This window comes from Meles meles, chromosome 20 (assembly GCF_922984935.1).
Source record: "Meles meles chromosome 20, mMelMel3.1 paternal haplotype, whole genome shotgun sequence".
In the NCBI taxonomy this organism is placed as follows: Eukaryota; Metazoa; Chordata; class Mammalia; order Carnivora; family Mustelidae; genus Meles; species Meles meles.
This window is the reverse complement of record NC_060085.1, coordinates 55,345,748-55,450,862: the sequence shown is the minus strand read 5'-3', so window position 1 is coordinate 55,450,862 and position 105,115 is coordinate 55,345,748. Positions and strand designations below refer to the sequence as shown.

At 54.9% G+C, this 105,115-nt stretch overlaps 2 protein-coding genes and 1 long non-coding RNA gene across 4 annotated transcripts; 1 reads left to right on the top strand and 2 right to left on the bottom strand.

The window, feature by feature from the left end:
• The first annotated feature begins 34,333 nt into the window (after nt 1–34,333).
• PLXND1 (plexin D1) lies at nt 34,334–91,159 on the top strand. 2 transcript variants are annotated; one of them, XM_045990702.1, is made up of 36 exons: nt 34,334–35,798; nt 52,677–52,853; nt 55,566–55,697; nt 55,956–56,056; nt 56,156–56,285; nt 57,717–57,894; nt 58,026–58,134; nt 58,572–58,674; nt 64,654–64,755; nt 67,294–67,383; nt 67,607–67,700; nt 68,660–68,814; nt 69,627–69,778; nt 70,626–70,725; nt 70,819–70,958; nt 71,749–71,916; nt 72,003–72,093; nt 72,274–72,537; nt 72,634–72,783; nt 73,621–73,735; nt 79,916–80,023; nt 80,121–80,233; nt 81,124–81,186; nt 81,699–81,829; nt 82,197–82,395; nt 83,415–83,561; nt 83,755–83,911; nt 84,693–84,796; nt 84,880–84,943; nt 85,769–85,803; nt 86,092–86,196; nt 86,732–86,895; nt 88,120–88,267; nt 89,371–89,511; nt 89,676–89,750; nt 89,966–91,159. In XM_045990702.1, the coding sequence occupies exons 1-36, from the start codon at nt 34,479–34,481 to the stop codon at nt 90,080–90,082; spliced, it is 5,742 nt and encodes a 1,913-aa protein (XP_045846658.1). In that variant the 5' UTR covers nt 34,334–34,478; the 3' UTR covers nt 90,083–91,159. The 2 variants fall into 2 exon arrangements, with proteins under 2 accessions (XP_045846658.1, XP_045846657.1); XM_045990701.1 differs by having other exon boundaries at nt 34,335–35,798; nt 81,082–81,186.
• A 314-nt stretch (nt 91,160–91,473) lies between these two features.
• LOC123932489 lies at nt 91,474–93,445 on the bottom strand. The gene is made up of 3 exons (XR_006816443.1): nt 93,413–93,445; nt 92,434–92,519; nt 91,474–91,669 (listed from the first exon to the last, which is right to left on the bottom strand). It is a non-coding gene; the product is annotated as an uncharacterized LOC123932489 (long non-coding RNA).
• A 2,012-nt stretch (nt 93,446–95,457) lies between these two features.
• LOC123933235 (histone H1.8) lies at nt 95,458–104,900 on the bottom strand. Its single transcript, XM_045992308.1, has 5 exons — nt 104,768–104,900; nt 99,410–99,669; nt 97,334–97,697; nt 96,043–96,104; nt 95,458–95,706 (listed from the first exon to the last, which is right to left on the bottom strand). The coding sequence occupies exons 1-5, from the start codon at nt 104,865–104,867 to the stop codon at nt 95,458–95,460; spliced, it is 1,035 nt and encodes a 344-aa protein (XP_045848264.1). The 5' UTR covers nt 104,868–104,900.
• Between the last annotated feature and the right edge of the window lie 215 nt (nt 104,901–105,115).

Genomic DNA, 105,115 nt, shown 5'->3' with positions numbered 1-105,115 from the left:
CAAAGGCAGAGGCCCAACCCACTGAGCCACCCAGGTGCCCCCTGTGAAAGCTTTTTAAATCACAGTAAGAATGCCCTAAATTTCTTGAAATGTGGACCAGGCTGCCATGTACAGATGTGCAGGTTGTACATTGCCCAACACTATAGTAGGCTACACTGTGAACAATATATCCAAGTGTTACGCAGTGCCTAATGGTACAAAAAGCAGACCTGATTATAATAATTTTATAATATATAATAATCTCAAAGCCTGCTTTATTTTCATTCATTAAGAATTTGAGAGAGTGGAAGGCTCTCTAAGCAGATCTAAGAAGCTGTTGTGAAAACAGACTGGGGAGACACGTGAGGCTATGGCCAACCAGAAAATGTATGTCTCATCTAAAGGATTCAAGTGTATTGGTTTTAAATGCTGGGAAAGTCTAAACCTAGCCAGCTTGTGACTTTGAGTCTAGGTAGTGAAGAGTGGCTAACATTTATTGAGTCCTTCTTGAATGCCAGGCATAATTCTTAGTACTTGGCATGCAGTTCTCACTTCTCCCCACAGTCTCACATAGGCAGTGTCCTCATTGTCTAGGTAAGGAAATAACCCAGGGTTCAGTGGCTTGCCCAACTGTTAGGAAATGGTAAATGAACGTGTTGGAAAATAGGTCTGTGCAACATAGATAACAAAAGATGAGTGTCTACAATGTGTGAGTATAAGTTAATACGAACCAAGAAGAAAACAACTCAGAAAAGTAGGGAAAGGTTATGAAGAAGTAGTTCACAGAAAAAGAAATGAATGGCCAATAAGCATTCAGAAGAAAATGTTCAGCCCATGTGTAAATCAGTACAGTAAATTAAAAAATAAAAAGCCAGTTGTAGAATAGTATACTGTCTCCCATTCATGCAAAAATATTCTTGTTTGTGTAAATGTAGGTAAGTCTCTAGAAATGAAACTGCACATTGAGTTGGCCCCAGGTAGTCACTCCAGGGTGTGGGGGCCTTCATGCTTGCCGCCTGTAAAGTACGAATCTCTCTAATGCAAAATGCATTTGTCTGTTTTTTCATTAAAGATATCAAAACTTTTAAAAAAGAAAATGATAGGTCCATTGTAGAGAAATGAAAAGAGTTGGTAATATTTCTAATACCAGATTATAATAGACCATTTTCTTCTTTAGGATTGCCCTAGAAGGGGCTCTAGACCCAAATAAAGCCCAGCTACTGGACTTTCTGGAAGCCTGGGTTTCCAGGCTTGGTGGTCAAAAGGCTGTTTTGCTGCCAGAGGGGATGTGTGGAGAAGTGGGACCGTAGTAGCGTGTTCAGCCTGTTCAGCTCAGCCCCACACTCATCCAGCAGCATTTGAGAGCCAGTGTGGGCAGGACTGGGCTATGGAGATGGCTGAGAGAAAAGGAACTGGGTAGAATGAAATACATGTTGTGATAGAGTCAGAGGCCATGTGTGGGAGTGGAGAGGAGGAGGCACTTCTGACGGGGCAGTTGGGAAAGGCCCAGTGGAGGAGGCAGCAGTATCTGGGATGGCAGAGGACGAGTATGGGGTAAGTGGAGGTGAGTGAGGAGGGTGTTGCAAGTTGAAGAAACAGTATTAAAGTGTGGAGGTGAGAAAGCCGGAGGTGAGTGGCTCCAGCCACGGATGTGAGCTGTGAGTGACTGGCAGGCTGCCTAGAACAATGTGTGAATCAGCAACAAAGTTAAAAATGTTGGGGGGGGGGGGGGGCGGGGGGAGGGTAGGTTGTAAGAAATCTAGAATGCCATGCTGAAGTTTCATCAAAGTTCTTGAGAGGTGTAGTCACCCAGCCTTGTATTTAAAAATAATTGTCATAATTTCAAAAGAAACCAGTAGCCTCCTTTTCATGAGGTCCAAGTCAGTCGGGTGATGGAGAAATACTGCCCAAGGTATTTGGTCATTTGCCTTTTGATCCTATAATAGGATCTTCAAATTGTTATTTGATGCATGAGAACTGAGGATTCAAATTGTTATTTGATGCATGAGAACTGAGGGTATAGGAAGCTCAGACCTCAATTTTTTTTTTAAGATTTTATTTATTTATTTTGAGAGAGAGAGAGCATGAGAGAGAAGAAGGTCAGAGGGAGAAGCAGATACCCCATGGAGCTGGGAACCCGATACGGGACTCGATCCCGGGACTCTGGGATCATGACCTGAGCTGAAGGTAGTTGCTTAACCAACAGAGCCACCCAGGCACTCTCAGACCTCAATTCTTATCTAAAACAAACAAAAAAGCATGGGGTGCCTGGGTGGCTCAGTCGGTTAAGCGTCTGCCTTTGGCTGGGATCATGATCCCTGGGTCCTGGGATCGAGCCCCACATCAGGCTCTCTGCTAGGCAGGAAGCCCATTTCTCCCTCTTCCACTCCCCCTGCTGTATTCCCTCTCTTGCTGTGTCTGTCAATTAAATACATAAATAAAATCTTTTTTAATCTTAAAATCTTAAAAAAAGATTTTATTTATTTATTTGACAGAGAGAGAGAGAGAGAGATCACAAGTAGCCAGAGAAGCAGGCAGAGAGAGGAGGAAGCAGGCTCCCCGCAGAGCAGAGAGTCTGATGTGGGGCTCCATCCCAGGACCCTGGGATCATGACCTGAGCTGAAAGCAGAGACTTTAACCCACTGAGCCACCCAGGCGCCCCAAATAAATAAAACCTTAAACAAAAATCTAATCTTCTGCCTTGATGAACTTCAGTTTAAGCTATCCAATCAGATTTTCCTTTAGAAGACTTCATTTCAGGGACCCCTGCGCGGCTCAGTCAGTTAAGCCTCTGCCTTTGGCTCAGGACATGATAGGCTCCTGGGATCCAGTCCCACATTGGGCTCCTTGCTAAGCCCGGAGGCTGCTTCTCCTTCTGCCTGCCGCTTGGCCTGTTCATGCTCTCTCTCCCTCCCCTCCCCACCCTGACTCTCCTGCAAATAAATCTAAAAAAAAAAAAAAAAAAAAAAGACAACTTCATTTCAGCAGTTATTGAGACTATTAAAAGGTACAGCAGGGGCGCCTGGCTAGCTTGGTCGGTAGAGCATGCGACTCTTGATCTTGGGGTTATAAGTTCAAGTCCCACGTTAGGCTCAGAGATTACTTAAAAAAAAAAAAAAACAAAAAACAAAAAACAGGTGCTTGGGTAGCTCAGTTGGTTAAACATCTGCTTTTAGCTCAGGTAATTAACTCAGGGTTCCAGGATCAAACCCCACAATGGGGGCGCCTGGGTGGCTCAGTGGGTTAAAGCCTCTGCCTTTGGCTCAGGTCATGATCCCAGGGTCCTGGGATCGAGCCCCACATCAGGCTCTCTGCTCCGCGGGGAGCCTGCTTTCCTTCCTCTCTGCCTGCCTCTCTGCTTACCTGTGATCTCTGTCTGTCGAATAAATAAAATCTTCAAAAAAAATTTAAAAAAAACCCCACAATGTATCCACTCTCTGTTCTTTGGGGAGTCTATTTCTTCCTCTCCCCTCTACTCTTCCCCTCTGCTTGTGTCTGCTCATTCTTTCTCTCTCAAATAAAATCTTAAAAAAAGAAAAAAAAAAAGAAAAGAAAACCATACCTTAAAGAGATGGTTGTGAGGATTAAATGAAATAATTGTAAAGTGTCTTGTCCAGCACCTGACCTCAAGTAAGTGCTCCACAAATGGTCTTAATATAATAGACCAAGAATTCCTTGAGGACAGGGACCTGTCTCTGGATTTCTTCAGAATATATCCTATCTCCCATTCTCACCTGATGAGGGGCTCAGTAACCAGACTCAGTAATCCCTGGCCAGCCCTGGTTCTGGAGTTGGTTTGGGGAATGGAAAAATCAGTATGTGTCAAGAAAACCCAAACAAAAAGGAACACAGCCATAGGGATTAAAAAAAACTTGCAAACAGATGTTCATACAGTTAGCTATTGATTTTGCCAGTGTTTTCTCTTTTTTTTTAATATTTTATTTATTTGACAGAGATCACAAGTAGGCAGAGAGGCAGGCAGAGAGAGAGGAGGATGCAGGCTCCCTGCTGAGCAGAGAGCCCAATACGGGGCTGGATCCCAGGACCCTGAGATCATGACCTGAGCCAAAGGCAGAGGCTTAACCCCCTGAGCCACCCTGAGCCAACCAGGTGCCCCATTACCAGTGTTTTCTTAACCAGCATGGTGGCAGGGACATTGTCATGTTCATGGCTATGTCCTCAGTGTCAGGAATGATGCCTGACAATTAAGAGGTGCTCATTAAAAAGTGGAATTCAAAAATCACTATTGAGGGGCGCCTGGGTGGCGCAGTGGGTTAAGCCTCTGCCTTCAGCTCAGGTCATGATCTCAGGGTCCTGGGATTGAGCCCCGCATCCGGCTCTCTGCTCAGCAGGGAGCCTGCTTCCCCCGCTTCTCTCTGCCTGCCTCTCTGCCTCCTTGTGATCTCTCTCTGTCAAATTAATAAATAAAGTCTTTTTAAAAATCACTATTGAATTCCTATTCTGTGCCAGGCACAGTCCTACCTGTGTTATTTTCCGTTCTTTTTTTTTTTTAAGATTTTATTTATTTATTTGACAGAGAGAGAGAGAGAGATCACAAGTAGGCAGAGAGGCAGGTAGAGAGACAGGAGGAAGTAGGCTCCCTGCTGAGCAGAGAGCTCCATGCGGGAGCTCGATCCCAGGACCCTGAGATCATGACCTGAGCTGAAGGCAGAGGCTTAACCCACTGAGCCACCCAGGCGCCCCGTTCTTATACCTGCTCTGAAAAGGAGCTGGTATCATTTCCATGTTGCCAATGAAAACAAGCTCAGGTAAGTGTTTAGGTTTTTCCCTATGAACAGGTCATTTCATCAATGGCAAAGTCAGAAGTTGAACTCAGCTGAGTTTGCCTCTAGAGCCTATGCCGTTTCTACTCCTCCGTTTTGCTGGACAATGAATCAAGATATGTGGATTCCAGGCTCTGTGTAACCTTGAGAAGGCAAATCAATTTTTCTGGACCCCAGTGTCCTTACTGTAAAGTTACCTTAGTTCTCTTCCAGCAATAAAATGATATTCTTAGCACTTGTTGCCCAGCTCCTTATCTCCTTAGGAGCATTGGTCATAACCACTGAAAGGGTTAAATACTGAGACAGGATGAAGTGGAGATTTGCAGCTGAGATCTGGATATGACCATAATAGGCTCCTGCATACGGGAAGAGGGGCGGGAGCAGGAAGCCAGGGAAGCGGTTTGAAGCAAATGTAACAGGATGTCTGCATGACAGTGGGCACATGGGCATTCTGTTCTCTTTCTGTATGAATTATTTCCTGATCTAAAAGAAAAAATTAGGTAAAGTATCATGGTGTTCCCATATATAGCACATTCATGGGGGCATTAAGAGGATGGTCACGGGGCCGGTTCTCAGTGTGCTGTCCAAGAGATCTGCAAGTTGTTTCAGCTGGTGAGAATTCTTACATCAAGACATCCCTGGTACTTCAAAAACCAATGTTCAAAAGAAAAATGAAGTAGCACAATTCTATCCCATTTAGTTATTCATTTGCTGTAATGATTGAAGGCTTATACCTCGAAGGGTGTATCTGAGAAAAGTAGTTGCAGGCAGCTTAAAATTTTCTCATGTCCTTTTTAAAAATGTATTTTTAAAAAAGATTTATTCATTTATTTTAGAGAAAGAGGATGGTGAGAGGGAGAGTCTTAAGCAGGCTCTGCGCTGAGCAGGGGACTTGACACGGGGCTCGATCCCATGACCCTGAGATCACAACCCGAGCTGAAACCAAGAGTTAGATACTTAACCAACTGTACCACTCAAGTGCCCCTAAGAAAATGTATTTTAATAGTTGATGATATTTCAAGTATAAAATGTAAGAATTTCAAATATCAAGAAGTGATGTTTTTGTCCATTTTAAATGCCCTAAAAAACAAATAAGATAGTTCAATTTATCATTTGTTGATTTATTTGCTTCTCAGAATATTTATACGTAAAATTTGGATTTAGCAATGAACCTTTTTCTCAGACAATTAAACTAAAGAGTATGTGTAATTTATACATGTTAAAAGTTGACCTCACAAGTGTTTTAACTCCCTGAAGTGTTATTCTGCCTGCCCAGGGGGTCCTTGACAACCTCCTTTTAATTGAGCCCCTGACTCACACTGCTTTAAGCACTGGAAACTTTTTTTTCCTCTTACTCATTTTCAGTAGGTATCTTCCAAAACATGACACACTTCCTGCTGAAATTCATTTAATAGCCATGATCGGGTTGTCAGCCCAGAAGAACGCACTTGGGTTTGTCTTTTCAAAGATCCTATTTATTTATTTGTCAGAGAGAGAGCGTGCACAATCAGGGGGAGCGGCAAGCAGATGGAGAAGCAGGCTCCTCACCGAGCAGGGAGCCTGGTGCGGGACTCGATCCCAGGACCCTGGATCCCCCAACCCAAGCCAAAGGCAGACGCCAACTAACTGAGCCACCCAGGTGTCCCTGCACTTGGATTATTAATGTGACACTCTTGCCCCTGCACTAAAACAACCCAGACTACCTTTTTTTTCTTTTTTTTATTAGCAATAAAATTTTAAACATTTACTGAGATAGAACTCCCAAAATCATACAATTCACCCATTTACAGTGTTCTCTATTAAGTGGTTCTTAGTATATTCAGAGTTGCTCATCCAGCATCACTGATTCCAGAACATTTTCATCACCTCCAGAAGGAACTCTGCATCCCTCATCTATCACCCTTCTCTTCTCCCATTCTTGCCAGCATGAAGAAACCACTAATCTACTTGCTATCTGTAGATTTGCCTGCTTGGAACATTTCATACAAATGGAATTCTTTACTGTTTTGTCTTTGAGATGCTTCTTTCACTTAGACTATTTTCAAGTTTCGTCCATATGGGTAGCATGTTTCTGTACTTTATTCCTTTCACTGCTCAGTAATGCTGCATTATATGAATTTACCACATTCCTATTCATCATTGTACGTTAGGGTTTTTTCCTGCTTTTTACTTATTATGTATGAGTAGTGCTGCTGTGAACATTCCCACACAAGTTTTTGAATGAACATGTGTTTTCATTTCCCTAGGAGTGGAATTGCTGGGTCACAGAGTAACTATGTTTAACCTTTTAAGAAACTATCAGCTTGTTTCCAGAGTGGCTGAATCGTTTTACATTCCTACCAGCAAGCTCTGCGTTTGCCAGAACTTGTTATTTCTTTTTAAAGATTTTATTTATTTATTTGACAGAGAGAGAGGTCACAAGTAGGCAGAGAGAGAGAGAGAGAGGGAAGCAGGCTCCCCGCTGAGCAGAGAGCCCGATGCGGGACTCGATCCCAGGACCCTGAGATCATGACCTGACCGAAGGCAGCTGCTCAACCCACTGAGCCACCCAGGCGCCCTGCCAGCACTTGTTATTATCTGACTTCTTAATTATACCCATCCTATGGGTGTAAAGTGGTATGTCATTGTGGTTTTGATTTGCATGTCCTTGATGAGTATTTATTTTTATTCTAATGCGTCTTTTCATTAGCTTTCCTATCTAGAGCCTTCCAACCCAGGCTGTGGCCATCACATTTCATTATTGCCCAAGTGCTTGCCTTCCTTAAAAGGGTTCCATTTCCCCTCTAAAAACTGCATCTCATCTTCTGTGGGGTGGGATCCCATATATCCTGACTCGGTTATGTCCAAAATAAGATCACATGGCTTCTGAGTGCGACCCCACCAATAAGTAAGGTATGTGCTTGGATGTTGTGACTGCTGATGTAGCAGCTTTGAAGCGCTTTCTGCTTAAAAATCAAGATGTTTATTTTTAAAAAAGGGAAAAGGAGAAAGGAAAAAAGGGAGAGAAAGAAAAAGAAAGGGAGAAAAGAAAGTGGGGGGAGGAAAGAAGGCAAGAAGGCAGCTCTGCCTCCCATTAGTTGTGTGACCTGGAACTTGGGGTGTCCCACCTCCTTGGGTCCTGCCTGGTGCCCCTTCACTCCTCGGGCCCCTTTGCCTGTGCTTTTCCCATTCCTTGCAATGACACCCCCCCCCCATTTGTCTGCCTAGCAAGTTCTTTTTCTTTAATTTAAGGTAGGCGAGAAATGAATAGTGTAACGAAACCAAGTCCACAGTTACCGACTTGTAGCCAATCTTGCTTCATCTGCGCTTTGCCGTCCACCCCCCACCCTCCTCTCCCCTCAAACTGGATCTATAAACACCAGATAGTAGACAGTATTTGTCTGTCTTGTTTGTTTTGATTTTTTTAATTATTTCTGGTCAAATGCTCCTTTTTTTTTTTATTAAGATGACATTCAGATAATAAAACTGACCAAAATTTTAAAGTGAACAATTCAGTGTCATTTAGTACACTTACAATATTGTGAAACCACTGTCTATCTGGTTTGAAAAGTTTCACCACCCCAAAAAGAAACCCCATAGCCAGTCAGCAGTTGTTCCCCATTCCCCCTCCTACCCTCCTCTAATCACCATTCTGGACTCTGTCTCTGGATTTACCCATTCTGGATGTTTCATTTAAACGGAATCATCAAGGTGATGATTAAAGGACTGGCGTGCAGGCTAGAGGGATGAAATGGAACCGTCCCGTATGCGACTTTTTGTGTCTGGCTACTGTGGCTTAACATAATGTTTAAAAAGTTCATTCATGGGGGCGCCTGGGTGGCTCAGTGGATTAAGCCGCTGCCTTCGGCTCAGGTCATGGTCTCAGGGTCCTGGGATCGAGCCCCGCATCGGGCTCTCTGCTCCACAGGGAGCCTGCTTCCTCCTCTCTCTCTGCCTGCCTCTCTGCCTGCTTGTGATCTCTCTCTCCGTCAAATAAATAAATAAAATCTTAAAAAAAAAAAAAAAGTTCATTCATGTTGTAGCACGTGGCATCACTTCATTCCCTTTTATGTCTGCGCAATATTCTGGTGTATGAACAGACCACGTTTTGTGGAGCCATTCATCCGTCGGTGGCTTCTTGGGTTGTTTCCACCTGTTGGCTGTTCCGAGTCAGCGGCTCCGAACACGTGTACGTGTACTTGTTTGAGTGGCTGTTCTCAGTTCTGTGGGGGTGCGCACCTGGCAGTGGAATTGCTGGGTCATATGGTAATTCGGTGTGTAACACTGGGGGGCGTAAGCTGCCTCTCCCCTGTGAAGCCTGCCCTGACTTCCCTCATACACCCAGATGTCCCCGCCTTTAGCTGCCGTCTCGGTTACAGCACCCACCTCACCGATGACGTCTGTTGGTGTATGTGTGGTTTTACCATACTACATCCCTTCCTCTGGTGACGGAGTCTGCTCTCAGGAAACACTCTCCCCATTCTCACTCCCCCTGGTTAAAATAGAACAACCCCATATGACCCCTGGCTCAAGGGATGGACAAGTGATCTAGTCAGACCAGTGAGAGTCAGTTCTGAGGCCCTTGCAGGCTGCGCTGGGAAAGAAGGGCTCTACACGTAGGTTTGCTTTCTACAAGAGTCCTGTGTGCCCAGAGCTGTCCCAAGTTCAGCCTGCCTAAGTAAGCATGAAGTCAAGAGGAAGGGAGAAAAAGCCAAGACATGGAGACAAGAGATAGGTTCCTCATGAAACCAGTGTGACTCCTGGATGCAGCCATGCTTAAAGCCATTTCATCTTTTGAACCTCACAATGGCACAAGCCGCTAAATTTCCTTTACTGCTAAAACTCTTTGAGTTGGGTTTTTTACCTGCAGCCAGGAGATCATTGCAACGGTTGACCCCTAAGGGATTGTCTGCCAATACTTCCTTGTGGAACCACACCCCTGCCTAGCTTCAGCCCTGCTGGCTGCATGACGCCATTATTCTCAGTCTGGGACTGTCGGGCTTAACACCCAAGAGAGGGTCAGTCCTAGTTTTGGGGCCATAGGAGCAGCTAAGTGTGAAGTTCATACGGAGAGCTGTTAGCAGCGAGACCCCAAGCCAGCAAGAAGAGGGGAGACCACACATGCCACAGCGCCAAGGGCACTGGCCCCAGCTGCTCCTACCCTTAGCACGTTCCATCCTCGCCCTGGATTGACATGTAAGATAAACCAGTATAATTCAAACTAACCCCCCTTGGGGCCTGATCTAACCTTCTATTCATGTGTCTCCCATAAACTCCTTAAGGCACAAACCACTTCTTACTCACTTCTATGCCTTTAATACCAGCCCAGCACTCTGGCAGGACCCCTATATGGACACATAGCTCACTCTGTGCTTATCCATTCTAGGAGCTACGTTATTACGTGAGTCATCTTTTTTAATCCTCCCAGCATTCCTATTAGGTACAAGTAGATGGAACCATGTGACATTTCCAGTACTCAATAACTGTGTTTGGCTTAACAAAACTCAGCAAATTCATGTGGCCCAGTCAATATAGATGGTATCTTGCTAATCAAGCCAGGGAGACTTGGGGTCTTGCCCAAGGTAAGTCGGGTAAAAAGTGGTAGCACTGATGGGCAAGGTGAGGCCTTGAATTTTAGAAGGCATGAGTGAGTGAGAAGAAGAGAAAGCCACAAAACAGAGCCCCAGTCCTGCCTGTCTGCCCTCTGCTCAGTGGGCAGCTGAAAGCAGAGGAAGCCAAGGGCCCCGAAGTTCAACGAACACACCAGGGTCGAGCAGAGTTGCTTCAGGTTCACCGTGGGGCCGATCCTACTGCTTTCCAGTGGGCTCAGCCCAGACTGGCCACAGCTGGGCAACAGGATCTTTGCCACCCCTGGGAACCTGGCGTGTGTCCCCAGAACAGCAGAGCACATTCGGGGCCTGGTTCATCCTGCAAAGACTGATGGTCAGTGGAGAGAACAACAATGAGGCCTCGGGAAAAGTCTCTGTGAAGGCACCCAGTGTGCGCAGAGCAGGCAGCCTGCCTTCCGCCCAAGTTTGACCCCCTGTGACCTCAGGCAAATCACTTCACCTCTCACTGCTTCTCTACTCAGCTGGAAAATAGCGGTAATAACACACCAGTCTCATGAGGTTATGAGGGCTTCATGAATTAATCCGTCCGAGTCCCTAGAAGAGAATCTGACACAGCACAGGCTCGATGAATCTAACTAATGTTGCGATTACTTGGAAGCCCCACTCCCATGTGTATCCTTTGCTACAGCCGCCAGAATGCTGCCACTTGCTTGCTGTCCCCTCCACAACTTTGGAGTTGTTGTTCCCACTGCTTCTCCATCCTTTGGTCCACTTGGGAAATTTATATTCTTCCTTCGAAGAGCGCCTCTTCTCAGAAGACTTCCTTGACCAACCCCTTTCCCCTGCCACGTCCCACAGACAGACCAGCAAAGTGGTCTTCAGTTCCTTTTCTGGGTGTTCCTGCTAGGGCCAGCTGGACTGGGCCTTTGCAACAACTACACAGTGAGTGTGGTTGTGCATTTACACGTCTGTCAGGCCCCTCCACCCCCGGACTATGAGGGGAACACTGGGAGGGGCTGGGTTCCTCTCCTCAGGAACCTCCCAGCCCCGCAGTGGCTAGATGATGGCTGGGGCTCTCGGAACCTATGACACATATCCCATGAGGGCACTTTAGGATGCTCCCAGCTTTGGAAAGGGAGGTCTCTAGCGTGAAATGGACAGTGATTGAACTAGAAATCTCCCAGTTATGGCACAAGTACCAGAGAACTTGAGTCTAGAGGGAGGCCCATATGCAATGGGTCCCCACACCCTCCAGACCCAGCTGGGTGCCACCCATTGGAGAACCACAAACTAATTTACAGGTGGGCCCCCAAAGGAATTTGGAAACCCTGTGCACCTTCCCACACAATTTTAAATCGACATCTACAATATTTTAAAGTTTAATCTGATGTAAAGAATGTACTTGCCAGGATATTTTAAATATTGACATTGTGATTCATCGCTGTTGGTAATATTCCCAGTGAATTTAAAGAGTATAGTGATTGTATACTGACCATCATCCACATTAAAGTACACAAATAAGCTCTTCTTTATTAATGCAGTTTCTCTTCACTGTTTATTTTATTTATCATTATTTTTTTTAACAATTTCTACACTCCATGTGGGGCTCAAACTCACAATCCCAAGATCAAGAGGTCTTCTGGGGCGATCTGGCTGCGACATCTGTCACCCCATTGATCGCCAGGGTTGATTCGGCTGATCTGGCTGGCTAGGCGGGTGTCCCCTTCCTCCCTCACCGCTCCATGTGCGTCCCTCCCGAAGCTGCGCGCTCGGTCGAAGAGGACGACCTTCCCCGATAGAGGAGAGGACCGTTCTTCGGTCAAGGGTATACGAGTAGCTGCGCTCCCCTGCTAGAACCTCCAAACAAGAGGTCTTCTGACTGAGCCAACCAGGCACCCCTTACCTCACTGTTTTGAATATGTTGAATATTAGTTAATATTTTGAAATTGAACTCAATTTGACAATCCCCACAAAGTTTGAGCCTAGGGTAATATAGTCTTTTGCCCTATCACATGCTCCTACTTCTCTGTATATGGATGTAAAGCTTCAAAAGTTAAAATTTTCTGTGACTGTAAGTTACTTACGTATTTAAAAACTGTCATTCTGGAAAGTTATTACAAATGGTATTGGAATGCAACTGATCAAAACAATATGAATATGTTACATATTTTGATACTTGTTATTAAACAAAATATTATTTGGATGCCTTTTTAATGAGTTGATTAAATTTCCCTGGTTTGGAGTACCAGTGGATAAATATTCCTTACATCCATGAGACAGTGTCTGGCTTCCTCTCTTCCTAGTTCTCATTTTTACAGGTATAAGCACTTAGAGGTCTTGTCACATAAATAGGGAACAGGAAAGAAAGGAAGTAGTATTGGAGCCATGTAACTCTAAAATTATTTTAACTTCTTTTGAGTTTTACACCAAATCAATAGTAATCCATCATCAAGCATTATTTTTTGTTGCAACTAGGTGATAGGTAAATGAGCGTTCATTATACTGGTCCCTCTGCTTTTGTGTATGTTTACATTTCCCACAGTAAAAATTAAATGTTTAGTCTCTATTGGTTGACAAGAGAATGGGCCGTCCTGCATCCCGCTGTTGGCAAAACATGGGAACTACTTGATTGGCAAAGGATTTCTCTCCCAATCTCTGGAACCCTTACAGCCCTTTTTCCTATCCATATCCAGGCAGGACTTCCAACCGGCTTTTTGTTGGCCTCAGGTTGGAGGCATTTGCCTTTCTTTCCCAAAACAAGAAGCTACTTTTTCAGAGTCAGTGCCCCATTTGAAGACTGTGGTGGGTGAGGATGGTGGACCCCTTGACCAAGGGCCTGGGGAAATAGGTCAGGCCAAGGATGAAAGAAAGATTCCATTACAGAATGTAGGTGCATTCCTTGCCCCGTCCAGCCTCTTGCCCAGAACCTGGCACTTTCAGTGGAGAGGGCCTCAGACCTGCACAGGGTCATTCAGTTAAGAATGGTGATTACTTCGGCCCAGGAAAGCTTAGTGAATAAATTTCAATTAATTAGAATAAAAGTGAACAACTAAATGTCCTGGAGTGGATCCTGGGGGGTCATTCAGTTAAGAATGGTGATTACTGGGGCGCCTGGGTGGCTCAGTGGATTAAGCCGCTGCCTTCGGCTCAGGTCATGATCTCAGGGTCCTGGGATCGAGCCCCGCATCAGGCTCTCTGCTCAGCAGGGAGCCTGCTTCCTCCTCTCTCTCTGCCTGCCTCTCTGTCTACTTGTGATCTCTGTCTGTCAAATAAGTAAATAAAATCTTTAAAAAAAAAAAAAAAACGGTGATTACTTCGGCCCAGGAAAGCTTAGTGAATAAATTTCAATTAATTAGAATAAAAGTGAACAACTAAATGTCCTGGAGTGGATCCTGGGGGGCAGAGGGGCCCTGGCCCTGGTTGGGGAAGGGGAGCATGCTATAAAAGACCTCCTTGGGACAAGTGGCAATATTTGAATAAGGTTTTGCAGGTTAAATAATAGTATTGCATCATGATTAAATCACCTGATCTTGAAAACTTTGCTGTGGTTGTGTAACGAATACCCTTGTTCTTGGTTAAGTACTCACTTGAAGGGTTTAGGGTTCAACGGAGACACATCTGCAACTTACTCTCCGGTGCTTGAAGGGGGTCTTGAATATGCAGAGAGTGGGTAAGAATGCTAAAACTTGGTGAATCAGGTTTAAGAAGGGGGTCCAAGGGTTCTCTACACCATTCTCTCAACTTTTCCGTAACTCAACCGATTTCCAAGCAGAATGATGCGGCAAGCCTGGTCTCTGTCGCCCCCTTGTGGTTGGCGTGGGGGGGCGCACCCTTCGTGCCCGAAACCTTCCAAATCCCCGCCTCGGGCTGCGGTTCCCAACCTCTCAGCGTCCCGCCGCCCCTCCGGCAACCCCCTCCCGCCTAGGACGTCCCTGGCGATGCCGGTTTGATTTCCCTGCACGCTTAAATCCATCTGTCTCTGTGAACAGCTGCGGCATAATTCTTGTGCGAAATAATACGAAGTCACACTAATCTTGGTTTGAAAGAAGTCGGAATTTCAGAGCTTCCAACACAGATCACGTGCTTTCTGCAACGAGGGAAACAGGCCCGGAGAGGGCAAGAGATAGAGCAGGACTAGAACCAAAGTCTTCCTGCCTCCTTTTCTCAGCCAGCAGGGGGTCCCACGCCCCACCGTCCACGCACTAGATTTGACCCTCAAGGCTGGCCACGCCGCTAAAGTCTGAGCTCGCACAAAGCGCTGGCTGACCTCACCTCCCACTCCCGACGCGCCTCCGCCCGCGGGTCTCAAACCCACCCGGCACCTTCTCTCGCCTCAGGGCCTTTGCGCGCGAAGCGCTTCACCCCGACTGCCCGAACTACACGAGCCCTCCCGCACGAGTCTCCCCAGGTGTGCATCGATTTGACGTTGGCCTGGAGCTGGGCGCCCCTCCTCCCTCCCCCTGGAATGGGGATTCCTGTGGACAGGACGCTGTCTCTGCGCTTTCCCCGCGTGTCCACGGTGCCTAGCGCAGAACGGGAACTTTGGAGAGAGCAGGAACGTTTGTCCCTGGTTCTTTATCCCCCATCCCGGCCTTGCTCCCAGGTGACCCTCCGCGAGGGAGTGTCCCTTCCCGGAGCGTCTGTGCTTTGAGGAGCGCCAGTCCGGGAAGGGGAAAACGGGTGTAGGCAGGGGGCGGGGCGCTAACGGCGGCCTCGCCCTGTGCCGGGGGCCGGGGGGAGCGTGCGGCAGGAACCGGCGCTGCGGGAGCGGCAGAGCCGGGGGCGCGGCGGGGCTCGCGACCACTAGTCTGGGTCCCCTCCCGGGCGAGGACGCGGCGCGGGCTGGAGAAGTCTTAGCCGCGCAACTCAGACACCCCTCCCCCAGCCCGCGTCCTCGCCGCGCCCACCCGCCCGACCCCGGCTCCGGCCGAGGATCTCACCCCGGGGACAATGGCAGGGGCGGAGCTGGAGCGGACGTGTGGACAATGGCCCCCTCGCCCACCCTGGCCGGCCCGCGTCCGGCCTTTCTCCGCCTGGGCGGATGAGCGGGACGCGGAGGTGACGCTGCTTCAGGCCGCCACACACCCGGGCTCAGACCGGCCGCGATCCAGGGCCCCGTGCAGAGCCGGTGCCCCTGCCCCCGCTCCCCAACCCACACCCGGCGGCCCTCCCACGGCGGCCGTCCAGGAGGCCAGGGGTCCGCCCCTCCCACCCAACTCCGCCCCCAGCGCTGCCCACCTGGAGGCCTGGGGAGGGCAGACGTGGGTTTCAACACCCCCCCCCCCCCCTTTAAAATTAAGGTAAACTTTACATAGAGGGAAAGGGACTGATCTCAAATGTGAAGTTTGATTAATTTCACACGTGTATACATCCTGTTACCAACTCTCAGAACAGGATAGAACATCCCCAGCTTCCCAGAAAATTCCCTGGTGCCCCTTCCCAGTCCCTGAACCCAACCCCAGCCCCTGACAGCCGCTGGTACTTTCTTTTTTCTTTCTTTCTTTATTTTGTCTCTACACCTTTGCTTTCTCTAGAATGTCCTGTAATTGGAACCATACAGTGTGGAGACTTGAAACCCGGCTTTGAGATTCGCCCCATGTTTTTGTGTCCATCAATAATAGGGTTCTTTTTATTCCACTGTATGGCTGTATTTGCATTGGTTTATCTGTTCACCGGTTGTGGGGCATCTGGCTTGCTTCCCGTTGAGGGCAGCTATTAATAGAGCTGCTATAAACATCTGTGTACAGGTTTTTGTGTGCATGTGTGTTTTCATATTTCTGTATCTAGGACTGCGGGGTTGCCTAAGTCTACACTGATTTTTTAAAAAAACTGCTACCTGGGTTTTTAGAGGGCATGCCCCATTTCACACCCAAACACACTTCAGCTGTAGGTGAGAGTCCCCATGGCTGCACATCCTTGTCATCTCTTGGTATCGCCAGTTGTAAATTCCAGCCATTCTGGCGATTGTGGAATTATCTCAAGAGAGAGTTTATCAACTAAACAAAAAAGCAAACACCCAGAGCACCCCTCACCTTTAGCAAGTGAAAGGAAGTCCCAGTGGTTTCCCAGCCTTTCAAATAGTGTATAGGGGCAGGCATGGGTCCTGGGGCCAGAGTCAGCCCAGCAGATCCTAATGGATTGATTCCTGGTCCCATCAGTCCTTGAACTTCCTGTGCTTGACTCCTTCCCAGACTCCCAGTCCTTGGGGAAGGAGCTGACCCTGAGTCCCCAGGCCAAAAGCGAGGGGGCTGGGTTCAACCTGAGTCCTATCTGCTGGGCCATCCAGCCTCCCTTCCAGACAAAGACGACAAGTGCAAGATCAGGGTCGGTGTCTGGTGAGAGGCTGCTTCCTGGCTCTTACGGGACTGCCTTCTCAATGTGCCTTCACATGGCAGGAGGGACAGGGCAGTTTTCGGGTGTCTCTTTTATAAGGGTACAAATCCTATTCATGAGTGTTCCACCTCCATGACCTAACCACCTCTCAAAGACCCCATCTCCTACATCACATTGGGAGTTACGACATGACATATGAATTTGCAGAGAGCACATTCAGTCTACAGCCCAGCCTCTGGAAGAATCACTGATAGACAGAAGGGGAGAGGCGAGTGAATGCTGGGTTTGGAAGCTGGGGGGCGGGGTGGGGGGTGAGGCAGCAACCCAGGCACCTGGCAGGCAGGCAGGCCTCACGTCTGGACCACTGAGGGACACCCCCTAAATCCACCGGCATCTGGAGGCCCTGGCTCTCCCTCGGAAGCTCCTCATGACCTGAGTTTTGGAAGATGGGGCGGTATTGCTATGAGAGGCCTGCTTGCCCCTCATGCACTTAACTGTGTGCAGGGCACTGGCTGGGCCAGGGCACACAAGCCCGGCTCTGGTGAGAGTCACAGTCCAGCGGGAGGGATGGATGACAACCCCAGTGAGCACCATGGCTGGGGAGGGCCTCTTTGAAGGGGGGAGTCTGAGCCGTGATAGAAAGGTGACAGCCCCAGGGGAGGTCTGGAGGAAGGGTGTCCAGGCAGAGGCCTGGAGGTGGGAACATGCTTAGGGCGCGTAAGCACCAGTGAACAGGCCAGGGGCGCTAGAGCAGAGAGCAAAGGGGAGAGCAAAAGAGGCTAGCACTGGTCAGTTCGAGGGGGTCAGTTGGTGTTTCGGTCGGTTCCGGCTGCCTTAACAAAGTATTGTGGCTTCCCCACAGACATTTCTTTTCTCACAGTTCTGGAGGCCGGAAATCCAAAAGCCAGGTGTCAGCACGTTTGGGTTCTCCCGAGGCCTCTCTCCTTGGCCTGCAGATGGCCACCTTCTCTCGGCCTCCTCACGAGGCCTTGCCTCTGTGTGAGCTCCCACCGGCATCCTAATCTCTTTTTATAAGGACAAGAGTCCCGTTAGATTAGGCCCCACCCATATGATCTCATTCTAACTTAGTCACCTCTGAAAAAGACCCTCTCTCACCAACTATAGTCATACGGGGGGGGGGGGGTTAGGACTTCAACCTAAGAATTTGGGGCGGGGGACATAATTTGGCGCCTAACAGATGGCTTTTGCTCCCAGGGAAGTGGGGGCCTGGGTGAACCACGTTGAGCCAGAACACACAAGATCTGATTTGCATGTTAATAGGATCCCTCTGGCATCAAGGCTGAGGGAAGACTAGAAGCCAGGGGAGAAGGGGAACCCCAGTGAGGAAGCTACTGCCGTGATCCAGGCTGCGCGCTGGTGGCTGGACCTGGGTGGTCGGGCAGGTGGGAGGCAGGGGCAGACTTTTGTCGTGTTTGGGAGGGGGAGCCCGCAGGTGTCTTGAAGGATGGATGGGGAGTGGGGGCAGAAGAGGAGTGGGGGGGGACTGGCATTGGGGCCTGGGGGGGCAGGGAGACCCCAGCGCCTTCAGGCATGATTGCTTATCCACGGTGTGCCTGCAGGGTGCAGCTCAGCCCCTGCGGGTAAGGAGGACAAAGCCTGGAGGCAAGAACCAGGCCATGGGGCATGCTGACTTGGCCCTTCTGCTCCTCTGGCCCTTCCTCCTTCCTCCTGGCAACACAGCCTGAGCCCCCACTTGGACAAACATCTTGCGGCCATTTCCGCCTCGCCTGCCCGGAGCCCCAGCCTGGCCTGAACAAACACTCAGGACCTGTGCTTCCGGCTTCGGCTCTGGGAAAAGCCCAACCAGGGGCTGTTGAGGTCAACCCTGGAGAGAAGTGGGAAGGAGGAGGCACCCAGCCCCTGCATGGGGGTCTGCCCGGCCTGCCCTGGGGGGTCCCCCTGCCTCTTCTGGAACCACCAGAACAGTGCGTGGGTTTCAGTGTCCCCATCCATCAAATGGGCCTAAGTGTACCCACCTCAGAGGGCTGTAGGGGACACGGGAAGCGCCAGGACTGAGCTCGGCCCCAGGGAGGGTGGCGCTGCCCATAGGGTGTGAGAGTGTAAGGTTCCACACCATCCCCCAGGACCGTGGTGTGGGGTGGGGGACAGATTACACTTTCCCTCCTATGCCCCCCCCATTCTTATTCCCATTTTCTGAAGTGTCCCATGGTGTGCACCTCTAGGCCTGTTCCTGTCACTTCAGAGCCTCTTGGAGTCCCTGTCAGAGACCGGGAACCAGGCCGGGGTTGGGGCCAGCGTGGACATTCTCGACCACGTAAAATCAATGACAACGACCGGCGGTGAGAAGTGAGCTCCCCTTCCCAGGAGCGTGAGCAGGGGCAGCGGGAATCGTGGGAGGGGCCTTGCCAACAGTCCACCTCAACAGCTGCGAGAGCCCCGTGGCCCGGGGCACGAAGTGGACAAACTAGCACGTTCTGGGATCAGAAAGACCATGTGCAAATACCAGCTCTGTGGCCTGACCAGCCCCCCAGTTGTCTGAATGTGGAGGGGAGGCTGCTTGGGAGCCGCTATGGCATGCGCTTCGAGGGGCGCATGGGTGTCCCCACTCTGCGGCCAAGAGGGACAGGGTCTCCTTTCTCCACCTCACGGGGTTGGGGTGGGGGTGGGGGGCGCCTGGGAGGATCCACCATTCAACACCCCCCTAGTTGAAAACTTTGCCAGATAAGGTCTCCCCAGCTGGGGTTTGATTTTGGTTTTTGTTTTTCAGGCAGGATCTGGAAGCGGAAACAATGGAACTAATGTGTGTGTGTGTTGTTTTTTTTTCCCCTTTGGAGCAGTTTCTCCTCATTTGAGAGCTGTGGGATTAGATTCTTACCTCGCCTTCCTTCCGGTCTTTGGAGGAGCCACCAGGAAAGGATGGGTGTGGGTGGAGGAGGTCAGAGAGGGGAGGCGAGGGAGGAGGTTTGGCAAGGCAAGGAGTAGGGAAAGATGGGATGTGCTTCTTCCTGCCTCTGGGTCTTTGCTCAGCTGTTCCCTACCTCAGTGCCTGTCTAGGTTGCTAGCCCCTATGCCTCCTTGAGATCAGACATCATTTCCTCCAGGAAGCCCTCCCTGATCTCCCCCACCAGGGCTAAAGTGGGGTCAGCACCTTCTTGCTGTTATTAACTTAGTTCCCTCTTCCACTGTAGCCCTCCCCTCCAGGGGAGATTCTTAACTCAGCACAAGACCTAAAGATGGCCCTCTGGGGGATACCACCTGAGCTGAGCAGGGAAAGGGGGCCCAGCCCCTGCCCTGTGGTTCTCACTGTCTGCTCAGGGATTTTGATCTGGGAGGGGAAAAGCGGTAGGGGAGAAAGCAGGAGAGTCAGACTCAGATGGGAGGGCCAGGGTCAGGGTAGGCGGCACAGGCACAATGGGGATGTGGATGGGACAGTTCACAAGGGCTGGACTTTGTGTGCGGGAACTTCGTGCTGTGACTCTGGGCCCTGAGCTCTCCCTGTGCCTCAGTTTCCTTCTCTGTAAAATGGGGATAACAGCACCATCTGGTGGGACTAACTTCACAGGTACCAGCCTATGGCCGCGTGGTCGGCTGCAGGTGTTTTAACCAGCTGAGTGAGGGCAGGAGCTGGGGTTGGTGCCCAGGTGGTGGGGTCTTTGGCAGGAGGATTCAGGGCGTGAGGGTGGAAGCAGAGCCCCAGACAGATAAATCACATCAGACCATTCAGCTACTGGTGCTAAGAATAACGTGACCAGCCCCTCCTGCCTTCTCCCAGCATCCTCCAAGAGAGGGGCAAGGGTCCTGCAAATAGAATTGAATTATGGGCAGGGAGGGGGACTCAAACCTGCTGTAAATCATACCGGGACGGCAGCATTTATGAGGCTCTTCTCAGACTCCTCACTTAACCTCTTGGCCTCTCCCCGGTCATGCCGGCGTAGCACTGGGTGGGCACGAGGGGGTCCAGAGGGCTGGGGCTCCGGCTTGGGCTTCCTGTGCCTAAGAGCCATTGGTGGCCTTGAGGTCTGGTGAGGAGAGAAGGACTGGAATATGGGGGGAGGAGGCAGAGGGAGGTAGCTCCTGGAAAAACACCTGCACCTTTCCGGCAGAATCATCGATGGGGGCTGGTCTGTGGACAGTAACTCACAGACACTGGGCCCCAATGCGAAGTGTCCTGCCCCCCGACCCCCTGCCCAGCCTGGCCCTTCCGCATGCACATGACCCTGTGACCAGTGTTGATCAGACGGCAGGCAGCCCACTCTTACACCTCGCTCACCGTGGGCCTGGCTCTTCCCCCAGCTAATGCTCCACGGCAACCAGGAGAAACTGAGGCACAGATAAAGGCAGTTACTTGCCAGGAAGTCACAGAGCTGGGGTTCCACCAGTGCTGCCTTTCAAACCGAGTCCAACCTGGAAGTTGTGTGGGAGGGGAGGGCCTGGGGTGCATGACCCCAGACGGGTGACTCTGGGTCCCCACCGCAGGATGGAGCTGAGTCTGTCCCTCTGGGCTGTGGGGAGATGACAGCTCCTGGGCTGGGCTGGGCCAGTCTGAGTGCCTCCCTTCCAATTCCCACGCGCCCCCACCACACCGTCACCCTTCCCTTTGCAGGCGCTGCACTTTTGGTCTGTGATTCCCATAACAATCCACCGGTATCCACATCGCCTGCCCGTGGCTTTGGCCCCAGGTTTATATTTAACGCAAGTAATACACTTTCTTTGAGGAGACTTAGAAAATTCAGACATGAAAATCTTCAGCCCTCCGCACACCCCACCTAGCCAGGCATTGAAGCTATTATGCCCGACTCAGCCCCTCCTAGACCCCACTACCTGGGGTGCACAGCCTCGGGGAGCTGTACCACTAGTCCAAACCCACGTCTTGGGGCTCGACCCCAGGCTACGGAAGCCCTCGGTTCCTTTTCTGGCAGGGGGTGCCCATTTCTGCCCGCGGGCACTGACGGGGAAGTGAGAACACAGAGGCAGGGATGGGGGTGACACAGGTCCCCTGAGGAAGTGAAAGTGTCCCTAAATCCTCCCATCTCTAACAGGACTGGCCACAGAGGGTGGCCAGTGTCTATTCCAGACAAGGACAAGTGCCCTTGTCTGGAGGGTCCCAAAGTAGTGCCCCCTGCACCCAGGCAAAACTGTAATTCAGGGAGGAAGGGGTCCCCTGGCCCCCTGCCCAGGGAGCCCCAGGTCTGGAGGACCTTCCCAGCCTCACTCCCCTGACTGTGGTGCCGGCCTGGACAGCCAAGCCTCTTGAGTGAGGACCAGGAAATCGAGGCCGGGGAAGGAGCACCTGACTGGCTCCGTTTTTAGGCAGAAGGTAGAGCCGGAACTAGAACCCTGGCCTGGCCCAGCTGTGGCCTCAGACAGCTGCCCTGGGATTTCTTTTTTTTTTTTTTTTAAAGATTTTTATTTATTTATTTGACAGCGAGAGAGAGAGATCACAGGTAGGCAGAGAGGCAGGCAGAGAGAGAGGGAAGCAGGCTCCCTGCCGAGCAGAGAGCCCGATGTGGGACTCGATCCCAGGACCCTGAGATCATGACCTGAGCCAAAGGCAGCAGCTTAACCCACTGAGCCACCCAGGCGCCCCTGCCCTGGGATTTCTTGATGGGTGCCTCTGGACCGGTTCTGTCCCAAGGTCCCTCTCCCCCGCATATCTCCATGCAAATCCGCATGGCCACACAGAGCTGGGTTCAAATCTCATGCTGCCCTCTTTGCTGATGTGGCCCTGGCAAGCCCCTGCCTCTCTCTGGCCTCCTATAAAACGGGGCCAGTGAGACCTTGTGCTCAGACGGGGAGTAAGTGCAAGAAGTTCACACCCGCCCTGGAGGGACCCAGGATGGGTGTCAGTTGTGTTGTGGGGTGGGGTCTCATGGCCACTCCTGCCACACCAGGTGTGGGGGGACAATGGGCTGGGGAGCTGCATCTGTGATGACCTCATCCGCTTCCGCTGGGCCCCCACAGCACTGCCTATTCTGCTGGGGAGAGGGTCTCCCCTCCTATCCTCTTCCTCTAAGCTCCTTCCTGCTTCCCTAGGCGCGGCCGGTCCTTCCGTCCAGGCGCTCGTCAATCGCACCCAAGGTGCCGAGTGTCCGGCAGGCCTTTTCAGGCCCTGACTCACTTCCTGTTTCCCGGAGCTGGAAATAGGACTCCCTCCCCGGGCAGCTGCTCCAAGTCCCTGCCAGCGTGTGCCCCCCTCCCCCCACCCAGGCCTGGGCATCTGCTGCTCATCACCCCAGTCTGGGGTCTGCTAGACATGAAACCAACCCAGAGATCCTCCTGTCACTCATTTTCGGATGTAGCAGCACCCAGGTGGAGGGTCTGGCCACAGGGGACAGGACAACTGAGGACGTGACCTTGAGTTGTCCGCTGACGTCCGTCAAATAATCCAGTCACTAGTGAGCGGCGAGCTTTGTGAGGGCTCGGTGCAAGGGAGTCCGACCTCCTCAAGTCGAGTGGGGAGGCAAGAGGGAGAACCAACCGGGGGGCGGGGGGAGACCAGCAGAAGCATGTGTAGGTTTGGAGTGTGGCAGGACGGCTGCACGGAGACTGTGGACAAGGAACGGGACTTTACTCCAAGAGCTTTTGCAGAATGTCAGTTCAGAAGAAAACAACACGAACAGATTTACAATTTGAAAACATCCCTCAGGCTGCTGCGTGGAGAAGTGATTTGGGGAGAGGAAGAGGAAGCAGTGGGAGGAAGCATCCAGGCAGGAGGAGGTGGGGCTTGGACGGATACAGTAGTCTTGGGGGAGGAGGAGACCTGAACTGATGGAGGGTGATTAGCTGGTGACCTCTGGAGGCGTGGGAGGAAGGAACAGAGCACGCAGCATCTCCTAGGCTCCCCCTTGTGAGCATGGCAGTGGGGGCCTGGGGTTGGGTCTGGCCTCTGCCACTCCTGTGCTCCAACACTTTGGATGGGTCACTTAACTTTGGCATGCCTCATCTCGCCCTTCTGTAAAATGGGTAGAAGAAAGAATGAAAGTGCCTCCCTCTAAGGTGGTAAATACAATAATCCCTGCGATGCTCTTGGAGAACTGTCAGCTGTCCGGTGGCCTCAGTGAATACCAGCTGCTTTCACTCCAGAGGTGTTTTTCTACCTCAAGCCTTGTAGGTCTTGACCTTCCGCTGTGCAAGGAGTGACAAGACTCACGTGAGTCTAAGAGGGACAGCCTCATACCCCCCCCCTTGGCAGATGGGGAGACAGAGGTTCAGAGAGAGAAGGGCTCTGACCACGGTCCCCCAACTGGGAAGTGGCAAAGCAGAACGTGAACTGGGATCCCTCCAGCCCCAAAGCCTCCCACACTGTTCTGCTCGGGGACCCACAGGGACCTCCCCTGCCCATGGCCCTGAGCTGAGAAATGGAGGTGAGGCTGTACCATTGCCCTATACATTTTTTAAAAAGATTTTATCTATTTATTTGACACAGAGAGAGAGATCACAAGTAGGCAGAGAGGCAGGGGGAAGCAGGTTCCCCGCTGAGCAGAGAGCCCGATGCGGGGCTCGATCCCAGGACCCTGAGATCATGACCCAAGCCGAAGGCAGTGGCTTAACCCACTGAGCCACCCAGGTGCCCCTGCCCTATACATTTTAACCAGCCAAGTCACATCCTCATTGGAGAACCTTCATTTTAGGCACACAAACTCTCCCCAGGACCGAGCAAGGGGTGTTGACCTTCCCTGGCAGGTGGGTGAGTGCAGGTGAGGATATCTGCAAGACGCCAGGGGGTGGGGTGAAGAGAGGGTCAAGGCTGCCCCAAGCTGTATGCAGTGGGCACTGGCCCAGGAACTGATGGAAGAACATTTGTTCATTTCCTCTCCCATTCATTCATTCATTCATTCATTCATTCATTTATCCTTGTGAGCCTGCATTAAGTCTAACAGTCTGCCTGGTGACATATGCCCCCAATAAGATCCCGCTCCTGAGATCCCCCCTGGTTGGTGCAGGAGCCAGAGCAACAGGGATTGTCAGCCGTGTAGGCTGTGACGGTGGAAGCACGAGTCACCACGGGAGTCCAGAGGCGGAGGTCTAACCCAGGCTGGGAGGTCTGGGAAGGGTGCCTGGAAGAAGCAGCCAGAGCCAAATCTTGGGGAAACCCTGGAGACTTAGACAGGAGGGCAAGGCAAGAGGGCTGCTGGGCTTTTGGGTCTCAGATTCGGACTAAGGGTAAGAGACTCTGGGGGGTGGGGGAAGTACAAAGGACGGTGGCTCATGCCGACACACGCAGCTGTGGTCAGCGGAGGTTGCTCTTGTGTAAGATGAGGAATGGCGTCACCCAAAAGTCCCTAAAAAACCAATTCCAAGTTCCTCAACAGAGGGGACTCTGGCCGGGCTGAGTAATTATTCATAGGCTGGGCTGCCCAAGGTTAAGGGCTGGACTGCCCAAGGCCAGAGGCAGGACCATCCAAGGCCAGAGGCTGGCCACCCATGGTCAGAAGCTAGACCATCCAAGGTCGAAGTCTGGCCAGTCAAGGTCAGGCTAAACTCTACAAAGCTATTGAAGGTTGGTCATAACAATCATGGAGTTTCATGAGGAAACCCTCCTCTGTCCCTGGGAGCAGCAAGACCAGGACCTGAGATGCCCTCCAAGCCCTGAATCCCCACTGGGCGCCATAGATCATGGTCTCATAGCGGCCCCCAGGGACATCCCTCCACATTGGAAATCACACAGACAAAGGGACAAGTAGACCTTTGGTGTACACTCATTCCCCACATGTTCCTGAACCCTGTTTCTGTACATACGAACCCAATGTGCACCCCAGGCACGCACACACACACACTCCCACCCCTGCTTAAGTGCATGTCCCCTCACATCTCTGCACATGTCCCCATCTCCCCACCACTGGGCATGCACACACAAACCAGGAACCCCCACACAGGGGCGCCTACAGGCTGGTGTGGGCTTTGGGGAAGCGCATTAACAGGGCAGCCCCGTGGGGCCCCTGGTGCCTCTCTCCTGGTGGCAGGGCCAGTGGGCTCGGGCCCCAGGCTCTCGGGCAGCCGTCTGTGAAAAGGCCCTTCCCCTGCAGACCAGCAGCTGGGGTGGTACGCACCCCGCTCGGGAGTATAGAGACAGGCTGCAGGGCACTGACTGTGGAGTTCCCTGTGACCAGGAGGGGCCCCTCAAGTTTACCCCCCAAAATGAGCTGTGAATCACCCACCCACCAGCTCCTCCCCAGTGCTTTCTGACCCAGAAAGAGGCACCCCAGGGTGCGAACGCCCAAGTCTCAGGAACTCCCTGCTGGAGCCTCCCTCACTTCATCCCCCACCCGCACCAGGTACCCCAGGCCCGGCAAGCCCATCTCCTACCCAGCCCTCAGGTCATCTCTTCCTTCCCTGCCTCCACCAGCCCCTGTTCAGGCCCCTGGCATCAGCTGGCTGGATGTCTGCAGAAGCCCTGTCCCTGGCCTCCCTCAGTTTATTCTGATCCTGCCCCTCTCCTTCTGAAAGGCATCCTGAAACTACCTACGGCTTCCTAAGCTTGCAGTGTGGGCAGAGGGCTCTCCCAGGCCTTGCCTGCCCTCCAGCCTCAAGTGGAACACTTGGACTGAGCTGAGGATAGGGAGCATGTCTGTGGGTCCCTGTAATATTCTCCATTCCTGGAACACAGTAGGTGCTTAGTCGGAGGGGAGCAAGGGAGGAAGACAGAAAGGAAGGAAGGGCTCCGTTCCCTGTGCTTTATTCCTCTCGGGGCTTTGCCTGTGTGTGGAGGTGGAATGGAGGGGGCAGACCTGCCCCAGGAATCAGGTGTGAGGAGTCACTCTAAGGGCCAGCAGGCCTTCCAGGCCGAAGTGGGCAGAGCAGGATGGCCTGTTCTTGTGAAGGTGGGTGGTCCTTGTAGCCACAGGGACAAAACAAGGGTCAGGAGGCAGCTTTGGCAGAGTCTGTCCAGCAATGCCCAGGGAGGGGGCCTCCAGCAAAACACAGGGCTATTCTGTCTCCGTGGCAGATGTCCTAGGGTGGCGCTACCGCCATCCGTCCATCCCCACGTAGTGACCATGTGTCTCAGGCTGGAAGATCCAGGCATGACTCAGTCCACTGCGGGGGGCAATGCCTTCATACAGTGTGGTAACCGATTTGGTAGGAGGAACTTCTAATATTGCTTCAGGGCTCGTGGAAGTCCACTCAGAAGGTTCATTCAGAGTAGGCCTTGACGGATGCCTAGGAGTTCACTAGGGAAGACTTTTCAGAAGTGACATTTGAGCCGGGTCTTGAGGGATGCACAGAAGTTCACCGAGAAAACAGGACCAGAAACACATCTTCCCTGGACGCTTGTTGCTTTCTTTATTTCTTTAAAAATATTTATTTATTTAACCCAGAGAGAGACAGCAAGAGAGGGAACATAAGCAGGGGGAGAAGGAAGAAGCAGGGCTCCCCCATCCCCCCCGCAGAGCAGAGCAGGGAACCCAATTCAGGGCTCGACCCCAGGACCACAACTGGAACCAAAGGCAGACGCCCATCGACTGAGCCACCCAGGCACCCCAGGACACTCATTTCTCCTTTCAGACTTGTACAGGCCACTGGGCCAGTACGACCCGGGCCCTGCTCATCTGTGCCAGGCTTTCCATTACACCCTGTGTTATTAAGAACAAGGAGTCTGGAATCCAGGCTCCAAATACCAGCTGTTGACCTCAGGCAAGTCACTGCATGGCCTTGTGCCTCGGTTTCCCCACCACTAAATAGGTATGATAATGGCAGCTTCTTTGAAGGGCTGTTGTAAGGTTTCAATAAAGGAATAGAGGCAAGGTGCTGAGAACTGGGCTTGGCTGTGGTCTGGGTATGGAAATGGCAGTTACTGTTATTTTGTTATCTATCAGGCACTTGCTCAGCAAAGGGGGGGGGCACTGGGGAGGGGACGTGTCTGGAGGAGCACCAGATTTCAGGGAGCCACTGAGGAAAGACCCAGCTCCCACCCTGAACAACAACCAAATAGCCCTGGCCGGCTCTGTTGAGGGGGCCGATGCATCACCCCGTTTTACAGAAGGGAAAACTGAGGCCCAGAAGAGGGTGTAGTCTGAGAGGTAGAAAAAGGTTCTTGAGATGAGGCCCTGGCTGCAGGTGGGAGGAGGCAGGACAAGGAGAAGTGGGCATCTGACAAAAACCCAAGCCAGCTCTGAGCAGGGAAAGGGCAGGACTTTCCAAAAGTCTGAGCTAGGGGGACTGTAGGACCAACACCTCCTTACCATCAATGTCTTTAATAATAAATGTCATTGATTATTTACCAAGGGCCGGGTGCTGGCTACATACTCTCTAGGGATTATCTCATTTGATCCCTACAGCCAGGAGAGGCAAGGGATTCTTCTACCCATTTCACAGGCATGGAAACTGAGACCCGGAGAGCTGAAGGGACACGTAGATAGGAAACAGAGAGTTGGGATCTGAACCCAGGTCCCAGGACCACAGGGTGACACACTCCACAGCCTTGCCTGGGGTTCCCCTGCACTCTCACGGGGCCCACTCCTGAAGAGGGAATAGCCAAACCTGGGTGAAAGTTCCAGCTCTAACTTGAGTAGCTTGGTGGCCCAGAGTAAGTCATTTCCCTTCTCTGAGCCTCAGTCTACCCCTATGTACATGGGCTTCACAGTCTCTGCGCATGAAGACACGAGACATGTTGGATACTCAGTAATGTGTGAGCACTCCATAAACCTGGCTCAGATGCCACTTCCCCTGGGAAGCCTGGCTTGCTTGCTCCCATGGGCCTGGTTGTCCAAGTGTCCTCTATGTATCCCCTCAGCCCTGCTGCCTAAGGGTATAGTCACTGCTGTGTTCCAAGGCATGCAGTAGGTGCCTACTCAACAGCTGCTGGAATGAGCATTGTCAGATGGACCTGGGTTCAAATCTGACGCTACTGCCTTGCTTCTCTGAACCTCAGTTTATTCATCCATCAAATGGGATCAGCAGCACAGGCCTGTGGGGTTTTTGCAAGGATTGGCTGGGCAATGTCTAGTGTACGGTAGGTGCCCGGCCCACACGACTCCCCATCACCCTCAACTCTGGGCTTTCCCTGCCTCCCTGTGGCTCCTGGCTTCAGGGCCACATTCATGGAGCACCTGCTGTCTGCTCAGGAATCACCTGCGCCCGGCCTGTCCCACCCGGGTGGCTGTCCCCTGTATGGCTGCAGCCTGGGAATGTGGGTGGGGCCCCCTGGGGCGGCTTGCCCCTCCCTGGCTGCCGCTGGACAGAGGCCTCAGTGTGGAGTTGCCGCGTCCTTTCACAGGCCCAGACCCATGACTGGACGTCTGAGAATGCCGCCCATTATCCCACTCACAGAGCACAAAGGGGCCACGCGGGGGCTCAGCAGGCCAGGCGCCCGGGATGGGTGCATGGGGGCCCCATGTCCCCACCCCAGCCTGCCGCGTCTGCTCCACAGAGGGCAAGCATGTGCCCGGAGTTGGGAGAGGGCATCTCTCACGCACAGGAATGAGAACCATTTCCTCCAGCCCCACGGGGAGACAAAGACAGAGTGCGGTGACCAGGGGCTCATCCTCCCAGCCAAGGGCAATCCACCCCTCCTGAGCCCTGAAACCAGACCTTCTGGTCACCCTCCCCACCCCACTCCCAGGGTGGCTTCCGATGGAGGCAGGAGAGGGTGCACTCCAGAACTCCAACGGGGGGTAAAACCCCCTAGTTTTCCGTGGCGTCTGCAATGGGGAAGCATCCACGAAGCCGCCCCAGCTGCACCAATTGTCTGTAATTTAAACACATTCGTGTGATGGGATCTGTGTCTCCTGTCAGTGAGGCCACTCTCGGGTCACCCTGGTCCCTCCCGGGCCACTCCAGCAGGACATGGTAGCAATGACAGGCGATCCAGTGTGGAGGGGCAAGACCGGCTGGAGAAGGGGCAGGAGTCACTTTGGGCCACCTATTTGCTGTGTGACCTCAGGCAGGCCCCTAGACCTCTCTGAGCCCTGGCTTCCATGTTAATGAGTAGGGGGGAGACCCAGTGGAGGGTTAATTAAACAAGGTGATGTCGTGCCAGCAAGACACCCCTCTGTGGCAGCCCCTATGGGGCAGATACCATTATCTGCGTCTGGCAGGGGTTTCCTGAGTCAGGTACAGAGGATCAGTTTGAGGAGTCTGAGGGAGAGAATCCCATGTTTCAGAGCTGGAAAGGCAATGGATACTTCCTGACAGGCTGGGCAAAGACCATGCCTATGTTTTTCTATCCTCACAGCAGTCTTGTGAGGTGGATTATATTCGCCTTTTCCAGATAAGGAAACTGAGGCTCAAAGAGAGGTGGCACCACGAAGGTCACACAAGTGGTTCGGCGCTGAAGTGGGCCTGGACCTCAGGACCCTCAGCTGCAAGGCAAGGAGTAGAGGGGTGCAGTGGCCAAGCACAGGGTTTGGAGGCCACTAAACTGTGTAGCTATAGGTGAGTGATGGTACCTTCCTGACCCTCAGTGTCCCCATCTGTAAAACAGGCATGAGAAAACCTACCGCTTCCTTTCAGGAGGAAAGAAGATGGGTAAAGGCCCTCAGAAGCTGCACTGATAGCTCCCAGCACTATCTAGGCCCATGCTGGGGGTGCTGCACTGTCCCAGAGGATTCTGCTTCCAGCACCTTCCTGTCACCAGAGCAGCGTTTGGGGCAGTCAGCGCGCGTCAGGAGCATTTCCTGCAGGGAAAGCATTCTTTTAGGCCAGGCCCAAGGGACAGAGGGGCAGGAGGCACCCCTCCCAGCACGGCCCTGGCCCCACTGTTATTTTTTCCAATTGAAGAAGAAAAACATTTCCTCCTCCTCATGGCTCTGCTGAGGATGGACAGGGCAGGATGGGGAAGCCCCCGCCCAGGCGGTGGTGGGAGCCCAGACCTGCCGTCTGGGGGCCAGCCTGGTCAGCGAGCAAGGACCTGCCCCATCTGCCCCACCGTGTCCGCATCTAAAGAAGGTACTGGATGAAATCCATGTTGCCCATTTTTCTGGTGTGTCGTCCCGCATGGATTACAACCTACTCCATATTTGTCTTCAACGCACATCGTTTTAAAAATTTCAATACGTGCATTTATCAAGCAAGCTTTTACATCATGAGTGTACTTGGAAACCAGTATCACTTGCCAAAACCAGAACATAATTGCAAATTAAAGAAAATACGGAGCTCTAAGTAAATTCTAGAATCCTGATATCAACGGCAATGAGCTTAAGACCTTTCCTCTGTTAAAAATGGACAATGAGGGACGCCTGGGTGGCTCAGTGGGTTAAGTCGCTGCCTTCGGCTCAGGTCATGATCTCAGGGTCCTGGGATCGAGTCCCGCCTCGGGCTCTCTGCTCAGCGGCGAGCCTGCTTCCCTCTCTCTCTCTCTCTCTGCCTCCCTCTCTGTCTACTTGTGATCTCTCTCTGTCAAATAAATAAATAAAATCTTAAAAAAAAAATGGACAATGACAGCTGTTAGAGAGTCATTAAAGGCACATTAGACCTAAACGAAGAACTTCTCCTTGATATGATCACAAGTCGTGAACAAAAACTGGAAAGGAACGGAGTCTTGGTGTGATTTGGGATTAGCTGGTCGTCAGTCTAGAGTTGGTTAGTCGGGGCTAGTTAATTCAGAGTTAGTTAATGCTGGGTGTCACCTAAACCACCCTCCTGGAGTCCTTCCATCTCCCTTCAGTTTCCTCTAAAATCCCCTCTGGGAGGACACCCCTCCCGCATCTTAGCAAGGCCAGGGAAGGTGTGGGTTCTTTTGCTTGCTTGCTCCTTCCTTCCTTCCTTCCTTCCGCCAAAAGTTCCAGCACCTCCTCTCTTCTACCCAGCCAGGGAGGGGTCCAGGAGCCTGCCGTGTGACCCATGCTGATCTGAAGGAGCTCCCAGCTAATGGGCCAAGGGGAGGAAATCCACTACCTGGGGACAGAACTGGGCTCAAGTTCTCACCTTACTAATACCCTCAGTTTCTCCATCTGTGAAATGGGCTCCATGACCCCCGGCCTTGTCTGTGGGCGGTGAGGGTGGCATGAGATTTTGCAGCGCAGTGCTGGGTACACACTTCGCCCTCGGTGGACAGTGTCCACCAGCGGCCGTGGAACCCAAGGCTGGAAGTGGGGCCCTATGGGCCACTGCTCGATGTGGGGGGATGAGGTGGGGAGGAACTGCGGTTTGCCCTGTGCCTGCCATGTACCTGGCACTGCACTTGCTGGTAGTTGCGTTGTTTACATCTTACAATCTCCCAGGGGCCTGCATGCCGTTATGATTGTTTTTGTTTTACAGACAAGGAAACTGAGGCTCAGAGAGGCCAAGTGCCTTGCCCTAGTCAACACAGCAATTTGAGAGGACACTTGGACCCAGCCTGGGCCCTCTGCAGTCTAACCTTGCCCTGTATACCCCCAGCCCAGGGTGGCTCCGGAGCTCCCAGTGCTCCACTCTGTGGGTAGTTTCTGTCCAAAGTGCCAGGAACCAGGAGCTGTGACAACACCAAGCATTTTCCTCAAGGCTCAGTGGGGGGAGCTGCAGGATGCGGTAAGATGAGTACGGAGACAGGAAGGAAACTAGGAGGGGCCAGAGAGGGAGAGAGGGGTGGGAGATAGGGAGGGAGACAGGCAGAGAGAGACACACACACACAGAGAGACACAGAGATATGCACACAAAGAGACAGAGTGGAAGGTGGGGGGGGGGGGGGGACAGGGAGAGAGACAAAGAGAGAGAGTAACCAGGAGGAGTGAGAAGACAGACAAAAACAGAGATGGGGTGGGGAAGGCTAGAGAAAGATAAGAGTGGGAGGGAGGCAGACAGATGGACTGATGGGGGGGGCTCTGAGGAGAGATGGGGAGTGCACTGAGCACCCCAGTACCCCTGTGGGGCTCCCCAGTCCACTCCCACAGGTGGCACAGCAGGAGCCCCCCCATCCCTGGATGGGCAGCCTATTGAGCTGCCCCTCGAGTGGCCTTGAGCCAAGGGGGACAGAACACCAGAAACAGAGCTTCTGATTCCCTACAGTTGAACACTCCTGGTTGCCAAAGCAGTGGCTAGAGGGGGCGACCAAGGGGGTCATAAAAAGCAAGCGTGGTGGGCAGAGGCTGGCAGCAGGAAGACAAGGGCTGAATGAGGGAAGTGGCGGACAGTAGGCCTGGCCTTTCCCGCCTACCCCTTGGGACATAGAAACCCTCTGTCTTTCCTTCCTGGCCAGGTGGAAACAAAGGAGCCGAAGTCAGACCACCTCTGATGGGAGCCCCCTGATTCTGAGCGGCCAGAGCTGGCGTGGGGCTGGGAGTGATCTGGGTGAGGCTCAAGGCCAGCAGACTTCAGCTTTCAAGCCTCGTAGTTCTGCTCCCTGTGAGGTGGGCATATTGGGCCAGTCCCTTCACTTCTGGGGCCTCAGGTTCCCAATCTGTAAGGTGGGATAATAAGGGCACCAGCCTCAGAAGGCGTCTGTGAGGACTCAGTGAGGCAGTACAAGTAAGCAATTGGCATCACGCCTGGCAGGGCACTGCTCGGTCACCACGGTGGCCAGAGGCCGTGGATGCTTTTTGCAGGGGCTCTGTGACCTCAGAATCATGGAGGCCTGCCTCTGACCTCAGTGCCTACCTGTTCCAGGTGAAAGAAGAAAGGCTCAAAGAAAGGAGAAGCAGGCCTGAGTGCCAGCTCGCTCATACTGATCTTCCACTAAGTCTGGGACGATTTTAGGTCCTTCCAGAGTTCTGAGTAAGGGGAAGTGCCTGGCAAGAAGCAGTGGGGGGAAGGGCGGCAGCCCACAGGGCTGGGTCTCCGCAGAGGCAAGGGTGGGCCTCCCAGAGCCACTCCCCTCTCCCCCAGGGCCAGAGCCTCACTCTGGGTCACCCTCCCAGCCCAGCCTGCCCCTTGGCTTGGCACATGCCTGAAATAGTTCCTCTCTCCCTGTTTTCCTCATTTACATGTCTGACCCTTGAGCTTTTGTCCCCCTGTCCCTGACACTTGTAAAACCTCCTTTATGGGGCTGAGTTTTGGGGGGCCAATGGTGGGGTCTGAGGAGGCAGTGCCCTGTGCCCAACTGGCCCAGGGAAGGGCCGGACTGTGTCCAGTGGAAGCGGGTGTTAGGGGAGAGCCCCTGAGTGTGAGGTCGGGTATGCTAGCGAGGGCTGTGGATCAGGAAGGCAGAGACTGGGGGCAGACAGAGATAGGAGTGAGGGACGCGGGAGACATGGAGAGAGGGGGAGCGCCAGGCACACAAAAACAGAAGGGAGAGGGGGGAAACGGGTGGTGGTAACAGAACCGATAGAACGAGAGGGAGTCCGAGAGAGGGAAGAAGAGCCAGAGGCTGAGAAAGAGAGGGAGACAACACACACGGATTTGGGGGGCCATGAGGGGTTAGACAGAGACACGGACAGGGAGACACTGAGAGACACCCGGGAGAAAAAAAGATAAAAGGAAACAAGCCCGAGCCAGACAGGCCAAGCGGCCAAGAGGGAGGACCGAGCGACGGGAGGCGGAGGCAGCGCCGGGAAGGGGAGCCTCGAGCCTCGGGCTGCGGGCGCCGCGCGGGAGAGTCCTGGAGGGCGCGGGGCGGCCGGACCCGTCGACAGCCGAGCGAAGGCCGGGCGGCTGGAGGGCCGGGCGGGGCCGGCGGGCTGCCGGGGGGAGGGGGCCGGGGCGCTTGGGGAGGTGGGCCGGGGGCGGGAGGGGGGCCCGGGAGGCGGGGCGCGGTCGGGCGGGGCGCGGCGGGGGCGGGGCGCGAGGGCGTGTCCGCAGCGGAGCCGCCCCCCGCCCCGCCCCCGGGTTGCGCGGCGCGGCTGAGCCGGGCCGGGGCGCCTGGGCCGGGGGCCGCTGGCGCGGGCAGGAAGCGCCTCGCGGCCCGGGCCCGCCCCCCGCCTCCTGCCGCCTCCGGGCTCCCGGCTCCCGGCCGCGCCGCGCCCCATGCACTCGCCGCGCCGCGCAGCCCGCGCACGCCCGGATGGCTCGTCGCGCCGCGGGCGGCGCACCCCTTAGCGCTCGGGCCGCCGCGGCCAGCCCCCCTCCGCCGCGCTCGCCATTCCGGGCCCCGTCACCGTGCCCTCTGCTGCCGCTGCTGCTGCTCCTGGGGGCGGCGCGGGCAGGCGCCCTGGAGATCCAACGCCGGTTCCCCTCGCCCACGCCCACCAACAACTTCGCCCTGGACGGCGCGGCGGGGACCGTGTACTTGGCGGCCGTCAACCGCCTCTATCAGCTGTCGGGCGCCAACCTGAGCCTGGAGGCCGAGGCGGCCGTGGGCCCGGTGGCCGACAGCCCGCTGTGTCACGCCCCGCAGCTGCCTCAGGCCTCGTGCGAGCACCCGCGGCGCCTCACCGACAACTACAACAAGATCCTGCAGCTGGACCCCGGCCAGGGCCTGGTGGTCGTGTGCGGGTCCATCTACCAGGGCTTCTGCCAGCTGCGGCGCCGGGGCAACATCTCCGCGGTGGCCGTGCGCTTCCCGCCCGCCGCGCCGCCCGCCGAGCCCGTCACGGTGTTCCCCAGCATGCTCAACGTGGCGGCCAACCACCCGAACGCGTCTACCGTGGGGCTGGTGCTGCCGCCGGCCGCCGGCACGGGGGGCAGCCGCCTGCTCGTGGGCGCCACGTACACCGGCTACGGCAGCGCCTTCTTCCCGCGCAACCGCAGCCTGGAGGACCACCGCTTCGAGAACACGCCCGAGATCGCCATCCGCTCTCTGGATGCGCGCGGCGACCTGGCCAAGCTCTTCACCTTCGACCTCAACCCCTCCGACGACAACATTCTCAAGATCAAGCAGGGCGCCAAGGAGCAGCACAAGCTGGGCTTCGTGCGCGCCTTCCTGCACCCGCCCGACCCGCCACTGGGCGCCCCGTCCTATGCGTACCTGGCGCTCAACAGCGAGGCGCGCGCGGGCGACAAGGAGAGCCAGGCGCGGAGCCTGCTGGCGCGCATCTGCCTGCCCCGCGGCGCCGGTGGCGACGCCAAGAAGCTCACCGAGTCCTACATCCAGCTGGGCTTGCAGTGCGCGGGCGGCGCGGGCCGCGGCGACCTCTACAGCCGCCTGGTGTCCGTCTTCCCCGCGCGCGAGCTGCTCTTCGCTGTCTTTGAGCGGCCGCAGGGGTCCCCCGCGGCCCGCGCTACTCCGGCCGCGCTGTGCGCCTTCCGCTTCGCGGACGTGCAAGCCGCCATCCGCGCCGCGCGCAACGCCTGCTTCGTGGAGCCCGCACCGGACGTGGTGGCGGTGCTCGACAGCGTGGTGCAGGGCACAGGGCCGGCCTGCGAGCGCAAGCGGAACATCCAGGTACTCCAAGGGAGCGGAACGCCCGCCCTGGGGGGGCAGGAGGGACAGTGTGAGGGTAACCGGGCGGGTTGTGTGCTGAGCGGGACACAGGGGGCAATGTGTGGGACCCAGACGTGTGTGTGGAGATTCAGGTACGTACTCTGGGCCACAGGTGCGTTTGCTGGGACCCAGGTGTCAGGTATGGTGGGGTCACCGGTGCAAATATGGTATAGGTGTGCGCCGGCGGGCACTCAAGGGAGTGCTGAGTTAGAGGTGAGCACAGCTAGGTGTGTGGAAGGGGTCGAGGTTACACCTGTGCGCTGGAGAGAGCTGAGGGCGGGTATATAGGCCAGGTGTGCACGTGGTGGTCCTACGTGTGTGCAGAGTGCCCGAGCAAGCGAGCACATATCTGCCCAAAAGCGTGTCCCAGGCTGGCAGCGTGAGCCTATCAGGGCTGCCCTGGGAGTTGGCAGTTGTGTGCTTGGGTGTGGCGGGTGTGCAGGGAGGCATGCAGGTGTGCTCCAGGGCCCTGCAGGTCTATGTGAGGGGCAGCAAGGAGGGAGTGAGGGGGGTGTATGCACCAGATTTGTGTGTCACTGAGCTGGTCATGCAGGAGTGTAGGGTAGAAGTGTCCCAGAGGGACACAGGCAGCAGGGTGGGCCCGAGCATGCAGTGGGATGTGTGTGGCAGGGAACGCAGGTGTTTGGGGACCAGTAGAGACTCTGCGGAGACCCCTGGTTGGCAAAGAGGTGTGTTCCTGAGGCCAGCTTTTATTCACTCATTCAACACATATATACTGAGCGCTTAGCACAGACCAGGCTTGGGGGCTGGACTAGCCATCCACCTTTGTGGAATGCCTACTAAATGCACCAAATGGCATAATTGTCTTGGTTTTCACAGCAACCCTCTGAGGTAGGCTCTACTCTCATCCACATTTTATAGATGAAGAAATTGAGAAACACAGAGGTTCAAGAATTTTCTCAAGATCACACAGCTGGGAACCAGCAGAGACAGGGTTTGAATCCTAGCTGTCTGGCCTCATCTGTGTTCTTAATACCACTGTTCCTTTTCTGCCTCGTGGATGTGGAGCTCAGTGTGTGTGTGTGTGTGTGTGCGCACAAGTGTGTTGGAGGAGTCTCAGGTGGCTGGTGTGGGGAGGTGCCGGAGCCAGGGGAGTGGAGGGAGGAGAACAGGACTGTGTGCAGCACTGGGATGTGCAGGGGGCAGGAGAGGGCCAGGGGCTCAGGAGGGAATGGGGAGGAATCAGGTTCGGCAGCAAACTGGCTGGGCAGGAATGGGTCTGGGCTGGGTTAGACAGAGGTGAGGGTGCCAGGTTGGAGGATCCCTGTGTATGTTGACCTTGCAGGGGACATGACACAGGTGTAGAAGGGAACTTTGTGCAGGTGTCTCCAGAAAGCCCACCAGCAAGTGGTCCTTTCTTCAGGGGGCCCTGAGAGGTGGGACCCTGTGCCTTTCCACACTCTGCATCCTGGTGTGAGGCGGGGAGTCCATTTCAACACCCAGGAAGCCTCAGTTTCTCCCTCAGCAAGACGCTGAACTCGGCCTTGTCCTAGGGAGACCTCTTTGGGGCCAGGCCTCGTGGCCCTGGTGGCCCTGCCCCATGCCTTCTCCATGGTCTTCAGGCTGCGGAAAAATCTCATGAGATTAATTATTCCCGTGGGTGTGCCCAACACTGGGGCTTTGAGAAAACGCAGATTCCTTCTCTGCTTTCATGCTCCCAAGGCTGCCCACCACCAGCTGGCTGGGTGCCCTGAAGATAAAGGGCACAATGGGTGAGCGGGGCGGACTGCCACCCACAAGGGCTGGCCGGGTCAGGGCTGGCTGCCCAATCCGGTGGTTGGGACATCTACCACTCCCCTCCACAGAGCCACATCCTCCAAAGGGGTGTGTTTGAGGTACAAGCTTTGTTTGGGGGGTCTCAGGGCCAGAGGAGGTGGGTGGGGACAGTCTTCCCTGTCCTACGGAGGGAAGACCCTACCGTGCTGGCCCAGGCTGAGGTCAGGCCAGCCCCTGGACCTTCCTTCAGCCTTTCCAGGGCCTGTGTGTCCATCCAGGCCTTGGTGTGGGTTGATCCATGGGATTCCTCAGGCCGCCACTGCAGTATCCCCCCTCCCCCTCTGGCAGGAACCGGCCTGGTTCCCACGGTCCCCAGCCTGGCCTGGTGCAGTGACTCACTCTGCTGAAGGGGGCTGGGGCTTCTTTCTCCTTAGAGGGGCAGGGCCTCTCCAGGGACACAGCCGCAGGAACAGAGTGGCCATAGGCCTTCTCCGCACGCCAAGGTGGGGTGGGTTTCTGGCCCTCCTCAGCCACTCTCCCTCACACCCTTCTCCCCTTCCACATGCCTAGTTGTGGGCACAGGACAGTGCTGCTCGGCCATGTCTCCCAGATGCATCCAGGGCTGCAGGGTCTGGGCCTCTAGAGTAGCTGTGGGTGTGGGTGGGGCGGGGGATGGTTATTCCTGCTCCAGGCTGTTGCCAGCTCCCCAGTGACAGGTCGAGACCTTGGACTTGTACCCTGGTTCAGACCCTCCTCTGTCACTTTCCAGCAGTGTGACCTTTGCAAGTGACTTAACCTCTTTGAGCCTCAAGTTTCCTCCTCCACTAAGTGGGGACACTAAAAACAAATCCCTAAGGATTGCTTCAAGGACTAAATTAACGCGTTAATGAGAAGCACGTGATGCCTGGCCCTAGTAGCACCTGGTAGCTGCCCGCTCTTCCTGCCGTTACCCGGGGGGGGGGGGGGGGGGGGGGAGCTTATTAACAAGGCTTTGGGCTCTGCCCCAGCCAGCCCTGACCTCTTTTGGCTCCTACAGCAGCAAACACCCCACCCTTTCCCACCTCTAGCCACAGATGGAGGCCTCAGTAGACATTTCCTAAGCCCCTACTGTGTGCCCTAGCCTGGCGCTGTGTGCTGGAGACCAATGGTGACTCAGTTTCTGCTCTCGTGGCTCGTGCAGGTGAGCAGAGGACAGACGTGTGGCCAGGCACCTAGGGGTGGGTAATAAGAGATCCTGGACAGAGGGAGCCCCAAAAGGGGACATGATAGCTTCTGGGGGAGGGGCTATCAACGTGGAGGTGGATGAATGAGCAGGGTTTAGCCACATGAAGCCGGCCAAGAAGACAAAAGGGTCCCAGCAGAGGGAACAGCCTGTGCGAGGGCCTGGAAGTAGGAAACAGCAAGAGCGCCAGAACAATGGAAGGTGGTCCCTGCGGTGGGGGGGATGATGGGGGGTATGTGAGAAGGGGGCTGGGGGAGGGGGGCCAGGCCTGCAGGTATAGGGAGTCTGCATCACGGAGTTGGGACTCTATCCCGGGGATGTGGGAGCCATGAAGTGTTTTAGCCAGAGGAGTGGTGTGAGCTGAATGAGCCCCTCACTTTCCTCTTCTGTCGAATGGGAGCAATAAGAAGGTACTTAACCTGGGTGGCTCAGTGGATTGGGCCGCTGCCTTCGGCTCGGGTCGTGGTCTCGGGGTCCTGGGATCGAGCCCCGCATCGGGCTCTCTGCTCCGCGGGTGAGCCTGCTTCCTCCTCTCTCTCTGCCTGTCTCTCTGCCTACTTGTGATCTCCCTCTCTGTCAGATAAATAAATAAAATCTTTAAAAAAAAAAAAAAAAAAAGAAGGTACTTAACCACGCAGGATTGTTGTGGGGATTAAAGGAGCTAACACCTGTAAAGTTCTTAGTAGCGTGCCCAACACACACGTTTGCAATTACAGTTGACTCTTCAACAACTCGGGGGTCCAGGGTGCCAACCCCCTACACAGTCAAAAATGTGCCTATAACTTCTGACTCCCCCAAAACATCACTAACTACTCAGAATAGCCTCCTGTTGACTGGGAGCCTCACTAGTAACATGAACAGTGATTGACGTATAGTTTGTGTGTTATGTGTGTTGTGTGTATCCTTACAAGAAAGTGAGCTAGAGACAAGGAAATGGTGTGAAGAAAATCAGAACAAAGGGAAAATACATTTACAGTGCTGTCCTGTAAGAAATCCGTACATAAGTGGACCCACACAGTTCAAACCCACGTTGTTCAAGGGTCAACTGTACTCTGATTATTTTTAGTGTAATTATTCTGCAGAGTCCCTAAGTGGCTAGTGAGAGGGAAGATGAGAGGCAGAAAGAGTGTTTGGAGGGTTGGTGCTGTCTTCCAGTCAAGCATTTCACTCACTCACTCATTTGTGAATATTTCTTGAGCACCTACTGTGTGTCAGGCCCTGTGGTGGGCGCTGGGCATGGCGGTGGAGGCAGCAGGTCCGGCCTTGATCCTGGGGGCTGTGTAGGGCCTGGTCTGAGGGCATAGAGGGAAGCAGTGGGTTCCGACCAGTTTCAGGTGCCAGGGTATAGCCCCAGAGGTGGGGTTGGACAGGGAGGAGCAAGAAGCTGCCCAGTCTGGTCCAGCATAAGGATAGAAGTTGGTGTTGTTGGAGTAGAGCACATGGTGGGGTGCCTCCGTGGGGGAGAATAGATTTGGTCTGGGGGTGTTGGAGTTCCAGGTGTCTGGAATACCTTTCTCTCACAGAGCCGTCTGGTCTGACTTCTCTAGCAGTAGGTGGTCTCAGGGGGGCTGGACGTGGGGGAGAGGACCCTGTCCTTTAGGGATATTTGACCCTCAAGTGAGGTGGCTGGGGTGGGCTTCTGGAAACCCAAGTTTCCACTCTTGCTTGGGGACTCTTTTGACCCCATAGGTCCAGCCCCTAGCTCAGAGTGATCTCAGACATCCCAGCTTCTCTCCTAGAGGACTCTGTCCTTGGCCACCCACCTTTATGACAATGAAGCCTTAACCTCCGCTGCTACCTTCCAGCCAGGAATCTGCTGGAGAAGGGAGGAGCTGCCAAGGTGCGAGGTCAGAAGCAGGGAAACTTGTCCACCCTGCCAGGCTTTGGAGGGCCCCAACTTTGTCCCTGATTATTTTTGGCATACTTGGGGCCGTTGCACGATTTTGAGAGCGAAAGCGAGTGCGAAAATTATCCTCTATTGCACGTAGCTTGGATCCCTTTCCTCAATTTATTTTTGAGGGGAAAGCCAGTTAGGAAGTTGCTGTGTGCTCTCAATGGGGGAAACTGAGGCACAGGGTTACCCAGCCAGGCGAGGGCAGGCTGAGTCTAATCCTCTGCCCAGAATCTTTCCTCTTAACCTTTGAGTGACCATGATATTTGTTTTTTTTTTTTTTAAGTAAAAAAACCAACAAGGAAATGCCAATGCTGCATTTTCAAGGTGTCTTTTTATAGTAAAGGTGGAAAAAAAAACCCTCAGGCTGTTTTAAACTGGCATGCTGTGGGTGGGTGCTCATCGTCAAGAAGGCGTTTTCTGAACCAATTTAGGGGCTGAAATGCTGGGTGGAGGTGGAGGGAGACAGAGCTTCCAAGATGGGCTTTACATTTGGAGTTGGGCTGGGGGTTGGGAGTGAGCTTCCTGCGACCAAGGGCACAAGCAGACACTTGGTGGGACTCAGGGGGTTCCACCTGTGTTGGCCAGGATGCCCTTCTGGCCTAGAGAGACAGACAGGCCTTGGGCCAGGCGACAGTTAATATCCCAACCCACCCTGGGAATGTCTCCAGTCCTGACTCCCAGGTACAAGCTGTTGAGTCCCATTCTTCTGCCCATATGCTGTGTGACCCAGGGTGATCTTTTACCCTCTCTGGGCCTCATGCTTCCTCATTGAAAGAATGGTACAGTGTCTCTCTCTGAGGATGTGGGCAGATTAAAATCTCATATGCAGTGCCCAGGAAATGGCAAGTAGAGGTATTAGCAACAGGAGGGGAAAACTACATCTGAGAAAAATGGGCTCAGCATGTGAGAGCCAGCAGAGCAGGGAGTGCGCAGAGGAGGGGGTCAGGTCCTTGGAGAAGATGGAGGCACACCAGGTCCTAAAGGTGACTTGGGCGGGCGAGACAGAGGGGTGAGGCGGGGGTGTGTCCAGGGCCACCCCAACTGAGTGAGCTCAGAGGCAGGAAGGCAGCAGCTGACAGGGAGAGAGTGGGCACGTTTCCCCTGCTGTTGATGGGGCAGGCACCGAGCTTCTGGTGGGCCCGAGGGGTGTGTGGAGGGTAGGTCCCCTGTCAGCTCTCTGGGGCTGGATAGTAAACATTGCTGAGCTCCCAATTCTGAGTGGGTTCACCGTGTTGGCCCTTCATGAACACCAGCATGTTTGATCTCACAGGCCCCCCCAGCACGAGGAAGGAAGTACTGTTATCCCCAGCTTACAGATGGGGAAACTGAGGCCCAGGGTCACTCGGCTGGTGGGCAAGAGAGGGGATCTGCAGACTGGCTGGCTGGCACGAGAGTCTGTGGTGGGCAATAGCTAGTATTAGCTGTGAGCTCTCGGCTGGGAGTTCTGCACTTACCCTGCCCCAGGGAGACTTGGGCAAAGCCCTTTGTACAGACCCTCTTCTGTGACAGCACCTCCACACAGGCGCCGCATGGCAACCAGGAGCCGATGGGGCAGTGACTCAGTTCCAGCGTTGGGGGAGGCCGCCTGGGGCACCTGTCGAGGCTGGGGCTGGTCAGGCCTTCTGAGGAAGTGGGGAAGGCCGGGAAGTAGGAGTTGCGTTCATGTCTAATAATGTGATCCTCTGGATTCTGGAAGGAGTGAGCCTCCTGGCCCTTTAAGTGTGCGAGTGAAGGATGCGGACAGTTTGAAGAATGACTTGACAAATCTCTTTCAACAGTGACCCCATCCCTGGACCAGTGCTGGCTGGATACTGGGGCTGGGAGGCTGCCTCCCCTCCAGGGCAGTACGGCGCCATCCAGGGTTTGCTAGGAGAGGGGATGGAGGATCTGTCTGGCCCTGACCATACCCACACCATACCCTGACCATGCCCCACCCAGGCAGGCCCAGAGGGTACATGCGTGCTGGACCCCAGCACCAACTCCCTGGATTCAAATCCTGCTGCTGTGCCTTCCTATCTGGGGCCTCAGCAAGTCACTTACTTTCTCTGGTCCTCCTTTTCCCCATCTGTAAAGTGGGTTCAGCATTGGGAAGAATGGGGGCAGCATGGTGTTCAGCAGAGGCTGTGGGAGTCAGCATCAGCCCCTGCAAAAATACTCCATAAGACTCAGATTCACTGGCCCATGGCTGCTGGTTTTCATGGACAGGCAGGAGATAGGCCGGCTTCTGTGCCCTCGTTGCTGGAGGGAGAACAGACATGATGTGTATGGAATAGGAGCCTGAAGGCTTGAGCCCTGGGTGATGTGGGGTCCCCTCCCCTTTCTGGACTTCAGTTTCGGGATCAGAGTTGGCCTGTGGGGTGGCCAGGGAGCGCTCTCTGGCATGGAATGGCTTCGGCCAGCCCCAGTGGGATTGCTATTATTGCTGTTGTTTCTCGGGATTTTGTGTCAGGCATATCGCAGAGTGCTTTCAAGATAGCCTATCTTTTAATCCCCCTGGAAATGGAATGAGATGAGTGTTAACCCTAATCTACAGAAAGGGGAAACCAAGGCCCAGAGAGGTTAAGTGATTTGCCTGAGGTCACGCAGTGGGAAAATGTGGAGCAGGTGTCTAGCTGCAGAGCCGGTGCTCATGCCCCTTACTCCCTGGTTCCTCCCAAAACACTGACGGAAGGGGTGTGCTCCACAGGGGCCCTCAAGGTCACAGTGGGGAGAGGTGGATGGGTCCATCTTACAGGTGAGGAAACAGACATTCGGGGAAGCTCTGGCCTTGCAGGGGCTGCTGTGACGAAGAGCAAGAGCTTTCCAGTGAGCCCTAGTGCCCAGCGTGGTCCTGCGCAGGGCATGGGGCCTATCCCCAGGACTGCAGCTGCCTCCGCCTTCACCCACCAGAGCCCAGCATCTCCTGCCTGCCCTTGCTCCTAGTGGAGGCTAGAATGTGGCAGTAGAGGAAAGGGCCCAGCCCAACAATTACATGGCATCCCCCAGAAAGGGATGAATCAGATTCTGCCTCTATCCTGCAGGAGCTCCTAGACAGTCCAGGAGGAGATCATGATGGAAGATATGCAGCAACCAGGGCAGCATATCACCCAGCCTCTTCTGAGGGGATCCAGGAAGGCTTCCTGGAAGAGGGGGATGTTGGAAGGACTTGGGCAGGTGGGGCTGGGGAAGGCATTCCCCACAGAGGCAAAGGCCCAGAGGTGGTGGAACGTGGCTTGGGTAGCAGGCAGAGATGAAGCTGAGAGTGTGTGGGGTCTGGGGTGCAGGCCAAGGATTTAGATGCTCTCCTGTGGGCTCTGGGGAGCCAGCAAGGGTTTGGGGGAAGAGTGAGACATGGTTGATCTGATTCTAGAAGGGACTCCAGAACTGCCGGTCCCTTATCAGTCCTGCTAGGTGCTGGCAGGAGCAGGAGACTCTGTCCCAGAGCCCCCACTGTGGCTGGACCAGGTGACTCCCGTGGGCCTCTCCAGCTCTGACAACGGTGTGGGGATTGCCATGGAAACCAGTCGGTGCCGCGTGGGGACAGGCCTGGAAAGTCTCCTGGCGCGAGCCACGTGCATTTGGATGCTGGCTACCCCCGGAGTGTGGCCAGTCTCGTCTTTTCAAAGCCCGTGTTTGGGCCAGTGCCGAACCCAACAGGCTGCCTGGAGGGGCCCCTGCACCCCTCACTCTCCCGCTGACACTCAATGCCACCGAGATCAGAGATCTGCTGGGCCAGCGGGGCTGGCCCCTCCCCGTCCGCCATCCTTTCCCCTGAAACACGATAAATCACACGCTAGAGGAGGGAGGAAGCTCGAAGCTCCATTATGAGGCCCAGCGAGGCCCCAGCGGGGCGTTAATCATGTAGTGCTTTCTGCTCTGATCGGTAAATAATGGGGGGGCAGTGGGCAGAGGCCTTGAAGTGGAGGCCTGGCCCGGGAAAGGAGCTAAATGGGGCTCTGCAGTCACCTTTGCCCCCGTGCCCTTCTCAGGCCCATCCTGCATCTGTGTTTGCAGTGAAGGAGTCCTCCAGAAGTGACCATCTCCTTGACAGGCCTCAGTTTCCCTACCTTGCCACCCCAGGCCTTTCCAGCTCCAGGCAGCCAGGCCCCCGGCAGCTGTTGGCACTGGGCGGAGAGGCTGTAGTTAAGGGCAAGGACTCTGGAGCCAGCTGGTCAAGGTTTCAGGCTCACATCTGGCCATTTTGGCTGTGTGACCCTGGACAAGTCCCTGCTCTGTGCCTCAGTTTCCCTTGCTGTAAAGTAGCACCAACTTCTCAGGGTTAAATGAGGTTCTAGAGGCCGGGGCACGAAGCCAACTTATTACTGTGTTGGTGATACTACTGTATTGTTATTACTTTAAAGCTGTCCTTTCCCGATGTGGGAGTGATCTCTGAACGGGAATGTGGGCAGCTGGAGAGAGGGATACTCGTGTCATCTCCACGGCCCCAACACAAGACCCAGACCAGAGCTGTTTGCTGGGGCCTCCGAGCCTGCCCTGTCCCCTCCGCTGTGCCCACAATCAGTTATGACTCTGGGACGGAGGCCAGCACCCAGGGGATGGGAGGAGGGTGTGAGCTCCAGTCCCCAGGGCTCCTTGGGCCCAGGAGGAGGAAGGCCAAATGTGCCCTAGAGAGAGGCAGCTGCGGCTCTCAGCTTCTCCTGGCCCACATCCCCTCTAGGGGAAGAGGCTGGGACAGAAACTGTTCCAGGGAAGGGAGGGGCCGGAGCCGCAGCGCTCTGCCGCCCTGCCCCCCATTAGAGCTGGTGGGCGGGAGTGACTTCCCCCGGCCAGGGAAGAGTCGTCGCTGGCTGCCCATCCCACACTGGGCTCCTCTGGGACCCCAGGGGGAAGGGCTGGAAATGGGGCCAGGCTGGGCCAGAATGAGAAACAGCTTCAAGAAGGGGGAGCTGAGTGTCTGGGGGGGCCGTGTCCAGCTAACAAAACAATGGCTGCTTGAGTCAGCGGCTGTGGTAGGAGTTCCCAGGCCAGCCTTAGCAGAGTGGGCCTCGGCCTCGGCCGGGCTTCCAGCGTGCGTCATGGATGAGGGTGGATGTGGTGGAGTGGCCGCTCCTGGGGGCTCCGTGTGACCTGCCCAGCTAATGGGGAGCATTGACTGAACATCCGCAGGAGCCAATATCGAGGGCTGCAGTGAGCTGAAACCTTGGTGGCAGCCCTCTAGGGAGGGTGCTGTTATTGTCCCCATTTTACAGATGCGGAGACTGAGGCTCAGGCAGGAAGCAGCATCCCGTGCTGAGTGATGAGCCACAGGGCTTGCTATGTCAGGAGCCTCAGTTTCTCTGTCTGGAACGTGGGGATACAACAGGGGTGCGGCTGTGAGGCAGCTCCACTCGGGGCCTACACACAGCAGGTCTGCAGTCCGGCTGGGCCTCTGACCTCAGCCCGGGGGCTGTCCCTCCTCACTGCGGCCAGCTCGGTGGCAGGGCCCAGGGTGCCAGTTGCGGCGAGACAGACAGATCGCGCTCTGGATGGCCTGGCTGGCGGTTTCACGCAACCCTTCCAGATGATGCTCAGTGGGCCTGGTTGAATGTAGTAGTGCTCTGGGGCTGAGGGACCCACCCCTCCAGAGAAGGGGTCAGGAAAATAGAGGCAGGTGTCTGAAACTCTGAAAGGGCCTACCCAAGCTGCCATGTCCATTGCTACTTCTTGGCCCCTCCCCTCCACTGTCCGCCACCCCCCATTCAGGCAGCCTGGGGTCAGGTAGGGGATTTTCAGGTGCTGTGTGTCCCGAGGAAGCCTCTGCCCCTCTCTGTACCTTGGTTTCCCCTCTGGCTCAGAGCCAGGCCTCTTGGCTGCTGTTCTGTGGCCTGGTTGCACGTTCTCTCCCCGCCTCCCCCTCCAGGAAGTAAGCATCTTGATCACCCACTGGGAGGTGCTGGTATTTCCTTCCCAGGCAGCGGTAGGCTTCCTCCGGGTGCTGGGGGGGGGGCGGGCGCTTTGCCGCTTGCCCCTTAGAGGTCTGTCCTGGTCCTCTTTCCTCCCCGAGCCGCGCACAGTAGGCCCATGGCTCTTTTCCCTGACTCAGTTTATCGTCAGTGAGGCGTCCTCTCGGTGGAGCCATAACCCATTAGCTGCGGTTTCTGAGAAGCTGCCCTGGCTAAAGTGGGAGGGAGGAGTTTGGGTCTGGAGTCACAGGCTGGCTGATTGACCTGACCGAGTACCCATGTGGTCACCTGAGTGGGTGACCTTGAGAATGCTTCCCTCTTAACCTCAGGGCTTCTGAAGAAGGGTAGGGGAAAGGCTGTTCACCGGGACTTTGTGGGAGGCAATAATCCTGCAGGTTTTTTTGTCTAGGCCTCCAGCAGACTGCCTGTCAGACTCCTGAGACCACCCTACTTGATCCTTGCCTGCCCCCCTCTTCTAGTCTGGGGCATTCTCCTGAGGGAGAATTCCTTGTCCTTGGCTGTCCAAGCTGAGGGAAGGGTTGGCAGGGGAGGGCATTGAGGGGAGCCTCAGGGGGGCCAGGCCAGGTAGAGCAGGGCCTTGAGGGCCCAGGAGCAAAGTCTGGGTTTATGTTGAGGGCACTAGGGATCCATTGATGGCTGTTGAGCTGCAGAGGGGACACAGACTGGTTTGTGGTTGCTTTTTTTTATTTTTATTTTTTATTTTGGAATATTTTTAGATTTATAGGAAAGTTACAAAGGTAGGATATATCTTTGCTACGTATCCTTCCCTCTATTTTCCCCACTGCTAAGGGATTACGTTCCCATGATGCCTTTGTCAAAACTAAGAAACCAACATGAGTACTTTACTCTCAACTGAACTCCAGACTTGACTCACGAGTGTTCTTTTTCTTTTCCGGGATCCCATGTTGCATTTAGTGCTTTACAGTTTTAAAAGCTCCCTTTGGCCTCTGTGGAGGGTGAAGAGGAGGGGGCTTGGTCCAGTCCAGCCCACCTGTATTTTTTTTTTTCAGCCCACCTGTATTTTTAACGCCCCACAGTGATGGTGTGTTTCTAGTTTCTCTCTGTGAAACTTGGCTTTCCTAGGACCTCTGTTCGATAACAGCCAAACACCTGAAGTGGGAAAGTGCCCTCAGTTCCTGACCACAAAGCCCCAGAAGCCAGTTCTTCTATCCCTGGGACGGAACCCCTGGGCCTTGAAGCCTGCTACCCGGCCCACGGTGGACGCCTCGCCCTCCTCTCAGAATGCCACCTACTGTGGGGCTGAGTTTTGGTGGGGTCTGCAGGCAAGAAGCAGAGGCCTGAGAAATTGGGCTCTTGAAGCTCCTGCTGCAGCCAGCCTCCTGGGGAGAGAAAGGCAACGCAATTACAGTTGGTAGTGAAATCAATATGTCAGAGTTTTAATGGGAAAGTGGGCAGAGCTGAGCTTTGGCCCCAGGAGGCAGCTAGCTGGAGTTAGAGGGTGTGTCTTGCTCTCAGAAGAAAGTGGAGACCGGTGGCTAGCTGTTGCTCAGCCCATTTCAGAGAATGGTACATGGAGGTTCTTAGAGGAACAAAAAGTAGTAGCTGGGTGCTTCCTGGGCCTGACCACCTGACCCCGCTATGTTACCACACACAGTAGGCACACATTTGGCTCGTGTGTTGTTCTAGTTCTCCAGCAGCCAGGATGGCAGTGGTCTTGATCTCTGTTTGGAAAAGCAGCAGCTGAATATAGTCAACCACACTTTAGTCAAAATTAGTCTCCTTTCCTTAGTAAACATTCACCCTGGAGCACAGTCTCTACCCTGGAGAAGCTCATGTTTATGCTACCATGATAAATGAAAGTGGTAACCAGCACAGTGCCGTCCAGAGGAGGGGAGATTTTTTTTCTGCGTCACATCTCTGAAAGCTGGTGAAAAACTCGCTGCCTGGACATGTCTGGCAAAGGGACTAGCTTGGGTCAAGACAAGGGGGACTGATGGGACAGGGGAAGTGTGAGGGCGCAGAGGGGCAGGAAGGGCATTGGCTGCTAAGGGAGCAACATTATGAAGGATCAGGGGCCCTGGTGGGAAGGTGTAACCACATGGGAGGAATTGCAGAGGCTGGTATGGTCAGAGCAGAGCAGAGCAGAGGGTGGGACAGAAGGAAAAAGCGAGACTTGAAGCCTGAGCGGCTGGAATCAGATCACAAAGGCCTTCATGCCAGGCCTGATCCAGAGGACAGCCGGGAGCTGGAGATGGGTTTGATGCCAGGGAGGAATGAACAATTTTGTGCTTCGAAAGGTGCCTCTACTGGGTTGGAGGGGGCTTCTGGGAGAGGCCGGCCCTCCCCTGCTCCCAGGGGAATTTGTGTTTTGAAAGTGAGGCTTGAAGGAAGGCTGGTGCTAAGAGAGGAATTTGAGGCAGCGTCAGACGGTCAGGGTGGTACCTTGGGGCTGTGGAGCTAACTGCCCCTAGAGACCAAGCTCTGCAGAGGCCATGCTTGGGAGGGCTGCCCCATCCCAAAGGGCACTCTCCCCCTTTCCCAGGCCTGCAGCTCCCTCCCCCAGCAGGGGAGGCACCTCCCGCCTCTTGCCTGCTCCGTGGGCACGGGTCCCAGCTTCCACTTTCCAGTGGGTTCTCAGCCTTGTGATTCCCCAGCAGTCCGGAGTCAGCTTCCCCTCGGAGCACAGACCATCCAGAGCAGCTGACGGGGGTTACTTCTCCTTTAACACGTTTTTTTTTTTTAGATTTTATTTTTAGGATAAGGAAAAAAAAAAGTTGGAGGAAAGGCTTTTTAGAAAATTCCTTCGGTACAGAATTAATGGCTTGTGAACGTCAGGGCGGGCAGGCGAGAGCTGGATTTGCTGCGTGTTCCTGCCTCATCCTCTCTGCCGCCGGGCCAACAAATCACCCTCATTGGGGTGCCTCATCCAGCTTTTCCAGACTGGCTGGGGTCCCCCATTGTGGGGCCCAAGGCCGAAAGACCGAAGGGTGTCATCCGGGGCCTCCCAGGTCTTTCCTTCCCTCCCCCGCTCCCAGAGCTTGGGGAGGAAAATCGTGTCCTCCAGGCAAGGGTTTACAATTTTAATTTTAAAACAGCTTATTATTTTATGACGCAAGTAATCCATATTCAGTGAAGAAAAGTTATGTAAACCCTAGGAGAAGCATCCCCCATGGGAGACCTCAGCCCAAGTGCCCACTCTTCTGCCTGCTGACAGAACCCCCCTCACCTCTTCCCTGCAGCTGCAGGATGGCTGAGGGATGGGCCCAGGACTGGGAGAGGCTTCTGGGGGAAATGGTCCAGCACTCCCTTTACACAGCTGTCCCCCACTCGGGCACACTCGGAATGAAGTCAGGCAGGGTAGGTCTAAAGCTGCAGGACAAGAGGGAGCCAATGATGTGACAGTCTGGGGAGCGACACTCCAGGCAGAAGGAACAGCACAAGCGAGGACCCTGAGGCAGGGCCCAGTGTTGGAGGAACAGAAAAGATGCTCCTGTGGCTAGAGTGGAGGAGCGGAGGTGAGGAGGGTATAGGATGGGTTTAGAAGGGCTCAGGGCCCCTGGTGGGAGGATTTAGGATTCAGTGTTTGTTCTGAGTATTGTGTAAACTACCCGAGGGTATCAAGCCTAGGGACGCTTCTTTGTGCTTTTTAGAGGGCTCACTGGGCAGCTGTGTTCAGGGGGACGTGTTGAGGTCAGAGTGGGCCCAGAAGAGAGCCTCCCAGGTGAGAGGCTGCCTTAAGGGGCTCTTAGGCAGTCTGGCTGGAAGGCTTTAGAGGTAGGCATGATTTGTCCCAAATTCCACTTCGTAATATTTGAGTGACAGTCCCATCTGAAATGGCAGCTAACACCTCGGGAGCGTTTCCTAGCCAGTGATCCCCTCCCACTGCTTGTGGGGGGGCGGGTGAGAGATGTACCTATTTGGGAGCTCAGAAAAGCAAGGTCACTTGCCTCGTCACCCCCGGCCGTCCTGTGGAAGACCATCCACTCATGGGTTCTGGCCCGGGGCAGCCCCCCCTCCCCAGGGACGCTGTGGGATACAGGCCTCACCTAGAAGCTTGTGGGGCCTGACTCTGTGTTTATTCGCCTGAGGATAGGTGAACCCGGTATTTTTTGTTTTTGAAAACTAGCTGAGTTTGGGCAAACCCATACAGGCACATCATCAGTGGCTTAGGCTTGCAAAAACTGCAAATGAGAAATTAAAAAAACAAAAAAACCCCAAAAGACTCTAAGGCTGCACCCTCAATCCGGTTCTGATGGCTACATGCTGGTGACCTTCTGAGTCCCCGCTCAGAGCCTCCACTGCCCACGGCCCAGCGTCCAGGGTGCCGAGGTAGGGCTCAAGTCTGCTGCCAGTTTCTTTCCTTCTTTCTTCCTTCCTCCCTCCCTTCCTTTTCTATCTTTTTCTTCTTTTCTTCCTTTCCTTTTTTTTCCTTTCTTTTTTAAAGATTTTATTCATTTATATGAGAGAGAAAGAGAGAGAGAGCACAAGTGGGGTGAGGGTCAGAGGGAGAAGCAAACTCCCTGCTGAGCAGGAAGCCTGATGTGGGACTCAGTCCTGGGACTCTGGGATCATAACCTGAGCTGAAGGCAGATGCTTAGCCAACTGAGCCACCCAGGCGCCCCCATTGCCAGTTTCATTCATGGAGACCTGACTGCAACTGGGGATCTAGAGCAGGCTCCTTCTCCCTGAGCCTCAGTTTCCCCATCTGTGACATGGGACCTCATAGGGCTGCCAGGATGTAGGGAGTTGATGCCCAGGCCTGGTACAACGTCAGTTCTCTGTGCAGCCCGTTATTCTTACTACTTTTTAACAATTTTATTTATTTAGTTGAGAGAGGGAGAGGGGAGAGAACACACAGAGGGAGAGGCAGAAGCAGATTCCCCGCTGAGCAGGGAGCTCCAATCCCAGGACCCCGAGATCATGACCTGAGCCGAAGGCAGACGTGTAACCGACTGAGCCACCCAGGCACCCCCAGACACAGCCTGTTGTGTTTGCTATCATGACTATTACCTTACTGTGGATGCACCAGGGTTAGCAAACCCGCCCTCTGACGTCCTGTGACTTTTCTCAGCTGGGTGTCTTTGTGTCCTGATCCGTAGGGATTCATGATGTCACTCGGGGTGGCGGGGGGCAGCTCTCCTGGACGAGGTGCCATTATCTTCATGCTCAGTCCTGCAGGACCCTGAGGTTGTGTACCCCTGTTCACTCTTAAACCATCCTCATGTCTGCATCCTTGTGGATTATCTTCTCAAAGGTGCTTCCTGGAGGCCTGTTTTGCATTTTTGTGCAAATTGCAGAAGGAACCTTCGAAGGGAGCCACAAGACCCAGGGAAGGGCAGGGATGAGTCCAGGGAATGGTTGGGGGCTGGGGTCACTAGCTCCATTTGTCTCGTCCCAAGGTGTGGTGGGACTGATCTGCCACGGGGTGGCACTGGGCTGATGCGGATGGCAGGGCTGGGTACTCGGACACACCTTGTCTTGGTCTACCCATCGGTAATGTGGGCAGATGTAGGGAGTATAGGCTTGTGGGAGAAAGGGAAGGCCTCGGCATGGGGAGGCCTTAGTCTGGGGTCTGGCGAGCCACTGGGAATTTGGATGGTGGTGCTGGGGTCAGAGCAGGGGACCCAAGAAACCCCGGGGCCTTGGGGAAACCCCCAGCGAAGACAGGAGGGACACTCTTGGATAGCAGCAGGTAAGCTGAAGCGGAGGATGGCCTCGGGAGGTCTGGTGTGGGCTCCTCTGCTCTGCCTGCCTATGACCAGCCAGGAGAGACAGCTTCAAGTCCATGAGGGTGTGTGGCCCTCACCCTGTCCTTACCTCCCTGGCCTCCTGTCCTTGTCCCACTGCCAGCTCTTCTTGCCTCCATCACATAACTTTTCCTGTACGCTCCATACCTACCTGAAACACCATCTCCTTGGGGCAGCTCTGTGACGAGCACTGAGGTCAGGGGTCAGCCTGTGCTAAGGGACGGGGTCCTGCTTATGTTTGGGCCTCAGGCCCAACCTGGGCATATAAAGCAACGCGGGACTTTAAAGCTCTGAATCCGAGGCCTGACCTCTGGTGTGGGCAGGGAGCCAGAGAAGGTTCTAGAGCTAAGGTCTGACATCCTGCTTCTCTTCCAGCTGCAGCCAGAGCAACTGGACTGTGGGGCTGCCCACCTGCAGCACCCATTGTCCATCCTGCAGCCCCTGAAGGCCACGCCTGTGTTCCGAGCCCCGGGCCTCTCCTCCGTAGCCGTGGCCATGGTCAGCAACTACACCGTGGTCTTCCTGGGCACTGTCAGTGGGCGGCTGCTCAAGGTAGGGCTGGGGGCCAGGACTAGGGAGGCTGAAGGGGTGGAGGAGGTGAGGGGAGGCCGAGTCTGGGGAGGGTGTACACATGGCCTGTACAGGCCCGATACAAGACTTCGTTCTCTCCGGTTTGCCTGGCACCTTACAGTTTACAAAGCATTTTCCACATCCATTTCTTTTACTCTTGCTTATAATAAGAAGTACCCTGTCCTGCAGACGAGGGAAACCGGGCCTGAGAGAGGCCCTTCTCCTGGATCTCTAGGACTCGGGCTCTGAAGCAGAGACCAGAGTCTCCGGATCCTGCCACTTGCCGGCTGCTTGACCTTGGACAATGCACTTTCTCCCTCTGGGCCTCAATTTCCCCATCTGTGGAGGGTTGTAAGCCCTGCCTCTGGAGACTGTTGTTGGGCTCTGACAGGGGAAGTCCGCAGCCTGGCAAGCAGGGGCTCTCACTGCCATTTCCTCCCCCAACCCACTGGCCCCCCTCTGAAGTTTCCCCCTCCCCTCACCCGCCCCAACCAAGATGACTGGTTTCTGGAGGTAGTGATTCCTGGAGCTGGGAAAGGTGAGAGGACTCGTCCCACTGTGGGGTGGGAAGGACTTTCCTGGGCCTCCAGGTGAGGGGCTGGGCCAGTTTCCTCCTGGCCCCCTTCCAACCCCTGCCTGTCAGGAAAGTCGCCCGCCTGGCCCAGTTCCAGGGTGTACCAGGCCCTAGCCTAATTGACTCAGATCCGATAACTTAATTCCCTCAGCTGCCCAGGCGGACGCCATGGGCCAGGGGGTGGGCTGGGGATCGGAGCCCTGGCTGCCTGGCCCTGGGACCCTAGCTGGTCCCCTAGCAGGGGTGAGGAAGGTGCGTGGTGTGGGAGCAGGGAGGTGGTGGGGGGCATCCTTCTCAGCCTTTGAAGCCGCATTGATGGTCCTTAGACCGTGGGACTCATGTTTTGGGGGTCAGATACTTGGATCGAGATCCTGGCTCTGCTGGCCCCAGGAGTGTGGCCTGGGGGTGGTTGCTTATCACCCTGAGCCTCCGTCTCCTCCTCTGTCATGGGGAAAATGAGCTGGACCATCCCAGACTGTGGTCAGAGTCTACGGTCCTCTGTGAGAGAGGTAGTGCCAGGATTCCCATTTCACAGAAGAGAACACTAAGCCTCTGAGAGGGGCAATGACTGCCCCAAAGTCACACAGTGAGAGCTGGGGTTGAATTCAGGGCCAGCTGACCAGGAGCCCAGCATGTGATCCCTCGACCCAGACCTCTTTACCTACCACCTTGTCCTGTGCACGGTCTCCTACCAGTGCTTCCCTGCTCGCGGCTTCGATCGCGGCACCTGGCCCCGGCTCTGGAGCATCGTAGGTGCTCAGTAAACCTTTGAAGGAGTGGAAATAAGCTGAGTGTCTGCTGGGCACCCGAGGAGAGGGTCAGAGACTGAGCTGGGGCCCTGCCTGCTTGGGCAGAATCCACAAAGAGGTCCCCCAGGATGGGCGATATCTCAGGGGCTGGAACCCAGGCTGCAGGAGCCTGGGAAGAGAGTAATTTCAATTTGGTGTGTGGAGGGCATTTGAGAAACTCTTCTGAAGAAGGCACCAGGAAGACGGATCTTCGCTGAAGGGGCAGGAAGAGAAACACTCCAGCAGGGCGCGCAGTGTGCGTGAAGGCCTAGAGGCTAGAACGCTAGAGTTGGGTTGAGTGGGTGGAAATGAGCCTGGTGGAATAAGCTGGGGTTGGTTGTTGGGGCCTTGAATGCCAGAACTAGTTTATTCTATAAGCAGGAAGGAGCTACCAAAACTTAGGCACCCACAGAGGAGGCCAGGCAGTAGGAGGCCCCTGGCAGCTGGCCCAGGGAGGCTTCTAGACTGCTGGTCCCAACTTGGCCCAGCGGGGCCTCCAACAGAGCAGCATGCTGGGAATGTGAGGGGCCAGCAGAAAACAAGGCTGGATGCAGCCCTGGTGGGCATTGTCTGCTCTCAGGAGGACACGCAGGGGGTTCTCAGAGCCAGAGGACCTTTCAGGCCTCCACTAGTCCTGGTCTTCCTCCTGCCAGGACCCTGGACCCCACCCCTTCACCTCATCCTTAGACTGTGGGGTCAGACAGGCCTGGGCTTGGGTTGTGCCCCCGAAGTGTCTTCATTTTATGACTCTCACCAAGTCTGTAGCCTCTCTGGGCCTTGGTCTCCTCATCTGTGAAATGGGTGCAAGAGGGGAAGGATGAGAAGTGTGGCCCCATCAGCACTCTGCGGGCATCTTCTCCATGTGTGCTCACCACAGTCCTGAGGGGCAGGTGCCATCACGAGTCCCACTAGGTCAGGAAGCTGTGGCTGCGAGCGAGGGGAGTGCGACTTGTACGCGTGCACAGCTTGGGAATGTCAAAGCCAGAATTCAAACCCACGTCCCCGCTCTTAGGCGTGATGCCAGACAGCCTCCCAGAGACTCTTGTAAACTGTAAAGTGTCTATGTATTCACACGGTGGGATGTGTTGGGGAACATCATTCGGGGAGGGAGTGCTGGTGGGGGCCCAGCAGAGGCACGGGTGTAGAGGTCCGGCCCACAGCTCTCCCTCGCGTGTCCATGATTTCCCACCTGGGAAGGCCAGAAAGAGGATGAGACTGACACCCCAAGCCTGGGTCGAGTCCCCCGCCCCCCCGCAGGCGCATGTCCCTCGCCATGGGCCCCGTCCTGGTGCACCAGAGTCCCCCTGACACCCCCCAACCCCCCCCCCCCAGATCAACCTGAATGAGAGCATGCAGGTGGTGAGCCGGCGGGCGGTGACGGTGGCCTACGGGGAGCCTGTACACCATGTCATGCAGTTCGACCCAGCAGACTCCGGTTACCTTTATCTGATGACGTCCCACCAGGTAAGGCCAGAGCCCCCGCCTGATAGGGTCCCCAGACACCCGAGCTTTCTTCCTCTCTTCCGCCCAGCAGGAGCACCTTCTGTCACACCTCCTTTGTCGGCTAGCCCTTCCCCTCCCAGAGTGGTCACCACCGCTGCAGGGGAAGCCCTGTGCCCCCACGTGCTCCTGTTACAGCCTCGAGCCTCAGTTTCCCCAGCATCTCAGGACCCTGGCCGTGGCTGGTTCCCCACGGAGCTGGGCCCTCACCTCTGCCTCCAGATGGCCCGGGTGAAAGTTGCTGCCTGTGCCGTGCATGCCACCTGTGGGGACTGCGTGGGGGCCGCCGACGCCTACTGCGGCTGGTGTGCCCTGGAGACACGGTGAGCCTCCCTGGGGCAGAGGCTGTGCCTGGGCGGCCACGGCAGGGCGGGAGGGGAGAGGAGCCCCCTGGGGGCCTGACCCGCGCCCCGCCGCTCCAGGTGCACCCTGCAGCAGGACTGTGCCCACGCCGACCAGCAGCATTTCTGGACCAGTGCCAGCGAGGGCCCCGGCCGCTGTCCCACCATGACGGTCCTGCCTGCAGAGATCGACGTGCACCAGGAGTACCCAGTGAGTCATGGGGGAGCTGGCTCTGCGCTCGGGGGCAACGCGGGGTGGGAAGCCACATTTCACCTGGCCCCCAAGTCCCCCGAGGTAGAGACTCCTGCCCGTGGTGCCCCAAGGCCCCGCGGCCAAATAATGAGAATGACTTGGCTCTGCCGAGTGCTCACCGAGTGTCAGCACTCACTCTGCACGTGATGCTCGCCTCTGCCGGGCTTCACACAACTCCGGGCACATGAGGATATTGAGGCACAGAGAGAGAGGGACAATGACTTGTTCACCGTTTTATAGCTAGGGACTAGGGGACCTGGGATCTGAACTCAAGTGGGTGGGCTTTGGAGTCTCAGGAGGGAGGGCTCAGGTTGGAGACTAGGAGAGTGAGTCCCCAAGCCCCACCTCTTCCCGGTCCCAGTACGGGGAGAGGGCAGAGGGGCCACCAAGTGCCAGGCACTATTTCTTGCTTCCCGAAACCAATGCATCTACAGTGTGGAGGCAAGTGGCTCCCTGCCCCACCTGGGCTGGGAAGGCCTGGAGCTGCCCCAGCCGCCTCCCACCCATAGCAGGCAGTATGGGGAGGGGGCCAAGGGACAGACAGGCCTGGGTCCCCCTCCGGCCTGCCCTCAGTGACTTCTCTGAGGCTGGGTATCCTCCTCCATCAACAGGGGGAGACGGTGGTTCTAAAGGGCCAGGGGCCTGGGGCTCCTCTGCAGCCCTCTCCCCATTATTCTCTGTCAGAGTTCTTCACGTGCTTTATCTCATCAGGCAGACTGGGCATAGGTTTGTCCATCCATCCATCCATCTAGTCATTCATTCACGTATTCATTCATCAAATGTCTTCTTGAGCACCTCCTATGTGCTAAGTGCAGTTCTGGACTCTGGGGACACAGCGTTGCATAAGACAAAGGCCCGGCCCCTGATCGGCTGACATGCTTGTGGGGGGTGAGGGAGAAGGCAAGGTGCGCTGTCGAGACAGTGAGAGGTACGACGGTGGGAAAGGAGGCAGAAGAGAGGCGTGGAGAACGCGTGGAGGAACGTTGACATTTTAGACCAGGTTGGAGCTGGCCTCCTGCAGCGAGTGTTGCCTTTGAGCAAAGATACGAAGTAGGTGAGTCAGGTGGGTCTCCGGGAAGAGCATTCTGGGTGAAGGGAACTCACCAGGCAGTGAGAACGGATTGGTAGATTTCAGAGACTCTCAGGGGAGTGGGTCAGAGGAGTCTCGGGGACCAGATCTTGCAAAGCCTCCTGGACTGTTATCAGGTGGTCCGTTTCATTGTGCAGCTGGGGAAACTGAGGCCTAGGGAGCCCCAGGTAGATATAGTGCTCTGGTCTAGAGTCCTGGCCCCCTGTCCCCACTTCTCCCAGGGTGGTTGAGGTAGGAGTGGGGCCATGAGGGGGAAGGCCTGCTCCCCACTCCCCCTGCTAAGGGGCCCTGGCCCCCAGGGCATGATCCTGCAGATCTCAGGTAGCCTGCCCAGCCTCAGCGGCATGGAGATGACCTGTGACTATGGCAATGACATCCGCACCGTGGCCCGGGTCCCAGGCCCTGCCTTTGGCCACCAGATCGCCTACTGCAACCTCCTGCCGAGGGCCCAGTTCCCGCCGTTCCCACCCCAGCAGGGTAAGCACCTTGCTCACTGGGTGGTGTCCTGACGGCACAGCCTGTGAGGTTGGTGGAGACCCCAGACCCCTCTGTCCTCCCCCTGGTCCCCCCGGTCCATTTCCCCGGTCCACTTCCCCGGTCCATTCTAGATCACGTGATTGTTGAGATGTCTGTGAGGGTCAACGGGCGGAATATCGTCAGAGCCAATTTCACCATCTACGACTGCGGCCGCGTTGGACAAGTGTATCCCCACGCTGCGTGAGTGGGTCAGGCGCGTGCCCCTGGGCAGTGGGCAGGAGCATGGGGTGGCGGGGGGGGGGGGGTTCCGCTATCAGGAAGACCCTTGGAAGAAGTATGGTGGTGTCCTGGAGGCAGATAGGATCCTCGCTTGTTCACTTGCTAGCTCATTTACCACCTGCAGACCCTCGCCTAGCTTCCGTGGGCACTCGGGCTGCAGGGGCAGAGAGAAAGGCTTTCACCACACTAACTTTCGGCTCCTAAAGGCCCTGCTTGTCTCTTTGCTCCTTGCATACCTCTTGCAGCGGGGAGCTCACTATCTTGAGTGCCTAAGCCCCTGATGATGCAGAAGATCTTTCCCTTCTGCGTTGGGATCTGCCTCTTGGGTCCCAGTTCCCGGGGGCAGGGGTGAAGTGAGGGTGGGGAGCTGAGTGTGTGAGGGGTCCCTTGTCTTCCAGCTGCACCAGCTGCCTGTCGGCACAGTGGCCTTGTTTCTGGTGCACCCAGCAGCATGCCTGTGTCTCCAACCAGTCACGGTGTGAGGCCTCACCAAATCCCACGGTAAGTCAGGCCTGAGGGGGATGCCCTCTGCCTCTTTCATTACCATTTTTTTTTAGTATGTTGAGAACATCTCCACGTCATTAAATTTTCTTCTGGCACTAACAGTTGTGCCAGATCTAACAGCTGTGCTCGGTTCATCACGTAACAGCGCGTTTAACCAATCCCCTATTGTTGGATATGTGGATCGCTTCCCGTTTCTTCTTGTGTTCTAAAATAGCCCAGGCGTGGTGTGTGTCCTTGATTAATCCCTGGAGGCCAGTTCTAGACATGGCACTTCGGGGGAGAAAGTGTGGCCATGATGTTTTTACACCTTTAACTCAACTGCCTCCAGAAAGTCTGAGCCTGGTTAAACTTCCACCTGGAGTGGGAGGGTCCCTTTCTGCACCTTTTGCTGATACTGGCTAGTTTTTTGTTTTTGTTTTTTAAGATTTTATTTATTTGCAGGGTGCCTGGGTGGCTCAGTGGGTTAAAGCCTCTGCCTTTGGCTCAGGTCATGATCTCAGGGTCCTGGGATCCAGCCCCACATTGGGCTCTCTGCTCAGCAGGGAGCCTGCCTCCTCCTCTCTCTCTGCCTGCCTCTCTGCCTACTTGTGATCTCTGTCTGTCAAATAAATAAATAAAATCTTTAAATATATATATTTAAAAAAGCATTTATTTGCGAGGACAGAAAGAGCATGCGTTGGGGGGAGGGTAGAGGGAGAGGGACAAGTAGACTCCTCGCTGAGCAGGGAGCCCAACATGGGCTCGATTCCAGGACCCCGAAGATCATGACCTGAGTGAAAGGCAGAAGCTTCACTGACTGAGCCACCCAGGCATCCCAGTACTGGCTAGTTTTAAATTTCACCTGTAATATTTTCCAACAACCCTGCGGGATCAAGGCAGCTGTCCCCGAGGCCAGGAAATACCAGACTGGGACCTCGAATCCAAGCCCTTCTGGTTTGGAGCCCATGTTCTCCTGTCTCCCCCAGGTCAGGAGTTGGGCTGAAAGGCCCTCACCTTCGTCTCCCCATGGTGCTGGGGACCCGAGGGTGGGTGATTCCTTGGGCAGAGAAGGTGAGCTGGCTTCAGGAACCACAGGCTTCCAGGTCCAGTTTCTTCTGCCGGTCCCTTGAGCCCTGCAGCTGGCCAGGATCCAGGCCCTCCTGGGTGCTCTGGAGCGGCTGGATTGAATCAGTCACACTGGGGTGGGCCTGGTGGGGAGAGTTGGGGGACAGGGCGAAATACAAATGAAAATACCACATAACTCGTGGCTGGTTGGTTTTTGTGGTGTTTATTCACACGGTGGCCTCCTGCCTTTGCCCCCAAATCCTCTAAGGCCACCCCAGCCTCGGGCCAGGGATGACCAAATGGGATTCCCAAGGCTTTGGCTGGGACCATCGTGCTCAGCCAGGTGGGATGGCTAGACTGGTACCAGGGTTCTGAGACCACAGTTCATGCCCCTTTTGACCTCTGTCTTGTATGAGAGCTGTGAGGGGTCAGGTTAAGGCACTGAGTCCCTCCCTGCCTGAGGCTCCTCTCTCCAGGAAGGGGATGTTCCTGCCCCATTTTCCAGATGGTGGAACTGAGGTAGCCAGTATGGTCCTGGGGGCCCTGGTTCCTAATAGGAGGAGGTCACCCTGGGCATGCCTCCCAGGGAAGCAGCCCCAGTCCCCAGAGCATCTGAAGCCCCAGCCTCTTGACTCTGGGCTCAGAGAAGCTTATCAGGAATCCTCCAAGCAGGTGCAGAGATCAGTGTGCAGCTGCAAGGGGTGGGGGCTCCATGGCCCACACCTGGAATCCTCTGGTCTCTGCACCTCCTGCCTGAGCCTCAGAACTGCTTTGCAGAAGAGTCACCAGGAGTTTAACTTAAAGGACTGACACAGTAACATGGGCCTTCTGGCACTGCGGGAGAGCATCAGGGGTGTCCATGTGGCCAAACCTTAGGGGAGGCCCCCAGGCCTCTGCAGTGAACGCTAGGTTTCTGGTCCCGGCCAACTGGGATTCCTGTTCTCATTTGGGGTCCGCATGTCCCAGCCCCCAGCCAGGGCTCGGTACAGAGCAGCGACTCAGTGAATGAGAACATACAGCGTATGTATCGCAGCCGGAGTCCTGTGCTCTCACCTACAGGAGTGGTGGGGTGAGGAGGACCCCACCTTAGCACGGTCCGTTCAGCATTGATCGGGCACCCTTTGTATGCACGAGGCAGCGGGCAGGTCCCAGTTAGACATAGTTCTGCTCTCCCCATCACGAGTCAAGAGCCGGAGGTGTGTGTTGTGGCTGTGTGATCCTGGGCAAGCTACCGAACCTCTCTGTGCCTTCTTCCCCATCACCTGTTTTGCTTGCTGTAAAGTTGTCCACTTGACTTCTTTAAAATGGGCCTCCTTCGCTGTGCTGGGAATCTGGAACTGCGCCTGGGAGTTTAGTTAGCGCCATGCGTGGCCCATTGTAGGTACTCCCTAAAAGGCCCCTGTGCTACCTAGGAGCTGTGACCACTTTACTGGGTGGGCCAGGGAGCCCTTCTCTGGGAAAGGGACCTTTGTGCAGGGTCCTGACAGATGCATAGGAGCTCGCCAGCCTGGAGATGTTTCTGCAGCAGCATCTTGTAAACCGCCCCCGCCCCGCTCCAGGTCTGCTGATCTGGGGGCCAGGAACTGGGGTGGGGAGCACAGAGAGGGCCTGTCTTAGAGCATTACGATAATCTGGGAAGAGAAGAGGCAGCAGCCCCCCCCCCCCACCCCCCAGGCCTGCAGAAGGCTCTGAGACTGAAGTTGGCACTTAATTACATCTCAGCCGTGCGGGCGCCATGCTTCTGGTCAGGTGGTGGGCTGGGAGGTTTGCACATCTGTCTGCACCCCTCGAGCTCTGGGGGGAGACAGTAGGGCTTGCGCTAGGCCAGGGAGATGTCCCTGGGGAGCTGCCAGGGCCTGAGTCTCCTGTTATTTTCCCTAGTGGGCACCAGAAGGAGAAAGTGGAGGGGAGAAGGGAAGGGAGGCCAGACCCCTTCGATGGCGTGGCTGCATCTGTGAACCTGAACTTCATTAGGAGCCAGTGAGAAGAGTGGTTTGGTAGGGACAGGGGAAAGCTTAGGGGGCTGTGAAGGTACAGAAAGGTAGGAAGGGACCCTGTGTGGTGGATTCAAGGCCCCTGGGCCAGCCGTGTATTGGGACACCAGTTCTTGACCCTTGAGCCTGGGAGAGACAGCAAGAAAGTCTGTGAGTCCCATTGTGAGGACAGGTGAGACCCTTTGTGAACCAGCACATGCTGGGCTCCCATTGGGCTTGGTGGTACCTCCCAGCACTGCCTACCGAGCCTCTGTCCTCGTTCCTGGTGTCCCACCTTCTCAGCTCTGCTAGAATGCGGGCAGTTAGCTATGGTTTCCTGAACTTGCAGGCTCTGCCCCATGTGGCACTCCAGCAAGGGGAAAAGCCACCCAGCCTCTTTTTGACGTGTCCATGGCCTGGCCTGGAATGGGACAGGGAGGCCCCTGTCCTTTGGTTGCATGTGAGGAAATCCTAGTTCAAACTGGCCTTGCCCCAACAGAATTAATTGACTTGTGAGTGTTAAGTCTGGTGGTTGTATCACCTTCAGGTACAGCTGGATCCAGGGGATCCCACCACGTTGTCGGGGCTCTCTGCTCTTTTGGGCAGGCTCCATGCTCAGGCAGCCCTCTCCTCTTGGTAGCCAAGTCAGCCTCAGCAGCTCCAGGCAGGCTCCTGATTTCCTGGCAGCCCCAGAAAACTAAAAGAGCTTCTTTCTCTTATTGGTTCTACAGGAGTCCTGCAGCTAACTTTCACTGGCTGAACTAGGGTCACTTATGCTCTCTGAACCAATTGCTGAGGCCAGGGCAGGCCTGGGACACCCGCCTATCCCTGGGGCTGAGGAGTAGAGTCAGTCTTCCCAAACCGCAAGCCTGTGGGGGAAGTTCCCCAAAAGCCAAGCCAGGCTTGGAGGCAGATGGCTGGAGGCTAGTAGCAGACACTCCAGCTGGCCCCATGGAGGGTTAGCCAACTCGGGGGGCGGGGTGGGGAGGAGGGACCGAAGGAGGGCAAAGGTGTGCCAGGACCCTTAGTCTTGGTTCCACTCCATAGAATGGGAATAAACATCGACGTGGCCATGGGATCATAGATAGGAATCAAGGAGAATGGGAGGCCCTTGGGAGGTAGTCCCATGTCATTCCCTCTGAGGAGCCTCCTGTGGAAGCTGCCCCCTCTGACCCTTACTCCCCAGCCCCTCCTATCAGCCGCTGACCCACTGGTGGGGTGGCGCTGGGAGGACAGAGCACAGAGCCCCCAGCTAGTTGCAAGGCAGAACTGTCAGCGGCCATGCAGACTGATTGCAAACATGTGGGTTCCATTCTCTCAAATTCCATGGGGTTTACATACGAGACTGTGCCAGACAGCAGCTTGGAGGGACAGAGGTTTGTGTGCGCTCACACTGAGCTGGACACAAGCTCCTCCCTCCCGGCCCTCCAGAACCATCGCCCAGGAGGCCTCGCCCTGGCCTGGCCATGCTGCTGTTTCAGCCAAGGCCTCTGCGGTCTGCACTAGGCGCCACTCTTGGGGCAACAGAGCAGTCCAGGCGCGGCTTCTGGCCTGGTGGTCAGCAAACGGTTGGGACAACCAGGAGGGCTGCGGTGCTGCCCATTCCGTAAAATGGGTGCGATGATTGTGCCTACCTCATGGGGCTGTTGGGAGTCAGGATTTGGTGAGTTAATACAGTGTGGAGTGCTCAGAACCGGCCAGGAGCACAGTGAGGGCTGTGTGAGCTCATGGCTACCACTGATGCTGACATGGGGAGCACCCATTGACCTCGAGGTCCAGTGGGATGCTGGGTCCCTGGGGTGCCCTTTAAGGAGCTCCCTGTCCAATTAACAGTAGGGAGAAAAGACCCTCTCAAGTCTATCCCCAGAGGCCGTTGCCCTGGTTGGGTGACCCCAAGGTGGACACACATGGATTGTGGTGTCCCCAAGTCTGTCCCCAGCCAAACTTGGGCAGGAGGAAGACAGAACAGGAAGCCCTCTGGGCTGGAGAGTGGTCAGGCCTTGGTGTAGTGGGGTTGCTGCTGAGTCCTCCGTCTTCCTCTCTCTCAGGCTCTTGGCGGTCGGGCTCGGAGTGTGAGGAGGCAGGACACAGCCCACGGAGCCCCCAAGTCAGAAGAACCTAGTTCAGGGTGAGGGCTTCAGAGTTAAAGCTCAGAGAGGTCACTAAGGCAACAGAGTGTGCACAGCCCTGCCCCTTGGTCTCTGCCCCTCGCCCTAAGCCTCAGGTTCAGGCCCGTTTCTGGCCTGGGAGGCAGCCGGTAGGAGTTCAAAGACCAGCTCTGCCCTCTGACCTCAGGTATATCACCACCTGCCCTCCTTCATTCCATCCCTTCCTTTTTGGAGGTAGCCCCTGCTCTATCAGGCCTCAGTGGCTGTACTGCCAACACGGGAATGCTGATGCCCAGGCCTGCCCTGGGACTCTGGGGGCCTGGCACCTAGGCCCAGAGGCTGTGACTCTTGCCTGAGGCTATGGGGAGGGCTGTGGAACCTGGTGGCACCAGGGTCCTCAGAGCCCGTTTCCCACGGGCCATCCAGAAGCCTGGAGTTCCTTTTCCTTGACTCATTTAACACGTGTGAGCCTTGAAGCCGAGTCTTAGAGAGTGGGTGCAGTCCCTCATTTTATAGTCAGGAGAGATGAGGCTCAGAGATGGAGAGGCCAGCCCCGGAGCAGCCACGGGGGCACTGGTTCCTTCACTGGGCAGTTTATTTCATTGCTCTGTGCCTCAGTTTCCTCATCTGTAAAATGAGGTCAGTAAAGCCTCCTGCCCCGACGCTTGTCTTGAGGGTCAAATGAGATGGTGTGTGGGAGGCGCCGAGCTCGTCAAACTCTGGGGTGGCGGCTGTTGTGAGTTTATTCCTGGTGTTTCTCACCTCGCAGGCTGGCAGGCACATCCGCGGGGAGTCCTGTCCCTTCCGAAATGCTCCCGCGTCAGCTTCTTCTCCTTGTGTTTTGACTGCAGAGCCCTCAGGACTGCCCCCAGATTTTGCCCTCAGCCCTGGCACCCATGCCTACTGGCAGCTCCCAGAGCATCCCAGTGCGTCTGGCCAATGCTGCCTTCCAGGTAGGTGGGGGCCAGGCCCAGGCGGGGCGGGAGGCTGGGGAGAACGCGTCCTGGATGAGGACCCACGCTGTGGGCTCTCCACTCACACTCTGGTTTTGTGTCTCTGAGTTTCCAGGTTCTGTCTGAGAGAGCCCCAGGGTGGTTGCAGGGGGTTGGAGGAATGAGAAGTGGGTGGTGAGGGCCCAGCCCAAGGGACGGCAGGCTGCTAACAGCTCCTGAGGGAAACTCTGGCCAGGACCCACTATATATGGAAATGCTTTGGTGGGGGACCCCCAAACTCCCCTACCTTCCAAAGCTCTCCCGGCAGAGCTGGGCCACAGCCCACAGGTGGACCTGGTCCTCGTCCGGCCCACCCCACCCCAGGCTGAAAAGTGGTTCTGGACACACTTCTTCAGTTCTGGCTGGCCTGTCTTGCCCGAAGCGTGGCCCTGTGCTGCCCCACTCCCCACTGTCCAAATGGGGAAAAAAAGACCTGGAAAGGGGAAGTAGATGTACATGACATAGGGCTGGACTTGCACCCTAGCCCTGGACTCCCGAGACAGTGCTCTTCCCTGCCATCTGCCTTCCCCTACTCCCCCCCCCCCCCCGACATGGGGAGGAGGAGATGCAGCTCCTTTCTGGGTCCCTCCTGGAAGAGTGTCTTGGGTGGGAAGCGTTGGCGAGTTCTGGAAGTGTGCCAGCCACCCCCTCCCCAGCTCCTGGGGAGTCACCGTCTGTTGCTTCCAAGGGGGGGTGGAGGCCTGTGACAGCTGTCACACGTGGGGGCCACGTGCTGGGCATCTGGGATGTGTCAGGCAGCCTCGTGGCTGGGGCCAGAGCTCTGTGGGGGGCGGGCACCCTCTGATTCCACCCTGCCACATTTGGGACAAGAAGGGGCCTGGGCTGGTATGGAGGACAGAGCTGCTCCCTGGGGTTATGGGAGCCCGGCAGGGGGAGGCCCAAGCCCTGGGTTTGGATCCTGGCTGCCACTTCCCAGCTGGGGAACCTGGGGGACATATGTCTACCCTCAGTGTGCCCGAGTGATCCTGGCACTCCTGGCCTTGGGCCTGCTTCTAGAACATGAAGGGCAGGGTAGAGGCAGGCAGAGCCCCCTGCCTGGGCTCTGCAGCAGGCCTGTTTGCTGGGCCTATCTCTTGGGGAGCCCCAAGACAGTTTGGGCTTGCTGCCCCGAGTGGCTAAGACCTGGGTTCAGAGACTTAAGAAGACAGACCCCACCACCACCACCACCTGCCAAGCTCAGCATGGGCAGATGAGCTCAAGAGCCACCTTCCTGTGAAGGGGGAGACCGGGCAGGTGGGGGGTGAGGTAGGGGGTTGTTGACCTGTGTTTTCCTCAGGGTGTCACATCTGCTAACACAGGGACATAAACAGGAAGTCCTGCCACGAGGCTGGCTGAACATGCTTGGAACCTGGGTTTGTTCAGTCAGCAGATATTCATCGATACTGTTTCCCGGAGGCCTGTGCTGGGCAAGATGAGGCTGGGGGGGTGGGCCCTGTTTAGTTAGTCAACAAACATGTATGGAGCACCTCCTGCATACTAAGAGCCCGCATATATTAGTCACCCACAGCGTGCAACCTGCTAAAGATACATCAGCTCCTGTTTCCCCAGCAACCCTACAGAGCAGGGAAGCTTGTTTCTATTGCCAAGTTTAGAGGACCAAGGCTCAGAGAGGAGGACCACTAGCACAGGGTTGTACAGCTAGGAAGTAGCAGAGTGTGGGATTCAAACCAGTGGAACCTGAGCTCACTTGCTGACCTCCACTGCCCTTGGAGGGGTCACAGGGGCTGAAACCCAGCCCCAGCCCTCCCCAAGGTGCAGGGAGACCAATGTAAACAGAACCTGGGCAGGGGGATAAGGGTGGTCCTCAGCATACAGGGTGGGGGCAGGCTTTAGGAACTTCTCAGAGTCCCAACAGGCACCCAACCCCCTGCCAAATGAATGAATGATCAAATGAGGGGCACCCACCTGATTTAAGGGGAGGGACTGGGAAATCTTTGGAATATGGGGCATTTGAACTGGATTCTGAAGGCTGTGTTGTTGCGCTGGGTGGGTAAAGGGGAGACAAGTTATTTGGGTGGGAGGAATGGACCGGGCAAAGGCCCGGGGGCAGGGCGGCCTGTGCCATGTCAAAAAGCATCCTGCCATGGCTTGGGCGTCAGCCTATGGGAGAGAGGAGGGGGGGGGTTAAGGTTCAAAGAGCAGGTAGACTCTCCCTGAGGTGCACCTTGAACGCCAGCCATGCTGGAGAGTCAGGACTTTATGAGCTGAGTAAAAGGCCTTTGGTTTAGGCCACTGGGGCATGCTGGTGAGGTTGTTAATGGCACGGAGAGCTCAAGGCCAACGTTCTAGGTGTTCATGTACTCCTTGTCTCCCTTAAACATCGGACATGAAGACCAGGAAGGACATTCTGCGGCGGGGAGGGGCCTGGGAGTAGGACTCAGCCCACTCCTCAGGGCAGTAGGCCGTGATGCGCTACTGGCGGAGGCAGAGGGTGACGAGTGCTGATCCCACACTCCTCGGCGCCCCCATGTCTTCCAGGGCACAGCCCTAGAATGTAGCTTCGGGCCAGAGGAGATCTTTGAAGCCATGTGGGTGAATGAATCCACTGTACACTGCAACCAAGTGGTGGTGAGTGGTACGGCCCGGATGTGTGTGGGGGTGGGGGAGGGGTGTGGGGGGAGGCCTGCACAAATCCAGATGCTGTCTCCTTCCTTCCCACCTCGCTTCCTCTTTTTGATCCCCCCATCCTCAGCATCCCTGCCCTGTCCTCTCTCCAGGACATCCATCCCCTCCCCCAGCAGAGACCTAGACGCCGCTCATGCCCTTCGTGCTCTTTCTTGTCCTTTGGCAGCTGCACACGACCCAGAAGAGCCAGGTGTTTCCACTCAGCCTCCAGCTAAAGGGGCAGCCAGCCCGATACTTGGACAGCCCTGCCCCCATGACAGGTGGGGGCCCCCATCTACCCCATGTGGCCACAGGGGATTCAGTCTTAATGGGTGGGGCTCTCCCTTGGGGGACTCAGCGAGTGCTCACTGCACAGTCCCAGATGTCCTGTCCTGTCGTTCCCTAACACACAGGTTCTCAGAACCGAGCCTGGCCCATCTGTACTTGGTCACTGGCTCAGTATATTCATTCACTGGGCAGCTCCTCTGGGCCAGGTATCTCTGTGCTAACGGCTGTGCAGCTGCGGGCGCCTGCTTAGCCGTCCCTCTCTGAGCCTCATCGTCCCCATGGGACATGAGGCACAGACCCTTTCACGGAAGGCTTGGCGAGGATTTGCTGAGATGATGCACACAGATCTCACATTCATGTCTGGGACATGAACCCCCAGATCATGGCTGGTGTCCTTGCTGTTCCTACATGGACTGAATCAATTCCCCAAGAACCTGTCCCTGGGGAGCCTCGGCCACCCCTGATGGACATGGGGGCCTCCATCCCCACCGTGAAGACCCCAGAGAGACCCCAGCAGCAGCCTGAATACCCAAGGCCCTGAAGAACCCTTCCTGCGCTCCCTCTTGGGCCCCTCCGAGCGTCTGAGGCCCGGGCGCCCACAGAGCCCACGTTGCTCAGTGGTGGGTGAACAGTCCCACTCAGGCCTGGGTGTGAATCCCAGCCCTGCCGCTCACGGGCTGTGGGACCTTGGGCAAGTCCCTTCTCCCCTCTGAGCTTCAGTCTCTTATCTGTCCAGTGGGGCTAGTAAAGAGCTCCCCGCTGACTGAATCGGGGTGAGGACAGATTTTAATGAGGCTGTGCTGCACTGTGCTGAGTGCAGGCCCTGGGGGGGTTGGAGGACAAGGACTCACCTCTGGCGGGAGGTGGGGGGCATCCCTGCGAGAGGGAGGGTGCAGAGGGCACTGTGGTCATGGGGCAGGGGGCTGACCTTGTCTCTCCTCGTCTCTCCCAGTGGAGGTCTATAACTGCGCCATGGGCAGCCCCGACTGTTCTCAGTGCCTGGGTCGGGAGGACCTGGGACATCTGTGCGTGTGGAGTGACGGCTGCCGCCTGCGGGGGCCCCTGCAGCCCCTGCCTGGCACCTGCCCTGCCCCTGAGATCCGTGCGGTAAGTAAACCCCCCCCCCCCCGCCCCAGGGGGCCCATCCTGCCCACGTGCCTGCGTGTGTGACACACACGGCCACTTGCTTGGGCCCCCACACCCGTGGCTCCTCTGCTTCACATGGCCAGGCGTGCAGAGTGACCTCCTGGGCACTGCTGGGGGCTGGGCCCCCTCCATGCCATAGACACAGCCGTGAACACAACACACAGCACCCTCGACCCGGAGCTCATGGTGTCGTCGGGGAGCAGGGTGGGCAGTAATAAGTAAGGAAGTCAGTAACTTACATATAGAAGATGGTGAGTGCTATGGAGAAAAACAGTAAAGTGGGGAGGCTGGGATAGGAGAGACGCTGGGGCTTGCGTATAGTTTTTATAGTGAGTTCAGGAAAACCTTGCCGATAGGGTGGTAATAACCACTGAGCCTCAGTTTTAGGGAAGAAAGTCTTAGGTCGGGATTGTCACGGGCTTAGCCTGGGTCAGGTGCCCTGCTCTGGCCGGGATGCAGGATCCTGTGGTGAGACATCTGGGAGCAGACCTCATTGTCCCCAGGAGACCCCCCACCCCACCCAAGTATCCTTGACTTTGTGCACACACACTCTCATCCCCACACCCATGTGGGCTCAGTAACCCACACGCACACCCTCCATGGCAGTCCCAGGGACCTGTCAAGTGAAGGGCGGTCCCAGCCCTCTTAGAGCCAGAACCTTCTCCTGAGCAGCAGGTGGGCGTGGTCCTGCCTCCCCCTGGGCAGTAGTGGGGGAGGGGGAGGCTGCTGGTGTCCCAGCCTCAGAACTTTCTCCATCCTCTGTCACCTGGCAGATCGAGCCGCTGAGTGGCCCTTTGGACGGCGGGACCCTGTTGACCATCCGAGGCAGGAACCTAGGCCGGCGGCTTAGCGACGTGGCCCATGGCGTGTGGATTGGCGGCGTGGCCTGTGAGCCTCTGGCTGACAGATACACGGTGTCCGAGGAGTGAGTAGTGGGCAGTCCCCGGGGCGGTTCTGATTGACTTCTAGCGACCCGCCCCCAACAGTGCCAGCCACAGCTCTGCCCCCCCCTCGGCCATCCCGCCCTCCTCGGCAGCCCGCAGCTCCCCAGAAATGGCCCACCGCCATTTGGACCTTGCTCAAGCTGTTCTTCCCCCTCCTGGTGCGTCCTGCCCTTTTCTGCTCTGGCCACTCGTCTCACCCTTCAGGTTCCCCTTTCAGTGCCTGCTGCCCTGGGAAGCCCTCCCAGGTGTCCCTAGACCAGCTTCTCTTCCACAGAAGCCTTGCACTCATGAAAAACAAAACAACAAAAACCTTGCAATTAACAAAGTGTGGGGCTGCCCGTGTGGTCCAAAGGTCTGGGCCTGCAGCTGTGGGCCGGCCCAGAGGGGCTCTAGAAAAGCAGGGACTAAGCTGGATTTCCTTTTGGGGGACTGTAAGGCCAGCTTGCAGAAAGACCGTCAGTCTCCCGGCCTAGTCGGTGTTCTTATGGTTGGAGAACATTTGGTCCAAAAGACCAGCCCCTTTCTCATAGGGTTGCAGAACTGTGGGAGAGTCCTGGGGAAGAGCCTAGCATCAGGGTGACAGTGGGGGGTTTCAGAGTGACTGTTTGCCAAGTGACAGGGAATGGTTTCGGTATTTTGATGTGGGTAATGCCTTTGGGTGTCCTGGCCGCGGGGCTGCCCCCGCTGTGAGTGGGCAGGGCTGATAGCGGAGTGCAAATGCGGGGTGCTCCCACACCGTCAGGGTGTACGGGGGGCATTATTCAAGGGAGGATACCCAGGCCCCGAGATCCTCAGGCTGCTCCGCTGACCAAAGCCACCTCCCCCCAGGATTGTGTGTGCCACAGGGCCAGCGCCAGGGGCATTCTCAGACGTGGTGACAGTGAATGCCTCCAAGGAGGGAAAGTCCCGGGAGCGCTTCTCCTATGTGGTAAGAGAGGCCACATCCACCTTCCCGCCCACCCCACCAGGCACATGCCTGAGGAACGGCCTGAGGCCTGACCACCTCTCTTCCTCCCCACAGCTGCCCCTGGTCCAGTTCCTGGAGCCTGACAAGGGCCCCAAGGCTGGGGGCACCAGGATCACGATCCATGGGAGCGACCTCCATGTGGGCTCCGAGCTCCAAGTCCTGGTGAATGACACAGAGCCTTGCACAGAGCTCGTGTAAGCCCCTGGGCTGGGCCACCCCTTCTAGCCCAGGGTAACTGGAAGGCTGGGGGGCTGGAGGGGTGGAAGGACATCCCTGCACCAAGGATCACTTGGGTCTCCACTGGCTGTGTCCCCTTGGCCAAGCCCCTCTCCCTCTCTGAGCCTCAGTTTCCTCATCTGGTAAGAACAGTAGTTACGAGTAATACTCTGGCATACAGTAGGCACCCCATAAGTGACAGCTGCAGCGAGAACGGTGATGATTGTGCACATCCTCAGATCCGCTGATATGTCTGCCAGCAGGGGTGTGGTCCGTAACCTCTGGATGAAGTGCGTCTGTCTTTATCATGCACTGACTGCGCACCAGGCCCCAAGGATGGGCATTGCTGTGGCTACCAAGAAGACTGCAGCACAGTCAGAGCGGGGGAAAGCAGACATTCCCACAGGAAACAGGAACATCTGAGACAGGGAGAAAAATCAGTGCTTTCAGAATCGCTCCACAGCAGGGATGGCCATTGAGAGAGGAACCCTGGAAACTCTTCTTGGGTGTTGTGGGATGGGGTGGAAAACTGGGAAGGACAGGCAGGGTTTGAGGAAAGGGAGGGTGTTGAAGGTGGGGAGCACAGCCCAAGCAAATATGGAAACAACAGGTTTCTGTGCAAGGGGCCAGAAGCCCAGGCTCGGGCCCTGTCGAGGAGGCCTGGAACCCAGGCCAAGTGCACAGGCTCCTGCCCTGGGCGATGGGACAGGCAGGAGTGACCCTGGGGGGAGGCGGGGCCGTGCCGACCGATGCCACTGCCTTCCGCAGGCGCACGGACACCAGCATCACCTGCACGGTGCCCGAGGGCACCCTGCCGGCCCCTGTGTCTGTGTGTGTGCGCTTCGAGCACCGGGGCTGCGTACGCAGCAACCTCACCTTCCACTATATGCAGAACCCCGTCATCACGGCCATCAGTCCCCGCCGCAGCCCTGTCAGGTGAGACCGCTGGCCTGACCCCCGCCCCAGGCTGAGCCTGTTCTCTGGGGCTGCAGGGGGGCTGACAGGCTTGCCATCTCCCACAGTGGCGGCAGGACCATCACCGTGGCTGGCGAGCGTTTCCACATGGTGCAGAATGTGTCCATGGCTGTGCACCACATTGGCCGGGAGCCCACGGTGAGGGGGCACAGGGCCAAGGCGGGTGGGGAGCAGCCTATGACCCTGACTGCCCAGGCCTCACTCTGCTGCCTCTCTCTTGCCTCCCTCTCTCTGTCTTCGAAAACCTCCATCATCTCTTTCCATTTCTCCGTGTCTGTCTGCCTATCCCTCGCCTTGACCCTGGCCCTCCCCTGCCAGCTCTGCAAGGTTCTCAACTCCACCCTCATCACCTGCCCATCCCCGGGGGCGCTGAGCAATGCATCTGCCCCCGTGGACTTCTTCATCAACGGGCGGGCCTACGCCGATGAGGTGGCCGTGGCCGAGGAGCTGCTGGACCCCGAGGAGGCACGGCGGGGCGGCAGGTTCCGCCTCGACTACCTCCCTGACCCACAGTTCTCCACGGCCAAGAGGGAGAAGTGGATCAAGCACCACCCCGGGGAGCCGCTCACCCTGGTTATCCATGTGAGGGCCCAGGGGTGCGGGGTGGGGTGGGGGAAGACATGGCGGGGCCGGGCTCAGCCATGGCCCTTGGTGAGCACCCCTGCTCTGCTCCCGCAGAAGGAGCAGGACAGCCTGGGGCTCCAGAGCCACGAGTACCGGATCAAGATAGGCCAAGTGGCCTGCGACATCCAGATCGTCTCGGACAGAGTCATCCACTGTTCTGTGAACGAGTCCCTGGGCACAGCCGAGGGCCAGTTGCCCATCACGGTGAGTGAACAGGGCGCCCCAGGCGGAGGCGGCCCTGGCCCCCAGCCCTGCCCCATCTGCTTGAGTGCCAACCCCTTCCCCGCATGCCATGCCCGGGCCAAGCATTGTGCTCAGTGGATGAGGCAAGGGGAGCAAAGCAGAGCTTTACATCCCCGCTTGACAGAGGAGGCCCCAGCATCCAGGTCAGTGATGGGCATGAGATAGGCCTGATGGGGCTGGACCTTCAGAGGCCATAAGAAGTTGTCCCTGTTTGACTTGATGCCCCCTCCCCCCCCCCCCCCGGAGTCTGGGCTTCCAGTCACCATGTAGAGTCACAGAGGGGAGGGAAACAGGAGGAAGGCAGAGAGGGCCCAGAAATGGGACCTTTTCTATCTTGTACCTGCTTGCATGCCTCCTGGGATGGGGAGCTCCCTCCCTCCCAGGCAGCTGGTGTTGCCCAGGATGGGCAAACACTGACCAGGAAAACTTCCTTTCACCTGCACCCCAGTCCCAGTTATGCCCTCTGAGTCCTCAGACTTTGCCTGCTCCCTGGGTCCTTGAACAGCCCTCCAGGTATGGTGGGCTGCAGCCAGGGCCTGTGAACTGCCCTGTCTCTGGTTCCTCCATGGCTCCTGCCAGGCTGTAATAATGAACACAGCCCCCTGTACTGAGCACGTAGCCTGTCATATAGCCCTCAGGGCAACTTGGGGAGGTGGGCGTGGTTATCTCTGCGTTCCAGATGTGGCAGCTGAGGTTCAAAGAAGTTAGGTGGCTTGCCCGGGGCCCCACAGCTAGGGAGGAGAGGCGCCAAGGCACAAGTCCTGGGAAGCTACAGCCCCTCCCCCCACCTCCGTGCAGATCCAGGTTGGGAACTTCAACCAGACCATTGCCACGCTGCAGCTGGGGGGCAGTGAGACGGCCATCATTGTGTCCATCGTCATCTGCAGTGTCCTGCTGCTGCTCTCTGTGGTTGGTAAGGAGCCCTTCTCTCACGACGCCACGCCAGACCTGCCCCACCTTGTCCCATCCCCTCTGAAGACTGGCACATAGGAGAAAAGGCATGATGGGTGGGGGACACAGCCTGCGCGAAGACCAGGTGTGCCCTGGCTCCGGCTCACGCAGGCAGAACGGGGGAGATGCTGGGGGGTGTGCTGCCTCCAGGCTGCGGACCCCGCGTGCCTGGCACAGGAACGCGGAACCTTGTCCTCTAGGCCCTAGGGAGCTACTGAGGAAACTTAAAAGAGCGTCGTTCGGGAAAGATTAACCTACGTATTTGGTAGGCTGCCCCACTGTTAAAAATCGTGATTATGAAGGTGATATGGTTGATCCTTGAACAACGTGGGGGTTGGGGTGCTGACCCCGCACAGTCAGAAATCCACAGATAAGTTTTGATTCCCCCAAAACTTAACTACTGGTAGCCTCTTGTTGACTGAAGCCTTACTGCCAACACATTTTGTATGTTACTTGTGGTACATACTGCATTCTTACAGTAAAGTAAGCTAGAGAGAAGAAAATGTTATTAAGAAAGTCATAAGGAAGAGGGGCGCCTGGGTGACTCATTTGGAGAAGCAGCGAACTTTGGCTCAGGTCATGGCCCGGGGTCCTGGGATTGAGCCCCGCATCGGGCTCCCTGCTCAGCGGAGAGCCTGCTTCTCCCTCTGCCTGCCTTTCTCTCTCTCTCTTTCTGGCAAATAAATAAATATTTTAAAATCTTCAAAAAAGAGAAAATAGTAAGGAAGAAAAAAAATACACAGTTCTTACTGTATCTATTTTTAAAAATCTGTGTCGAAATGGACCCACACAGTTCAAACTCAGTTGTTCAAGGTTTGGCTGTGTGTGTGTGTGTCTGTGTGTTTCCCGCTTCCCCAGCCCAGAAAGGGACTATGATCTAATACTGGTGTATAATCTTTTGTGTTTCGTAATTTTTGATCTTTTAAATGTTTCACAAGTTAACACCTGGTCATTGTGGAAGGAACTAAAAATGATAAAGAACAGAGAACAGAAATCACCCATCATTCTCTCACCTAGGGAAAGTCACTGTTTACCATTGTTTTTTATGGAATTATAATTGACATTATTATATTAGTTTCAGGTATACAACATAGTGATTCAGTGTTTTTATTCAGTTACCATCTGTCACCTTACAAAGATATGACAATGTTATTGACTATATTCCCTACGTTGTACATAAGGTCCCCGAAGCTTACTTATTTTTTAAGTGGAAGTTTATGCCTCTTACTCCCCTTTACCTATTTCATCCAATCCTCCACCTCCCATCCCTGTCAACCCCCACATTTTTCTTGGCATCTATGAGTCTGTTTCTGTTTTATTTTGTTCTTTAGATTTCACATGTGAGTGAAATCACATAGCGTTTGTCTTTCTCTGTCCTACTTCGTAGCATACCCTCTAGGTCCATTCATGTTGTCACAGATGGCACTGATATTTTTCAGGGCTGGGTAATACTTCACTGTATCAATACACCGCGACTTCTTTATCCATTCATCTATCTGTGGGCACTTGGGTAACTTACGCGTATTGTCTATTGTAAATGATGCTTCAGTGAACCTAGGGGTGCATGTATCTTTTAGAATTAGTTACTGCGTTTTCTTCAGGTAAGTACCCACAAGTGGAATTGCTGGGCCCTAGGACATTTGCATTTTTAATCTCCATAATATTTTCCACAGTATGATGGTTGCATCAATTACGTGCCCACCAGCAGTTTACCAGGGGTCCCTTTTTCCCACAGCCTCACCAACACTTGTTATTTCTTGTCATTTTGATACCAGCCATTCTGACAGGCGTGAAGCGATATCCCGTTGTGGCTGTGATTTGCATTTCCCTGATGATTAGTGATGATGAACATCTTTTCATGTGTCTGTTGGCCATCTGCACGTCTTCTTTGGAAAATTGTCTGTTTAGGTCCTCTGCTCATTTGTTAATCAGATTGTTTTTTAGTTGTATGAGTCTTTATATATTTTGGGTCTCAACCTTTTATTGAATATATTGTTGGCCAGTATTGTCTTCCATTTATTTGGTAGGCGGCCTTCTTGTTTTGTGGATGGTTTCCTTCGCCATCCAAAAGCTTTTTAGTTTCATGTAGTACCATTTGTTCATTTTTGTTGCCCTTGCCTGAGAAGACATATCCAAAAAAATATTGCTAATACTGATATCCAAGAGCTTACTGCCTATGTTTTCTTCTAAACGTTTATGGTTTCAAGACTCACATTTAAGTCTTTAATTCATTTTGACTCTATTTTTGTATATGGGGTAAGAAAGTGGTCTAATTTCATCCTTCTGCATGTGACTGTCCAGATTTCCCAACACCATTTATCGAAGAAACCGTCTATTCCCCATTGTGTATTCTTGCCTCCTTTGTTGAAGATTAATGACCTTGTAAGTGTGAGTTTATTTGTAGACTCTATTCTAGTCCATTGACCTGTGTGCCTGGTTTTATGCCAGTACCATACTGTGTTGATTATAATAGCTTTGTAGTATAGTTTGAAATCTGGGAGCATGATACCTCTTGCTATGTTCTTTCTCAGATTGCTTTGGCTATTTGGCGTCTTTTGTGGTTCCATTTACATATTAGGATTCTAGTTCTGTGAAAATTACCACTGATATTTTTTGATAGGGATTACATTGAATCTGTTGATTGCTTTGGGTAGAATGGGCATTTTAACAGTTCTTCCAATGTATGAGCAGGGTATAACTTCCCATTTTTTTTGTGTCATCTTCAACTTTTCTCATCAGTGTCTTTTAGTTTTCAGAGTACACCTTTTTTTACCTCCTTGGTTAAGTTTATTCTTAAGTATTATACTCTTTTTGATGCAATTGTAAATGATATTGTTTACTTATTTTGCTTTCTGAATAGTTCTTTATTAGTGTATAGAAACACAGTAGATTTCTGTGTATTAGTATTGTATCCTGGGACTTGACTGAATTTGTTTAGTAGTTGTAATAATTTTTTTGGTGGTCTTTAGGGTTTTCTGCATATATTATATGATCTGCAAAGAGTGACAGTTTTATTTCTTCCTTTCCAATTTGGATGCCTTTTATTTCTTTTTCTTGCCTAATTGCTATGGCTATGACTTCTAAATGTTGTGTTGAATAAGATTGGTGAGAATGGACATCCTTCCTGATCTCAGAGGAAACAATTTCAGTTTTACCCCACTGAGTTTAATATTAGCTGTGAATCCATCTTACATGGCCTTTATTGTGTTGAGGTACATTCCCTCTATACCCACTTTGTTGAGAGTTTTTATCATAAGTAGATGTTGAATTTTGTCAAATTATTTTTCTGCTTCTGTTGAGATGATCATATGATTTCTGTCCTTCATTTGTCTGTTAATGTGGTGTATCACATTGTGTGATTTGTGGATGTTAAACCATCCTCTTATCCCTACAGTGATTCCTATTTGGTCATGGTGTATGATCCTTCTAATGCATTGTTGAATTCAGTTGGGTAAAATTTTGTTGCGGGTTTTTGGACCTTGGTTCATCAATGATATTGGCCTGTAGTTCTCTTTTTTTTGTAGTGTGTCTTTCCGGTTTTGATATGAAAGTAATGCTGGCTTCATAAAATGAATTTGGGATTGATCGTTCCTCTTCACTTGTTTGGAATTATATCAAGAGGATAAGTAGTAACTCCTCTTTAAATGTTGGATAGAATTCACCAGTGAAGCCATTTGGACCTGGACTTTTGTTTTAGGGGAGTTTTTTTGATTACTGATTTGATTTCATTACTAGCAGTCAGTCTATTCAGATTTTCTGTCTCATGATTCAGTCTTTTTTTTTTTTTTTTAAAGATTTTATTTAATTTATTTATTTATTTGACAGAGAGAGAGATCACAAGTAGGCAGAGAGGCAGGCAGAGAGAGAGGAGGAAGCAGGCTCCCTGCGGAGCAGAGAGCCCGATGCGGGGCTCGATCCCAGGACCCTGAGATCATGACCTGAGCCGAAGGCAGCGGCTTAATCCACTGAGCCACCCAGGCGCCCCTCATGATTCAGTCTTAAAAGATTGTGTATGTCTAGGAATTGGCCCATTTTTTTCCACAGGTTGTCTGATTTATTGGTGTAGCCAACCGTATAGTATTCTTACCTTTTGTATCTCTGTGGTATCGGTTATAATTCTCCATTTTCATTTCTGATTTAATTTAGTCCTTTTTTTTTCTTGATGAGTCTGAGTAAAGGTTGTTGATTTTGTTTTTTCAAAGAACCAGCTCTAGGTTTCATTGATCTTTTATATTGTTTTTTAGTCTGTTTCATTTATTTCTTCTTTGATCTTTATTTCCTTCCATCTCCTAACTTTGAGTTTTGTTCTTCTTTTTCTAGTTCCTTTAAGGTTAAATCATTTGAGACTTTTCTTGTTTCCTGAGGTAGCACTATGAACTTCCCTCTTAGAATGGTTTTTGCTGTGTCCCAAGGATTTTGTTCTGTTTTTTGTTTTGTTTTTTTTTTTTTTTTTTCATTTTCATTTGTCTCTCTGTATTTTTTTATTTCCTCTTTGACTTCTTCATTTACCCATTGGTTGTTTAGTACCATTTTGTTTAGTCTCTACATGTTTGGGCCTTTTCCTGTTTTCTTCTTATAATTAATTTCTAGTTTCATACTGTTGTGGTCAGAAAAAAATGTTTGATATTACTTCAGTTTTCTTAAATTCATTGAGGCTTGTTTTGTAGCCTAACATGACCTATCCTGAAGGATGTTCCATGTGCACTTGAAAAGAATATGTATTTTGCTGTTTTGGGATGTTATGTTCCATATGTATCTGTTAAGTTTATCTGGTCCAACGTGTCGTGGAAGGATGATGTTTTCCTTATTGATTTTCTGTCTGGGTGATCTGTTGATGTGAGTTGGGTGTTAAAGTCTCCTGCTCTTACTGCGTTGCTGTCTATTTCTCCCTTTAGGCCTGTTAACATTCGCCTTGTATGTTTAGGTATGTTCAGTGCATTGATCTTTACAAATGTTGTAATGCTCTTGTCAGATTGACCACTTGGTCATTATGTAGAGCTCTTCTTTGTCTTTATTACAGTCTTTGTTTTAGTCTATTTTGTCTGACGTAAGTCTTGCTACCCCAGCTTTCTCTTCATTTCCATTCGTATGAAACTTGTTTTTCTACCCCCTTCCTTTCTGTCTGTGTGTGTCCTTAGATCTGAAGTGAGTCTCTTGTAAGCAGCCTATAGATGGGTCTGGTTGTTGTTGTTGTTGTTGTTTTTAATCCACTCATCTACCCTATGTGTTTTGATTGGAGAATTCAGTCCATTCATATTTAAAATAATTATTGATAGCTGTGGACTTACTGTCATTTCATTAGTTGTTTTTTCGCTCTTTTTGTAGTTTTTCTCTGTTCCTTTCTCTTCTCTTTCTCTCTTCCCTTGTGGTTTGATCATTTTCTTTAGTGGTATGTTTAAATTTCTTTCCTCTTCTCTTTCTTTTCTTTTGTGTATTTTATGATCTTTCTTTGTGGTTACCGTGTGGTTCACGTATAATATCTTATGTATAAAAGAGAGTCCCTACATCCGACTCTCTGCTCAGTGGGGAGCCTGTTTCTCCCTCTCTCTCTCTCTGCCTGCCTCTCTGCCTACTTGTGATCTCTCTCTCTCTGTCAAATAAATAAATAAATAAAATCTTTAAAAAAACCACTATTTATAGTGAATTAAGACTATTTATAGTGAATTAAAAAATATATTTTATTTTTTTATTTGACAGAGATCACAAGTAGGCAGAGCAGCAGGCAGAGAGAGGAAAGGAAGCAGGCTCCCTGCTGAGCAGAGAGCCCAATGTGGGGCTTGATCCCAGGCCCCCGAGATCATGACCTGAGCCGAAGGCAGGGCTTAACCCATTGAGCCACCCAGGCGCCCCTTAAGACACAAACTATTTGTGAGAAAGGGACATCAGCATTATTTTCCTGGGCATTCCCGAACCCTTTACCATGTAAGAGTTTCCAGCCCACCAGGGAGAGGAGGACTGTGGGCTGAGGGCACCCGTCCACCTTCCTACAGCCTGCCCAGAGCAGGTGGAGAGGAAGCCAGCAGGACCTGTCCCTCCAGGCCTGGGTCCTGTACCTCCAGGCCTGGGTCCTGTACACGGCCATGTGCCCATCAATGTTTTCTAAAGGGCTTTCCAGGCTGACCTGCCTCCCTACCGCCCTTAGCCCTGTTCGTCTTCTGCACCAAGAGCCGCCGTGCGGAGCGCTACTGGCAGAAGACTCTGCTGCAGATGGAGGAGATGGAATCTCAGATCCGAGAGGAAATCCGGAAAGGTACCGGGTGGGGACCGCAGAGCTGTGGACCTTGGCTTTGCCCTCTGGGGAATGGGATTGAGATCCACTCACAGCTCCCTGGGGGCCAATCCACCAGGCTTTGCCGAGCTGCAGACGGACATGACTGATCTGACCAAGGAGCTGAACCGCAGCCAGGGCATCCCCTTCCTGGAGTATAAGCACTTTGTGACCCGCACCTTCTTCCCTAAGGTCAGCCCGCACCCTTGCCAGCCACCTCAGGGGCTCCCTGATCTCTTTCCGAGCCATGCCAACCTAGAGGAAAATGTGGTTCTCCATGGGCCCCTTGAGCAGTGCATAACCCGCATGCACGCTCACGGCAGCCTTGGCCACCTGCCCTCACCTGCCAAGGGAAGGTGGCCCAGTCTCTCCCCTCACTTTTCTTCTCTACTCATTTGATGTTTGAATGTCCATATGGAAGCCGGCTACTAGCCCCACTGTGCTCCTGCTTCTCCCTTCACTGAGGGGGTGAGCAGAGGCGGTCCACGCTGTCCTGGGCCCCTGGTGCCCCACCAGCCTCTCACAGTGCTGGGTCCCTTCCAGGGGTTTTGGTCTCTGCATTCCCTCCTCCTGCCCACTGGACTTGGCCTCAAGCTTCCCACCCCTCTTTGTGTGTCAGGGGCTCCTGCCCTGTCCTCACCTTCCCTGGTTGGCCAGAGCATGTATGCTGGTGGCAGTGGTCTGCTTCTTACCCTGTCCACACTGTTCTCCACGCAGCAGCCCGAACGAGGCCACGCCATGGCCCTTGCTGGCCTCTCTGCTCTTTCTCCCACTCTCTGCTCAGCAACTCTTGCTTCATCTTAAGCCTTGTGCCTTCTTACATTGCATACCTTGCATCTAAAGGGAAGGCTCTACTCTTTCCTTTTCCCCCACAAAGCCTGTTGCCCCCCCCCCCCCCCCCCCCCCCGTCTCTGGATCCCTAAAGCCCCTGGGCATGGCCTGCTGCCTCTCTTCCTTTGCTTTTGTTGAGCGGCCCTTGCCTGCCAGCCCGGGGAGACCACAGCCCTGCTGAGATGCTGGGGGGTGGTCTACCCCTACAGTGCTCCTCCCTCTATGAAGAACGTTATGTACTGCCCTCCCAGACCCTCAACTCCCAGGGCAGCTCCCCGGTGCAGGAGACCCACCCACTGCTGGGAGAGTGGAAGGTGAGTACCCCATGCACGTGTGCACACACACAGGGCTGCCTCAGAGCCACCCCACCCCTCCCTGGGCCTCACTTTCCTGTTCATCTGATCCACTGATCCTAAGCGTGGGGAGCTGGGAGGAATCAGTCCTTGGAAGACAGTGAGTCCATCCCAGGAGGCAGTCACGGAATAACACCATTCAGGGTGTTAGAGGTTCTGACTTCAAGCCAGGAGGCAAGGGGAGAGGATTGGGTCTTTCTGGACATCCCACTCCATCTGCTGCCTAGGGAATGGAAAGCGAGAGGGTACTAGGCACAGGGATGCCTCCATTGACATTCTCTGAGCCCCCCCTTTCCAACTCAACTGAGCCATTATTCCCAATCATGGGGGGTTAAGAGACATCTGTCTTGAGAAGGTGGTAAACTTACCATCCCAGGAGGCATGCATAGAGCCATTCAGGGCATTGTAAGTGCTGCCCCCAAGGCCAGGCAGAGGCATCAGACCCCCGCAAACAGCACCAATTGCTCCCGCAGATCCCCGAGAGCTGCCGGCCCAACATGGAAGAGGGGATCAGCCTGTTCTCCTCATTGCTCAACAACAAACACTTCCTCATTGTCTTCGTGCACGCGCTGGAGCAGCAGAAAGACTTCGCAGTGCGTGACAGGTCAGGCTGTGAGGCTCTGGGAGAGGGGCAGGGGCCCGCTGGAGCCCACACAGCCTGTCAGGGCTCGGCCCAGCTGGACCCATGCTGGGGGCGGTTCGCAAACTACCTTGCCTGCTGGGCAGGGGGCGTCCACCCGGCTCTGGGCCCCCACGTGCCTCCCTTTCCTGGGCCTGGGTGCCTAACGCAGGGGCCCGCAGGCACAGCGGTGGCTGTGGACATTAGACAAAGTGGCTCTTTCTGCAGGTGGGTTTGAGCTGCACTCGCCCACCCAGGCGGACGTGGGGCTGCCAGGTCCGTGGGGCCACGCCAGAGCCCCCACAGCAGCCACGCCTTGGACCCCGGGGCTGATGTGCCCGCCCACCCGCAGGTGCAGCCTGGCCTCGCTGCTGACCATCGCGCTCCATGGCAAGCTCGAGTACTACACAGGCATCATGAAGGAGCTGCTGGTGGACCTCATCGATGCCTCGGCTGCCAAGAACCCGAAGCTCATGCTGCGGCGCACGGAGTCCGTGGTGGAGAAGATGCTCACCAACTGGATGTCCATCTGCATGTACAGCTGCCTGCGGGTGAGGCGGGGCCGGCCCACCCACACCCCCCTACCCCCGCCCCCAGGACCAGCGTCACAGGGCAGGCCCGCTCTGCTGCGAGGGGTCCTCACACCCTTTGTGCGGATGCGGAAGGGGCTCAGGGAGCAGGGACAGGCCTGTAGCGTCCATTATATGGCTCAGGGGAGGGCTGGCTTCTCCCATCGGCCGAGAGCATGCTCAGGAGGCTTTGTTCCAGATTGCTTTCTCAGTCATCAACCCTCACCCCTGCCCCACTGCCCTTGTGTTCCTTTGGACCCCGGCTCTGTGTTCAGACCATAACTCAGGCCCTTAAGACTCCTCCAGGCTTAGAGGAGAAGAGATGGAGGCAGAAATAGAAAATACAGAGCAATCAAGGCCACGCAGTGGCGCTCAAGCTCTGAGGCCTCGGACCCCAGTGGAGGGTTCATGGTAGCTTCCTGGAGGAGGTGGCCCTAAGCTCAGGTCTGAAGGCTTCGTAGGAGGGCGGGGGGTGTGAGGCCTAGCCTGGCCCAAGACGCTGTCCCCTCAACAGCCTGGGACTGGAGACCAGATCCTGTGTTCTGCTTCCACCTAAACTCACCCTGGGTGGCTTAGCAGAGTCATGGGCTTGGGAGCTAGTTGATCCGGGGCCCAAGGCTAGCTCTGCTACTTCCCCACTGGGTGACCCTGGGCAGGTTGATGGTCCTCTCTGAGCCTCAGCAGTGAGGATGCTATCCCATACTGGCAAGAGTTGCTGAGATGACGAGATGAATGTGCCTATCCACAGCCCGTGGTTTTCCACCTTGGGAGTCCACAGAGACATGGGGGGTGGGGGACAGGGGGCAGGGGGAGGCGGGGAGAATGGCATTAGGATCCCAGAGGGGTGTTACCCCGGCAGCCATGGAGGTGTTGGGGGGGGGGGGGAGACAGTGAAAGTGTTCCACATGGGGGCCACGGCATGGCCAGAGGCTGGAGGGCTGGACCATGGAGGGTGGGGGCTGGGCTGGACCCCAGCCCCTGACAGCCCCGTGCCCCCCCAGGAAACAGTCGGGGAGCCCTTCTTCCTGCTCCTGTGTGCCATCAAGCAGCAGATCAACAAGGGCTCCATTGATGCCATCACGGGCAAGGCCCGCTACACACTCAACGAGGAGTGGCTGCTGCGGGAGAACATCGAGGCCAAGCCCCGGGTGAGTTGGGCGGCTGCGTAGCCAGGTGGGAGCCCCCTCCCAGGCTGGAAGGTGTTGGGGGGGGGGGATCTACATGACTGGAGCACCCTGACCCTAATCCTGACCCTGGCGCCCTGGGCAGGTGGTTGCCCTGCCTGGGGCCCAGGGTAGTGATGGGAAGGGCTTGCTGACTATTTCCTCTTCTCTTGTGCAGAACCTGAACGTGTCCTTCCAGGGCTGCGGCATGGACTCGCTGAGTGTGCGGGCCATGGACACGGACACGCTGACACAGGTGAAAGAGAAGATTCTGGAAGCCTTCTGCAAGAATGTGCCCTACTCTCAGTGGCCACGTGCGGAGGACGTTGACCTCGGTGGGCAGGAGTGGGGTGACGGGCCTCAGCACTGGGCTACTCCAGCGGGAACTTTCTCCTGCTTTGGCTGCATCTTCCTTTCACTCAGGAAATGTATGCTGATTGTGGCCCTGGGGACATGGAGATGATCAGACAAGGTGCCCGTTGCCAGGGAGCTCCTGCTCTGGCAGGGAGATGGGTACTGCAGGGTGAGCAAGCTGCAGACAACAGTAAAAAGTATTCACGAAAGACGTGCTCAAGGAGTGGAAATTAGAGTGGGTTTTGAAGGATGCGTAGGAGTTCTGGTTAGGCCAAAAAGCCGCCCTTTGATCTGTGATCGTAGGCCCTGTTCTAAGCACCAGGTTGTGATGATAAATGGGCACAGTGACCGTTCAGAGCAGGGGGTTCCCTGGGTCGGGCATGCAGGGGCCGGGATAGGCTATGAGAGGAGGTTGGGCAGGCACTCAGTCACCCAGAGCCTGGAAGGGCAGAGTCAGTACCTAAGGACAGTGAGAGTCATGGAAGGTATGTGATCCCCTTCGCACATGGTACCTTTTCTTGTTTCATCAGCAACAGTAAAGTAACAACCTCAACTGTGAGGACGTTGCCCGACCTCTTGCTCTGTGCCCACTGCCACCCGCTCCTCTTCACATTTTACAGATGGCAAAATAGAGGCTCAGAGAGAGGCACGGCTTGCCCTAGGTTCCTCAGAGAGAGTGAGAGGCCTCTCCCTCTGTGGGCCAGGCTCGTGCTGCCCCCTCCAGCCTGTCCCTGTCCCTGACACCCCGTTCCCTGTCCCCAGAGTGGTTTGCCTCGAGCACGCAGAGCTATATCCTCCGGGACCTGGATGACACCTCGGTGGTGGAAGACGGCCGCAAGAAGCTCAACACGCTGGCGCACTATAAGGTGGGGTCCCCAGCCCCACCCATCCCCCATTTGCACCCTCCCTAACCTCTGACCTCTGACCTCGGCCTCTCCCCTCCTGTCAGATCCCTGAAGGTGCCTCCCTGGCCATGAGCCTCACAGACAAGAAGGACAACACACTGGGCCGAGGTAGCACCGGTGGACACGGGGAGGGGGTCAGGCCAGGCTTTGGCCCCTTCTGAGCAGCCCTAGTAGGGAAACCGAGGCTTTGAGAGGCAGGGCTGGGCCGGACTCTGGTCTCCTTGTTTGGGGACAAGAACTGGGCCTGGCCCCTCTGCCCCAGTACTGTTTGGGTAGGGCCTGCCGCCAGGCCTCCTCAGGCTGGGATCCTGTGGGTAGCCAGAGAGAGGCCCCAAGAAGGCGGGATGTGGTTTCAAGAGGTCTGGGCCGCTGCCAGGCTGGAGGGGGAGGCTGGCGTGCCCATCAGGGCTTTGGGCTATATCCCTGCCTCCATCCCACCCTCCATTCACACCCTCAGGCTCCCAGGCCTAGCTGTCCCTCTGCCAGGCATGGGGTCCAAGGGGTTGGTCTCAGGGTCCTCTGCTAAGGTCAGGAGCATGATCTTGGGTCTCTCCCTGCCATTAACAAGGTCTGGGTTGGCAGGAGCTCTGGGTTGGGCAGTGGAGACGGTGAGGGCAGCCATCCTGTCCCCTCTGGGGTCTCCCGCATGAGCCATCCTGTCCCCTCTGGGGTCTCCCGCATGCCCATCTGTTTCTCCTTTCTCCCGGTGGGCATCTCTCTCTCATGGCCTTTTTCTCTCAGTCTCATTCTGTGTGTCTCTCTCTGGATCTCTCTTGCCTATTTCTCTTCACTGCTCTGTCTCTCTTTCTCTCAGTTTCTCCAGGTGTTGCTTTGGATCTCTCTGCCTCTGTCCAGTTTTCCGTCTCCATTTCTGTCTTTCTCTCTCTCCCCCCTCCTCTCTCTTGTTTATTTATTGTGTTTTCCCTCTCACAGTGAAAGACTTGGACACAGAGAAGTATTTCCATCTGGTAAGTGCCCGGCCTCCGGCCCTGGGGGTGCCCGCCCTCACTGGGTGTGGACTTGGCTTCCTGCCACTCTGGGGCTCTGGGCAGAGTATTCCCAGACCCTGGGAAAGGCCAGGGATTGGAGAGCAGGGATGGGTTCCGGAATCCCCTGCATCCCTTTTGCACCACAAAGCATCTGTGGAACCAGATGGAACCCTGTACCTGTGGGTCTCGGGATAGGACCTCCCATAGGATGGCCAAGGGTGGTGCCGGGCACCAGGTGCTAGACTGACCGCTGCCCCGGCCTCCCAGGTGTTGCCCACGGACGAGCTGGCGGAACCCAAGAAGTCCCACCGGCAGAGCCACCGCAAGAAGGTGCTCCCAGAGATCTACCTGACTCGCCTCCTGTCCACCAAGGTGGGCCTGGCTTCTTCGCCCCCTCTCCCGCATCCCTGTGCCTGGGGGTGGAGGGAGAGTTGGGAGAGCAGCAGGCAGAGGGCGAGGAAGGAACAGGCTCCTCACTGAGCAAGGAGCTCAACACAGGGCTTGATCCCAGGACTCTGGGATCATGACCTGAGCCAAAGACAGACGCTTAACCCACTGAGCCACCCAGGCGCCCCCAAACAACTTCTATATTAGCCAGTATGACAGGGCAGCAGAGGCCCAGAGGGGTTAGTGCTGTTCCTGAGGTCACACGGCTCAGGGGGTAAAGTCAGCACCCCGGCCCTACCAGTTCCCCCATTCTGCCTCAGTATCTGGATCAGTCCTTACAATACCCCTGGGAGGAGGAGTTTGCTAACCCATTTCACAGACAAGAAAACCAAGGATCAGAGAGGTTAGGCACCAACCTGATGGCGCACGGCTTTCCCACTCACCAGCCCAAGCACAGAGGTGCCCACTCACTCTCCCCAAGTGGCCTTGGGCTGATGGCAGCCCCCTCACTCCTCTGCAGGGCACGCTGCAGAAGTTTCTGGATGACCTGTTCAAGGCCATCCTGAGCATCCGAGAAGACAAACCCCCACTGGCTGTCAAGTACTTCTTCGACTTCCTAGAAGAGCAGGCGGAGAAGAGGGGAATCTCCGATCCCGACACTCTGCACATCTGGAAGACCAACAGGTTGGCGGGCCGTGGACGTGCGGGCCGTGGACATGCGGGCCGTGGCCGTGGACGTGCGGGCCGTGGACGTGCGGGCCGTGGACGTGCGGGCCGTGGGCGGGCAGGAAGGGATGTGTGGCTCCGTTGTTTCAATGTGGACGGCGCTCAGGGCAGGGGTTCAGAGCCTGGTCTCTCAGACCGCCTGCCTGGATTCAGTCCCTGTTTTGCCACTTCCTAGCTGTGTGACCTTGGGTAAGTCACTTCACCACTCTGTGCTTTACTCTTCCCACCTATAAAACCAGAGGGATAAAAAGTAATCCACTTTAATTGTAAGAATTAACCAGAAGCAAGCATGGTAGTTTTGGCCTCAGCATCCTCTCTCTCCTCCACTCTTCTTAGGTGGGTACCATCAGCTTCGTTTTACAGATGAGAACATTGAGGCTCACAGAGAAGTGCCTGCCCAATGTCAGGGGCAGAACCAGGCTCAAACCTACATGCTCTGACTCCCCTACCCTGTTCGTAGCCTTCCTCTAAGGCTCGTCTTTCTTAGCTTTCTGGGTTGCAGAACCCCACAACTTGCTGAGAACTGAAGCCTGAACCTTAGGAGAAGTGACACAGTCTAGAAGTTTCTGCGTGGTTGCAGGGGCTTCTCTGAGCTCTTGGGGGGAAGGGTGTCCATGCACACCAGATTGCTGAGTCACTGGGTGGCCCTGGGGGTGGGGGTATTGCCAATCTTCTCTGGCCTCCAGAGGCCAAGGCCAAAAATCCAGACCCCGCCCTTCCCCAGCCCTTTCTGGCTGCTCCGTGGCCCCCGCTAATGTGGACTTCCTGCTGCCGTGCAAGGGCTGGAAGGAGGAGCCGTGTGCTGCCAGGCAGGGCGGGGTTGGGGGGGGGGGTTCTTCTAATGAGAACCAGGACCGGGCTTGAGGCTTCCTCGTGAAAACGGAAGGCGCTGTGGGAGCTGGGGGGCAGGCGTGCAGGTAGCCTGGCCTGCTGCAGTCCGCAACCTCGGCTCAGGGCCTCTCCACCACCCCAGCCAGAAGGGATGGTCTTCAGCCCTCTTTACGGATGAGCAAACTGAGGCTCCATCTTGGGTCGAAGCTTCTCTGGCCTGCAGGGGAAAGCAAGCCTGTCCTTGGCGCCTGGCCGCCTCCCTCCTGTGACCCCCCCTCCCCCTCAGCAACCACTTCTTCGCTGCCCCATGCTCTGGGGGGCTCATGGTGCCTCCATCACCCCCTCCCACAGCCTTCCTCTCCGGTTCTGGGTGAACATCCTGAAAAACCCCCAGTTTGTGTTCGACATCGACAAGACGGACCACATCGACGCCTGCCTGTCTGTCATTGCTCAGGCTTTCATTGACGCCTGCTCCATCTCTGACCTGCAGCTGGGCAAGGTCTGCAGCTTTGGGGCTGGCTGCCCACGGGCTGGGCGGGGAGACAGGGCCACAGTGGGGCGCGGGGTCTTGGATCTTTCTGGGAGGGGGACGCAAGGAGCTCAGGCATGGGGGGGCCTTCAGCTGGGGCGTCTAGTCGCCCAGAACCTGGCCCTTGTCAGAAACCTGCACCTGCCGCAGCTGTGCTCACCACCACCTCCCACCATCTGGGCCCTAGAGCCAGACCACGGCTGGGAAACCAGCCGTGGGCAGGTGCGACATCTTGAGAGCCAGCCAGTCTCCAGCAGCCATCCTGCTGGTCAGGAGCCCTGCAAGTGGTCACTGGGTGACAGAGGGGGTGGAGGGGGCAGGTGACCAAGACCTCGGAGCTGCATGCAGGAGGGACAGCCCCAAGACCTCTGTGGTGAGAGGATCCGGCTGGCTTTTGAGCGGGGAGAGGAAGGAGAACAGCCTTCTAGGCAGAGGGACCTACCTGGCCAAGGGCAGGGAGGCATGAAAGCCTGGATGCTGGGAACATTGTGGAGATGGTCTGATGACACCCGGTGCCGCAGGATGGCGGGTACATGACCCTGCCCTGCCATCAGCCCCGGACTTTCCAAGGCTGAGAGAGGGAGAGAAATAGAATGCCCTCACTTCTCACGTACGGGCTCCACAGACAGGATGCCTATGACAAAGCCCTGCGAGTGTACTTGGCACGTTTGGCTTTCGGGCATTGGAAACATACAGTGGGAAATATTCCACTGAGCCAGCAATCAGGCTTCCAGCAACCTTAGCCACCAAGACCCACAGCCCTAAGCAAGGATCCAAATGAAACAGCCTGCGTGCAACACAGAGCTGGCCCACAGCCCGTGCACTTTCCCCTCTAAAGGAAGCAGGTCCCCCTGCTTCATGTCATTCCCAACGGTGTCCTAGAAAATAGGGCAGGGGTTCCGTGCCAAAGGGCAGCCTGGATGGGGGGCTGGGGAGGAAGAGCCCTGGCCTGGTCTGAAGCCGGCTGTGATGGGGCTGTTGGTGTGACCGTGGGGACCTGGGCTGGGCCAGAAGCAGACAGGTCTGTCTGGTCCCCATCAGCCACCTCATCCCTGCCTCTCCTTTCTGCCCAGGATTCGCCCACCAACAAGCTCCTGTACGCCAAGGAGATCCCCGAGTACCGGAAGATCGTGCAGCGTTACTACAAGCAGATCCACGACATGACTCCGCTCAGCGAGCAGGAGATGAACGCGCACCTGGCGGCGGAGTCGCGGGTGCGGCCGGCGCTGGACGGGCTTGTGGGCGTGGGGCTGGGGGGTGCGGACTTCCAGGGAGAGGCTGGGAGAAGCTGGGGGCTTGTGTATCACCCCCCAGGCTGAGCTAGTCTCCAGGGGTCGGCTCACCACCCCCTCCCCGCTCCCCCTCTCCTTCCTCCTAGAAATACCAGAACGAGTTCAACACCAACGTGGCCATGGCTGAGATTTACAAATACGCCAAGAGGTATCGCCCGCAGGTGGGTCCCTGACAGGAGGCACGCACTCTGGGGCCCACGGTGCCCCCCACGTGGCCCGGCCCGCCTCCCCTCTGCTCAGGGAAGCCCCAGGAGAGGCTCCTGCTCAGGGACTCACCTGCCGGTGGCCAGCCGTGGCAGTCCAGGCAGCGCTGTTCCCCCATCTTCTGTGGCGGGGCTGTGGGCTGGGACCCAGCTGCTCCTTGCTTCCCCCTCAGATCATGACGGCCCTGGAGGCGAACCCCACGGCCCGGAGGACCCAGCTGCAGCACAAGTTTGAGCAGGTGGTGGCTCTGATGGAGGACAACATCTACGAGTGCTACAGCGAGGCCTGAGGCTGGGGGCGCGCACGGCCGCGACCGCACTTTGGGCCCCGTGCCTCGGACTCTGGCTGGGGAAGGACTGAGCAGGGTCGGCTTCGGGGAGGCTGGGCGGGGCATGGAGGGGCTTCTCTGCGCCAGGCAGAGGAGCCCCCAGCCCCGAGCCCCTTGGGCACTTCTGTCCCCTCCCACCAGCCCCCAGACCTGATCTCGGGGTTGGGGACCTGAAAGGCACAGCCCACCCCTGGTAAGGCTCCCCCCTGCCCCCCAGCACAGCCTGGATGGAGCCTCCCCCGCCCCCCTGCTCTGCCACCACCACCGCTGCTGCGAGCCCTGCCCCCCAGGGCCCAGGGCCCTCCACCAGAGATGAGCCCCTGGCCCCCAGGCCCCAGCCAGAAACACTACCTCATCCCATGTGGCGGAGAGGAGGCCTCCTTGAACCAGCCCTCGAGTGGTTTCTGCTTCAACCATCAAAATGTTCCCTCCGTCTTCAGTCACCCAGAGAGGATCCTGGCGACGCATGGTTCCCGGCGGCGTCAGATGTCAGTCGCTGGAGCAGCTGCCCGTGGGCAGGCTCCGTGGGCTCTTCCCCGCCCCCCAGCTGGGTGGGCAGAGCACGAGGGGACAGGTGCTGAGCGCTGCTGGGCTGCAGGGAGGGGAGAGGGGCTTATGTTGTACCAAGGCTGTAGCTGGGCTACTTGATCTTGCTGGAAGTGTTTCTAAAGATAGCACCACTTTTTTTTTTTTTTAAAGCTTTTATATATTAAAAAACTTATCACGCGCCAACTGTGAATAGCTGCCGCTTGTGCAGAGGACCTGGGGAGGGGTCCCCAGGGGCTCTCACCACAACACTGGAAAGGACTGTTCCAGAGAACAGGCAGACCTGGCAGAGACCCCCAAACCCCCAACACCCAAGGCCCTGAAAAAAAAAATCACCCATTCTGTTCCTGTGAGAAGCCACCCTCCGTGGCTGGGCCGGCTCCCCCGGCAGCACACCCAGCCAGTGCTGGGACTGGCTCCAAGCCTGTGGGGGCTGGGCTGGAGGGGGTGGCTGGGACGCTCTGGAACCTTCTTTATAATAAAAGCCTGATGGGAAAACCTGCTGTGGGCTCAAGCCTTTATCCTGAGATGGCCAAGGAGGGAAATGTGTGCTCGTAGTAGAAAGAAGAGGGGCGGCGGCGGGTAGAGCCCTGCCTCGGCCATGTTCCTGCATGAGGAGGAGCATGTACGGGACCGAGCCCTGGGGAGCCAGTGGCAGGGCTCAGTGGGACAAGGTCAGCTTGGCCGGGGCCTGGCCCATAGCTGACCTCCCTGCGCTTGGAGGGCTCTCATGGGCCTTCCAGGAAGATGTCATGGTGGCCACGTGCCACCTACCCCTGGGCAGGTCCTGCTCCTCTTGCCTTTATAATAGGTAATGTGAGGAACGGAACATGATACCCATTTTACAGATGTAGAAATGGACCCTCAGCATAGTGGAAGAATCCTCAAAAGCCAGGGAGTAACAAAGTGGGGACCCAAACCAGGTTGCGTGTCCATTTTGTGCTTCCTCCAGGCAGTCGCCACCGTGGCCCCCATATGCACGGGGAGGTCAAGGGGACAGCCCTAGAAAGAAAACTGATATTTACATATGCCCCCTAAATATTTCATCAATCTTGAAAACCCCATTTTTTTTTTCATGTGAGGAAATGCACAGTTTCCCCAAGGCCAGTGGAACCCTAGACTGTTCCCAGAGGGCAGTCCTTTCCTCAGGAGGGTCAACCTTGGGGTCAGCATGACCACAGAACCCCCCAGCCTACCCAACAGGCTCTGGGCCCGAGCTGGGGGTGAGGCTCATCACTGTCCCCCAAGAAAAGGTCATTAGGGAACTAGCTCCAACCTAGAAACACTCAAGTTAATCATTTTTCCATCACAATGGGGGGAAGCGAAGCACCCATTTATCAAGAACTAGGACAGAAAAATTCATACAATTTCAAACAAAATCCCACAAATACCAGTTCTAGAATTAATGAGAACAGAGAAGTAAGAAAAGAAAAACAAACAATTTTTAGCTTTATAAAGAGCCTTTTCCTGTAGGGGCTTCTGGGTGGAGACAGATTCTTTATCTTTTCAAATCTTCTATTCTGAGCACTGATTCCTTTTCATTAAGCAGCAGATTTTCTAATTTAAGTTATTGACACATTTGATAGGGATTTTTTTTTTTTTTTTTTTTTTGGTGTGATTCTAGAATGAATACGTTTCCTGCCGAAATGTCAGGAAATCCAAGCTCTTCTAACCCACCCACGGTTCACGTCCCAGAGAACACTGGCCCAGATCGTGTACCCACCTGGGTCGGGGGCTGCGTAAATCTGGGACCAGGGTGTACGCACCGTTCCATAACCTGCCTTTTCCCCGTGCAACCATATGTCATGACATCTTCCCGTGGCATTAAATATTCTGCAGCCTGTTGTCACGCCTGACGAACACACAGTTCCTTCTTGAAGTTTAGAAACACGTTGGCATGTGGAAGAAATCTCTCTAGTTTCTGGGGGGGTCACTTCTCAACACAGAAGGTGGGCAAATTCTGTGAGCCACCCATAGTTACCTGGGGACCCGAAGACCTGCCGTGCAGCAACAGGGTCCCCTTCACTGTCTGAAGGTCATGGAAGGTCATGGACACTTGAGCATGGTGTCCTCAAGCAGGGAGGACGCTTGGCCACGTTCCTGGGTGCTGGATGCTCTCCGGCCTAAGCCAGACCTGGGGTACTCCCCCATCCCTAGCTCACGGAGGCGCAAGGCCCAGTGATGCCACCCAGGAGCCCGGCCAGGTGCCTCCCTCAACCCCCTACCAAACCATGAAAGGAGCAGGAGCACAAACAGAACCTTTCCACGGGAAGCGCCAGCCTGGCCCCTGCTGTCTGCTCCCAGTACCCTTGGGGTGCAGCTGGCAGCCTCCTTACTGATGCCCCAGGGAAGCCGGTAGCACAGCTAGAAAAAGCCTCACGTGGGATTCGAGGCAGTGAGGACAGGGCAGAGGGAGCAGGGGCAGAAGGAACTGCCCAGTGCTCCGTGCTGGCCTACATCGGTTTCCCTCCGTGCCCCATCTTCCCCCTTTCCCGAGTCCCGTCCAGTCTCCTACCTTCCCCCGCGCACTTCCTCACCCCTTCCTTCTCTGCCCCTCCCTGCCTCGGCTGTCACCCCTCGACTAGGCTCCCTCTCAGCAGCCTCCTGCCCAGGTTGAGTCCTCGCCCCAGGAAATGGTCACTGTGGTGTCCACCCCACACTGTAGACTCCTCTGTGACCCCTTTCGTCCACCCAGCACCTCAATAGATCCCGTCCACCCTGCTTAAACTTCTACTCAGAACGCACCACTTCTAAGCCCTCCTTCCGTGAACAGCTCCGCTCACCGGGACCATGGCAGGGCCTCCTCGCTGCCGTGTCCCCTGCTGCACTCAGCTGTTCACGGGCCTCTCATGGCTCCTCCTCGTGATTAAAATGAAACCCAGAGATCTTCCCCCGGCTGACCACACCCTTCCCGATCTAGCCTTAGCCCACAGTCTCCGTGTGGTGACCTACTGCTGCGATACTAACCACCCCAGTCCTCGGGGCTTAAAACAATCATTTACATTTTTGCCCGCCCCCCCCCACGTGGAGACGCCCGTGGAAGCCTGACACCACAAACAGTACAAACCCGATATGTACTATGTCTTTTCCGAGACATACATACCCACGACAAATTTATTTATAAATTAGGCAGAGTAAGAGATCAGCAAGGAGTAATGAAATTGAGCAACCGTAACAAGGTACTATAATCAGAATCACGGGACTGCGGGCTCTATCTCTCAGAATAACTTATTGTATGGTCCTCACCCTTCTTGTGACGTGAGAGGATACAAGGTCTGCACAAGGAGGTGCCACGAGGGGTAGGACAGAGGGACTGTGACCTAGCGTTAGGCTATTCTCAACTCTTGGATGATGCGTCAGGAGGGTCACCTGCTTCCAGAGCAGGGCTGCCCACAGATAACAGAAACCAAGCAAAATGAAACTGCAGGTAAGGCGGCCCTACCGTACGTTCCTCGTGCATTTGAAGTTGGGACAGGGTTCAGAGGGGAAGGAAGGCATGTCCCTGTTTCACACAGTGTCAGCCCAGGCAGCTCAACTGCAGCTAGAAATTTTGATTCCAAGGTGGCACACTCCTCTGGCTGGCAGATTAGTCAGGGATGGCACCTGGAGCTAAAAACTGGGGTGCCTCTGTTCCTTTCCACTGGCTGCTTGGGCCTTCCCACAGCAAGGTGGAGGATTTCTAAAAAGCAAAAACAAAAATAAACAGGACACACAGTCTCCTAAGGTCTAGGCCCAGAGATGGTCATAATATCCCTTCTGCGGTATTCTACTATTCAAGCAATCACAGAGCCCAGACGTAAGCGGCAGGGACACAGACTCCACCTCCCTCTGGGAAGAGGGTCACACATGTTTTTAAAGCACCATGGATCTCATCTCCCACTACCGTCCCTCTTCATTGGACTTTAGCCCCATGGAACTCCCTGAGGCTCTTTGAGCTTGTCAAGCAGGTTTCCACCACAGGGCCTTTGCACTCTCTCCTCCTCCTGTTGATTAGAGCAGGGCCCTGCTCAGTAACCAGCTGTTGAATGGTCCTCTCCATAGCCAGAGGACTCTTCTTCTTTCAGATTTATTTGAGAGAGAGAGAGAGAGATAGAACAAGCAGGGGAAGGAGCAGAGGGACAAGCAGACTTCCTGCTGAGCAGGGAGCCCGACATGGGACTCGATCCCAGGATCCCGAGATCATGACCCGAGCCAAAGACAGATGCCCAACTGACTGAGCCACCCAGGCACCCCCAGAGGGCTCTCTCTAAACACACACTAACCACATTAATCTCTCTGCCCATAACCCTCCCAGCTCCCCCCACTGTCTACCTTCCCTTCATCCACCCATCCCCCACCCTCCCCCCATCACGAGCTCCTCTCAGAGCCACAAACCCCTCTATCCATGACACTGATCAGCCCCACCGCACATTCTGGGTTCTCTGCCTACAGTGCCCTTCCCTGCTCAGCTGTCTCCTGCTCATCCTTTAGGACCAAAATCCACCTCCTGGGAAGGAGTCCCAGATTTCAGGCTGGATTTAACACCCCTCCTGTCCCTCTCCACAGGCCCCTACATGGCTTAGACCCCTGCAGCAGCTTTTTATGTCGTACAACCTGTCTCTCCCAGGAAAGGACCTCCTACCTGGACTCGAGCCGCAAGTAGCCAAAATCCTTGGACCTCAGCCTCCACCCACACCGATTTGTGACGGAAAAAATTCTTTATTGATAAATAGGTTACAATGAAATAAATAGAGTGACAGTTTCTTGGGGAATAAAAACTCGGGTAGGATTTCCATGTCTCCACCCCAGCTCTAGCTTTCAGCCTCTGCCTTCCTACTGGCCAGTTTGGATGATGAGGCCTTGGTGGGCATGCCCGGCCTCCTTGAGCCCTTGGGGGCTTCTATCTTCCTGGCCAGGGGTTCAGGTACCGTCTTAGACCCACCACCCCTGGGACGAGCAGAGGCCTTGGCTTTGGGGCCCTCCTTGGCCACATGGGCAATGACCTCTTTAGGGATGTGGTTTTCCTTCTTTTTGGCTGGAGAAGCAGCACCATTCTTGCCCTATAAGAAAGCAAACCGTAAGTAAGAACAGAGTGGGGCAGGGTTGGACACATAGCTTAGAGCCCACAAGAATATGGTTGAAATCCCAGTGGGCTCCAAGCTAAGGGGAAATCTGGGTGGCTTTGGACAAGGGGCCCCAACCTCAGCCTGGGCCTTATGTGGGAAATGGGGGTGAGGATCCACAGAGCACTGGAGGGCCAGACAGAAGTGAACAGAACTCTGTACCAAAGAAAATTACTTCCTTCTCCAGACCCTCCCAGGGGCCTGGTGCAGGACACTCGAGCTCTGGCCCGCTCAGCATGGAGATCCAGACCATGGAAGTCATGCAGGACCTACCTTAGGGACTGTGGATTTTATACTCTGACTCCCAGCTTTTGTCTTCCTGGGGGCCTCACCACCTGTCAGAGGGTAGGGGAGAGCATGTGGGATGGAGCCCTTTCAGGAGGAGCTGCTGAAGGTTCAGGGGCCCTAGTCCTCACTCTGATAATTATTGGCTATGTGACCTGGGGCAAGGCAGTTGGTCTCTTTGAGCCTGGGTGCCCTTGTCTACAAACTGGGGTAACAGCATCTCTCTCATGGGATGGTTGGGGGATTAACTGGACAGTGGGAGACCATCCCCACCCTGAGCAAGGCACCAGGTGGAGCACCCCCCCCCCCCCCCGCTCTGTGTTCACCCACACCAAAGATCCCTAACTGGTTTATTGGTCTCTAGTCTTTAGCCTGCCTTCCACACGGCAGCCGTGTTAAAAATAATCTGTACCGGGGTGCACCTGGGTGGCTCAGTGGGTTAAAGCCTCTGCCTTCGGCTCGGGTCATGATCCCAGAGTCCTGGGATCGAGCCCCACATCGGGCTCTCTGCTCAGCGGGGAGCCTGCTTCCTCCTCTCTCTCTCTCTGCCTGCCTCTCTGCCTACTTGTGATCTCTGTCTGTCAAATAAATAAATAAATAAATAAAATCTTAAAAAAAAAAAAATCTGTACCAGGGCGCCTGAGTGGCTCAGTGGGTTAAGCCTCTGCCTTTGGCTCAGGTCATGATCCCAGGGTCCTGGGATCGAGCCCCGCATCAGGCTCAGTGGGGAGACTGCTTCCTTTCCTCTCTCTCCACCTGCCTCTCTGCCTACTTGTGATCTGTCACAGAAATAAATAAAATCTTAAAAAAAAACAACCATACTCTGCACCCTAGCTGTTCCCTGTTCAAAGTCCTTCCACGTCTTTGTTGTCCTCCAGATCTGGTCCAGACTCCCAACTGCCTTTCACAGGCTCCCCCTTCTACTTCCCACATTGCACACAGAACAGTTTACACTTCTTCAATCCCTCTACCTTCTTCATGCCTTTGGGCCTTTGCACAGGCTGTTGTCCTCCCTAGGACACTTATTCTAGGAAACTTCCCCTAACTCCTCTGAGTCAGGCCCCTCTTCTCTCTGAGTTTTCCCTTCCCAAAACCTACCCCCCCACCCCCAGCTACCATGAGTTCTCCAACTCTCCAGGTCAAGCCAAGCCCTCAGCCACATTTATAGATAAAGAACCCCTTCCCCAGAGCAGGCCTCTCCTTCCCTCCCACCTCATATCCAGCAGCTGCCACAAACCCTTGTCCCCAAGCTCTCTTCCCAGCCCCCTCACACACCTACCCTGGCTCTTCTTTCTGCCTTTGACCTTTGACTTCTCACTGAGCCCAGTGGCACTGGGAGGAGCCCATGGGGCCTTGTCTGGCTGTTGAGAGGCCTTCCTGGCCTCACTCACTCTTGCCTCTTGGTCTTTGGTCTGGCCGCCTTTCTTGGGAGCCTTCTCTTTGGCTGCACCTGGTTTGGGAGGAGCCATCCTTGCCTCTCGAGGCTTCTTCGGTCCCCTTTTCACCTCGGCTGGGTTGGAAGGGTCCTTCTTTGCCTCTCTTGGTTTCTTAGGGACCTTCTCCTTGGCCTCACCAGGCTTCCTGGGGGCTGTCATGGTGGATGTCTTCCTGTGTTGGACTTTCCTTTTATGCTTGGGAACCAACTGGTGGAGGAGAGAATGGAGTGGAATTGAGAGCAGAAGTTCTCAGGCTCTCGCATGCCTACACACTACATGAGGCTCAGAGAAGAAGGCCTTGTTCCAAAAGAGGGAAGAAGGAGGTGGTCAAGGGCATGAGCACCTCCCAGATGCCAGATGCCAAAGACACATTCTATCCCCATACGGATCTTTGAGGGAGGGGTGCTGCCACTGAGAGCTGGGGGGCCCAAGTCTCCTAGACACATCCTAGGTCCCCTTACCTCCTGTGTAGGTGGCTGGCAGGAGGGCATAGGCAACCCCCCACCCACCCCCCAAGTCTGGAAGGCTCAAAGCCAGGCTCCTGGGAGTAAATTGCACAGCACACATTGTGAGTCCTGACCTCAGTCCTCGGAGATGCTAATTTATAAACCTCCTTCGACCTGACCTCCCAGCCCATACACCTTTGCATGCACCGTGGCTCTGACTCCCCCGCTTCCTCCCCCTACCTAGACGCTGCCCCTCACCTCATGCCTCATACCTCCATGCCTCCCTGAGTCTCCTTTTTCCCCTTTTGCCTTGGGTGGACCTTCCAAGTCAGAGAGCTGAGAGTTCACAACTTCCTGTGGAACTCAGTCAAGTCTTCCGGTCTCTCACTGGCCTCAGTTTTCCCATCGTTACAATGGGGCCATCAGGGAGTGGGTGAGAGGCAGGGGTACGTGAGGGTCCCTGGCAAACAGGTGGCCTCATCCTTCCACAGCCTGCCTCTAGTGATGTTACTCCCTCTGCTCCCCAACATTATCATCATGACCAGAAACAACCTCCCCTCCTAGCACACACACATTCCTAACCCCATGACACTCCAGGCTCCCTTCCTCGCCTCCCTTCCCTCAGCCCACTTTCCTGATGGGCTTTCAGGTCCTGCAGACTAACCCAGCCACATGTATGCTCAGTGCCCCCGCCTTGCTCTCTTTCACCCCCACCCCCGCCCTGTGCCCCTGGACTTGCCATAGCTTGTGTCCAAGCTCTGACCCTCGCCTGGGAGTTGTGAGGAACTTGCTGTCCTCGGCCACCTGGTTACCACAGGGACCGGAACATGGTAGCTTGAGAAGTTTCCACAGTGTTCTATGGTTACGTTAGAGCAACTGCCACATGCTGGGGCCCAGCAATGACAAGACAGACCCCATGTCCGGTCCCAGAGACTTCCCTGGTGGCAGCTGACAGTCACATGCTGGGGTTGGATTTTATGCCCAATCTGCTCTCAGCTCTAGGTGTCCCTGGATGGCTCCCCTCCGGGACCCTTCCCTTTGAAACATGAGGATGGGGTGGCTTAGGGAGGTGCAAGCCCTGGTCTGGAGACCTGGGGTTTAAAGCCAGAGAGCGTGGGGTGCAAACCTGTGACCTTCTAGAGCCCATGGTTGGGTGTGCCTTGTGCATGATGGAGAATTCCAGGCAGGTGCTGTGGGCACTAAGGACTCTGAGTGGACACAGGACACAGGGGACAGGGATGAAGGCAGACGCAGCTGGTGAATTGGGGCTCTCGACGGAGGCACAGCACCACCCTCCTGGAGGAGAGGGTATCTCCAAGAAGACAGGAGGAAGACAAGGAGAGAAGATGGGGAATGGCTCCTCAGGGGTGGGAGCTGGGGAGGAGGAGCTGGGCTGAAGCTCAAAGTCTGGGGCCCAGACCTTCCCACCCTGTGGCCTCCCCCAGCCCCCCTCTCCAGCCCCAGCAGGCTCACTTTGAAGCTGCCAGTGGCGCCCCTGGCCTTGGAGTTGGTGGGCCTGATGAGCAGACCGCGGCGCACGCCCGTGGCCAGGGCCTGCTTCAGCAGGTGCTTGAACCGGAGGCTGTCCGCCGTAGGGTACTTCTGCAGGATGTAAAGCTTGATGGCGGCCACAGAAGTGCCCCGGCGCTGCTCTCCGGCCTGCAGTGCCTCCAGGACCATGCGCAGCACAGGGGGGTGGCGGCGAGGCCCTCGGATGGCGCTGCGACTCGGGCCTGTGGGCGGACAGCGGCACGTCACCCGGTGCCCAGACCCCCACTCCGGCCCGACGGACCACAGACCTGCCTGGCAGAGCACCCACCAGGCACCGGCCGGGCCGCATGGGGGTTGGGCCAGGCAGGTCTGTGGGGGGATCAGATACACCCCAGGTCGGTAGCCCCGCCTGCTGGTCTGTGAGCAGCCCAAGGTGCGGGGGCAGGCTGCTTGTCTGGCCACTGGCTCCCAGTGACTGGCGCCGGGCTGGGCCCACACCGGGCACCCCTTAGAGCCTCACTGAAAGAACTAAATAGTCCTTTTAGAAAACGAAATACATCAGGTCACTTGTCTAAGACTAACTACCCGTTTACAGGAAATCCAGGGGCTCGGCAAGAGGGGCACAGGGAGGAAATCAGTGAAATCCAGCCCGTGAGGAGCTTTCCAGGATGCACAGCCCAGCTTCTTCTACAAATAAACAAGGAGGAAAAGAAAAAGTGGGAAGGGGCCCTAGGGATAAAGACACTGCCGAGACCGTCCAAGTAAATGCAACGTGGGATCCTTTGTTCAAACTCAGAGAGGGACATAAATGAGCCAACTGGGGGGAGGGGGCGTGCGGAGGGGAGGCAAACAGATACATGTGAGCATTGGAGAAGTTTGGTGATATTAAGGGTGATATTTTGGGGGGTTCACTGATGGTATCACAGTTACTTTGTAAGAGGCTCTCTTCTTTTAAAGGTAAATCCCAAGGGGAACGGGAGCAAAACTAAACTATTAGGATCACATCAAACTAAAAAAAAATCTTTGCAGAGCAAAGAAAATCATCATGAAATGAAAAGGCAACCTCTTGGATGGGAGAAGATACTTGCAAATGATATATCCCATAAGGGGTTAATATCTAAAATATATAAAGAACTCCTACAACTCAGTAACTGGAAAACCAATCTGATTAAAAAGAGGGCAGAGGATTTGAATAGACATTTCTCCAATGACATAGAGATGGCCATCAGGCACACAAAAAGATGTTTGATATCACTAATTATCAGGGGAATGCAAATCACAGCCACAACGAGACAGTAGCTCAAACCTGTTGCAATGGCTAATGGTAAAACGACATGAAATAAATAGGGGTGCCTCCTTGCCTCAGTTGGTTAAGCACCTGACTCTTAATATCAGTTCAAGTCTTGGTCTCAGGGCTGTGAGTTCAAGTCCTGTATTGGTCTCCATGCTGGGCATGGAGCTACTTAAAAAAAAACAGACAAGAATAACAAGTGTTGGCGAGGCTGTGGAGAAAAGGGAACCCTTGTGTACTACAGGTGAGAATGTAAACTGATGCAACCACTCTGGAAAACAGTATGGAGGTTCCTCAAAACTGAAAAATAGAACTACCCCACCGTCCAGCAATTCCATGTCTGCATATTTATCTGAAGAAAACAAAAGCACTAGATCCCTATGTTCATTGCAGCATTATTGACAATAGTCAAGATATGGAAACAACCCATGTCCACAAATAGATGAATGAATAGAGAAGACATACTGTTGGATCCAGTGGACTATTTCTCAGCCCTAATCTTGTCATTTGCAACAACATGGGGTAGACTTAGGAGGTATTATGCTAAGTGAAATAAGTCAGACAGTTTGATATCACTAACAGGATAACTATACTTAATCATGGTAAGCATTTCATTTTGCATACAAATAATGAATTTGTATGGTTATGTACTTAAAACTAATACAATATTGTACTTCAATTGAAAATAGCTTTAAAAAATTAAGATGGGGCGCCCAGGTGGCTCAGTCAGTTAAGCGTCTGACTTTTGATTTCAGCTCAGGTCGTGAGATCACGCCCTGGGTCGAGCTCTGCACTGGGCATGGAATCTTCTTATGATTCTCTCTCCCCCTCTCCCACTGCTCCTCCTTGCCACCCCCACACACGCACCTGCTCCTCTCAAAAAAAAAAAATTAAAATTAAAATTAAAAAGAAAAGATAAATGCTGGACTATTTGTAGGTGAAGTGATAACCTTGGCGTTTGCTTTGAGATGACACAGGAGGCGGAAAGAGAGTACCGAGGACCCGACCAGTGTTGAAGCTGGACCGTGGGTACGCAGGGACGGGAGTGGGGGAGGGCACTATACCACTCAGTCTATTTCTGCCTGCGTTTGGAAGTTTCCATACATAAGAAGTTACAAAAGAATCCCACTCCTGGGTAAGTATACTCAAGAGAAATGAAAATCCATGTTCGAATGAAGATCTGTACACAAATGTTCATAGCAGCATTATTTATAATGGCCCAAAGTAGAGACTCAAATGTCCATAAACGAATGAATCGGATAAACAGAACATGATATTAGCCATAAAACGGAGGATCATCCAGCCGAAAGAAGGAATGAAGTTCTTCCTCGAAAACATGCTGGGTGCCATTTATATGAAATGTCCGGAATGGGATAATCACAGACAGGAAGTAGATTAGTGGTTGCTGGGGGCTGGGGATCAGGGGTGGGGAGGGGCAGTGACTTTAAGGGCTACAGGTTTTCTTTTTAAGGGGATGAAAATATTCTAAAATTGCCTGTGGAGACGGATACACAGCTGTGAGTATACTAGCAGCCACTGCACCCTTTAAATGGGTGAATTGAATGGTACATGAATTACTGAGATCTCAATTATCTGTTATTTATTTTTTTTTAAGTTGCAAAAGAAAATATGATCAAGGGAAGAAAAACTGCTAGTCACTCTAAGGGGCATAAAAGTGGTTTAAATATGAAGCCTGATTTAAATGTGGTCATTAGAAATGTTGGCTTCTGGGGCGCCTGGGTGGCTCAGTGGTTTAAGCCGCTGCCTTCGGCTCAGGTCATGATCTCAGGGTCCTGGGATCGAGTCCCACGTCAGGCTCTCTGCTCTGAAGGGAGCCTGCTTCCCTCTCATTCTCTCTGCCTGCCTCTCTACCTACTTGTGATCTCTCTCTGTCAAATAAATAAATAAAATCTTTAAAAAAAAAAAAAAAAGAAATGTTGGCTTCTGATCAATTTGCAAAAATGATAGACTTTTTTTTTAAAGATTTATTTATTTGACAGAGAGAAATCACAAGAGAGGCAGGCAGAGAGAGAGGAAGGGAAGCAGGCTCTCCGCTGAGCAGAGAGCCCGATGTGGGACTCGATCCCAGGACCCCGAGATCATGACCTGAGCTGAAGGCAGCGGCTTAACCCACTGAGCCACCCAGGCGCCCCAAAAATGATAGACTTTTAAAAAGGAATTGATTGGGGGCGCCTGGGTGGCTCAGTGGTTTAAGCCGCTGCCTTCGGCTCAGGTCATGGTCTCAGGGTCCTGGGATCGAGCCCCGCATCGGGCTCTCTGCTCCGCGGGGAGCCTGCTACCCTCTCACTCTCTCTGCCTGCCTCTCTGTCTACTTGTGATCTCTCTCTGTCAAAATAAATAAATAAAATCTTTAAAAAAAAAAAAAAGGAATTGATTGGCTAAAAATCATAGGTTTTTAAAAACACATTTTGAAGTAGAAGGGGGAAAAAAGGCAAGAGAACTGTAGAGACCTAAGCCAATTCAACTGTTGCTGCCTCCTGGCCAGGAAAAGCCCAGTGTCGGGGAACTTTGGCCAAAAGCTTGGGAATGGGTGAAATTGCTGGTCAGCCACACCCAGGACCCTGGGAGTTTCACTCTCCTCTGTGGGCCTTAGTCTTCCCTTCTGTACAGTGGAGATGGGGTGTCTAAGAAAGTCTGTACCCTCCCAGCTGTGGTGTCCTTCGGCCTGGCCTGCTGTGACAGTTCTAACCCCTCCCATGCCTCCCCCAAACCAGGCCCTGTCCCAGGGAGCCACCCCAAGTCTCTTCCTTCCCCAGTCACTTAAACGGAATGCAGTTCCTCATTCTGTATTATTCAAAGCCTGCTATTTCCTGGGATGACCAGAAAAGAACTCCTAGCTCCCCCAAACTTGTCCTCCATCCTCTCTCTCCCAGGAATGGCACAACACCATACCTACTGGACACACAAGCAAAAACCTGGAGGACATCTGGACCTCTCTTCCCCAACCCTTCTTCATAGACTTCCCTCCTCTCCATCCCGAGGACCGTAGCCTTCTTCTCCCTGCACCTCTCCTCCCTGCCCTTCCCACTGCCCTCAGTGGAAAGGGCCCAAGGCCCTGGTGAAGGCTTTGGAGGCTCAGCTGGCAGGTCCTGGCCCTCCCCTCCTCCTGCCCTGCCACTCTGCCCCTGGCCGGAGGAGGGCCTGTGACTCCCCGGAGGCTTGCCCCAACCCCCTCACCTCTGGGCCTTTGCCCATGCTCTTCTCTTGCCTGGGTGGCCTTTGTCCCCCATGGTCACTCAGGTAGCTCTCACTCATCCTTCAAGGCCCATGCAGCACCATGATTTGGACACCTGCCCTGACTTCTCAAGGACTGGTGAGCAGCACTGACCCAGGCTCCAAAGCACCTGGAACCCACCCTCCAACCTTCTCTGAAGGAGCCTTTACTCACACTCAGAACACTTCCCCTGCCTCACCCCGTTTCTTCTGGGTAAGGCCACCTGAAAGGCGACCTCCTTCAGGGGTCACCACCTGCAGAAAGCCCTGCTCGACCTCCCAGAGTGGGTTAGCGACTCCTTGGGGCTCCTACAGCCCTCTGCATTCCTGGCGTCATTATGAAATGGCATCCATTAATGAGGCAGTCTTCCCCATCAGACCGAGAACTCCTGGTGGGAATGAACCTATCCGCATCCAGAGAAACCCCGAGGCATTGTTCGTTGATTGCAAATTGGGACACAGCCCTAAATCCAAGGCCCAGCCTAGCATCAAACGCTTGCTGTCCGTTCCCCCCACCCTTCCTCCAACTAGCCGCCCTCAGCTGCAGTGCGGCCACTGCCAGCCCTCCCTCAACAGGAAATGGGCTCCAGCTGGGGAGGCCGGCTCTGCCCTCTTCCCCTGAGCTGGGCCAGCCTCAGTCCTCAGACCCTGGCCCTCTTCCCCGGCCCCTGCTAAGTCCAGGCATCAGCTCTTCCGCCAAATGAACACCTCAAGTCCACAGCCTCTAGGATGGGTGCTGGTGCTGGGCTGGAGAGGAGGCTGGGTGGCACGAGGAGGGTCCAGGACACCCAAGGAACGGGCTCGCAGGGACCTACCTGGCTCTTCAGACCCAGATAGCCTGGATGACCCCACTGTGGAGGGCAAGGGGGCTGAGGACGCTGAGATGCCGCTGGAGGCAAAGCTCCCAGGAGCCATTGCATGGGTAGACGCGGACGCAGACGCTGATGGTCAGAGCCCTCCCAAGGCGTGATACTTCCAGGCCTGCTGGTTCCTCTTATATATCAACAGCCCGGCCCCACCACTCCAATTACCCCCTGATTGGGCTGGGAGGCTGTGTGGGCTGCTGATTGGGTCAGGAGGGCTGGGCCGGGGCACTGCGACACCACCCTGTGCGCGGACGCCCCGCTTGGCCCCCCACTCCTATGTGACCTGGGGTGAGTCCA

Bases quoted from the DNA above. Each gene is read 5' to 3' on its own strand.
- PLXND1 (XM_045990701.1), top strand. From the start codon at position 34,479: ATGGCTCGTCGCGCCGCGGGCGGCGCACCCCTTAGCGCTCGGGCCGCC. The intron at 56,286-57,716 runs GTGAGTCATGGG...CCTGGCCCCCAG, and splicing joins ACGTGCACCAGGAGTACCCA to GGCATGATCCTGCAGATCTC. The intron at 72,538-72,633 runs GTGAGGGCCCAG...CTGCTCCCGCAG, and splicing joins CGCTCACCCTGGTTATCCAT to AAGGAGCAGGACAGCCTGGG.
- LOC123933235 (XM_045992308.1), bottom strand. From the start codon at position 104,867: ATGGCTCCTGGGAGCTTTGCCTCCAGCGGCATCTCAGCGTCCTCAGCC. The intron at 99,670-104,767 runs GTAGGTCCCTGC...GTCCGCCCACAG, and splicing joins ATCTGGGTCTGAAGAGCCAG to GCCCGAGTCGCAGCGCCATC. The intron at 96,105-97,333 runs GTAGGTGTGTGA...ACCCTCTGACAG, and splicing joins AGGCAGAAAGAAGAGCCAGG to GTGGTGAGGCCCCCAGGAAG.